General features: G+C 35.7%; 5 protein-coding genes across 9 annotated transcripts; 1 reads left to right on the top strand and 4 right to left on the bottom strand.

The window, feature by feature from the left end:
* Positions 1-27729: 27729 nt before the first annotated feature.
* LOC126973000 (doublesex- and mab-3-related transcription factor A2) lies at positions 27730-66740 on the bottom strand. Its single transcript, XM_050820125.1, has 4 exons — positions 66488-66740; positions 57275-57415; positions 55778-55895; positions 27730-28731 (listed from the first exon to the last, which is right to left on the bottom strand). Exons 1-4 carry the CDS (start codon positions 66584-66586, stop codon positions 28022-28024), a joined length of 1068 nt encoding a protein of 355 aa, XP_050676082.1. The 5' UTR covers positions 66587-66740; the 3' UTR covers positions 27730-28021.
* A 15163-nt stretch (positions 66741-81903) lies between these two features.
* LOC126973012 (uncharacterized) lies at positions 81904-83432 on the top strand. Of its 2 annotated transcripts, none has more exons than XM_050820138.1 (2): positions 81904-81999; positions 82560-83432. In XM_050820138.1, exon 2 carries the CDS (start codon positions 82563-82565, stop codon positions 83412-83414), a length of 852 nt encoding a protein of 283 aa, XP_050676095.1. In that variant the 5' UTR covers positions 81904-81999; positions 82560-82562; the 3' UTR covers positions 83415-83432. The 2 variants fall into 2 exon arrangements, with proteins under 2 accessions (XP_050676095.1, XP_050676094.1); XM_050820137.1 differs by having other exon boundaries at positions 81938-82076.
* A 5214-nt stretch (positions 83433-88646) lies between these two features.
* LOC126972958 (RNA-binding protein 5-A-like) lies at positions 88647-92608 on the bottom strand. Of its 3 annotated transcripts, XR_007731233.1 has the most exons (4): positions 92441-92608; positions 90201-92331; positions 89725-89779; positions 88647-89320 (listed from the first exon to the last, which is right to left on the bottom strand). XR_007731233.1 is itself a non-coding variant. In XM_050820059.1 (3 exons), the coding sequence occupies exon 2, from the start codon at positions 92320-92322 to the stop codon at positions 90208-90210; it is 2115 nt and encodes a 704-aa protein (XP_050676016.1). In that variant the 5' UTR covers positions 92323-92331; positions 92441-92608; the 3' UTR covers positions 88647-89779; positions 90201-90207. The 3 variants fall into 3 exon arrangements, 2 of the variants coding, with proteins under 2 accessions (XP_050676016.1, XP_050676015.1); XM_050820059.1 differs by having other exon boundaries at positions 88647-89779; XM_050820058.1 differs by having other exon boundaries at positions 88647-92331.
* Positions 92609-97304: 4696 nt separating this feature from the next.
* On the bottom strand, positions 97305-118776 carry LOC126973014 (uncharacterized). The gene is made up of 6 exons (XM_050820140.1): positions 118670-118776; positions 116357-116423; positions 112443-112594; positions 110050-110196; positions 103909-104190; positions 97305-101123 (listed from the first exon to the last, which is right to left on the bottom strand). The coding sequence occupies exons 2-6, from the start codon at positions 116397-116399 to the stop codon at positions 100986-100988; spliced, it is 762 nt and encodes a 253-aa protein (XP_050676097.1). The 5' UTR covers positions 116400-116423; positions 118670-118776; the 3' UTR covers positions 97305-100985.
* A 1514-nt stretch (positions 118777-120290) lies between these two features.
* Positions 120291-139554, bottom strand: LOC126972965 (juvenile hormone esterase-like). Of its 2 annotated transcripts, none has more exons than XM_050820067.1 (11): positions 139400-139554; positions 134821-134957; positions 132617-132759; positions 131264-131406; positions 130473-130658; positions 129466-129656; positions 128497-128665; positions 125702-125918; positions 122950-123059; positions 121509-121641; positions 120291-120556 (listed from the first exon to the last, which is right to left on the bottom strand). In XM_050820067.1, exons 1-11 carry the CDS (start codon positions 139536-139538, stop codon positions 120388-120390), a joined length of 1737 nt encoding a protein of 578 aa, XP_050676024.1. In that variant the 5' UTR covers positions 139539-139554; the 3' UTR covers positions 120291-120387. The 2 variants fall into 2 exon arrangements, with proteins under 2 accessions (XP_050676024.1, XP_050676025.1); XM_050820068.1 differs by having other exon boundaries at positions 134821-134954.
* Between the last annotated feature and the right edge of the window lie 4625 nt (positions 139555-144179).

Genomic DNA, 144179 nt, shown 5'->3' with positions numbered 1-144179 from the left:
AGTATTTGTCATAGTTGTCATTATGAAGTTTAGCGCCATTTATGCGCAGAGGTGGTATTAGCTGTATACAGATGGATCTGTGTTTTATGTAAAGAAAGTTTGTACAAATTGTAACTAATCAGTACCTTTTGTTTGAACTTATCAGTAACAAATGAAGAACACGTTCAGAATGGTATTCAATTCATTTTTGTTTAGCGCTAAACCACATTTGAAAAAGATTTTATAGAATATTGCAGCCTGCATATTTATGCGTATAAATGATGCAGTTTTACCCCAGTTGTCACATTAACACAAAGAGACTTGTCGAGGAAATATACCCAATATAAAAAAGTACTTTCAGCCCTCTAGCTCAATAACTTTTAATCGCAGAGCAGCTCGAATTGTCGGAGACCTAGTGCTCTATGAACGGTTAGATCACTTGGCGTAGCATAGAGACTCGCGTCATTGTGTGTCTTGTACCGCATTTATCACGGTGAGTATTTCGAAGAGCTGTGATCACCTGATTCCTGCCGCCAAATTCCACCTTCGCACGACACGCCATTAATTACGATATCATCCCCACCATCTGGTTGTGTGGTCGTCCTTCAGAGTGCGGTTTTCAAGGATCTTTCTTCCACGTACTACAAAGCTGTGGAATGAGCTTCCTTGTGCGGTGTTTCCGGGAGGACACGACATGGGTACCTTAAAGAAAGCACCTACACCTTTGTTAAAGGCCGGCAACACTCCTGTGATTCCTCTAGTGTTGCAAGAGAATGTGGGCGGTGGTGATCACTTAACAGCAGGTAACCCGTACGCTCGTTTATCCTCCTTCTCAATAAAAAATAAATAAATAACGATAGTTTTAATACATAAAACGAGAGAGCAAAATTCGTGTTTGCTCACTCAGTAAGAAACATTTCTTGGTTTTTTGGCCTTTCGCAATGCTAAACTAGCACCATGCAATTTGTCAAAGTCAAGTTGTTTGGAGGAGGCTAGAAGGATGTATTATATTTTTCCAGTCTATTTCTTTTACCGGTCAAAACAAACGGTTTGCGGAATTCCTTAAGAAACACAAAATCATACCATTTATTTTGAGTTAGTCACACTGGGAATTTGTATTTGTAAAGCCTTAAAAATAATCGGATAATTTGTATGTAAAAATATATTTAAGGTTATTATCTTTGTGTAGGTTCTTGAATAGGTAACTTGTTTATTAGACTTTTTACTTTTTTGTAAAACAATATAAAATATAACAGGAAATAGGTATTTTTTTTTTGCATATATTTTTAACATAATATCTAATAATCTATTTAGTTATATTTTTTTTTTCTCTATAGAAACTTAAAAATTACTGTAAATTCTAAAATTAAAAGAAAATATTTGACGTAATTAAATGTTAAAATAAATATTATCTTAATTGTAGTTTTACTAGCAAAGTATATATATTTTTATTACATAAAATTTACATACTATGTTTCCAAATTCAAAAGAAATGTTAAAAACATATATGGGGTAAAGGTTGCTATAGAAAAAATGATTTTCTTGCACAGATTGCTAATGGAGCGACTGCCTTTAGTATCTAATCCAAATGACGGCAACGCTTCTTTTATTATTTGTTGCAAGAGAGTTTTTTTTATGAAAATAAGGGACGAGACGAGCAGGACTTTCAGCTGATGGTTATTGATACGCCATGCCCATTACAATGCAGTACCGCTCAGGATTCTTGAAAAACCCAAAAATTCTAAGTGGCACTACAATTGCACTCGTCACCTTGAGACGTAAGATGTTAAGTATCATTTACCCAGAAACTTCATTAGCTACGGCACCCTTCAGACCGAAACACAGTTATGCTTACACATTACTGCTTCACTAAATAGGCGCCGTTGTGGTACCTATAAACTAGCCAGCATCCTGTGCAAAGGAGCCTCCCACTGGTAAACTGGAGAGTGGTGATCACTGATTGATGACCTGGACCCTCACTGACACTTAAAAAATGGTAGCGAATAAAACTCTCTTCTCTTTTTACAATGTAAGATTTCCGTTTCCTTCAGCAGAATATTTTAATAAATAAAAACGGGTTGAGTTTACAATGATACTGTCATCCAATACTCGAGTGCTCAGCTGTGCTTCATATTTTATTGTTCAAATAAAAACTACTTGAATCATTCAACAAAATTAAACATAATAGCAGGTAAAAATACACAACCACTCAACATAGACCCCTCACAGAGCTCAAATCGAATCAGTTTTCGAGTATTTCATCAGAAAACCAACAAGACAACAGCTCTGACGTTACTGGATTGTAGGTCATTCAAAACCGTTGAAGACATATCAATTACTTATTGTTAGGAAATTGCAGAATCAAATCTATAGAATAACCTTTGTATTATGAATAGATTTGTTAATACTTATCAAGGTCACAATAAGGGTTATATTTGTTTGTTAAATGTGTGTGGGAGATAGGCTGCGGTTGTGTGTTATTATAATTTGTTTTCGTGTATTCAAGTGATTGGCATGTGCGTGGTAGTTTGGCAGGAGTTCCGAGTTTGATTGACGGTCTAGTTGGTGGTATGAGCACGCCCACAGTATTCAAATCATAGAGATCGACAAAAGAGTAAGATTATTGATACCACATCGAAAACTATATTTTTAATAGACGAGCAGGACGTTCAGCTAATCGTAATTGGTACGCCCTGCTCATTACAATGCATCGCCGCTCGGGATTCTTGAAAAGCTCAAACATTCTGAGCGGCTACTGTTGCGCTCGTCACCTTGAGACATAAGATGTTATGTCTCATTTGGCGAGTAATTTCACTAGCTACGGCGCCCTTCAGACCGAAACACAGAAATGTTTACACAATACTGTTTCACGGCAGAAATAGGCGCCATTTACCCCTAATCTAGCCAGCATTCTGTACAAAGGAGCCTCCCACTGGTATACGATAAATAAGTAAGTTATAGTATGTAAAAGTGCTAATGCCTTGCGGTATGATCTTTGACTATATTACATTACTATACTCGCTAGCAGCGTTCCGGGAATTATGGGACTTGTAGAGAAATGCTGGGCAACACGGAAGAACCTTATCATGAGCAATTATCGACATTTAGTTGAAAAAACACTCACCGATGAAGTGTAGGTAATCTTTTGATTGGGATAGTAGTGTTGAATCCTTATCTCATAAACCGCAACAGTTCAAAATTTTGACAAACCACTACATATTATAAAACAAAGTCCTCTGCCGCGTATGTTTGTCTGTTTGCAGTAAACTTAAAAACTACTGCACCGTTTTTCGTGTTGTTTTCACCAACGGATAGCATGAAGCTCGAGGAAGGTTTGAGTATATGATTTGTTAAGTTTTTGCATACATTTTGGTATATATTAACCTACCTAAGGTAGGCAAAGACAATAGAATGCCATTTGCTTCTATCCTTACAAACCTCACGCGCTTCCTCTACATTCATTACTCTTTTCATACATGCTCGCCGGTTGCGGGTGCTTCGGACCTCTCCTTTTCTCAAAACATCCCCAATTTGTTCGACGAATGTTCTACGAGGTCTCCCGCGACCGACTTGCCCACACACACTTGCCTTATATATTTGATGCGTCATTCTTTCTTCACTCATTCGCTCCACGTGTCCAAACCATTTCAGCATTCCTTTTTCAGTCCTGTTGTCTATTGTCTCTGCCTACCCCGACGGGAACAAGGCGTGAGTGTTTGTATGTATGTATGTACTGTTGGAGGTGTCGGAAAATAATTATCCGTCTGGAAGATTTTAACGAAAACGCCGTCTTAACCCTTTCAGATATAACATAATAATTTAGTGTGGAATTGTGCATCTTATATAGTTCCACAGAAAAGTCCGTCATGCATATTTTGATAACCTACTATATCCATTTTAACTTTAAACAACTTAAAAAATTGGCAATTTTAAAGCGGTAATGTGAAAGCGTTTACACAAATACTATATTATTCCTTATCATTTTATTACTACATATTACAAAATTCACATCCTACATATAGTCACGGACTAGTAAAAAAATAAGGACTCCGTGTCACCTTACATAACAGTGTAGCACCAAAACAAGCCGATTAACGTGTAAATACATAGCCCCATGCGTGTGCATTGGCCTGTAATAGTGTAAGTGTGTGTGTTACACTATTACAGGCCGATAGGCGGCCATTATGAGAATTGCCATCGTCTGTGACAGATCAGTTTGTGTCGTAATAAAATTTTTAAAAAATGCCGTCGTGCGTTGTGAAAAAGTGTAAAAATAATAACATAAAAGTATTTGTGGATATATGATTATTTAAGGGAGAAAAAATTGTGTAACTGGTATACTCCGTAACCGCACACACGCTAGCATAAAGGTACTTCACTTGCTAATATCACGGCGCGGATAATTCTTTTTTACTAGCATATGGTATATAATTTGACAGAACAGCGATAGTCTCGATTTTTGTTATGTTTAATTATTTTGTGGTGTGCAATACAGATATATTTCATTTAATTGCAGCGTCTGTCCGATCAGCTAGTTTAATATATAACAGAAAATAATAAAAATCTAGATGGCTAATACAAAATAGTGTCTTTTATAATAATTCGAGCCGTTCCCGCCTGTTTCGCTGTGCAAATTTTAAAAGGAAAGAACGTTGGAATTCGAAAAATAGTAGCCATAAACCATCTAGGATAAATTTAGCATCGAATGGTGGTAGTTTCATGTCGATACAATCACTGGTTTAGGCTTGAAAGAGATCAAAGACAATTTTCTTTAAATCAAATCAAATCAAATCAAAATCACTTAATTTGTGTAGGTCACGGAAATGATATGTAAAAAATAAATATTTTTTCTTATTGAATCTACCGCTACTTAGTAAAGGGTTGAGCTAATGAGAAGAAGTAGCAAGAAACTCATTGCCACTCTTTTATATCATGATTAACATTTTATTCGATTTACAAATCATTTCAATTACAATATAATATAATATAACATAATATAATATAATATAATATAATATAATATAATATAATATAATATAATATAATATAATATAATATAATATAATATAATATAATATAATATAATATAATATAATATAATATAATATAATATAATATAATATAATATAATATAATATAATATAATATAATATAATATAATATAATATAATATAATATAATATAATATAATATAATATAATATAATATAATATAATATAATATAATATAATATAATATAATATAATATAATATAATATAATATAATATAATATAATATAATATAATATAATATAATATAATATAATATAATATAATATAATATAATATAATATAATATAATATAATATAATATAATATAATATAATATAATATAATATAATATAATATAATATAATATAATATAATATAATATAATATAATATAATATAATATAATATAATATAATATAATATAATATAATATAATATAATATAATAAAATATATTATATATTTATCCTTTTTCTTGAGGGTCTTGGGACGGGATATTTAGATAAGTAACCGACACAGTCGTGAAAAAATCTAATAAAATATAATATGTAAAGTGATGCAACAATCATACTCAAACGTCAAATGCCTTACAAGAGGAAGTAAGTAAGTATGTAAATGAATACAAAAGTTATTGAGTACAGTAGCCACGTCATCCACATTCAACGTAAATAAATAAAGGTATTCTGTGAGCATATTACTAGCTGACCCAGCAACCGATGTATTGCCGATATTAAAATCGCGATACAAAAGTAACTGTTGATCGTAGATGGGTGAAAATTTGAAGTTGTATGTATTTTTTAATGTTGACTCATAATCAAAGAAATTTAAAAAAAAATCAAAAAAATTAAAAAAAAAATTGGCGTGGACCACCCTTAACATTTAGGGGGATGAAAAATAGATGTTATCCGATTCTCAGACCTACCCAATTTGCACTCAAAATTTCATGAGAATCGGTCAAGCCGTTTATAGTTATAAAATTGTTTAAATTAAAATGAACTATTGTTATTATAAAATGGATATTCTTATAACACGCTTTTAGCAGGTCGCCATTCATAATAAATGAGCCATACAGCCACTACTCATATCTAAATAACATAATTATACACAGTTTAATGACAACAAAGAAACAGAATCGATTGTAATAAAGTCTGAATGTTGCCATTATATCAAATCGCATTAGCGTACGCTCTATTGCCTCCTATTTGCACAATATTTCGCCCAAATTTGGGGAAATCCTCGTAAAAACGTTTAACAGAATACTGGTACAATAGTATTGGTTTACTTAATATCCGATTACCACATTCAGACGGGCAGCTCATTGTGTGCTTTTTGCTACTCTTTCCTTTGAGAATTAAAAAAAAGGTGAAGACGAGAGTATGCTTTGTAGGTTCTTACAGTGCTGTGTTTTTTTCTTATGGAAGAGGGAACAAATTAGAGTACGTATCACCTGGTGTTAAGTGATCACCGCCCACATTCTTTTGTAACAACAGAGGAATCATTAGAAAGTTGCCGGCCTTTAAGGAAGGTTTACGCGTTTTTTTGAAGGTACCGGAAACTCATTCCACAGCGGGGTTGTACGTGGATGAAAGTTTCTGGAAAACCGCACTGTGGAGGAACGCTATACATCCAGATGGTGGGCATGATATTCTGATTTGTGGAGTTTCGTGCGAAGGATGAATTCAGCGGCAGGAATCAGGTCAAACAGCTGACTGCAACACTCCCCGTGATTATTGCGGTAGAAGACCTAGCTGTACAAAGTTCACAGAGCACTGGGTCCCTGAAAATTTGAGCTGCTCTGCATTGCACTGCGTAAAATGGATCGTGTTGATACTGGGGTGAGCCAGACCAGAGATGACAGCAATACTCCATATGTGGCCGGACATGCGCTTTGTAGAGCGCTAGAATGTGGGCCGGCTTGAAGTATTGCCGTGCTCTATTAATGACGCCCAGCTTCTCCGAAGCCAATTGGCGTTTCCTTCCTGCGGAATTGAAAGTCTCTCGAGATTATGTAAATCCAACACTATGCCTACGACTGGTTTAGTATCTCCTATGAAAGTGTGGACGTTATGCAACTTAATAAAAGATGCCAAAAAGGGCTAATTGCGCTATTAATAACCTAAGTCCTAAAAAATAGTTAAGAGAATGAAATTAAATATTTCAAATATTGCCTCTCAAAATATTCCATATAATATGTTATGTGTGTCCATAAGCACATTAACGAATTTTCTAGAAACTGTGAAAATCATAATGTTAACACAAGGAACAAACATAAACTTGTTATGCCTACTACTCGGCCAAGTCGAATTAGTAAGTCTTTTACGAAGTCTGAAACGTTCGTTTCTAACCAATACTACGTAGACCGAGTTTTATGACCCGGTGCCGAGCCTTGCTGGAAAGACCATACTTGGTTATCTTCATCTCACGAGATAAAATCTTTTGCTTTCGAACAAGATTTCTTCGAATTCATTCACTTTCTGCTTTGACCACCTTTTTCGTACGAACACTACGTGGACGGCCAGATATTTTCCTGTCACAAAAAGAAGAGGTCTCATAGTACCTATTTATAGCCCTGTACACAAACATTTTACCAATACCAAGCGTATGGAGAGTTTTAAAAATTGCATTTGGCTCCATACCTACTTTGTGTAATGCAATCACAGCGATTCGGTTCTTTTTATCACCTTACTCCATTTTAATATCGCATAATATTGTACAATGCAAAGAGAATTTAATCACTACATTCAGTACAATGGATTGGCGCCAAAATGAGAAAACTCAATGAACATTCATATAAAAATTACAGATTCCAAATTCAAATGTAATATTTTGTTTATTTTTAATTGTAACACATAATACATTTTGGGTTTCTTCTATCCCGCTCTTAAGGTGTGACTAAGAGCTAATACCAATTGTCATCGTAGTTTCCAATATAAAGTGTCACTAAAGTAATTTTCTAATAACCTTCTTTATTATTGGATTCTATTCTTCATAATAAATGAAATTTTAGCTATATTTGAAAATATTTCAAAGCCGTTTGAGTAAAAATCTTTTTCAAATAATAACTCTTAGACCCGTATGTATTGGCCAAGACATTATGCGTTCAATTGGGCGGCTTGCTTATGTAGTCGGTTTAATAAAAAAAAACTTTTTTATATTACGGTATAGAACATGTAAAAATTCAAGGCTTAATAAAATAATAGATTAGAAAATAAGGTATACTATTCTATACGTCACACAGTGGTCCCAACTCAGCATGATGGCTGGTTTGAAATCCCAGCGTCGCGCGGTCTTCCGTTGGATCATTTGGTGACGTCGCGAAAACGTTAATTAAAAGTTATCTCCAAGTTATAAAATTCTAAAACTAAATCAATTATATTATTAAACAATTTGTTATTTTCTTAAAATTATTTCTAAGTTACTACATGTATACTAAGTAGTAATCAAGTATCTACAAAGACCCTACGGTATTATATAACAAAGCCTAGAGAATGCTGAATCTACGAGTAATAGTAGTATTGAACAAATTATTCAAAATATTTCACACTTCAGTTACAGCGCTGAAACACAATAGCTAAACCTATCTCTCTCGTTCGCGTTAATTAGCACTATCGTTGTCCTTATCGTTGCGAGGTCTTGTAATAGTACTCAATGGTTCAGTTTGAAAGTATTGAATTATGGTGCAAGGACGGTACTATGCTGTAAGTCAAAGATATTATTAAAATTTGAACTCTTTGGGTGTTAGCTGGTGGCTACTTATAAGTTTTTATTCTTTTTGATTTGAAATACTATGAAGTTTAAGTACAATTTGCTATTAATAAGTCGTTTTTTGTGAAATTAGTGGCCATTAATCTCCTTGTAGTAATGTTCTACATACGAGTTTTAGTTTAACCGAACATAGAGTAGACTTAATAATTAAAATTTGATGACGTAAAAGTTTTTTAATTGAGGCCTATTGATACCGGAGCGAAGCGAGTTTATATAATAAATAGGAATGGAACAGGGCTGAATTTTAATAATGAGGAGCACAAATGAGGTCTCCTGAGGGTAAATGATCACTGCCACCTACGTTTTGCTAAATAACTAGAGATGTTTCGGCGTTTTAGTTAAGTCCATACCCTTTTTTTTTGGGTGCCCATGTTATATCGCCCTGGAAACACCGCGCAAAGAATGTCATTCTTCTCTAATGTTTGTACGTGGAAGAATAATCGACATCTGATGATATTTTATTTAAAAAAAAGATACAGGGCACAACTACGCAATTTTATTCATCTTAGCACTTGTGTATAGTTACTTCACTTCACTTCCTCGCTCTGCATTTAAAATTAATATGTATTCAATTTCATAAATAATCACTTCTCTCCTCCATTGCAGTAGGCAGATGATCTTAGTTAGGCTGCAACTCGTAACATGCAAAAATTTAAATGTGGGCAATAGACAATATTACCAATAATCAAGTCAGCCTTAATACGTACACATTGATAGACTTAATGCATAACATCATCCTCAGAATGGACTCGGTATCAGAGCGAAGCGGACAGTATTTGAATTATATATAAAGTTGTCCAATAACTTGCAGCGACTAACTCAGATTCTGACTAGGGCTGCCACTTCTCAATAAGACCCGATTTTTTTGACGTGAATAAGTCTTTAAATTTGCTTCAATTAAGACATCGCTCCCTTACCCATATTGTAAGGACTTAAACGACACATGACGTCGGCAGGATCAATTACATTCTGATAGAAAGATAAACACGAAAGAAAAAATAAACTTCGTTTAAAAAAACCGACTTCAAAAACTGAAAAGTATCAAATAAGTAAAAATTTAATTTAATCCACCTCTTATGCAAACATTTTCTTTTAATATTAATAAAATACCATTATTTATATGTGCTACCTATTGATAGGTTTTAAGTCAGTGCCAAGCCCTAAACCAAATTAAAACTTAATATTAAACGAAGCTAACCCGCTCAAAGTCTCATTATTACATTTGGCTTGGCACCGACTTCAAAGCTATCAATATGTAGCACATACAAATAATAGTATTTTATTAATATTAAAGGTAAAGGTTGCATAAGAGGTGTATTACATTAAATTTTTAGTTATTTGATACTTTTTAGTTTTTGAAGTCGGTTTTTTAAACTATTTTTTTTTTATTTTTTTACGTTTTAGTGTCAGTTAATAATCCCCAATGCACATTAAATTCCACCACAGTAATTATGGCTTAAACTCTCCTCTACAGCTTATGTTACAATTATATAATTGTATTTTTAATATAGATGAAAACACTGATATCTTCTCTTCAAATTTTCTTAATTTTAAAAAACAAATTTATATTGCTCTCCAAAATTTATAGATTTTAGATTTTAAAATATCACATGTATATCGTAAAGTAATGTTGTGGCTACCTATAATTTAAGTACATTTAAACTATTTTATTATATTTGTTTAATTCTTAGTGCATAAGTTAATAAATTGTATTTAGTTGGTAAGCCTTTATGAAAAAATAAAATAAATAATAATAATATGTAATCAACCTGAATGAATTATTTGTGAAAGTTATAGAAAAAAAAAGAAGTGATTTGTCGTACAATAACATTTTAAGGCGACACTAAATGCCAGCGACCTTGAGCGATATGAGTTCACGGCTGCCGGCCCGCCATCTATGTAACAAAGCTAATATTTTCAATATTGCGTGGAAAACAGTTTATATGCTTACTCCAGTTTATATCCTCATTATTCATTACTAATCTGAATAAATATACCTACACAAAAGAGTAAACCTATAAGAATAACTTTTCTGAGAGTTGTACTAAAAAAAAACTTGTTTAACTGCAAGGAAAAGTGGTAGTTCAAAAAGGCTCTGGAGTGAAAACTATAATCAACAGCAAGCATTAGAAACCTACAAATAAGACTTAATTATATGTGTAACAGGATTAAGTAGTGTTCATTATGGTATCAAGGGAGAAGCACTTAGCCTTCGGAAGTCTTATTTGGGCAACAGGTTTCAGATGGTTGAAGTGAACAGTACTATACTGTTCGCCCATGCGTTCCACAGGGTTCGATTCTTGGGCCCTTCCTATTCCTTGTATATATAAATGATTTACCATACTTTGTACAAAATAAACATGAGATAGTATTGTTTGCAGATGATACTTCTTTACTTTTTAAACTACATAGACAGCATACTGCTTTTGATGACGTGAACAATGCTATCTCCAAAGTAGTGGAATGGTTCACTACGAATAATCTCCTTCTTAATGAAAAAAAAACAAATGTATTAAATTTTCCCTGCCTAAGGTTAGACAGGTTGACACAAATATTGTAGTAAAAGACGATGAGTTGAAACCTGTAGATACAACCGTATTTTTAGGGATTACCTTGGATACCAAACTTCAGTGGGGTCCTCATATTATGAATTTGGCGAAAAAGCTTAGTTCTGCAGCATACGCAGTTAAAAAAATTCGGCAACTTACGGATGAAAATACCGCGAGGTTGGTCTACTTCAGCTATTTTCATAGTCTGATGACATACGGTATTTTACTTTGGGGACATGCTGCCGATGTTAACACCATTTTCACACTGCAGAAGCGAGCTATTCGTGCCATCTATAAATTAGGACCAAGAGTGTCACTAAGGGAAAAATTTAAGGAAATAAAAGTTTTGACTTTGACATCGCAATACATATATGAAAACCTTGTTTATGTAAAAAAAATATAAATTCGTTTAAAAAAATTAGTGACACACATAATGTCAATACTAGAAATAGGGATAGGCTTGCTGTTCATGTAAGTAGACTCCAAAAAGTCACAACTTCATTCAGAGGTCTGTGTATACGTTTTTATAACAAGGTCCCTATTGACATTCAGAACTTACCCTTAAATGAATATAAATCAGTGCTAAAGAAAAAGTTGTATACAAAAGGGTACTATAAAATATCTGAATATCTGGATCTAAAGAACCCTTGGGACTGAGCTGCTGGGATGTTACATGTCTGTCTTAGTTTGATAAATGTCATTATAGTTATATAATTTAAATATTAATATAGTTTCTGTTTTTTAATCAATTTTAATAATCATTATCATGAATTATGTAATTTGAAACAAAATTGTAAGTAGAGGCATTTAGTAAGTATTGCATAATATGTAGATGAACTTGAATTGTTTTGTTATTCGGTAGATTTCTCGTGGCAGGTATCGTCATGCTCACTTAAATGCCTCTGCTTGTGGCGGCGACGTGGGGCGGGTCGTTCCCTTCCCTAAAATATGGTCGAGGGAGGCGATGGCTGGTCCATGCGTCATGCTCGTGAACGGGTGCTACTCGTGGGGGCTGGATGATCTTGTTACCGGGAGGTCTGCTTGATGTGTTTTTTTATTATTATTATTTCCTTTAAAGTTAAAGTTATTATATATTTTATTTTATGAAATGCTCACATAATGCCTCTATTTATTTACGATATGTGTGGATTGATGCATCTACTATACTCAATAACTCTTGTGTTTATAAGTATTAATTTACTTTTTTTTCTTTTTTTGACTTACTCATGTAAGCCTTTCAGTTTTTGACTTTTGAGTATTTTTGTTGCGTCACTTTGCATATATTGTAATTGAAATGATTTGTAAAACAACTAAAATGTAAATTTTGACTTAAAAGAGTGGCAATGAGTTTCTTGCTACTTCTTCTCATTAGCTCAACCCTTTACGAAGTAGCGGTAAATTCAATAAGAAACAATATTTTTATATTTTTTTTTGACATTCATAAGTGTCATTTTTGTGACCTACATGAATAAAGTGTTTTTGAATTTGAAATTTGTTCATAGCTCGAAATGCTATATTTTCATCAAAAAAACTTGTCTAAAAACACCTTGTTTGCATATTTTCTGCTTACTTCGCCTTAAAGAGTGGCGAGTGGATTAGATTCATCAATTCGCATACGCTGTAAATAAGTAAAGGTGTTATGGCAGCAATTATATATTCCAAATCAAATCAAATCAATTGGTTTTTAAATAATTACGCTGTTGTGTGTCGTTGTCACTTGCAAATATGCTACCAGGCATGTGAAGAAATCGATTGGGATTTAATTCATTTGTAAGTAGCATATTTTCAATTCATATTATTTTAATATTTAATTTATATTTGCCCTTAAACTTTAAAAAACACTTCTTCTTCTTTTTAATGAAAATAATGGACGAGACAGGCAGGACCTTCAGCTGATGGTTATAGATATGCCCTACCTATTACAATGCAGTGCCGCTCAGGATTCTTGAAAAACCCAAAAATTTCTGAGCGGCACTATATTTGCGCTCGTCACCTTTAGACATGAGATTTTAAGTCTCATTTGCCCAGTAATTTCACTAGCTACGACGCCCTTTAAACCGAAACACAGTAATGTTTACACATTACTGTTTTACGGCAGAAATAGGTGCCGGTGTGGTACCCATAATCTAGCCGGCTTCCTGTGCAAAGGAACCTCCCACTATTCCTCGCCTGTCAGTATTCGGAGCTGATAACTTAAATGATATATTATAAATAAAAAAATTAAAATCCCCGAAGGCAAGCAGCGCCCGTTGACGAGCATCAAACATGGGCCAGCCATCGCTTCCCTCGCACTTATTTTAGGGAATGTAATTTAAGTGAGCATGACAAGCCCTGTCCTATTCAACGAATACATCCAAAATAATAATGAATAAAAAATTTGACTATTGCTTCCCGTTTTTAAAAACCGTTAATAACCAAGGAAATAAAAAAAAATACTACACAACAACACGAAAGTGCTCATCACTTGAAAATTTGTTAGCTAATTTGAGTAGGTCATAGATACCTAAGAAATACCTTTAAATAAAAACTGCATTATTTGGTGATCAAATAGTATTGTATGTACTATAGTTCCCTGACAACGCAAACCATTGATTAACTAAAGCCCCAACCAGCCCAACTATTAATCCCATTTTAAACGGTTTAATTTTACAATAAAAGTTCCTACTGCTCAATAAATAAGACTTAGAGTTCTGCACAATCATAAATTTGCACAATTGAATTTGAATTTGGTTGATCATAAGATTTGAATTTAGAACGCTTGCTGGCCACGTGACCAAAACAAGATGTATGTCGCATTTTATTTTGTTTTTTTGTAATTGAAAAGGGTTGTTAAAAATGTGTTTATTTGACGTGAGAATTTCTGGTCAAATTAATCTGATTAGATTAAACGGCGTGTGACAACCCTGGCGTAAAGTAAAAAGGATTTTTCGGCTATTGTGAGATTATAAATTAACTTTAGGTATTTTTATAATCATTATGACCAAGCCTTGGTTACACATAATATGAATGGAATAGGAAGATGAGAGTACATGATGATTACCTGATTTTAAGTGATTTATTACCCGTGGTTTATAGACCAGAGGAACTAATAATAATAATAAGCTATTTATTCCAAAACCCTTATTTTAATCAAATGTTAGTAATTTCCTCCTCCCTGTGTCGAATTCCACAGTACTGAGGGTCGTGACCACCATTCTGTATCACTTTCTCTCGTATGATCACTCTCCATCTATTCCTGTCTCTGACGGTGTGAATGGCATTATGAACCGTAGAGTCGAGAGTGGAGCGGATCTGGTCGGACCATCGTGTTGGACTGCGTCCACGAGGCCTGTTCCCATCTATTTTGCCGACCACAATGAGCCTCTCAAGGTTTCCATCGTCCTTCCTTGCGATATGACCGAAGTATTCTAAAACTCTGCGCAGACATTCGGAAGACAATCGCGAGGAGATCCTGAGTTTACGCAGTATGGAGAGATTAGACCTAAATGCTGTCCAGGGGATACGGAGCATCTTTCTCAAGCACCACATCTCAAAGGCGTCAATGCGTTTGCAGTCCGCAGCTTTCAATGTCCAAAATCTAGTGCTAGTTTTAATTAAAGTGACCAAATTAATTATTTTTTATTATACATATAATTTTGCTTATGGACCCCTATTGGGTATATGCCTCCCCCAACTTTTTCCACTTTCCACCTGGCCCTAAAGGAACTAATGGCTGATACAATTTGTAACACCAACAATCACTGGAAGTTCACCCTCTGCTTGTCGTTGTTATATCGACAAGCAGTTTTGTTTTTGAAAACTTTTATCTATTCTTTGTAGGTATCTCTACAATATAATTATTTTTGGTCTCAATAAACCACTGAACCACAGCATAATAATATCGTGATAAAACATTTAATATATCTCAATTTTTTACGATTCAGAAGTTTCTTTCAATCTATTTGAACAATTATATAATTATTAAAATATATAAAACTCTAAATCGCACACAAGATGTGTCAAAAGCGTAAGTGGAAATGGATGGGACACATTCTGAGGGAAAAAAACAGAAATGGACAAAGACCGTGACAGAATGGTATCTAATGGTATGTAATGGTGGAAAGACGATTTTAAAAGGATAGCAGGACCAGACTGGATGAGAGTAGCTAGAGACCGAATTAAGTGGAAGTCCTTAGAGGAGGCCTTTGTCGAAAGACAAATTACTAGTTAAGTTAATATAAGTTTTATTTATAAGAAAAAAAATAAGTTAGTAGTAATAATAAAGACTTATTTTAATTTATTTTTATTATTAATCTTATGTTAAGTGATCTCCATCAATTCTGGGATTAAAATTACAAATTTAACTTGTAATAAAACATATGGACGATGTGAGATTCGAACCCGCGACTTACGGGATACACTCCAGCGCTCTTTCCAACATTGGCTTTCGATGTTTTACAATTCATACAGTAGTGCAATTTAGATAGAGCCCTATTTTTTATAAATAACACACATCTCATGTTACTCTGATAATATGATACTTTAAAAACTCTGTCGTGGTGCTTTCCTAAACATTATAATGCACTGCATTAATTCAGTATTAATTAGACTTAAAAAATCCGTGACACTTTACAATACTGTATACATTAAGATTATTTATGTTAGTATTGTTGGTGTGTTTAGTTAAAAGGCTATAAAAACATGTTTCACGTCAAAAATAATAAAATAATCACAAGCAGACCAGAAGGCACAGAAAAATCTGCACAGGTAAAACGACAGGGCACAAATAGTAATAATAGATAAGTTGTTCTGCAGGCACATGCTTGGCTAGTTTACTAGTAGCGAAGCTGTCGCACAGCTTGGTATAGTAATCTCCAGGGCTGTCATTTGTCAATGAGAGACATCGCTTTGTCTAGAGGACATGAGGGCCGGCCGCTCAGAGGACCGTTAGCTGTACACTGATTACGTATCTATTGACGTCCCATTCGATTACAGAGATCTCACACGTCACGGCACATTTCTCGTGCTGGTGTCTCGTATCAAAGACATAAGTGTTAAACGACCTTACAAATAAACTTGTTGTGAAATTATACCTGAGAATAAACCAAGAATATACAAAATGTTGACAAAATGGCATTTTGCTTAAAATTTGTTTATTCGGACGTATCACGTTTCCCGAGTTTATTTGCAAGGCTGCTACTCTTTGCAATGACTATCTCAGACTTAGTACATATTAAACTCCAATTGACGTAATTCTGAACAACCACTACAGCAGCAATAAGCCTTGGTTAGAAACCACCGCAGCACGGACCATCTCTTTCGCCAACCCGCCTTAACGACATCATCCGTAAAACCTTTCCCGGCTATTCTACGGCTAATAGTGACGATGGAGACCAGATGGTATTAAGTAGATATCCTGGAGTTGTGGGACTTTGCTGATGTCGGACAAAACTTGCGGACGCAATAGACACACAGGCTCTTTTGAATTCCTAAATAAGAGGAGAAAATATCCTTCCACCATCTCTTGATCATGGAAGCGTATTTCTTCCCTTTCTGCAAAGATCTTGATATCCTTCGGCGCGAACACACATCTAGGTGGCAGGACATGCGACTTTTAATCGACAGGCATCGTGGCACTTATCACTGTGATAAAATAGGTTTGAAGAGGTTAAGTTAACAGTTTCTCGGGCAGCTTATCGATCATAATCTTTTGTATGTATCATAATCAATAATCATCTTTTCGTGACGAAAATACTATATTTTTCACTTTAAATTATTATATTATTTAGTTGGTTTATATTTACACAAATTAAATTTATGAATGATACGGCACTCGAACCCGCGACCTCATGTGTCCCGCGCGAGTGCTCTTCCACAGAGCCAACCGTTAGAGTGACGTATCGTTCATAAATCTTGTATATGTCTTGTTCAACTTTCTGGTTGTGGCTCCATTACAGTTAATAACCTGCTCAACTATAATAAAAGGCATAAAAGGCATTTATTTTATCAATATTGATTCCTTTAGAATTATTTTTGATGTCATTTCTTATACTACTAGATACTACTACCGCTTCGGAAACAAATGGCGCTCTGAGAGAGAAGAAGGGGCGCAAAAAACTCTCCCATCATTCTTTTTTTTGCGCTCTTTTCAATAAAAATATACAATATTTTACAGTCATTTCTATCGCTATAAAATAATCACAATCTAGTCCCAGGCTGTCCAATCATTTAGATATTCAGCAGTGGAGTAATAGGATTTACGACAGAGCCATTTTTTTATAAAACATTTAAATTTATTTATAGATAATGCCTGAACAGTGGCTGGGACTTTATTGTAGAAGTGTATACATTTACCCTTAAAGCTATTATGTATCTTATGAAGCCTACTAGAATTAGTTACAAGCAATCCCTTATTTCTAGTGTTATAATAATGAAAATCACTATTAAGAGCAAAAAGGTGACTATTTTTGTGAACATATATTAAATTTTCATAAATGTACTGACAATGAACAGTCATAATATTTATTTCTTTAAATTTTTCTTTGAGAGACTGTCTATAACCAAGCTGATATATAGCACGAACAGCTCTCTTTTGCAGTGCAAACACTATATCAATGTCAGCAGCATGACCCCATAGTAATATACCGTACGTCATGATGCTGTGAAAATAACTAAAGTACACTAATCTAGCGGTCGCAACATTCGTGTACTCTCTTATTTTTCTAACTGCATATGCCGCAGAGCTGAGTCTATCTGCTAGATGGGTAATATCTGGACCCCACTGAAGCTTTTTATCTAACGTGATACCCAAGAAGACCGTAGTGTCCACAAGTTCCAATCTCAATATTTTGCATATTAGGAAAATCTAATTTATATATACTTCATGTTAATAATAAATACACGGAAAAAGTTTAAAAGTACTAATGATCTCAACAAACACTGAAATACCACAGTTGTTTGTTTTAGTATTTATTATACTGGTATGGTACAGTAGTACCGATGCCAGAATATTCCATTATTCTGTCACTTCTCAATTACACACCGAATGTCACTGCGAGAACCTCTCTATGTCTTCGAATGTCCACTGCACGTCATGTCGAACAGATAATGCTATCGACTCCAATACATCTTACAATTAATGTCACTTCACAATAATTTATAGTCATTAATTTTCTCAAAGTATTCTCTCCTTTGGAATTCCTATTGATATCAGTGATCAGTTAAAGCGTAATGCTTTTACCGCTACACAAAAATGGTGCGCTGAGAGAGAAAAAACGGCGCAGGGAAATCTTCAATTTTTTTTTATTTATACAATATTGTACTGGTTCATTAATATTTCATTGAAACTATAAATGTACAGGAAGACAAGAACATTAAGCGAAAAATGGATTATCATTTATTTATTTATTATGTACGGGCGAACCCTTTTTACAATATTAAAACTATGAAACTGATACAATATTTACTTAACTAACAAATAATAATATTTAACTAACTAATCAACACATCTTAATTTCTAATTATAAATAAACATGGTTTTAGTGTGTCTTGCCACAGATAGTAAACTAGTATTATATAAATCAATCCAGTTTATCTGGTTGTTAGTAGCTTCGCTGAGCCTAAAAATAGGAGAGTGATGATACACACCTGTTTTCAACAATTGAGTAGAAAAGTAAGTGTCATTCTTTCTCAAGATTCTACTAGGAACAGAAAAATTTAATAAAGCTAAAAGTTGACTACAGTCAATATTACTTGATAAAATTTTAAATGTAAAAATATAATCACATCTCAGCCGGGCCGAATAAAGAGTGGGTATATTCATGACTCGGTGCATAAAACCATAATCGTGAATAGAGTACGACATAGGAGATCCAATTCGATAAGCCACATATCTCAAGTAAACATGATTCAGCCTTTCGAGCGTATTAACCTGATATTTTAAGTAAGGATTCCAAATTACTGAACCATACATTAAGTTGGGATATATAAATGAATAATAAAGCACTCTAAAACTAGCAATATTATTAAATTTTTTGGTGAATCTTTTAATAAAGTTTATTCTTTTTGTAGTGATGATTTTTATATAGACTATGTGATCATTAAATGAAAGTTTGCTGTCAAAAATTACCCCTAAGTCTTTAGTTGTAATAACATTCGGTAAAGCAATGTTATGTATTGAATAGTGACTGGAAGAGTCTTGTTTCCTTCCGAATGAAATACAAAGACATTTCTTGATATTGAATGAAAGCCCATTAAGGATGCACCAAGATTGAAAAGAATCAATATCAAGTTGTAAGAGTATTCGGTCATGGTCACTAGCGATTGCTTTAAATATTTTCATATCATCCGCAAATAACAAGAATTCACTATACTTAATGCAAACATTAATGTCATTTATAAAAACCAAAAACAACAATGGACCTAGATGGGTACCTTGCGCTACACCTGAGATGACATGAATAATCGTTGATAAAAAGTTTTTAATTTTCACACGTTGAATGCGATTCGATAAGAATGATTCAAACCATTTTAACAAACTTCCAGTAATACCATATCTCTCTAATTTTCTAATCAAGAGCTGAATATTAACTACATCAAAAGCTCTGCTTAAATCCGTGTAAATGGAATCTACAATCAGATTCTTATTAATATTAGAAACTAAGTACTCAAGGTAGAGGTATCATTTTTAAAAATTTATTTTTATTTAACTTTGTGCTGTGTTGGATGAATTTATAATTTTCTTAGTCTTGCGTAACACAGGACTAAGCTTAGCTAGCTTAGCGTCAATCTTTATCATACATGAGACCCTGAGTAGCACAGCACTATTAGCGATAATCTTAGCGAACACGGGACCCTGCGTTATACAGTACTTTAGGCGTCAATTTTTAGCGAACCTGGGATCCTACTTAGCACAGCACTTTTGGCGTCAATCTTAAGCGAACACGAGACCTTGCGTAGCACTGCACTTTTAGCGTCAATCTTTATCGAACACGAGACCCTGCGTAGCACAGCACTTTAGGTGTCAATCTTAAGCTAACACGGGACTCTACGCAGAACAGCGCTATTAACCTCAATCTTTAGGGAACAAGTGACCCTGCGCAGCACAGCGCTTTTAGTGCGTTAATTTTTAGCGAACACGGGACCCTGCATAGAACAGCGTTTTTAACCTCAATCTTTAGCGAACAAGAGACCCATGTAGCACAGCGCTTTTAGCGTCAATCTTTAGCGAACACGGGACCCTGCGTAGTACAGCGCTTTTAGCGTCAATCTTTAGGAAACTTCGGACCCTGCATAGCACAGCGCTTTTAACCTCAATCTTTTGCGAACACGGGACCCTGCGTAGCACAGCGCTTGTAGCGTCAATCTTTAGCGAACACGGGACCCTGCGTAGCACAGCGTTTTAGCGTCAATCTTTAGCGAACATGGGACCCTGCGTAGCACAGCGCTTGTAGCGTCAATATTAGCGAACACGGGACCCTGCCTAGCACAGCGCTTATAACCTCAATCTTTAGCGAACAAGAGACCCTGCGCAGCACAGCGCTTTTAGCGTCAATCTTAAGCGAACACGAGACCCTGCGTAGCACAGCGCTTTTAGCGTCAATCTTTAGCGAACACGGGACCCTGCGTAGCACAGCGCTTGTAGCGTCAATATTAGCGAACAAGGGACCCTGTGTAGCACAGCGCTTTTATCGTCAATCTTTAGCGAACACGGGACCCTGCGTAGCACAGCGCTTTTAGCGTCAATATTAGCGAACAAGGGACCCTGCGTAGCACAGCGCTTTTAGCGTCAATCTTTAGCGAACACGGGACCCTGCGTAGCACAGCACTTTTAGCGTCAATCTTTAGCGAACACGGGACCCTGCGTAGCACAGCGCTTTTAGCTTCAATCTTTAGCGAACACGAGACCCTGCGTAGCACAGCGCTTTTAGCGTCAATATTAGCGAACAAGGAACCCATGTAGCACAGCGCTTTGAGCGTCAATCTTTAGCGAACACGGGACCCTGCGCAGCACAGCGCTTTTAGCTTCAATCTTTAGCGAACACGAGACCCTGCGTAGCACAGCGCTTTTAGCGTCGATATTAGCGAACACGTGACCCTGCGTAGCACAGCGCTTTTAGCGTCAATCTTTAGCGAACACGGGACGCTGCGCAGCACAGCGCTTTTAATGCGTTAATTTTTAGCGAACACGGGACCCTGCGTAGCACAGCGCTTTAGGCGACTATATTTGACTCAGTATTTTTTTGTATAATCTATAGGTGATCTACATTAAAATATTAATTGTTTTTCATGTTTGTTTATTATTACCATCATATTACCATGTTCTTGTTTGATCTCTTTGGCGATTAAACACTTTTATACTATACGAAAGTAGGCATCCCTACTCTGTTATTTTACTAACATTGTCCACATTCAAAATTAATTAAACGCTATGGATTAAAGACCTTTTCAACCTCTTTTTACGAAAAATAAACTCGCACTATTGGAATAGTTGCGATCCAAAATTCTTTTCTTAAATATATTTCAAATCTCATGTGCACAAAACACGTAATAGCATATTATAGCTATCGTATATATCATAACAGTTACAAATGTAATATTTCGGAATGCTAGAACAATAAAATGTGCTCTGTTGTTGTCGATCACGAGATTGACTACGAACCTAAGCCTCACTCAGCTGTCACAGTTGAAAACCATCGACAAGAACTGTGCACTTCCCAACACACCCCCGTATAATACAAGTATCTGACGCGCTGCCACAACATTTTATTTGAACTAGAGATCGTTCGTAGGCCAAAACTCAACCATATTACATACATTTTGTAAGATATTACGTTACTATCGTTTTTTTAAATCAAAAGTACAAGAAATGACCTTTTTGTTTTTTGCTTTATTTGACAAACCAACAAGATTCATGTACAAATATAAAATATCAACAATTAGACTTAAAACTTAAGACACATAGCAAAATATCAATAACTACAAAACGTACATAAGATTTAGAGATATACAGATTGTTTTAAGTAGGAACAAAAAGTATAGAAATTCCTACAAATTAGCTTCTTTACGCAGGGATTCAATGACATTAAGACGAAAGCATGTAATTGTACTTACTAACTCCTTTTTGACACACAAATTAAATTTGAAACCAAAATTTCTAAACGATGCGGGACTCGAACTCTCAATTCTCGGGTTCCGTATGAGCATTCTTACCAACTGAGCTAACCGTTCGAGTGACGCAATATTGGTATGTCTCTTTCGACTCTCAGGCTCTGTCATTTTGGTTACGAATTTAATTTGCATTAAGTGTTCTATGTTGTACTTGGAATCAAGTTCCTTGGAAACCCTCTTGAGGACCGCCGTACGTTCAGAAAGTGTCAAATGACAATTTGAGGCGTGCAGTGCGGTATTGGGATTCCGTAGCTGAACACAGACAGAAGGAGAGAGATCTTTGGAGTAATTATCGGTACAAATGTGGTAGAAGACATACCTACAACAAAGCGACGAATCTACGCAACGGCAGTTACACCCCTACCATCAGTTTCATTTTCGAACGCAACTCGATTACGACTCTTATTGTTATTCTTCGGTTCCTACACATTTTACAACAGAATTCAAGGCAGTGGAAAAACATTTTCTCGGTTGAATTGATAAACACTTCTGTGTTTGGTATTTGCCACTAGCCTCTTGTACGTAATGTAAGTTTGGTACAGAGAGCCACTAATTTGTGGGTGTGTACTTAGGACTTCTGAGTGTATAGTATGTCCATGAGTTTATATTAATCCTGTTTAAACAAAGATTATTAAAAGTTTAGACTTTTACGGCAAAAAGAATAAGAAGTATTGAAATCCGTAATAAAAGCATTATTAAAGGCCTTTTGTTTCCTTGTGCTTTTATGTCAATCAAATAATATAATATTTAAACTAGTTGATCATTAAGAAAAGAGCAAGTGTTGAGGTTCTGGCCGACAGTTACTGTCGTTTGACTGACTCCATGAATCGATGGCACTGTTGAAAACATATTCCCAGATTCAGAAGCGTCTTATATAAAACCTAAACTTTGATATAAATACTTGAGTTACCTTTGACCGGTAGGTAAGGATAGGTATCTATTTCAATCGCTCTCTGTTTCAGAATCCAGTTCCGGCAACGCCTTAATGATTGCTGTAGGGTCGCGAAAAATTGTGGCGATGTTCAATCACATTTATATGATCTACAAGCTGTGTTAGGGTGCAAGCAGTCAGTTTAAAATAACATTACTGAGAATGTGCACCAGACCAGACATGAGAGCAATACTTCTTATTTGGTGGGAACTGCACCTAATACAGTGGCTACAGTACATTAGTATTAATGACAGTCACTTCGCATCCAGTTTGGGTTTGGGTTGTTGTTGGTTAAGTTTGGTTTGCATCCAAATACAAATAAGAACTGAGCCGAATATAAAGATTTGTAATCCGTCCAGTAGGGTATTGGAACACATTTCATCATCATCATCATCAGACGAAGACTATGATAGAAAGATCTCCACGACCACCGGTCCTGGGCTGCCCTCAGCCAACCCGTCGGTCCATCTTGTGGGGGGCCTACCAACACTGCGTCTTCCGGTACGTGGTCGCCATTCGAGGACTCCCACCGGCTATCTGTCCGTCGAACTATGTGTCCTGCCCACTGCTAGTTCAGTTTCGCAATCATTGAGGCTATGTCGGTGACTTTGGTTCTCCTGCGTTTCTCCTCATTTCTGATATTATTTCACAATTATTATGTAGCAATGTAGCTTGGATTAGAAGATACTAGAATCATTCAACAGTCGTTGAAAGATTGAAACTTGCAAAGCCGTCGTACATGACATCTCCAGAAGGTGATGAACAAACAGTAGCAGGTTTGATTCCAGCTCGTGAAACGTAAAGCTACTTCTTCGTCTGGGAGTCATTTAATAAGTATAGGTATTGTACATATCAAGGAAATGGTTTCGACAAAGCAAACAAAAAAATAAATCCATGAAGTTGTATTTATTGAGCGGAAAATTACATTAGAATCAATACATTCACAGTCTACCATCTAAAGATTATATATTTATCTAGTATTTACATTATCATTTATACATTTACAGCTTAAACCAACTCAATATCCTACTGCAACTAAATATTTCTATCTACACTTCTATATCTACTGTAGGTAATAGTCTATCGTATATCTAATATAATAAAATTGAACAGAAAACGATGCTTCAGATATTTAAACTATTAATTTTTACCTATTTATTAAAACAACAGAATATAATCAAATTTATTGATACAACTTACAAGAATATTTTTAAGTTGTTTCATAATAGGTATGCTCCGTGAGACCAATGATGTATCGCCATAATCATTTATAAGTGCTTCTCTAATTTGGTCTCTATTCCGTTAGTTGTAACTGTACAGTATCAGATTCAACTTAAGGCTGGGGACCGAGCCAATGACCTTGAGAAATCGAGCGGAGCTAGGTTACCTCTCTCGCAGAGAATCGCATAGTTTTAATTCAAAATTAGAAGCATTTTAATTTATTACAAACATAATACAATTTTCTTTACAAAACTATGTCATGTTAAATAGTATTGGTGTTTAAGTAATTTTCGTAAAAGTTTTACCTAGACTGAATGATTAACATGGCTCCAAATGTAAAAGTTAGGGGTTGTTAGGGGATTTTTTTTTGGCATTGTCTAAAAAAATAGAAATGTAAAGAAAAATTAATTTTCATCACATATTGAATGTATTATAACTATACAAGTTATATAATTATTTTTGTAAAAATAGAAACCGTCAAGAAATGGTTTCAATTATGCGCTATTTTTGGCGGCCTTAACAATTTACTATCATCCTTGATTCTTTAAAATAATTTTTCATTAAAAACTCATTTTAAATCAAACAAACAATACATCACATTAAAACCTCGTAAATACAATTAGTCTCAACACAAATGTGCTTATTATATTACAATTTGCATAAATCCTTATACACAAATAATATATTCTAAATATATTAAATAACTTCCAAGATTGAGTATTTATTTACAACACCGCATCGGGTACGTCACTATGACATAAGACAAATTCAAGTGTTTTTTTAAACATATAGTTAAATCCAAACTAATCTTCACGTTTTTACAATATTTCAATCTGAATTTATTTTTATTTTACGACACAATGTTCAAAAATAAACAAAATACTCACAAGAGTTATTCTTTTCAGTTTTAACCTGAATTCCGAATTGATGGTATATTTAAAACTTAATTAGTACTAATGTAGAATTGGTTATCATACCACTTGAATACTGACAGTGCTCCTCCATTGTCAGTATTAAGTAGAGGTCGATAACTTAGATTAAGGATTAGTTGCGCTCCAACCCGATCCCTAGATACCGCACTACCTATGAACAATAGCTTTTTTATTGCAGCTACTATTAGATGCTTGTGTGCGTGGCATCTTGACACTCAACGGAATCTTTCAAATTTTGTAACACACGCTTCATGTTATTTTACATTGAAATTAATTAAAAGATTGACAGAACATGACCATTTGACAAGTTCACGTCATACATTGTTCGCCACGAGAACACACGAGACTGGCTCGAGTACGCCTACGGGCGTAGTATTAGTTGTCGCACTTTACGACTATTCCTGCGCTATCTAGTTGGAGCGCAGCAGAAACCAATCATTAATCTAAGGTCGATAAAGTAATTCCCCTAGTTTTATAAGTGGAAGTAAGGTTCCTTATATTCCCTTGTGCAATGAAAAACTTGCAACTGTATACAGTGAGGAGCCTTTTAAATGGACAACTTCGAAGTAAGTACTGGTTGTTCATTCCAATTAAGTGAACCAAGTTGGACGATTTTCTACTAAACTATATTAACTTAAGCTTGTCTGTTAAAATTTTATATACAGGACTCAATTCTGAAAAAAAAAATACACCTCTGCTACATGATTCCTTGGTCTAAGTCGAATCTATATGTAAAGTATATTATCTATTATATCTACAGTACACAATTAAATAAATTTTAATTATATAATGAGAGTACTCCTATTAATTTTGTACATCACTCATGTCATAAATCAAATCAAATCAAACTAAAAAATTTTTGTACGGGATTTAAAAACATCAATTTTAAAATGATTTACACCAAACCTCCGCAGTCGCAACACAGATAGAAGCCACAAAATACCCAAAGTACTTTAATTAATGATTAATTTTATGAATATCGGATTAAATTAGGCAGTAGTAAGTAGGTAATGCTTATAAGTAGGAAGCTTTAAGCTAACTGTGTGTTTACTGTTACTTACTGTGTTAAGTGTTTTACGTCAAAATATAAGTATAATACATGGGCCACAATAAATGATTCTGAACTGGCTATTTGTAATAAAATTATTTAAACAAAAATAAATAATTTTATTTGAAAATACACTCCGAGTGCGGGTTACATTTTAGTATGTGTGATTCCACATTGTAATCAATGTGGAATCGTTTTGAAAATTGTGTGGCGCCAGTACAATGAATAATAACTCCAGAAAATATTTGCGCAGCAACAAAATAGTTGCCAGAGACTTAAATTGACATTTGGTGGTGAAGTTTTTTTTTATGGAATAGGAGGACAAACGAGCGTACGGGTCACCTGGTGTTAAGTGATCACCGCCGCCCACATTCTCTTGCAACACCAGAGGAATCACAAGAGCGTTGCCGGCCTTTAAGGAAGGTGTACGCGCTTTTTTTTTTGAAGGTACCCATGTCGTATCGTCCCGGAAACACCCCACAAGGAAGCTCTCGTAGCTCTGTATGTTCCTGGTTCAGTAAATCCAGACATGGAAGTGTTTGATCGGCGACTGCTGTTATCGAAACTAATAAGCATATCATACGACAATAGATTGAAATATTGGTATGAGCTAAGCGCAAAAGAGGAATCCCTGATGATTCGGAATGGTTTATGGGATGACTAAAAACGACTGCTTGCTGCTGTGTCGTAATATTATGATAAAAAAATAACGTTGGACAGTCAATTGCTGTATTTAAAATGTAAAATAATATTGTCCCTGGTGACGATACTTAGATATATTGCTTTGATCCTGAATCTGTCCGGATTATGCAACTTGTGATTTTATTATTTCTCAAAAATTCAAGAAAAGCTATGCGTTCTAAGAGGCCATTCAAAGCGACCCTGAGGAACTGTAGAACAACTGCTTTATCAATGGTTAAAAAAAATGAAAAATTAAGAAAGTATCGAAGGAATGTACTTTGAAAAATAATTATATTATAGACGCAACGCATTATTAATGAGAATCCAAAGGCGCACTGTATTACTTGATTATTAATTTCTCGACTTTTATTACTATTTAGACAGAGTCATTTAATTCTCTGTATTAATATTTGAGAAGAACAAATATGACTCGTAGGTTTGTTTTTATTGTAAAATGTATTCCGCTACGAAATCATACAAATATAATAATATATACATGAAACAAGTCTGGTTAACAGTAGCCTAGACGAAATAACATAGTGAAGCAAGAGACGATAGATTCAGAACTCATACAGTCAATCTAAGTAGCCTACGGTATGATATTAGCTGCAAAAAATAGAATCGCTGAATTGGTGATTTATATTGTACTATCTCAAAAGAAAAGTACTTAAATTATTTTTGTACCATTTAAATGTCATTCCTTAGCTCAAAACTAAAGTTCTACCCAAAAAGGTATCCCTAATCAGAAAAGCCATCGTTATTTGTATTATCAGACGTTGGTGATGTTCCGGGAGACGGGACTTGCAACTGTCTCCCGTACATCAGTTCCGAAGGTGGCATGAACGAAGATAGATACTCAGGAGGTGGCCGTATCACTGTTGGCAAGTAACCTGTTCCACTGTAGGGCGGTGTCAGGAATCGTCTTGATGGCGAGAATTTAAAGCTTTGATTTGAAAGGGGGGAAAAGGCTGATTTTGATTGGTAGCTCTGCATATACGACTCAGGAGTGAGGCTGTAAGATGCTTCAGGTCCGGTTATCATCATTTCCATAGCGGCCACTACATCTCCTTTACATCTTGCTAAGATAGCTTCAATTTCCTGTCTGCTTCGTCTAGGGAATACTTTGATTAGAACATCGACAGGTGATTTCTGGAAGGGCGTGGAATCTTCGATACTTTCCGAGTGATTCTCTGGTTTCGCGCGCCTGTATTTGTAGTTAGGACTTTCCCATTTGTCATCTTCCTTTTTCACGTCATCATGTCTTTCTTTTAGTGAAAGGTTTTCTGGCGTGAGTGATGCAGAATGGTCTAGTTCTTCTTCCACGTTAAGTTCGTGGTCGGAAGGTGATTGTGGTGGTGGAGATCCTAGAGGGGGAGACTCTGCTTGTGTCTTTGAGTCCTGGGGCGATGGACTTGAAGGTACTTCTGTTATTCGTGCTCGTTTTTGTACTGTGAACAAAAAACACGTGTTAGTCTATCAAGTTATGGCTTTCATAACTGCAGTGTATACTATAACTAAACTTTAATAAAATTAAGAAACCACTATTCCTAGGTTTGAAATAGATAATGGATTTTCTATCAGCACGTAAGACGATTTCTTATAAATTACAGACCTTATTATCTATGTATTATAAAAGAAGTTGCATTAAAATAGATTGTGATAAGACTAAGGTATTAATCTAACCGAAATAGACGACATACAATATGAGTCGCTTTAAATTTTAACAGAGAAAAAAATATTTGTTGCAATTATGCAACGACAGAATCACCATTGGCCTCGGTCCTCAAATCTTTTACTTCTGGCGTCTTTCACTCACAGCATCTGTCCTTTCGGGCCAGGGGGCCTACCAGCAACTTTTAATAAGCGATACGATTCCGATGCAGTTCAGTTTAGGTACCTTATATGAATTACTAAAATTCGTACCAATTAGTGAATGGCACTTAGATCGCTTATGAAGAATGTCCGCGGTGTGAGAAATAGATGACGCTCTACAGTCGTATATATTCGAAGCATATGCGTTTCGATTCGAAACCTAAATAGATATAATTTCAGCGGTTTTTTTTTCGTAAAAATACATGTGGACCTCCCTTTTTTGTTGTTATTAAATAATAGTAATATAAATAAATAAAGTTCTTGTATTAAAAATTAATTGTTTAATTGGGTGTTTTCGTAAAAATAACGAGTTATGAACGCACCTCCATTGATGTTTGATTTGACAGGACCACAGAGTACATTTTTTTTAATTCGTTCTTGCGAACAGGCTATAGCCCGGGCCCTTACTGCCTCGTCCTTAGTATTTTCATTTTTGTTATTTATTTTCAGTATTTTGTTGTACAAAAAAGTCCAATAAAGTATTCTTCTCTAATCAATAAAATTTTTCTTTTCTATGTTTTCACTATTTTTTAAAAGTTATTAACGACACGATTCCATTTCCTCTAAGGAAGTAGCAACTTTTTTCGATTCGGTCAATCTGACAAATAAGCTATCCAGTTTAGGTTGAAATATTACCTCATGGTACGAATGAATGATCGAACTAAATCAGTCTGCGATACAATTGATACCATTTTTAACATTCAATTGACATCATTGCGATTTTATCAGTTGATTCGACGTCAACCTAAACTAGATAGCTCTAATCACGTCGTGGTACGAAATAGCAAAGCAGTTGATTTTAATTTGTCAATTGAATCGCAATAAGAGTTCATGGTAGGCCCACAGGTCTCTTAATCTTTGTGTCGAAATTCAAATATATTTATTCAAAATAGGATGTGACATCAATTATTGATAGTCAGAAACGAAAACGTGTCCTTGACTTGTTCCCCTATCAGTCATTTTAAAATACCTAACTATTACCTCAGTATATGAATATTCGTCAATATTTCTGAGAGCTGGTTACACTGAGTACTTGAAGTACGCAGTCGTAATTCAAACAAGAAATATTTTGTATTCACGCAGCGTGCTATTTAACTGTGTGTAAACTGTAAGCATGAATCACATAAAAAGCAACAAACTATGAACACGCCCTTTGAAACACTTTCCGTGTAAACGTTCAAACATCAAAAATACTTGAGAGCGCTTCGGTACAGTCGTGAACAGAGTCGGGTCACGTAATAAACGTATGTCAGCGTGACAGTGTGGTGTGACGCCGCGACTGACTGAGGTAATGTCGGGTGTCCACTGCGCGCCGTGCGTAACGATGTGTATTAGATATATTGAGATTTGCTTGTTTGTACGAATATAATATACGATAAGTTTAGTGAATTATACAAGGCCTTTTTGCTCTTAATTCAATTAATTAATTAAGTGATATTCATTATTATAACACTAGAATTAAGAGATTGCTTGTAACTAATTGTAGTAGGCTTCATAAGATACATAATAGATTTAACGGTAAATGTTATACTGTACTGTAATGACAGTACAATATTGTATATTTTTCCATTTCTATAGTTTCTTGCGCCGCTTCTTCTCTCTCAGAGCGCCATTTGTTTCCGAAGCGGTGGTAGTTTTAGGAATGATATCAAAAAGAATTCTAATGGAATCAATTTTGAGAAACTATATGCCTTTTACCTTTATTATTTGATATTTTGTGCTTAAGTAACCGAATAATAAACTCAGCAGCTGATGTTTACTGGCAACAATAATTAACAAACCCACAAGAGGTTTTACATTACAGATAATATAGTTATATTGGAAGATGTGAGAGGTTTACTTATGTATCTATCTAACTTTAAATTTATGATATAAATCTAACTTCTATATTATAAAGAACTAGCCATTTAAAAAACATGGATTTTCTTATTTTGGTAAATGGTAAAGTATAATTTAGACATTCATAAGTGTCATTTTTGAATTAGGTACCTGGTTCAAGCCCTTATAAGCCCAGTTCCAATTATTCTAACCTCCTTTGAATATCTCGGCTGGTGTGTATACCCTTATGATGATAACCTTTATAAGCTTACATATGAATTTAGAAAACCGAAAACATATGGCTTTTTATAATTAAATTTGGCTGAAAGTATTGGTGAGATTTGGTATTGGCGTAAGTACCTACGTACGAAAAGATATTACTTATAAAATTTGTGTAACGAATTTTTATTATTGCAAATTTAAGATTATATTTTCATATAATTATAATTACCTCACACTTTATCTAGCCCCTAAATAGGCATACCCCATTTGCCTATTACTTTAAGTACCTGACACCAATATATTTAATACAATATACGTACTCTATGGATCTGAAGCGTGGACCATCCGAGCGGCAGAGATAAAAAAGATTAACGCGTTTGAGATATGGTGTTGGAGAAGGATGCTTCGCATACCGTGGACGATTAAGAGAACAAACAAGTCTATCCTGGAGTAATTTTGTATTGGCACTAGATTGTCCTCGCTATCAAAAGATCTTGGGGTATTTTGGCCAATTGGCCAATTTTGCCAAAGGGCAATTGCCCTTCCCAATAATTTAGGCAAACTGCTAGTCAAAGGCAAGGTGGAAGGCAAAAGACCACGCACACGATCACCCAGCCGCTGGTTGGACCAGATCAAGATACTGACTGGCCTATCACTTACGACTGCAATAAGGAAAGCCGAGGACCGAAAGGAGTGGAAGGCTTTAGTAACCAACGTTACGAAAACTTTGAAGCACGGACATGACCTTTAGAAATGAAGAAATCGACTAAGAAGAAGAACATACATAAACATCCATGTAACAGATTCATGTTCATTGTACAAATACTTTTTTCTTATAAACGCAAATCAACAAAGAAATAAAAAAAATAAAATAATTTGAACAGCAACAATATTACGGAAGAAACTGCGCCACCTCATTGTGTTCCGTGCAATTAGAAACCGGTACGTTCTCATTCGTGTGTGCGAATTTAATGGTCGATCCTTATTGTTTTTTTAAGGATCAGGGGCTGCTTGTGGAGGAGGTGTGCGGGGGAGGAGGGGAGGGGAGGGAACACAACTCGAATGAATTCGATTACGGATCGTATGAGTACTTAGTTGGAGCAACTCAATGTGAGTATTGGTTTTAATAAAACGTTTTGTATTGTTTTTTTATTATGTGACAAGCATGGTTGGATTTCAGTCACCGGACTTAAGATCAACTCAAATATTTTTATTGGTATAGTTTTAGGTATACCTAAAATTAAGATTTAGAATAAAGGTAATTTTTAAATAATTTAATTCTAAATTTTAAGAAACAAAAGCTTTCGAATAATCAATCGGAATCAATTTTATTACAGAGCTATTTGTTGTTTTATTATATCCAGCCCAGTGCGCTAAAACCTCAATGGTAGATCTAAGCCCAGAACATTAAGAAATTTAAAAGTAACGTTAACACTTCAATTAACTTCTGTTAAGTTAACACTTCCAACTACTTCTTTTTAAGGTTATAACCTTAAGAGTAAGTGTATGTGCATACACATACACCTAGGTTTTAAAAAAAATGACAAGGTTAGAAACATAGACATAAGAGAAAGAACTATGCTTAGATAACTGACAAGAAAACACAAACTAACATGGAATTAAAGAGATCATGCGATGAGTGCTAAGGATGAAAATTAGAGCAAGGTGGTATCAAAATGGAATCCCAGAAATTCAACTTAAAGTATAGACAGAGAACCCTGAAGGTGAAAATATGAAATTAAGAAAACAACGAGACTTTCAGACAGGAGTGGATAGTAACTCATTGCCACTCTTTTAAATCAACACATAGGAACCTACATTTTCATCCTTTTACAAATTAATTTAAATTTCTATAATAATATGTAAAGTTATGTAACTAAAATACTCAAACATTAAATACGCAATGCCTTACACGAGTAAGTTAAAAAAGAAATGAAATTAATAAAAAAAAACAACAATTATTGATTTCTGTAGGTGCATTGATGCATCTTATCCATACATACCTTAAATAAATAAAGGTATTATGTAAATATTTTACCATCGATAATAAAGACATATACTGCCTTAAGTGAATTAGATATAACTATAATTTAACACAATGAAACAGAGTTATACGGTTCATTTAAGAATTATGAACCTCAATGCTTTGTTGTACATACCATCGTCGTATTATAAAGGTTAAAATGTTAAAAACGTGCATCAGTGTCCATTGAGCCAAAGTACGAAAAATATTTGAAGGTTAAACTCGTACATTTCAAATCATATACCACTTTGAATACAAAACACAAAAACTTATATAAACAGAGATAATTCCATGAAACTTAAGAAACAGAGCGAGCGATCAAATCTTATAATACAATAAAAACGCAAACGAATAAAGAACTACAAAAAGAACATAATAAAAGCCCTCACATACAACCTACAGAATTTCATTAAAATAATACGCTATTATGTATTCAATACAAACAATATTATAATAAACTATGGACATTTAGAGCCTCATTATACGTGCAACGGAGAGGGTGGTATAACAAACATGTGAGTGGGAGTGGGACGGGTAGCGTCGTACCCTCGAGGTACAGTCGCATTGAAATGTGTTTAATAGACATCTGCTGTTGTATATTTGTGATTCATTGTATGAAGTTGTTTGTATTGTGTGTGCGCCTTTATTGAGCGCTTTATATTGTATTTAAATAGTATTTTTATTTACATTTGAATATTTTTGTGGGCAATGAAAGGGATATAAGATTGTTTTATAAGAAAAAAAATAGTTTTAGTTATAGTTATGATTCAAGTATTGTTCAAAAGTATATTATGTAGATATAATGTTTAAGAGTTAATAGTTATTTTTTATAAATCAATATTTTCTATTAAAATATAATATGTTCAGATAAAAATAATTAAGATTTATTTAAGTGTATGTACCATTTTAGGATGATTCGTTTAGAAATGCTCTCAAAATAAAAATTATTGTAGTTTTAAGCCCCATTGAATTGTGTTTTAAAATTAATTTTAACATAATTTAAGTACTGTATAATTAAATATTATGAAGATGCGAGAGTTTCCACCTAATGTTAATTGGATTGCGTGCTGGACAGCGTGCCGTTTACCAATGAAAAAATGAACTTCGGAGCTATGTGATGATAAGTAATCACAACCCAATCACAATACCTTACAATATTGGAGGAAATTACTCTTCTTATATAACATGTAAGAGGGGGCAAACGAGCAATAGGCTCACGGGATTCGGAGTGGTGAGGCAACCGCCTATGGACATCCGCAACAACAGGTCTCAAGAGATGGGCTGCCGGCCTTTAAGGTTGGAGTATGCTCTTTTCTTGTAGGTCCCTAAGTCCTATCGGGTCGCAAAAACAGCAGTTGGTAATTGATTCCACAAAGTTGCTGTGCAAGGCAAGAAATGATGCGGGTGGTATTTTCATTTTGACGAACTTGATAGAATCTTGAAAATTTTACCACGATTTTCGAATGCCCAAGTGAAATAAGTGTTTTATAAAACTAAAAGAAAGTAGATTATAACATGATGATTAAGGAAATCGATGGCTGGAAACTTATCAATAAACACTTCAGGCCACTCAAGCGATAGATGTTGTAATAATTAAATGCTTATCACACATTATGAATGGCCATCAGAAAATTACATAGTAATAAATATTTTTTGAAAATCTTCCCAGTCGTTATAAGATTATTAATTCTCACTTAAGTCCCAGCTTATTTGAAATGTACGGGTATTCTGTATAAGCCATTGGTTTGGCGACAATTAACAACAGCAATAAAGGCTGTATGCAGCGACAGTATTGTGTGCTACGCGTATATAAATCAGAAGCACAATAGCTCTGCGTCCGCCATTTTGTGGTCAAATTTACTGACGACTGCTGGTGACATAACGCCTGTTGTATGCGACTGTACTATTACGTATTGATCACTTCAATTCCTTGTATTTATAGATTGTATAATAAGCAGATATCCCAAAATACCTACATATTTCTAAAACCAGATTAAAAATTATTTTAACCTGTTTTCCTGGTTGATCGATATTTTTTATCGATTGATTAGAAGACGGTTTTTCTCTTTTTTGTGTATTTAATTTGGAATCGAGAGTAATGCCAAAAAATAAAGCAGATTCCACCAGTTTTATCACCTCTCCGTTTAACAACACATTTTAGACATCTGGTACGGTAAAATTTTATATATTTCGTTTTCATGCTATTTTACATTAAGTTATGAGCGCTAAACCAGTACACGATGACACATAGAATATCGTTTACGTCGTCATACATAACTTGGTTTCTTTTCACTTTTTCTGTCAAAAATGTGAGTGTGGTTTAGTTATTATTTGCTTACTACGAGATGTTACTTCTGTTCATGTTCTGTCAAGAGAACAGTAAAGATTAGGACATTACATACAATGCAAAATTATAACTGAATTAAGTGAAAGTGAAAACTAATTAAGTAGAACCTAGATTTAGTTGTCTGTGGCACTAAAGCAACTGTGCTTCTTTGGGCTATTATAATATTTTTTTTATGATTTAGAAATTAGCACTGTATTTAATACTCTGTTCCCTTTGTCCCATGATGCAAACCGGTACTCGATGCTATGAGTCTTTCAATTAAATTTAAAATTTACAAACATAAAACTAGATTGTAGATGAATTATAATAAAATAAATGCAAAATATTACTTAATAAAGTTTTATGTAAATCAATCAGTTATTCAGATTGATACCAGCAGCCCAACCCCACCACTAAACATTTCCGCAACATTCAAAATTCCACCCGCAACTTGTTAACGTCAGGTATTATACAACCGCGCGTTTTGCAAGAAATTTCTTGGCTGGCATATCCACTTTGTGGAATCAATTACCTGCTGCAGTTTTCCCGAACCGATACGACTTAGGGAACTTCAAGCATACTCCCAACTTAAAGGCCGGCAACCCATTCTTGGTCCCTGGTGTTGCGAATGTTCGTGGACAAATGACTCGCCACGTTCCATCACGTGGGCATCGGCCCGATTTCCCGCTCTTATATCATAATAAAATGAACAATAATTGTATTTTTATGTGGTATAAATAATTAGGTACAGATACAGTAAATGGCTTCTACGTACTCGCAACTTAGACACAAAAAAACCGACACACAAAACTGAAAATAAGTATTGTTGCTTTATTAAAACCGGAACCCATATAGATTCGTCATGTCTCTCTGTCTGTCCGTCCGTATCACAGCCACTTTTTTTCCGAAACAATAAGAACTATACCGATAAAACTCGGTAAGTAGATGTATTCTGTGAACTGCATTTAAATTTTCACACAAAAAATAGAAAAAACAATAAATTTTCATGGTTCCCTATACTTAGAACTGAAACTGAAATTATTTTTTTTTCATTAAACCCATTCGTGTACCCATCTATCAAAAATGATATTGAGGTTTCTAATATATTTTTTTTCTAAACTGAATAGTTTAGTCGTGAGAGACACTTCCGAAGTGATAAAATATATGTCCCTCCACCCCCTGAAACATCTAAAATAAGAGAATGATAAAACTAAAAAATAGATATATGATGTAAATTAATCATGCAAACTTCCACCGAAAACTGGTTTGAGCGAGATATAGTAAGTTTTCGTATTGTATTATCCATAACTTGAAAACAATACACTATTATTAATACATTGATCAAAGTTCCAACGAACTACAAGAACTTCTGTTAGTCCTCGAGTCCAACTCGCACTTGGCCGTTTTATTCACTTTGGTTATAATTTTGCATTGTATGTAAAGTCCAAATCTATACTGTTCTGTTGACGGAACATGAACAGAAGGGACGTCTGTCACCCCGACACATCTCGTTGTAAGCATATTTGCTTACAACGAGATAAGGAAGGAGGAGGAAGCATACCCTGTGCTGTCGTCTGCATAGCAATGAATATTGCTGATTTGCAGCATATCATTGATATGCAGAAGAAACAGCGTAGGGGATAGCACGCAGCCTTGCGGGACACCAACGTTTATGGGTTTTAAGTCGGAGCATGCACCGTTGATAACAACCTTGATGCTCCGATCAGCCAAAAAGCTAGTGACCCGTTTGCACAACTTCTCGGGAAGCCAATAGAATGGCAGTTTCGCTATAAGCGCTTTATGCCACACCCGATTGAAGGCCTTCGCTATGTCCAAACTCACGGCCAACGCCTCTCCCTTCGACTCAACCGCTTGCGCCCATTTATGGGTGAGGTATGCAAGAAGATCACCAACTGAGCGACACTGACGGAAACCGTACTGGCAGTCGCTGATCAGCTGGTGTCCCTCTAGGTATCCCAAGAGCTGGCGGTTGATGATCGACTCCATTACTTTGGAGAAAATGGAGGTAATGGCAATGGGGCGCCAGTTGGACGGATCTGACCAGATCATCGGTACATTTTTTGGGGGGCCTAACAACACTGCGTCTTCCGGTAGGAATGTTAGCATTCTTCTTCTAGCAACATATTAGATAGTAACTATGAATATATAACTTCAGAAGTGGGTTTAAATAAATAAATAATCAAGTAGAACTGCTGACCCGGCAAGCGTTGTTTTGCCATACAAGTTAAGTACCCCGCGCCTTCTCATTGTATGAATTATTGTCATATGTAATGAAGTGTCACTGACTGACGTATTTGTATTGCGAATATATAGATATATATTTCATTATTATAACACTAGAAATAAGGGATTGCTTGTGACTGATTCTAGTAGGCTTCATAAGATACATAAGAGCTTTAAGGGTAAATGTATACACTTCTATAATAAAGTCCCAGCCACTGTTCAGGCATTATCTATAAATAAATTTAAATGTTTTATAAAAAAAATGGCTCTGTCGTAAATCCTATTCTCCACTGCTGAATATCTAATCGGACAGCCTGGGACTAGATTGTGATTATTTTATAGCGATAGAGATGACTGTACAATATTGTATATTTTTATTGAAAAGAGCGCAAAAAAAAATGCTGGGAGTGTTTCTTCGCCGCTTCTTCTCACTCAGAGCGTTATTTGTTTCCGAAGCGGTAGTAGTATCTAGTAGTTATCAGAAGTGACATCAAAAAGAATTCTAAAGGAATCAATTTTGAGAAAGTAAATGCCTTTTATCTAAGTGACAAAAATATAGGTTCCCGATAAGAAATCACCAACAAACATATACTAAAACCTTCTCCTAATTTCTAAATGCAGTGTGTTTACACTACATCACAAGATTATACCAGAAGTGATGAGCAATATATCGACCGGGTCAGCAGTTTTTACAATACAACCGAAGGAAAAAAATGCCACTCCATTTATTAGTATAGAAATGACCCACTTACAGACAGTCGTTGAAATTATGGATGAAAGATTTATATGTAGTTTTAAAAAAAGTATAGTTGCGATATTTCAACTTATTAAACATTCGGTCATTGGACCAGTGGTTGAAGCATTGTGATTACGAAGCCGAAACACCGCGAGCTCGAGGGATCGAATCTCAGCCATGAAATATTTTTACAGTGTATTATGGATGAAAGTTGATTTTTCTGAGAGATAAACTTTTTAATGTAAAATAATTGTAGCAGTTCTAAAGTGTTAATTTTTTTATGTAATATAAATACTAGTACTTTTATTCTGATAAATATCTAATTATATCTATAATTCGTGCGAAATTACTCCCTAACCATTCCAAAATATTCAAAAATGTACAACGTTAATGTTCAAGTTATCAATGTTATTCAATGCCGGCACTCCCGGAGTGCAACTCGTATTTTTTGTCTTATTGAATTTATTCTATATTAACAATTCCCGAGCATATGGTGAGAGTAAATCACAGTAATGAATAATTTATTGTTTGTTTGTCTGAGCGCAGAGTGCACGGTAATCCTGTTACGTGATATATTAAATACAGAGGCTTCTTACACTCAGGGCTGCTACTTCACACTTATAACTAGGATAAATAATATTTATAATTACATATGCATCTTTAATTTTCTTTATTTCTCTGATTATATATGCTTTACAATATGTTGTTAAAGTGATAACCCTCACTTCTAGGATTAATACACAAATCAATTTTGAAAACAAAATTCTATGACGATACGTCACTCGAACTGATAGCTCAATTGGAAAAGCACTCGCATGGAACGCGAGAGGTCGTGGGTTCGAGTCCTACATCGTTCATAAAAAATTTATTTAAAATTTTGTTTCTTGTATATATGCTATTTATATCAGCTTTGTTTATATCTGTACATATATCTATGTACATGACGGAATTTTTGAACATAATTTTCAACGCCAGTTTCTTCAAGCCGTCTGATTTACTTGAAATTCGTGCACGTATCAAGGACCGATCACAATACAAAACTTTATATCCTATCCAGGATCAGCAGAATAAATCAAGTATAATTCAATACGTTACAAAAAGAAATTAAGTAATTTTAAATAAAAGTATTTTGAATGCTATTTCATACTTACAAATAGAGATATACTTAAAAAGTACAAAATAATTTTCAAGCATGGGGATTTCGTTATATCGCCATACAAAATTCACTGACTAAATAATATTAAAAATAACTTTATTTTAATTCTACCTCAATATTATTCTCTACTAGCTTTTACCCGCGACTTCGTGCGCTTGCAATATTTATTTTGGGCATCATTTTTTATTTGTCTTCGTAAGTAATACACTACAAACTGCTGTGGTTAATACATTTTTATTAGGTACCAACTATAGAATTTTCCTCCCCCTTTTTCACGTAACACAGAAATATTAAACAAATATTTAAAAGTTTCATGGTGTTATCTTCGATATTGATGAACTTTTATTCAAACCTCCACCCCCTATTTCAACCCCGTGAAGCCTCTTTTTCGCGATAAAAGGTAGCCTATATCCTTTCCCAAACTCTTGTCTGCTCTGAAATAAATATCATTAACATTGATTCAGTGGTTTAGTCATGAAAGCGTAACAAACAAACTAACATTTACATTTACAATATTTCTTTGGATAGTTAATAATGGTTCAACTAATATCAGTCGCTTGAAAAAGCATTAAAACCATGTGGTGGTTAAAACTATGAATAATGGTAACTCATGAGAGTGCGAACTGCATGTTACTATACCATTATCTGCTGTGCTCCAAATGACATCATAATATAAAACCAGATAGTGGTGTGATGCCGCTTGGGTTACCTTTCATAACTACCTTTTAAACCGACTTCAAAAAAGGAAGAAGTTCTCGATTCGACGGTATGTTTTTTTTAATCTCAATCATGGCTTATAATAAAAACTATTAAGCTTATGTATGCTTCGTAAATATTTGCACCAGTCGGAGGCTCCTTTGCATAGGATACTGGCTAGGTTATGGGTGCCACCACGATGTCTAAGTCTGCCGGCAGAAATCATACATTCCTATGTATAAGCATTATAGTGCTTCTGTGAAATTACTGGGCAATTGAGACTTAGCATCTTATGTCTCAAGGTGACGAGCACAACTGTAATGCCGCTCCGAATTTTTTGGGTTTTTCAAGAATCCTGAGCGGCACATTGTTCTAGGCAGGGCGTATCAATTACCATCAGCTGGACGTCCTACACGTCTCGTACCTTTCTGTCATTAAAAAAATTATAAAAAAAAACTTTAAACATCTAATATACAAGAAATATTAATTCTCACACACGCTCACTTAAACACAAACAACTCCAAACTAACCTCAGAGATTAGTTTTTTTCGAATGAATTATCAAAGATCTTTCATAATAACTGAACAAAACAAATTCAAATTACTCACGCTCCAGTGTCAGCCCTGAACCAGACACAGTATGATTGCATTGCACTACTAATTCTTCAATCAAATGAATTTTCGCGACCAAGTACCCACGCACAAATGAAAACCCTATCATGACGCAATTGAGTCTAAAATCACATGAATTATCAAATAATAGAGTTACCCAACAATTGGTTTTATTGTTACCACCCGCCGATTTAAAGTTACTCCATCGAATATCAAAGTTTAGAATCGAGCCTTTAACAAATTTCAATTTTAACTAATTGCTATAAAGTTGAATTTAGGTTGAGAGGTCGGGCAGTAAATAATAGGTGTCGTGAACAATTGGCACGGCCGGAGCGGGGCGGCATTGTTAGTATCGCTAATCACTTGGATGGCAGCGCCAGGGGTCGAACGGGGGTCTATTTATTAATTCGTGACTGGATATTAATAGGGTTTATTACAAGTTTAACCAATAGTTTATTATTAAATTTTCGGATAAATTAAAGTTGATTACATCTGCCGTCTTGTCAATAATTGTAATACATTTATTCAATCAAGTTTATATTTTTATCAGTCGAAAGTATTCGGTTGCATATTCATACTGTGGGGAAACAAATTAATTAATTACTCGTTTAACACAGTTTTTTAAAACAAATTAATAAAATAAAAATTAATATGCGGTGTTGATCAAATTGTCAAGTATTTTCTATTTCTAAAACTTTTCTATACAATATTTCCACTATAATACAGATTTCACTCTATATTAACACAGTATTTTCAACATTTTAGTTCAGTATTCTTTGACAGAGGTTTGTCATTTCACAAAATGTATTAAACTATTATTTTTACTAGTGAGAGGCTCCCTAGTGACAGGATGCCGGCTAGAGTATGGGTACCACAACGGTGCCTATTTCTGCCGTGAAGCAGTAATGTGTAATATAATAATGTTTATTGTGTTTAGGTCTGAAGGGCGCCGTAGCTAGTGAAATTACTGGGCAAATGAGACTTTACATCTTATGTCTCAAGTTAACGGGTGCAATTGTAGTACCGCTCAGAATTTTTGGGTTTTTCCTAAATCCTCTGAGCGGCACTGCATTGTAATGGGTAGGGTGTATCAATTACCATCAGCTGAACGTCCTGCTCGTCTCGTCCCTTATTTTCATAAAAAAACATGGTAACTTTATTATATGTGACAGCTACAGAATGAGTTTATTAGTAGAGTTTATTTATTTAGAGTTTAATAGTTGATATTTTGTTACGCTTGGTTACACAACTACACAGGTACACAGATACAGGAGGAGATCTATACCACAACCTTACCAACACTTGCTAACGCATATAAAATGACAATTATAATAAAATAAAGAAAGCACCTTAATTAGAAATAATAACAAAGTAAGTCCATTAAAAAGCAGTTAAAATAAAAGATTTTGTTCGCGTTTCCCCCAAATAAAGTCTTTATTTATGTTATAAGGCTGAATGGCGACCGCCTCCCCGCTCATTATGAACTTTCATTCTTTGTTTGTGGTTTGAAAGTTTAAACTCTTGTATACCGAATACCAACTGTGATTTACATCTGAAGACTAGCTACTTAACTCAAAGATGTGGTAAACTTCTTGAATGTATTGATTTTATTCAAATGTCAAAGGAAGGAAATGAATATCTAAATGTAATCTAATGCGGTTGTTTGCACGTCTCGAGCTCTGCTAGCGATAGGTCGATGTTTCAATTCCAGAACATAAAACCGGTCTTAAAGTCCAAGCTTAAAAGTAAATTCATTTGAAAGGTAATGTTTTATAACTAGATATATTGAATCATAATATTCATTTTTATTATGGAAGAGGAGACCAAACGAGCGTAAGGGTCAATTTATGTTAATTATTTTTCAAAATTATTTTACAATATAAATTTTCTATAAAATAAAAAAAAATCCATAAAAATACTTAAACCCCCATTCAGTATTTTATTTTAAAATTTCTTTTTTTATACTAATATCTATTAATTTTCCTGATGTTAAGTGATCACCGCCGCCTACATTCTCTTGCAATCTCATATAGGATCACAGGAGCGTTCCTGGCCTTTAAAGAAGGTACGTACTTTGAAGGTACTCATGTCGTATCGTCCCGGAAACACCGCACAAGGAAGCTCATTCCACAGCTTTGTTGTACGTGGAATAAAGTTCCTGACACTTTGCACTGTGGACGAATGCCACACATCCAGATGGTGGGGATGATATCCTAATTTGTGGCGTGTTGTGCGAAGGTGGAATTCGGCGGCGGAACGAGGTGAAACAGCTCTTCGGAACACTCTCCGTGATAAATGCAGAAGAAGTCGGTTAATTGGTGGCGTTAAATTTTTTTAACACTTAGTAGCACTGTATCGAAAACTACCCCTGCACGCTGTTGAGTGATGCCGGGTCACTGCTTATATCTGTGAGGCAGATTACTTGCATTGCGTTTCCCTAGCCATTCAAGTTTATTAAATAAGTAAAGAGGTGTTTATATTTATTTACGATACCGAAAAGTAACGTTGCTAAGTGCAGACGCCTCCGACGTTCCATATTTAGTAAATTGGCTTCTTTTAAATATGGAGTGATGTGCTGCCTGAGCGGTATATGCCAACACGAATCGAGCGCATGCATTTCGCACCCGTTGTTGCATTTTGTTTTGCTATAGTAATCTTGGCCCATACACCACGTCACAGTAATTAAGCTTTGATAGTACAAGTGCTTCACATAATCTAACTCGAAGTTCTGTACTTAAATATTTTCGAATCTTATACAACGAACTTTACGAACTTAACGCACGAATACAAGAAGTTGAACGATACTAATTCAGAGCTTGATATATTCGGTAGTGGGCTGGTCAGGTTTAAAGAAAGTCTTGTTAAGCATTTAGCAGGGACCTACTCTATCTGCATTAGTCAAATATGTAGAATTATTTTTTCAATAGTAGGTTAAATTTATACTTTGTAATGTACAAATAAAAATGTACAATTTTATTTAATTATGTTTTTGTAACCATAGGTTTAGTTAGTTTTGTTTTTAATTATTTTCTTTTCAAAAGCAATAAGGGAGTAGTTTTTGTAATTTTAACGTTGGCCATAATTGTCATATATTCTAAAATATGTGTGCTGCTTAAGCCATAAATTGTATCTTACGATGTAGTTTTTTTTTTTGTATGTGATGTGGTGTACTTTAATTAATAAATTAAATAAAATATGTAATATGGTGCACGTGTATCACAGTTGCAGGACAGCAGCGGACAAGTTCGCAGTTTTTTATCGCGAGTGCGCCCAGTTTTAATATATCAAATTGAGAGTCCCCGGAGTACCCTTCTCCCAACTCGTAGCAGTTCGTAGCAGCTCGTAGCGCGGGTACTGTCGCTACGTGAACGAGCAATCTTGGTAACCCGACACCGAACTTGTTGATATTTTTTATTAAATCTTTCATTCGCTTTCCCATTTTCATTACGCTGATACCCGATACACGAGCGTTACTCATGTAACGGAGAATACTTACTAGTGTTTGTTTGTTTGTCTATTCGTTTGTTTGTTTGAATTTTGCAGAATTGTAAATGTCTACGATAAGATAAAAATCTCTGTTATAATGGACGAATGAATCTCAAACATTAAAGCTTTAATAAGACGGTCACGGCAACCACACCTGTCTGTCCTACCTTAACATATACATATTACCTAAATGTAGCAATGCATATGGTAGGCGGAAATGGGAATATTTATTGCCAGACAAACTAAATGGTTTGCCAGCAAACGTTTTAGAGAGTATTGAGAAAAAACCGGAAACGGCAAAGTATTTACTAACCAAACTATTTTCAATGTAATTATGTATATTATAAGGCGTGTTAATATAATTAGTATAAAAATTTAGTATAAAAATGTTAGCAATTAAGAGCGATCTCGTCCCCACGGATATACCTTACATGGTTTGTTGTGGGTGACTTTATATATGTATTTTCTCTGTGATACTTTTATTATTGAACAGTAAAGAAAAAAAATACCTAGTATTATGTATATATACTTTTTTATTGAAGAATAAAACGAAGAAGTTTTCATCGGTTGAAGTATGCAAAGTGATTTATATTAATAGATATTATTACATTTCATCAGCATCAGCCGGTAGACGTCCACTGCTGGACAAAGGCCTCCCTCAAAGATCTCCACTACGATCGGTCCTGCGCTGTCGTCATAGAACCTACTCCGGCGATCTTGACCAGATCTTTGGTCAATTGTTGTTGGGGAGCCCACCAACACTACGTGTTACGGTACTTGGACGCCGTTCGAGGACTTTTCTGCCCCAACGCCCAACAGTTAAAACATTACTTTATATAAAAGAAAATAAAGTGAAGTGATGTTTGTTTAAGATGTTTTTTTTTTCATTTTTACTAGATATTTAATGTAAATGTTAGTTTGTAAGTGAATCTTTGTGAAATATATTTAACGATCGTTTATTTCATGGTACTTTAAGTTTGTTTGTGCTAATCCCTACTAATATTATAAATGTGAATGTACGTTTGTTTGTTACGCTCCTACGCCTAAACCAACCAACTGATTTTGATAAAATTTATATATAAGTATAGAGATAGACTGGAGCTTGAAGAAAGACATAGGCTTTTATTGCAAAAAATAAATGGATGGGTTGAAATAGGGGATGGCAGTTTGTATGGAAATTCGTCATAATCGAAGATAAAACCATGAAAATTTGTATTTAGGTACTTGATAAAAAATAATTTAAATACATTTGTTGAAACATTGACCTACATAGGGATGAAATAGGGGATTAAATTTCGCAGGGAAATGCTATTTAAGAGAATGTCCACGATGAAAAGCGACGTGCCCTGTAACAAAGAAAAGCGGAAAGAGCAGTTTGTTTATTGTGTATTATTTAAAAATTATTGTAAAAAATATAAAAAATTGCCCAATGTCCAACTATTCCACGCGGACGAAGTCGCGGGTAAAAGCTAATAAATAAAAAATAATAATAAAGTATCACAATTATTATATCTACAGCAAAAACTGTAATGTTTCCAAAACAAGTAGACAAACTCATATTACTTGGGACTAATTATATGTCTATCCTGAGTAAGTAGCTATATCAGCTGATCACCGTGCGGCTATCATCATCACTAATTGCTTATCACTCACACTATTGATCAAACCCGTGACGTCAAACATATCAAACGCACAGTACCCTCTCGATTACCCAACCATTAACCTTAACCAAATTGGACTGCCCGAGGACTCTTCACTTAAATAGACAAACACCGCAACCTAATATATACCTAATCACTGTGTAACTAAGTTCAATTTACAACAATATCATTCAGCAACAATCGTTTTCAAACGTGTTGATGCGACAATCTAATTTCATCTCTAGTGCAAACAATTTAAATTCAGTTTCTAACACAATTTATTTCTTCAGTTGCTAATATTATTACGTGACTTATAATGTTGGTATAAGATTCAAAATTGATTGATAAATGTTTGGCAGGGATGTTAAACATTTCTTGGCCGTTTTAACAAGACACCAATTGAGTTTTTTTAAGGTTTGTATCGTGGGTCAGTATAATGGGGCAAGATTCCAGCTTCTGTATTCCAAGGGGTTTTTCTCCATAACTTGTTGAGTGATCCCTCATTCAGTAATTCTATACATTTTTTGTTATTGATACTTGAATACTTTTGAAAATATCAATTAGAAGAAGCTCTTCAGATTGTTTGCAAAAAATGTAGATTATTACGTGAACGTGTTTAGACAATATAATTGAGTGGGTTTCCGAAGCCTTTAGAGATTTGATTTTGTTTATTTATTATGAGTTCTGATAAGTAAAAATAGCTTAATATTCATATGGTAGTAAATAATTTTAACAATAACTTTACTGTGACATTTTTTATTCTGTGCCGTGGTCCGTGGGAGACTAACTATTAATATCTTAGGTGAGACAGTAACTTTTGTTTCGTATTAATTTACATTTACTTTTTTGACTTACTCGTGTAAGGCATTGACTATTTGAAGTTTGATTATATTGCATCACTTTACATATTATATTGTAATTGAAATAATTTGTAAAACGATGGAAATGTAAATCTTGATTTAAAAGAGTGGCAATGAGTTTTTTGCTACATCTTCTCATTAGTTCAACCCTTTACGAAGTAACGGTAGATACATTTAATAAGAAAAAAAAAAATTTTGTCATTGAATAAATTGATTTTCATTTGATTTATTTCAAAGTCAGGTCAATTTTACTGTTAACTCTGCATAGATATTTTCAGAACATAAGAAAAAATATCTCAAGTAAAATAATAAGTACTAATTTAATTAATAAATACTTATTCCAGTTTCTCAAGCAGAAATATTGCGCAAAACATTTCTACACAAAAATTCAAACTCAGGGCTTTCATAAATATTCATTAAAACTCTAAAACTGTGTACTTTAGCAATAAACTGTAAAAAACCATCGTTTTAAAGCGAATTTCAACTCAACCCTTCGCGAAGCATTTCTATTGAAAACATTCATTATAGCGTTTTGTACAAAGAAGACTTGGTTGCATCCCACGCTGACCTAAAGTGGACGAGAGACGGAGATATAAATACAGACGAGAGGGAACGGGATGGGCTTAAGTGGCTCTCGAACTATAAATGGTATCGAAATCGTGCACGAATGAAAGGCTTATACGCCTTGAGCGTGTGTGCGAGGGGGATGGGGCGAGTGTAGTTTGTATTCTTGCGAGAGACGCGAATCGCAAAGGGTGAGGATCAAAACAGTTTTAGATAACGATCTCTGTGGCTTGTGATCGCTAATGTTATTACTGTTCCGGCTGACGACTATCAAGTCGCTCTGTAATATATTTAATGAGCGTTTAACTATTTAACTTGACAGAATGATTGTATTTATTTTAATGCAACAATAAATATACTAACAATAAAATAGTAGATTGTATATTTTTGAAGTTATACTTCTTTAGGCGCGTTATGAGAAAATGATGAGAATGAAATATTAAAATGCGCGAGTAACACATAAGTAACAGTGTGAAGTTGGTTCCTAAAATGTACTGACGTTTGCGACATTCGTTTTTTTTTTGGTTTTTTCGTCCATTATTAGGATAGGCAAAGGCTTCAAGCCCGTACAGCCGTATTCATTATTTACAAATTAATTGTCAAAGCCATCGTTGCAAGTTTTTTACTAAATCGTTCTTTCTAAAAACTAGGAGGAATAATTTTAATGATTTTTGTTTCGTTAGGCCAAAAAAGTATAATTTCTTGCGTGCATACCTATATATAAGTACACATACTTTTTTTAAGTAAATACTTGCTGTGTCTATAAATAATACCGAAGCCAATGAATTTTTGTCTGTTATTTGTATGTAGGTATGTCCAAACGCACAAATAACATTTAAAAAAATATTTCACATGTTTCTAGTTTGAATAAATACTGATATTTGAATAACGACAAGAGATGGACTCTGCTTTCAACAATATTGCTCAAGACCCACGGGAAAAATAAGTGTAGGAAGGCAATTAAGAGAAGATGGAGAGACGACATAGTGGAGATAACGATAGAAAGAGATTGAATGAAAAAAATTGGAACCAGATGAAGGAGGTTTTTAAAAGAAAAAAAAAACCAGGCCGCTTTAAAGATTTTCATAATATTACAATAAAACATCTTGTATCTACTAATAATTAAACGTATCACAGAATATAAATCCACAAACGTAATATGCAGGTTGTTCAATAATTATATGGAATTTAATAACAGGCGAAGCATAATAAAAGCTTGAAAAATTAATGTTTTATTGAAATGAAGTGGTTTATGAGCGAGGGTCGTTCTGTGGTGGAGCTATCGATTGCTGATCAATTATATCGCGGCCGGGAGCCGTACTCCAGTTAATGTCTTGTTGGCTGTTCGATGGGTGGGGATTTACATGTTATCTTTATATGAGAGAATCTTACGAGGGCTGCCATCTCTGAAATCTGGCAACCAAAACAAGATGTGTGAAAACCCCGTAATTAGGAGCTTAAAATGGACATGTCAACTCTTTTTTTTTTAAAGATAATCTGTAAAATAAAAAATAGTGTTAATTGTTGTAAATAAACTTATTTATTAAATTTTCTTTGAGATTCATAACAGTTTTTCTTTAAGTTTAACGAAGCTTATTAGGAATCTTACATTTTTTTACTTCTTTCATTAAAACAATTATTATGATATGGTCTCTGTCAGAGTAACTCTGTTATCAAAAGATAAGATTCATAACAGTTTCAAGGAACCATTAGCAGTTTTACATTTTATATATTTTTTTTAATTAAACAAAAATTATATTCTTTTAACTAAAATAGGTCTTAATATCATCAGTAACTATTCTACTCTTACCTTTTTAATTACTGTAAAATTATGCTAATATCTTACTCTTTTCATAAAATAAAATCTAAGAATTTTTAGAAACTATCAGCATTCTTATATTTTTCTCTATTAACAAAATAAAATCTATTTAAAGTGTTAAGGATCTATGTAGCATTTCTGAATTATTTATTCTTTACAGCTTTATTTTACCGGGCTCTTGCTTTTCAGGTTTTCGGTATTATCAGTATTTCCGATAGCCCTTAAAATATCTGCTTACCTAACAAGAAATTGATAAAAATCAATACAGTTATAATGTATGAAATTGAATTTCTTTTAATAACTGACTAGTGACTGTTTCTGTCTTCAATAAAATATTCCTTTCTATTGTCCACCGTTATGTCGTGTTGGAGAGTCGATTGTTCGCGGAAATCGCGGATCGCGTTTACAACTTTTAGACGTGTTTTTTTTACTGAAAATAAGGGAGGAGACGAGTAGGACGTTCAGCTGATGGTATTTGATACGCCCTACCCATTACATTGCAGTGCCGCTCAGGATTCTTGAAAAGCCCAAAAATTCTGAGCGGCACTACAATTGCGCTCGTCACCTTGAGACATATGATGTTAAGTCTCATTTGCCTAGTAATTTCACTAGCTACAGTGCCCTTCAGACCGAAACACAATAATGCTTACACATTACTGCTTCACGACAGAAAAAGGCGCCGTTGTGGTACTCAAAATATAGCCGGAATCCTGTCCCACGAAAAGGAACGTGTGGACTACAATTGAAACCCCGTCCGGACGTTCCGCGGACGCTTTCTAAACTAGGACAAATCCGGGGAAACTCGGACGGATGGCAACCGTATCGAAATGAACACATAATCCACCCCACACTAAAGGATGTAAAGTGAAGTGGGATATGATACAAACCAGGATTAATCCTAGATGTGTATTAATCCTAGAAGTGAGGGCTTTCTATTTAAAAACATAACAAATTGTTTAGATTTACAACATCTCAAGTCAATTTCCTAATATGCAAATATTTGGGTTGAGCAGGTTATCAACTGTTATGTGGATCCTGTAGAGTGTAGCTAGTAAAATTACTGGGCAAATAAGACTTAACATCTTATGTCTCAAGGTGACGAGCGCAATTGTAGTGCCACTCAGAATTTTGCGGTTATTCAAGAATCAGGGGTCTGGGTCAGTGGGCAGGGCGTATCAATTACCATCAGCTGAACGTCATGCTCGTCTCGTCCCTTATTTTCATTAAAAAAAAGGTTATAAATAGCGCAAATAGCCCTCTTCTGCAGCAGTTCTAATAAAGTTTACTATCAGCACACTTAGTCACGTGGCACGTAGCTGCGGTTACTGTTGTACCGCGGCGGTCTCCCCCCCTCCCCTGCACCCCCGGCCTGGTGAAGACATTCCAGCCGCCTCCTCCCGGAATGCGATATTCTCACTTTATTAGAGCCTAGTATTGTTGTACTTTATTAAATCGTGTGGCGCGAGGGGCGAGGGGCCGACGCCTCATATATGTACCTTTATTAATTTGTGTGAATTTATTTCATAAAGGAATATTGTGACAGATTATAATAATAATAAAATCTTTATTGCCATACAAACCATTACAGATATACTCGTAAAATGAATAATTAGGCTACGCAATGAAACAAAAGGCAGAAGGGAATGGCCCAGCTTCACCTGACATGGAATCACGTATTTACGTTCCCATGCATGCTGACATGGAATCATGTATTTATGTTTCCATGTAGCGCTGTTTTTCAGCCATCCCCTCCTCCCTAAGGTTTTGAGAGGAAGAAGATGTATTGTGGCTCCCCGATTACCTACTTAAGCTATATTTTTTATAGAATGTAATATTTAAAAAAAGTGTCCTTATTACCCTTGCAAGTGTATGTGTTTGCGTGTGTGCGTGAGTGTGGATGTGTGTTTATTTCCGCATACAGAAAAAAGCTTTTAAAGAAAGGAAATTCCAGTGGACGTGGTTCAATTTTTCCGCAGTAAGTTGCTTTTTTAGTAGAGCAAAACGGTATTTTTTAAAGCACCCGATACTCATTTGTTTCTTTAAAGGACTTTTTCTTTTAAGTCATATGTGTCTATTACCAATAAGAACTATAAATATTATTTATATCCACTATTAACATCGGCCTAGCGAAATTCTTTAAGGAAAAAGTGATTGAATGATACGTGCACTCATTTATAGATTGACAGATGACGGCTATAATCTTGTACAAAACGGTGATAGCCGAAATCCACTACGTTTTAAGCAACTGTTCGCCTTTAAACTTAGCCGGATTATACTTCGTAGCCATTATATTGTAATTACTATGTCAAATCACTGCACGTTTCATACTAAACTAAATTTCAATTTTTTAACGTAACACTAGTACTTAATGGACTGGTTTTTATTGGTGGTGGTATTATTGGTGACTTACGTGTTACGTTACGTGGTATATGAATTACATAACACCTAGATAATACTATAAATATTATGGATGATAATCTGCCAATTTTACATTAAATAAAAACACTTAGGGTTTTAAGATATCTAAACAGCGCAGTCCTACGAGCACTTAGGTTTTGAATAAAATACTTATTTTATATCTACAGCGAGTTACAATGAATCGATTTCTTTGAAGTCTAACCCGCAACCAACATGTAACTTATAAGAATCTAATGTTTTATTTACATAGAAAGTAAGGTATACTACACAAGCTGTAAATTTTTTTTTATGGAAAAGGAGTACAAACGAGCGTCACCGTAGGAATCACAGGAGCGTTGCCGGCCTTTAAGGAAGGTGTACGCGCTTATTTTAAAGGTACCCAATATCAAGGTACACAATTTCAATTAAATCTTATTTTAAATGCTAAAAATCAATTAATTATATTTATATTATAATTATCAAACACTGAGCTATAATTAAGCGAAGTAAAGGAGGCACTTAATGTACAAACAGCAATAAAAGTAGCAGCATTGAAGGGTCGCGTTGCTATTTCGTTTTAGACTCTATCTTTTGGTGTCGTAAGTCGTATGTCGCTCGCGGTTTCCTAAGAAAAATCTTTTGATGTTTCACTGACGTCGCAAAGTAAATTATAAACATTTGTAAGGTGCAATTAAATAAATGGCAAGCGCTAAATTCGTTAGAAACTGTATAAAAAACCGCTCACACTCGCTACGTGTACTTCACTGTGCTGTGGTGCAGCGACAAATTAAGACTTCGCTTCAAATGGCTAAATTGTGTTACAATCATGCATACACTGCAGACATTTATAGTGAACTAGCTGACCCAGCAAACGTTGTATTGCCGATATTAAAATCGCGATACAAAAGTAACTGTTGATCGTAGGTGGGTGAAAATTTGAAGTTATATGTATTTTTAATGCTCATAATCAAACAAATAAAAAAAATATCAAAAAAATTGGCGTGGACCACCCTTCACATTAAGGGGGATGAAAAATAGATGTTGTCCGATTCTCGGACCTACCCAATACGCACTCAAAATTTCATGAGAATCGGTCAAGCCGTTTCGAAGGAGTTTAACAACAAACACCGCGATATGAGAATTTTATATTTTAGATATCGATGCAATTGCGAGTCTACATTCTCTTCTACATTGACATTCTACAGATTCTACAGATACAGATTGCATAAAAAGTCTCTTAACTCTAATTCAATTTTTATATTCAATTTAAAAAAAAAATATTGAAGTAGGCGTTACTTTGCGGAAATCCATAATTATACAAATGATTTGAGTTTTCTTTAGTGTTAATTTCGCGAATATTTGTCTTTAAACAATTAGACACGTGTTACGCCTCTACACGAGGCATCCTCAGGACGTGTTGTCTCGCAAAAATCTGGCACGAGACTCGTGTATGTCTATCTAGAAATATTAATATTATTAATATTTCTAGATATTATCTAGATATTATTCGCGAAAGACAAATATTCGCGGAATTAACTCTAAAGAAAACTCAAATCATTTGTCAATTTTAAAGTATTTATGGCACGCTGCATTTATTTACTTGTAAAATGCATAGGTCACTAAACATTTTTTTACGTTCTTTGGATGAGAAGTGTTGAAACAGACTGACTAGATAGGATTTTTAAATGAGGATGCAAAAATTATGTTCTATAACCTGACTTTACGACATTTGAATTGTGAGGACATTTTTGGAGCAACATCCTGACACTTCCTTTAAACGTCACATTTCATTTTCGTTACGTCTGATGGCGTCATCGTTTCATTTCTGTTACGTCTTATGAAGTGATCCGTTAATTCCCGTTAGGTCTTATGACGTCATCATTTTATTTTCATTAGATTTCTGCTCAGTTCGATTGGCGTGGTTTTGCGTTCGTTTGCGTTAAGCTTACAGTATATCGACAAATTCTTTCTTTATGATTTATTTGAAAGTTTAAAGCTATTTGAAAAGGATTATTTGACTTTGTCTTTAACCTAAACCCTAACCCCTAACCCCCGGCCTCAAAGACATGATCAAAGGATCATTCACCTAATGAAACAGAAATTTCGTTTGTACATTGTTCCGACAAACAATATATTCATATGATATCTATTCCTTCAAAACCTTATCATGAAAACACTTTGATATAAATAGTTACTTATTGATTTGCTAAAAATTAGAAAATATCTTCAATGAAAACTAGACACTCTGTAGTTATGTTAGAAATTGGTTCATACCGCAACGTACCGTAGACATATATATGTAAAATATAGTTTGTAGATGAACACCTACTGAGTGAGCTTTAGAAAGCTGCCATTCTCTACAGTTTCTTTATTAATATAATATAACATTATACGTCGCGGTCATACGAGTACCGCGCCCTATTCAATAATTATTCAAACCAAATGTTTACATCCTAACGCCATCCTAAAATAAAATAAAATTATTCCCCGGCAAGCTTCACATTGTATAACTAGATTTTGTTAGTAAACCGAGTAGCGGTCATTAGTCCATAGCAACAGAGGAGACGTTACATATCTATCTGGAGAAACGGAGATCAAAACACAAGAAAAAGTAGAGTAGGATGGACATAGGTGAAGAACTGGGAATAGACCACAAAACAGTTTTAACCGATTTGGTAAAAGCTAGGTACAGTAGTTATAGTAGGCATACAAACTCACTGAAACTGTGTAGTTGTAACTGAGACGATGTAATGAAACCGAACCGTTTTTGAAGAGACGACAAAAAATGGCCGTGGCAAGACCCGAGCAAAGGCCCGGCATCTACCGGAGAGGAGAGAAGACGAGAGGAGATAAACCGCGAAGCTGTCGGGTTATTTTCACCAAAGCGGAGAGGAGATGTGAGCTGGACAAAGCGTAGATGTGAGCTGTGAAAGCTCGAAATCAGTGAAGGGATGCCTACGAAAGAAAGACGTCATGCCGTTACAAAAGTTATATTTTAACTTGCTTCAAGAAGAGGAGTTAGAGGTTGGAGAAACATAAATAATTCTTCAATGATTAAGCTATGGAAGGAAACACAGATTCTGGAATTAAATCATTAAAAAAAACGCGAGCGCGGCCCAGCCGCCTACACGCATCTCGTCTCTGCCCCGCCGCATGATCGCTCGGCGCGGCACAAAATTCTATAGAAAAATCTCCTCTCCGCTTGATCCATTTCCACAGAAGCTAAGCGGACAGGAGATGTGGTTAATAACAAAATCTGATTGGTTATCAAAATACATCTCCTCTCCTCTCCGCTTTGGTGGAAACCTGGCCTGACTTGCAATAATGGTGATGTTATGTGTATTGTGGGATTGGATGTACATTCTTCATCATGAGCTTTAACTGATAAGGAAAACTACTACGAATCTTAACTGCCAACAACTGATGAAGGTAACGCAAAGTGTCTTTCATCATCTAAGCAAAAATTTAGATTTCTACCTGTTTCGATTTCATCAGCATTCTTTACAAGTCTAGGTCAACACGAGAGGGCGAGACTACTTATCGCGTTTACTTCATCAGAAGTTCTAACATTTCTACAGCAACGGGATCATGTTACTACTTATCTACAAGATGCCAAAACGTCATTGAATGAAATTGCACTTATACACTGTATACAGATCTGTATTCTGAGACTAAACACGTAATAAAAGTATTTTAAAAAAAACTAAAAACACGCTTTGGATGAAAAGATTATGGTTTAAATTTAAAATCAATTCCTGCTTTATCGACGAAATTTTTTGCAAATTGAAATATGGAATAATTTTATCAAATTAATATATTGTCTTCGGTCCTCGATAAATCTACGAAGATTGAACGAAATCTGACCGTTTAAAGTGTGTCAAAATCGCGCCCAAATGAGTCGGTTACAAACAAACATACATACATGTGAAGCTTATAAAAAGCGTGTATAAAAATATTTTGCGTTCTCATGTAAAATTCGAAGAAATTTTTTCTCCAACTTGGTATAATAAAGTGTTGCACCAACCTGGACTATCATCAGACATATCCGCGTAGTGCGGCGCGGCAGAGGGCTGACCTCCGTACAACAGGTTCAGTTCCCGGGCCTCGTTCTCCTCCTGGGCTTGCTGCCGCCTCAAAGCAACCTGGACATAAAACACTTCATTCACTATAACGAATTAGAGCCAACTGTGTGTACAGTTTTGACACGACCTGCCCATATCCCAGAGGGAGGCTCCTTTGCACCGAATGCCGGCTAAATTGCAAGCCTATTTCTGCCGTGAAGCAGTAATGTGCAAGCATTACTGTGTTTCGGTCTGAAGGGCGCCGTAGCTAGTGAATTTACTGGGTAAATAAGACTTGACAACTTATGTCTCAATGACGAGCGCAGTTGTAGTGCCACTCAGAATTTTTGGGTTTTTCAATAATCCTGAGCGAAACTGCATTGTATTGGGCAGGGCGTATCAATTACTAACAGCTGAACGTCCTACTCGTCTCGTCCCGTCGTCGTATATTCACAATAGAAAAAAAATATCACCATAACAATGGAGTGTCCATTAGGCTTCTTGAAAAAAACAAAATTGTGAGAAGCATTGCAATTACATTTATCACTTTGAGACATCATAATTTGTTAACAATTTGTTTTTAAGCTATTGCATAGCTTCTATCGCGGGCCTTGAGCGTGGGGACCGAATCCAGAAATTCCGTAACGAAAAAAACCTAACACTTACTTACTAGATGTATATAGATATTTCGGCACGCTTTTTACAGTTGCCGTGGAACAGCGGTTATCACATATGCTCGTTGTGCAGAAAGTCCCAGGTTCGAGCCTGGGGTACATCTTGATTTTTTTTTAATTTCTTTATTTTTTTATCACGTTTTTTTAATTTTTATTATTATGACAAACATTTTTATTTAGTTTCACCTGCCCCGTTGTCTGTCTGTAATCAAATCTTGCAAGTTATATTTTACACAGTTCCCGTTTACTTTTTTTAAAATTAATTTTATTAAAAAAAAATACTGCATAAATAAAATAAATAAATAATTATAATTGCATAAGTTGATAAAAAATGCTATGCAATAGCTTCACCGCGGCAGTCCCCGAGTGCCACACGTCTTTTTTTTAAAAGTGATTCTGCTGTCAAGTATTATTGTGTTTCGGTTTAAAGGTAGCCGTAGCAACTGACATTACTGGGCTAATGACCTAACATATAATTGCAAATTAAATTTGAAAACAAAATTTATGAACGATGCGCGACTTGCAACCGCGACCTGCGAGTGCTCCTTCCGCTAAGCCAACCAAGTGACGTATGAAGCCACAACCTGAGAGTTGAACAAATACGTATTATCAAGATTTATGAACGTTAAGTAACTCGAACTGTTGTCTCAGTGGAAGAGCGCTCGCACGGAACGCGAGAGGTCGCGTTCGCGTCCTGGTTTGAGTCCTGCATCGTTCATGAGTTTGTTTTCAAATTTAATTTGTGTAAAAACCTAAGGTTTTGCTTTATGCAATAGAATGCATTACCTGTGCAGCCATGACTCTCTGCCGTTCAGCAATAAGGGTACACTTGGCGCAGACGCAGTCCCTCCAGCGGCAGTATCTCTTGTGGCCCTTCAGCGCCGACACCACGCCGTGGTTGCGGCATCTTGCACATTTGGGCGTCCTCTGTGTAAAGAAATACTGCACTTTTAAATGGTGATTACATTGTTCAATCAGCTCACTGAGTCTACCGTATGTTCGGAAGGGACAGAGCGCGTGAGAAGAACATACAAGAGCCTCACAGGACACTCGTACTGGAACTGTATCACAAGACGACGTATGCTCGAGAAATATTAACAACAGAATCTTAGAAGTAGGAAACTTCATATAGCCTACATACGGTCTAAAAAAAAGTGTGTGTACTTATGTATGGATGCAAGAAGTTACATTTCTTTGGCGTAACAAAGCAAAAATCCATAAAATTATTTATTCCTCGTGCTATTCTACGTTTGTAGAAAGAACAATATTGTAATAATTATTAAGGCCGGCAACGCTCTTGTGATTCCTCTGGTGTTGCAAGAGAATGTGGGCGGCTATGATCACTTAACACCAGGTGACCCGTACGCTCGTTTGTCCTCCTATTCCATAAAAAAAAATTAAATAAGAATACGACTGTACGGGCTTTAACCCTTTGCCTATCCTAATAATGGATGAAGAAACCAAAAAAAAATAAAACAAATGTCGAAAATGTCAGAAAATTTTAGGAACCAACTTCACCCTGTCACTTTTGTGTTACAGTGATACGCGCGCATCTTAAAATTTCACTCTCATATTTTTTTCATAACGCGCCTAAAGAAGTATAACTTCAAAAACGAAATAGAATAGCAAACCCTGTGACGTACATCAGAATATGTGGAGGAGGAATAGTTAAGTAGTACATTGTGATACAATGGTTGAAAGTAGGTTATTGCAAACGAGCTGTCATTAACTTTTACCGAGAGTGCCGTACGGCAAACTATTCCCTCACTCAGTTCTGACCCTTCCTTTGTTTGTAAGATGGTTTATTATTCATGGTCTTATAGCTTGTGTAAATAGCTTTCAAATACATTCACTCAAATCATCCTAATTATAAGCAATCTATTAACAAACGTAAAATAATACGCGTTGACAGAACGCTGCGCTATCACCAAAATCACGGAAATCTGGGGCATAACGCGCAATCAGTGTCGCGAGTTTCCTATTTTATTTTATTTTATTTTATTAGGAAAACAAACAGTATTACATGACATAAATAGGTTTAAAAAGTATACATCTATTAACCAATTACAGTTTTCGCATATAAGAGACTATAAGCGTGTTACAAATAATGAACAAAAATACTAAAAAAGATCAAGAAGTAATACAATGAAATTATATAGATATAAATACACGAAGAAAAACTTAATTGATATTATAGTATTCAGGCATTCAGCAATCAAGAGAACACACACTCATCCAACACCTCGTCAATGTACCTCTTAACGCGTTTGGTGACGTATTGAATATATCAAAATCAGGCAAGTCTACTGATATCTGATTTATTGCTTGTGGACACCTTATAAAATATGAATGTTGCCTGTAATTAGTACTGCAATGAGGAACGTATATAGTACATTTTGTCCTGGTGTAGTTATTGGGCGCTTTGATACCAATTTGTGATGTTAATTTAGAATAATCTATCTTAGAGTGATAAAAAACAGTATCGGCTATTATACTGTTTTTAATTTCAACTCGATACCTCCAGACGTAACCCGAGATAAAGGATCTTGAGACAGACAGACAGGGTTCCGTTGTTTCCTTTTGAGGTACGGAACGGTACTGTATCAGAATTATCAATAAATAAATTTAAACCATTTATTAATCGCAGATACTGAATATTGCAATAAGCCTTTGACATGTAGACTTATACAATATTAATGATTACATAAACGATAGTACCTACACAATGGTATAAAATAGTATTAAATGTTATGGTTCAACCTTGTGTTATTTTACTAGATTGCATTACTTAAAATATATAGACTCTTATGAAATTAGCATATTTTTTAATTTTTTTTTTAGTGATTGACGTTGCCGAGCAATTATGTACAGATTGTAAATGTAAATATTTATTTTAGGGTAAGGGTTAGTATAGTTTAGCTACTGAACTAGTAATACAATCATGTTATCAATGGATACAGCGCGTCTATTGCAGTGTTTATAATAAATATATATCAAAAACATATACAATTAAAAGCTTATAATAATACTGCTTCGACTGCCGAAGACAGCAATCGTCGCAAATATGTCGATCTCGGTGAGTCTTACATCTTTGTGCCGTTTGGTGTCGAGACACTTGACCCGTGGGGCCTAGAGGCGCGGAGTATGTATAAAATACTATCTTCTTGCCTCAATAGGGCTGCAGGCAATCTATGCGCTGGCAGCTATTTCAGTCAACGGATCAGCTTAGCTCTCCAACGTGGAAAACCTGCCAGTATTCTTGGTACGTTTCCCCGTAATGATAGGTTTAATTTAATGTTTTTTTTTTATAAAAATAAGGGACGAGACGAGCAGGACGTTCAGGTGATGGTAATTGATACGCCCTGCCCATTACAATGCATGCAAGGATTCTTGAAAAGCCCAAAAATTCTGAGCGGCACTACAATTGCGCTCGTCACCTTGAGATATAAGATGTTAAGTCTCATCTGTCCAGTAATTTCACTAGCTACGGCGCCCTTCAGACCGAAACACAGTAATGTTTACACATTACTGCATCACGGCAGAAATAGGCGCCGTTGTGGTACCCATAATCTAGCCGGCATCCTGTGCAAAGGAGCCTCCCACTGGTGTAATCATAATATTGTAATATAGTAATAAGATTTATTTTATATTGGTTTGTTTATAATTTATAATATTACCAAGATTAAAAGCTCTTCTTAGGATACTGAAAAGCGTCACACTTAAAACAAAAGCAAGAAATGTCAAAAGGTTGACAGTACGTTCAAAATAAAGTCCACCAACCAACGATGATGAACACAACTTGATGAGAAACGTCGCGTCTTATAAACACTTAAATATTCAGATGCTTTGAACGCTCTTCTGCGAGTGTAGCTTAAGAGATAGAGAGAGATAACATCTACAGGATGCCGGCTAGATTATAGGTACCACAGCGGCGCCTATTTCTCCCGTGAAGCAGTAATGTGTAAGTATTACTGTGTTTCGCTCTGAAGGGTGCCGTAGCTAGTGAAATTACTGGGCAAATGAGAGTTAACGTCTTATATCTTTGAGTTTTTGGGGTTTTCAAGAATCCTGAGCGGCACTGCATTGTAATCGGCAGGGCCTATCAATAACCGTCAGCTGAACGTCCTGATCGTCTCGTCGCTTTTGTCATAAAAAAGTTTTTGTGGCAGGATTTGACTTAAATGTCATAGCTTGTGGCGGCGTAACGGGGCGGGTCTGTCTTACTGAGCCTACCCGTCTTACTGTTATCGTGAACGGGACAACTGCATGATCCTGTCACCGAGAACCCAGCTTATATTTTTTAATTTAATGTTGAATTCGTTTATCTTTTCAAATATTCGCATTAATTTACAGTGTATGTTAGTTATTGATACCTAATCTGTAGGTACCCAATAACTTTTGTGTTTTTTTAATGATTTACTAATATTTTTATTATGTCGCGTTTGGAATAACCTACTTTACGATCCGATTAATTTAATTATTGACGGACGAACGTGAAAATGTGGTGAAGCCGAGGCACACATACATAAGTCCATCAATGCGTAGTTGTGGGCAGAAATAGTACTTTTCTCAAATAATGCGCGGAAATTAAAACTAAACGGCTCCTGCCTCCTCTTGAATTTCAGGTGGCCTTTAAGTTCATTATACTCTCTCTTTACTTTAACACATTTTGTAAAATAAAATAATTTATCATTATTAATAACCAATAATTTATCCCGCATTTAAGAGTTCATTGTATTTTTTTCAATAAATAGCTTTCTATTTGTAAGCCAGTTCGAAATTTAAATGAAAGAGAAATAAGTTAGCTCCTTGGTTGTCATGTTTCGGAGTAAACGATTGTTCATAAACTACACGACAGATATGAGTTGACTATGTAATTTATTTAGCCACTACACCAAACGCCAGTTAAGTATTTTCATACAACTGTTGTCGGTCACTGCTCGCATGTATTTGCCCAGTACAGCAATTTCTATTTATCTCGAAAAAGATTGTCAAAATGATGCCTAAATTTCCAAGCATGATTGAGATGAACATACAATATTTATCTAACATTACACATGCAAACTTCATGATGTAATTGAAATAACTACAGTAGACTTAATACAGTTAAAACATGAAAATAATTGTCGGAGAGTGCAATTACTCTTAAGTGAGATACATTACATGAATGGTCTTTATTTCGTTTCGAAACTGGAACACTCTTGGTAGAAGTAAAATTAATTAGTTTTTAAATTGAAACTAAAGCATAAGATGAATTGTTTCGAGTAGATGAGACAGGAATCACGATTGTCCAAAGACCCGAAAATACCTAATACATATTTTAAACATTTGAAAATTCGGCCTTAAATTTAACAGATTCACAATCACTCAGCCACCACAAGGAGCGCCCGTTGACGAGCTTGACGCATGGACCAGCCAAAGTAACGTCAGTATAATGGCTCCAACGCCGCCACAAGAAATGGCATTTAAGTGATCATGACGAAGCCTGCCTTGAGAACTAAAAGTTGCTCTAAGTAAATTTGTTACATCCGTCACGTTAGCTGGGAAATCGATCGTGACGCTTCATCTAATTTTACTACATCGATGATCGCGTCTATTTTTAAATTTTCTTAAATATTTATTCGTGGTGGGACTTAAGATTGCATTGAAGCTGGTAACCCTTTAGAATAGATGGATAATTTTACAAAACCACGCGAACTCCAAAGTAGTGATAATTAATTATTTTCTTCATAATTGTTTATTTTTAAGTGTATTCTACTTTTTTTATATATTATATATATTTTTTATGAAAATAAGGGACGAGACGAGCAGGACGTACAGCTGATGGTAATGGATACGCCATGCCCATTACAATGCAATGCTGCTCAGGATTCTTGAAAAACCCCAAAAATTCTGAGTGGCACTTGACCTAAGATGCTAGGTCTCATTTGCCCAGTAATTTCACTAGCTACGGCGCCCTTCAGATCGAAACACAGTAATGCTAACACATTTCTGCTTCATGGCAGAAATAGGCGAAGTTGTGGTACCCATAATCTAGCCGGCGAGTGGGAGGCTTAATTTAAAAATTACTTATACCAACTTTTATGTTTGTTTGAAGTAGTTCAAAAATACTTAGGTGACAGGCACGAATATTTTTTTTTTATGGAATAGGAGGACAAACGAGCGTACGGGTCCCCTGGTGTTAAGTGATCACCGCCGCCCACACTCTCCTGCAACACCAGAGGAATCACAAGAGCGTTGCCGGCCTTTAAGGAAGGTGTACGCGCTTTTCTTGAAAGTACCCATGTCGTATCGTCCCGGAAACACCGCACAAGGAAGCTCATTCCACAGCTTCGTGGTACGAGGAAGAAAGCTCCTTGAAAACCGCACTGTGGAGGACCACCACACATCCAGATGGTGGGGATGATATCGTAACTTGTGGCGTGTCGTGCGAAGGTGAAATAAAATGCCAAAAAAGTGTCGTTTAAGGACTCTGGCTGATGAAAAATCCCCTTTTTCTCCATTTACTGAAACGCCAAAATAGTGCTCGTATCGCTATGGGACCTAGACTGATCGACGCAGAAAAAAACGCTGATTCCGAATATCTATATAACTCAATATGCCTATTTTGGCGCTTCAGTAATTCTGCCTTTCTTGCGACGATATTATCAATCCCTATCCCTAGTAATATTATGATTGTGAATGTAAACTTGTTTGTAACGCTTTCACGCCTAAACCACTCAAGCGATTTTGATAAAATTTAGTACAGAGATAGACTGGAGCTTCCGAAAGTACTTAGTACTACATTTCCCACATTATCTCGGAAAAATCCATGTATCCCGCGGGACTTGTGAAAAACTTAAATTCACGTCGATGAGCTATAACTGTACCAATAGTAGGTTTAATTTGACATAGCAATCTTCCCCGAAATATAATTCATATAATATGTTCGGAACGGGAGTGAAAACGGGAACCGGAACTGGAATAGGACATGAGATAATCTTCAATTCCAAACTTTTGAAAACCCTTAATATACGCCGATGAAGTCGCGGGCATCAGCTAGTATTAAATATAAAGCCAAAAGTGTCAAACTATTGCACATCTGTAACCCACTATTGACCCACAAAGACTCACTAAGTAGACCCCAATTGAAACAAGATCCTATGTTAAAGTATCTCTTTACAGTTTTCACTAAGCCTATAATCTAATCAAAACAACAAAAGCTTGCCAACAAAAAATTACATTACACGTACAATTACACGCAAAAATTACAATGTAAATCGCATCTATTATCGTATTTAGTTACAATTTGCAATGCGTGTCAGCTATAAGTAATTGTGGATATTATAACGAAACAGGAAGTAATAAGAAACCGCTGTTTATGAAGGATACAGTGAGTTTATTGAGAGGTTAGTTAAATTACAATGTGTCATTTAGGTAGGTCTTATATTTTTCTTTAATATTTTATTTCTTGTAGTATTAAGAATGTTGTAAAAGGATAGTGTCAAATCAATTAATCCTTATTAAAAACTTATAACTTATACTTATAAATAAGGGCCGAGACAAGCAGGATGTTCAGCTGATGGTAATTGATACAATTGATTCTTGATAAACACAAAAATTCTGAGCGGCACTACAATTGCGCTCGTCGCCTTGAGACATGTTAAGTCTAGTTTGCCCAGTTATGTCACTAGCTACGGCGCCCTTTAGACTGAAGCTCAGTAATGTTTACACATGACTGCTTCACGGCAGAAATAGGCGCCGTTGTGGTACCCATAATCTAGCCGGCATCCGGTGCAAAGGAGCCTTCCACTGGTGTTAGAAGGGCATGGGGATGGCTACTTGCGATAAATTTAACTCTTATATGCATAATGCAAAAGTGAACCAACCGTAATTGGGTTATCAGGCTTTTGAAGTGAAACTTCTTTAGTATCGTTGTGATTTCTAACCGGATGCAACGGAAAAAACGACAGGTAAGAGACACAAATACAAAAATGTGTAGGATGAAGCCAGCAAAGAATGAGACAGAAATATGCATACTATTTTATTTTTATGTATGACGCGAGTAGGTATAACTTAATATATTCTTATGTCATACGCACGACTTATTACTGCATAGACACCAGGAGAACATAAATATGGTAGCGGTGTTAGTAATGTCTTTCATAGCGGTTGAAATCATGTGTCATCCTAGCAACATGTACCAGGACTTCATATGCAGTTCAGAGGTTCATGCACAATGCAGGTTTAACTTCTGACATGTGTACTTTGTACACACGCAATTTTTTTTAATAAACGCAGCAAATGCGATGCGGAATAATCAATTATTCGAACAGGAACTTTAATTAGGCTAAATTAAAAAATGTCTAAATTGTTACTTATTATTAATTGTTATTAGTATTAAACTGTTACTGCTTCTGAATTGTCTTTTACATTTGTATTTTTTGTTTTATTATATTGTTTTTTTATATATATTTATATTAATTAATTATATAGAAATTATAAGGTACGACCTTAAGCTTAGTTCGAATACGAATTTTCCGCCTGCTTTCTTTGAGATCATATTTTTTCAGTTTCTGTGACATAAGTTCCTAATAATTGTAATACATTTTAGGAGAGCTACGAAAACGGTCATATTTTTAAAATAATCTGCCAGCCAAGTTGCCTTTTTTGTTTTTCAGACATTTTCGTGAAAAATATATTCAATTAATATCGTTTTTTGTCTCGAATTTAAAATGTGGTCGAATAAGTGTTGTTTTAATTTTGATAAATAACCAGTGTTTAATTGTTTTTATAAATCGAAAGAAACAATTCTCTTTAAATTGATATTCTGATAACTCAAAATCGGTAAACTCTTGCATAATGCATATGTGGATTTAAATTATCGCTGTTAGTCACCTCTTTACCCTTCTATCGGGAATACGTCACACTACCAATAACCCTGTAAATTTAGTTCCACTTCCAACCACGTGAGCCACTTACTGTCAACCTGTCAATATTTAATATTGAATTTCCTGGTTAAATCTTTTAAATAAAAATAAATAAGGAACCAACTTTTTAAATAATATATGTTGCTCATAGAAGATTTCTTCGGAAAACTAAAACAGGACTTTATATATTTTCCTAGTTAATTTTGTAATAGTTTTAATATATTATTAAAGCTGCAATCTAAGACCCCGAAAGTAATTTCTTTGAATAACTATTCATTAATTAGTATTTTGAATCTGAAATTAGAAATTGTGCGACTTAGTAGGGACGAAAACCAATAGGATTAAGTTAGACATTTTAAAGGACTTATGCAAAAGTAATTTTATTGAAATTTGATCTGCTTACCACTACTATTTTTTTTAAATTGACATTAAATGATACTTTTTTTAAATATAATCATAAAATAATATACTTTTCAAAAATACGATAAGAATTGATATAATTTATCAAAATAAACTTTCTAATATCTACATAGGTAAAACCTACAACATAAAATTAAATTCTCCGTATTTTTGCGCACACATTTTTTAATAAAAATAAGATAAATAGGTAGGTACCGTTGTTAATTCAAAGATTTTTGTTAAACACTAAACTCTTAAAAATAACCAAAATTCTTAAAATTTCAAATGATCTACAATAGAAACTTAATTTGAAATTACTTTTAACTTATTAATTATTTTAAATAAAAACTTAAGAAAATATACTCTAATTTTAGCTGCAATATAGATATATTGCAGCTAAACTAGTAGGTATTTTATCACTAAAATTTTCCTACTATCACATTAATGTAATACTTATAACAGTAATTGTTATGAGCTTTCCAACCCACAATTATTTTTAGTCCCAAAATGGTTTTTGTTTACAACTCATTAAAGAACTGCATTGAATTAAATAACAACTTTGTTTCAATCGAGTTTATAAATCTCGATTTTTTTTTCAGCTCACAAAATCGAAAAAGTTATGAAGCCGCGTAACAAATTTATTGTTCAGGTACTTATAAAGTCTGACTTAGCTAACATCTGACCCACTGACCTGGTATCTCTCGGAGGCTCTGAGGAAGAAGGGAGGCAGCGCTGCCAACACAGGATGCTGCACCAACTGAGAAACGTCCACTCCGTTCGGCAAAGACATTCTTTAACTGTATAAGTCTCAAACACTAAGTGTCATCGTATGAGTGTTCGTCACGGTATGATCCGGTAGTGTCACGTCGGGTGAGTGCGACACAGAGTATCGGGTGACACGACACTGCGCTCCGTGCCAAGTTGCAACCAACACTGTTGCTTCATTCTTGTTGGCGGACAGTAGCAGGGCCCGTGCGCGAAAGGGAGTTCCGAGAGCGGAGCGCCACACTGTATACAATATTCTATCTCCGTCCCACTCTGGCTGTAGTGTTAACTGTATATTTGTATCATCCGGTTATATAAAATGTTATGAGAGGCTCCGGAGCACCAATCGCAATGCTCGCAGCCCCGCCCCGGCGCTCTCATTGGCCGCAGCGCGATGAAACTTAATTTATAAAGGTGACTTTTTTGAGAAGTTCCCGGACAAAGCTCTATTGAGTTGGATAAAAAAACACAATTATGTTTGTTATTTGAGTCGTGTATACGGTTTTGTTGTCGGTTCTTTTCCGATTGTTTCCAATATTTTAACGTATTGCACATTTGAGTTGACGAGGGGCCCGACGACGATCTGCGGATAACATTGTGTTGAACGCTCTGACACTCAATTGTCATACAATTCAACTATATTGACCAATCTTCATATTTTTTATTTAGCTAGTACCTATCTAAAGATTTTTGAATACTCTTTTAAACTCTAAGTACCAATAATGTGGCATGTTACGTTGGAAGGTTCACTTCTTTCAAGTTTCTCTTCCTTTAGAATATTACAAGAGATAATTAAATGAAGTTCACATTTGCAGCCAATAATTACCGGGTATGTGAAAACTATCATTACGGAGAAGCGTACCAAGAATAATGGCAGCATTTCAACGTTAGATAGCTAGGCTGCTCTGTTGACCGAAATAGCTGCCAGCACTTGGGTTTCTAGTGGCCTAATTGGAGCAGCCAATAATAATATTGTATATTATGTTATAGATTTATAAGAACTACAAACGAGATACCTATCTATTCAATAGATTGTCTACCGCCCTTAGAACCTTCCAATTTTAAACTTTATCATTATGGATCTCTTAAAAATATAGTATCTATACTCCGGGTATCATCGCCATCATCAGCAGCAGCCGGAAGACGTCCACTGCTAAAAGGACCAGTATAAGTCCACTGGATAAAGGCCTCCCCCAAAGATTTCCATGATGACCATTCCGGATATGATTTAAGTTAATTACCTGTACCCTTAAGAACTTATTTTCTTTTACTTGAACAAAGCCAGGTTCTTTCAATAGACAGATTCATCGTAAAATATTTATTGAACGATGGAAAGGCTCCGTCAATTTTAACTTTTATTAATTTGGATCAAATTTGCTAACGCGGAGAGGAGGTGCGACCAAATTGAAATATTTCAATTTACTTGTCGCTGCGATCCCATTTAAATAACAATGGTGGCGGCGGGAGGTGGGGGGGTGGCCCTAGGGGGGGTGGCTCTACAATTATTAATGTATTACAGCAGAATATCGGTTGCGGAATTTACAGCGAGTTTATTGCTTTTCAGTGAGTAGGTACAGCAGTTGTGAGCGCGACTTTTATTTTGTATTTAACGTTAAATATCTGTTTATGCAAGTTAGCAACAGACGAGTATAGGGCACAATTCATGGTAGGTGATCACCTCGCCCATTGTATCTTGTAATGCATTGAAAGAATCATTGAGAGCAAAATTTAAAGAAATTAACATCTTGACTGTTGCTTCTCAATATATTCTTGATAATGTAATGTATGTTCATAGGCACATAAGTGAATTTGCCAGAAACTGTCATAACCATAATGTTAACACCAGGAACAGACATAAACATATAATGGCTTGTATTCGAGTTAGTAAGTCTTTTGTGGGTATGCTTTGTATATGCTTTTACAACAAGATACCAAAAAATGTTCAAAACAAAAGTATTAGGTACGATATTCAAGAAATGTTAGAAACGTTTGTATGGTAAAGGTTACAGATTGGGAATTGAGCGACCGCCCTCAGGCTATGTAATAATAAGTTTAATTGTACAATATTTCTTTGTAATCATATTTTTTATGAATAAAAAAGAAGCCCGCTGAGTTTGTTGCGCCCATTTTTTTCTGGTCTTAGGCATCCTAGTTTGAATAAAAATATTTGAATTTTTTAATTTTACACTGCACCTACTGGGATCTACTTATCGCCCGCGCCGTCTCTACACGAATGTTGAGATACAAAGTCGAAATGTAATAATTAAACATTTATTTGACAATCAACAATTTATATAAACGAAGTACAATAATGAAGTTGTACATTATAAGTTGTATTTGTTGGATGCAATTACTAATTATGACAGTAATCACGACCATCATATTCACGAAGCATCCTTGCACAAACAATGAGTTCAAGCTCTAAAGGTTGATGCATCCAATATACCTACGATAATTTTTATTTATACATTTAATTATTTATTATTATTTATTTATTTATTTATTATTTAATTATTTTTTATGAAATAGTTTATATAATTTAAACACGAGTCATATATTGGATACAGCACCTTACAAACAAATCTGTTATGCATATTATAGCCATTGTAAAATAAGTACTCTATTTGATTGAAAAGAGTTGCCGTTGAGTTTCTTGTAGGTATGTTCTTCTCACGAGCTCAACCTTTTCCGAACATAATATGGTAAATTCAGTAATTTAAAAGAAATCTTTGTAGTGGCGATTCAAAAGCGCTTAGTTTAATCCTATTTGAATAAAGTTTGACTTTGACTTTAAATACTTTCTGCCAATAATATTTGACGCTCTGTTTTGTTAAACAATAAGTTTGAGCGAGACAAACATCATAACAATCGTTAAATGACGAGCAAGCAGCACTCCAATGTAACGGCTTGTACTTCGTGGTTCGCACCTCTGCCGTGCGAGGGCGCCACGAGCAGGGGGGGTGGCGGGAGTGGGGGTGTGGGCCCACGTTGAGGCTGAAATGAGAATTCCGGAGCTACGACGATCAATTTCTGAAATGTTCACATTTCGCAAACGTCTCAACTTAGCGCAGGCCTGGGATACTATCGATATTTTATTTATTTAATATTTAATTGATGCCAACGTGCAATAAACTACAGAAGCTTCTTTTACATTCAATAATCCACATTCATTTTGAGTTTGACACTTAAGTATCATTGCTTATGGCGGCAGCGTTCCCTTTCCACTGTTTTATGCTAAATTTAAAGTTATATATTTCTTAAAAAATACTCTACATTTTGTTAAAATACACCCATTCTACTTTATTTATTCACAGTATGTGTAGATGATGTGTGTATAATAATTCTTAATTGTTTTTGTTGTAAAATAATCGCATATTCAAAGTTTTGTATTATTTATCCCCATCACTTGGAGTAAATTCAAGGTACAAGGTACCTATTTAAAATATTTGTTTTAGATGTTAAATAATGATTTAAAATAGTGATAATGATTTTTTTGTCATTTCTTATGATTAAAGTTGAATTTGACATTTACACGTGTTATTTCTCGAAATAAATAAAAAAACAATATTTTTGATGTACTATCGACTTTGATGAAATTCAGTTTATAAAAGTCTGAGTTAAGAGGTTGAACAAAGCCTATTCTCCGTTATTTATGTATTATTCGAAAAAACAGGGTGCAGATGTGCATATGTGAAGTAGGTACCTAAACGAAAAGCCAATGATTATTAATGAATGTTTTTAAATATGAAAAAACAATGTCGACACAGTGTGTCCCATCCCTAGAGGAGCGTGGGAGCGAGCGAATATCTTCGTAAAGCGATAAAATGAAATGTTCGCAATTTGAATATCGTCCGTGTAACTTACCCTGTCCCCCTCCCCTTCACGCCTTACACCCTCTCCCGCCCGGGGTCACCTCTGTATCTACATGTCTTGTGTGTCTTAAGTACCTACTTATCATGTGCTACACTTCGGATTCTAATTATGAATGCTGCAATATAAGATGTGCACAATACTTCTTGAGGGCACATATATCTTTTTTTTATTGAAATTAGGGACGAGACGAGCAGGACGTTCAGCTGATGGTAATTGATACGATGCCCATTACAATGCAGTGCCGCTCAGGATTCTTGAAAAACTCAAAAATTCTGAGCAGCACTACAATTGCTCTCGTCACCTTGAGACATACGATGTTATGTCTCATTTGCCCAGTAATTTCACTAGCTGCGCCTTCAAACCGATATACAGTAGGTACGTATTATTTACACATTATTACTTCACGGCAGAAATAGGCGCCGTTGTGGTACCCATAATCTAGTCGGTATCCGGTGTAAAGGAGCCTCCCACTGATAAAATCTGCCGTGTTGGTAGACTAGAGCTCTATAGGTATTATGTGCAGTGTGCTGTTAGTAGTAGAATATATTCAAGGATCATTTTTACGTCTAGATAGACTACGATGTATGCTGTAAAAACGTCTAAAAAATTGAGTTAGTGTCATACAAATAGCGAGTGTAAGAAGTAGCTGGTCACGCACAGTAAACTAATATTCCCGGCTGGTTTTTATCGGTTGTCTAACAGCAAGAGACTCTATCTAGACATTTAAATTATCTAAGGGTTACTACAACAGCTTTCAATGACTTAATAATATAATACCACAACTTAGACATAAATTACACGACCCAGGCCTGTTTAATGAATAAATTGAATAGAAATACAACTTTATTCAAAAGAGACGTGATTTATTGCGCTCTTCTTCTCTAGTCTGATGCATACCATATTTTCGAATGAGTGGTAGAGTATGACGTGCAATAAACTTTTTCACACTTATGAAGAGCAATCTCAGGGTATGTAGACTCCAAGAAGACGACGGTGTCTGTTGGCGTATGTATGTATGTAAATACCGTCATTCCATGGTCTAAGCGGCGACTATCACTTGCATTACCTAAAGTGTGATTCCAGTACTGGACTGTATTGAAGCCCTCGACTACCTCTCACGCAATCATTACCTACACCATTCTAGGAATCACCAACTTATGTTTCGCTAACTTTATTTTTTTTTAATTATTCTACACTCTTTTTTTTTATTTCATAATAATGCGTTTTTAAGTATTCCTACCTAGTGCTAACTCTTACGTGTTGTATGTACGAATCTTTCGAGTATTTGTATTGAATTGCTTACTTTGCAAAGCTACAGGTTGTAACTGACTAATATGGCAATGAAGGCAGTTTGATATCACTTCTTCTTAATAAAGCTTCACATTTATAACATGATGCTTATTAGACCATTTAGTTTGTTCACCTATAGGCCTACATAGGTAGTTAATTTTTAATTTGAAAGTAGTAGTTGCCTTGAAGGTTTGATATCAATAAAATGTTTAAGTAAGGATAACAGAGAGAGTTGTCATACTGAAACATACAGGGCAAGCCTGTCAGCCATTAACAGCCGTTTTCAATAACCTATCTATCCTTAGTTTAACTTACTAGAGGTCGATATTACTATATTGGACACTAGCTGACCCGGCAAACGTTGTTTTGCCACATAATTTATTTTTAGTATTCAACGGTTTTTTCTCCGAAGTATTTTACAAATACAACTACTATGAAAAAGTATTTTCATTTTTGGTGTAATATATAGTATATATATGTATATATGACACAAAAATTTGAATTTGTATTGGTAACAAAATGTTCAAAATCGGTTTAGTAGATTCAGAGATAAAGGCCGGCAATGCTCTTGTGATTCCTCTGGTTTTGCAAGAGACTGTGGGCGGCGGTGATCACTTAACACCAGGTTACGCTCTGTAGTTCTCCTTTTCCATAAAAAAAAACCTCTAGAAAATTGTGATATTGATTTTAAATGAAATAATTTGCAATGATTTTATATTATTCTGCGATATATCCGTAACTAGAGATCCGTAATTGAAAACTGTTATTGTTGGCATAGCGACATCCCATTCTGCACGGACGCCAAGAAAGGGAAGATATTATTAGTAGCATAAGATCAGCACGCTATTCCCAGGGATTTAGATATTTATGGAGATATCAACCCAAGCGGTTTTCAGTAGGTAACAGGCGTACGGTGAGGTAACAGTTGCGAGTTCTCACCAATGGCGCGGCACGCAACAGTAACAAGCGCGGGGATTGGTCCGTCTACGGCCGCCCCTACTTCATTAGAGGCTCTATGTAACACACAGTGACACTGGGATTGAGCTGCTAGTTGTAACACTTATATATCACATGCCGGCTTCTGTATATATGTCTTAGATGCTGAATAGATCGACGGACTACGACACTTGCGGCTGTACACAATTTCGGTAGATGCCGGCTAGATTATGGGTACCACAACGGCGCCTATTTTTTTTTATGGAATAGGAGGACAAACGAGCGTACGGGTCACCTGTTGTTAAGTGATCACCGCCGCCCACAATCTCCCGCAACACCCGAGGAATCACAGGAGCGTTGCCGGCCTTTAAAGAAGGTGTACGCGCTTTTTTGAAGGTACCCATGTCGTATCGTCCCGGAAACACCGCACAAGGAAGCTCATTCCACAGCTTTGTAGTACGTGGAAGAAAGCTCCTTGAAAACCGCACTATGGAGGACCACCGTGAAGCAGTAATGTGAACATTACTGTGTTTCGGTCTGAAGGGCGTCGTAGCTAGTGAAATTACTGGGCAAATGAGACTTAACATCTTATATCTCAAGGTGACGACCGCAATTGTAGTGCCGCTCAGAATTTTTGGTTTTTTCTAAAAACCTGAGCGGCACTACATTATAATGCGCAGGGCGTAACAATCAAAACTAACTTCATTAGAGGCTCTATGTAACATACCGTGACACTGGGAGCGAGCTGCTTGTTTTTACACTTATGTATCACATACCGGCGTCTTCTATAACTGACGTTGACCACCCCTATAGCCCATAGTGGTTAGTGACCCTGCCGACTGAGCTACAGAGATCCCGGGTTCGAATCCCGGTATATGCAATCATTTTTATGATGAATATGAATGTTTGTTTCCGAGTCATGGGTGTTTATTTGTATTTATGTATGTTTAAGTAAGTATACTGTATTAAATATATCGTTGTCTAGTATACCTACAGGCTATGCCTAGTTTGAGGCAAGATAATTTGAGTTAGAGTGTGTCAATATTAAAATAAAATATTAAATAAAGTAAAAATAACTACAGGCTCTCGTCTGGTACCTTGATGATGTCTCAAATCCGAAAAATGATCGGACAGTATTGTATATATTATTCAAAAGAGCGCAACAAAAGAATTCTGGGAGTGTTTCTTGCGCCGTTTCGTCTCTCTTAGAGTGCCATTTGTTACCGAAGCTGGGGTAGCGTTAGAAATTACATGTAAATGAATTCTTAAGGAACCAATTTTGAGAAAATAAATGCATTTTATGCCTTTTAATCAAATTCCAATTACACGTTTAGGTAAGAAATGACACTTATGAATGTCAAATCTTCATTTTTCCATTTACTAAAACTTCACTTAAGTAAGACTTTAATGAGAAATAGTGGCGACAAACTTATTGGTGGCACTCCTATCAATGTGGTTTAAGTTGTGCTATAAACCTTAATATATATATAAATTACGTGACACGTTGTTTGTCCGCGATGGACTCCTAAACTAATGAACGGATTTTAATGGGGATCAACTTCATGGAATGCAGTTTGGTCCAACTTGAGAGATAGGATAGTTTTTATTTCGATTTGGGCCCCATGATTGGATTTATTTTCAATATTTGTTTGTGACGCACGGTTTGACAGTTCCGCTGTGAAACAATTTCATTATATCAACAGGGAGAATTTTTTACGAAATAATTCTTGATGTTTTGAAATATTATTGGCAAGTTCCTATAATACAGTATTTTTTTTTTATTATCTTTAGAACAACGTCTGTCGGGTCAGCTAGTATTATATATTATTCAATAGTGTTACATAAATGGTAAGAGAAAAATCCTAATTAAAAAAAACAAGTTATTAGTAAGTAGTAAGAGTTATGAAAAGGGTACCTACAGTCGATGGATGAATGCACACACTGTTAATAGATAAAGGAATTATGGTTAGATTAAGGATTGGTCTCCGCCGCGCTTTAACTAGACACCGCACTACCTAAGAACAGTAGCTCCTTTATTACGGCAACTATAAGATGCTTGTGTGCGCGGCATGTTGACACTCAATGGAATTTTGTAACATTTCGTGTTATTTTACATTGAAATTAATAAAATACAAAATAATTACTGATGATATGTGATCCAAATAATTACTGATGATATGTGATCCAATTATATAGATTTATGAGTTTTTAGTTGGTTACACGATTTAAATTAAAAATAATGGAATGAGTCAAAAACCAATGAAAATATTTAATGATATACCTACATTAATTCTTTCCCCTTATTCATAATAGTCTGCTAACTTAAAGCATTGCTAATTCTCACTCTGTCTTCTTCTATTGACCTAAGTCAGAATGAGAAAAACACTCCAAAGCGGCTGTTTAAAGTAAGCGGACCATTATTAATAAGGGGGTTAGTCTTTATACTTTTTAAGAATAATCATTTACCTACTATTATTAAAAAATTAAAGACAAGTAGAACTTAATAGTTTTGCAATGATCCTGTGATTCCTCGAGTGTTGTAAGAGAGTTTGGGCGCTGATGATCCATTTGTTAACGATCATATTATAAAAGACTGCTTTTTGTTGTTAGATTTTAAGTTATTTTATATCTATACGTAGTTATATATGTGTATCTTCATGTATTGCATGATACCTTAGATTATGGATTGGTCTCCGCTGCGCTCCAACTAGATACCGCAAGCGGTGTCTCAAAGTAAGGCAGGTAATACTACGACCAAGTGGGCTTACTCGAGCCAGTCTTGAACAATGTGTGACGTTAACACGTTCTGTTAAACTTCACTATAAAATTGAAACATAAACTCCGGGTTGCTTAGAGAAACTTTGTAAAAAGAATACTACAAGAAATATGAAAGACACTGGGATCACATATCATCTGTAAGTATTTTATATTTTATTAATTACAATGTAAAACAACACGAAGCGTATGTTACAAAATTTGATAGACGCCATTGAGTGTCAAGATGCCACGCACACAAGCATCTAATAGTTGCCGCAATAAATAGCTATTGTTCTTAGTTAGTGCGGTATCTAGTTGGAGCGCAGCGGAGACCAATTCTTAATCTAAGGTTACAACATATACGACTATTACAGTTGAAGCATAAGATATTATCGAATTCTAAACCAGTTTACAATTAGAATATATTTTTTATAATTATTGAATGCTTCAAGATTCTCCGTAAACTTAAAAAAAAAAAACGGCTGCTATAAACTGCCATTAGAGTGAGTTTGTCTGCTCTGTGGCATCCGCGCTACCAATAACCAAATTACTTTAATATATTTTTAATAAGTTATCTTAGATCATATATACGTCTAGATAGACTATGATAGCTGTGAAAACGTCGAAATAAATTGAATTTAGAACTAACCGCTTTTTTGAGCAATTGTGTAAGACGTAGCCTGTCACGCACACTAAACTAATATTCCTGGCCTGTTTTTATCGGTTTTCTAACAGCAAAGGACTCTATCTAAACGGTTTTTACATTATATTATCTTGATAGTGCCCGTATTTGCGTATTCCCCTACTATCTACACCATAAAAATTTATCCTTATAAATTTCTTTAGTAGAGTAAAAACAAATAGTATCTGCCTATACCTAGCCGTGCCTAACCAAAGCTGTAAAAATAATGTTAATAAAGTATTTTAGCGAACTCTTTTAGTGTAAAAAAAAAAAATCAAAAAAAATTCATTTAGTGGAATCTTCTTATATATAAAAATCTCGTGTCCCGGTGTTTTTTACCAAACTCCTCCGAAACGGCTTAACCAATTTGTTTGAAAATTTTTGTGTATATCGGGTTGGTCTGAGAATCGGCCAACATCTATTATGATAAGGGTCACTCACCCCTAAATAATTTTTAATTTTTTTATCTTTTTTTATATTACGATATCAGCATTAATAAATACATACAACTTCAAATTTTCACCCACCAGGTTCAACACCTATTTTTGTATCGCGATTTTAATATTATTCTAATCCATCCACAGATATGCAAATATACAAAAATAATTTTACACTTAACACCAGGAATACGTAAGGACCCGAATGCTCGATTGTCTTCCTTTTCCTTAATAAAAATGTTATAATAAACAACCATGTAGGTACCATATAGGTGCAGTCATATAACAACTTAATTAAATAAAATTCACGTTTAAATTCGCCTGTTGAAGTAGGTTTTCATAAAAGTAAAATGAGAGATTAAAGATGGATCCGGGATCTCACACAGACCTCGTGCAAATATATCGAAAGAGTTTTGACCAACAAAAAAGAATATATTTCAACCCCTTGTCGGTCGGTCTGTTTGTCCGTGTTTTTCACTTTAACTGTGACGTAGAGTGCTGACGAGGGCGGCCATCTACCGCCCGCTAGTGATGCGACGATATCTACCAATTCTATCGATATAATAGACATTCAGGAAATTATTCAAAACTGACTAAATAGAAAAAAATACCATTCCTAAACAAGATAATTAACCTTAACCTGATAATCAGATAAATTGGGTCATATTATTAGAGGTCCCGGGTTCGAATACCAGTAGGTGCAAACATTTATATCATAAATATGAATGTTTGTTTCCAAGTCATGGCAGTTAATAAGTATTTATATAAGTTTAAGTAAGTATATTGTATTAAATATATCGTTCTCTTGTAGTCATAGTACAGGCTTATACCTAGTTTGGGACAAGATAATTTGTGTAAAAATGTGTCAATATTATACCTATATTATATTTATTTACAATGTAATATTATGTACCTACGTTGAGGCACGTACCAGTCTCATTAAACTGAACTATTATTAGCATAATGAAGCTGAAAAATATCAATTTGAAAGAGTAGGTACTAAATTTCTTGCGACTTCTTTAACTTAAGCTCAACTTTTCCAAAGTGGTGGTAAAAGTTAAAAAATGTAATCTTTGATATTCAAAGTGTCGTTTTAACCGACTTACAACTTTTTTTATTAATTTAATTTTAGTATGTATAAATCATAAAATCAATACATTAAAACTAATTAGATATTTAAATGTATCTATTATAACATTTTTACTCGATACCCAACCTCAACATAAGCACATCACTAGAAGTTTTTTTTCTTTAACCCGTTTGTTTCGTACAAGTCGCGTGCAGTTGGACTCTCGAACTAAATGACCAACGATTTGTTTTCTCTGCGGTTTGAAGGTTTTATGTCGATGATTGAGGCGCGGGGCCCGCACGCCACTCGGAGCTGTGTCCGGCGCAGACGGCAGCAAGACTTGTGGAGGCCATTCAGATAAATTATTTGACCGTTACGATTTTGGAAAGAAAATTCTATGAACTCTTCGTAATTTGGTTAGGTTTCCAGTTGAAGAACGTTTTGATTCCACCGGGACAGCTTTTTTGAACAGACTTTAATAGAGAGGAGAGTCTCAGTTACGTGTTTCGTCGAATGTCATTTATAAACCGATTTTACAAAATACTTGAATCTTATGGTGGAACGCACGAGTTATTTGACGGAATTCTTACATGTACCTTACTTCTTACTCATAATATTGCAATTTTGGTATTTTAAGAAAAATCATTTACATAGGTAATTACAGAAATAATAATTGTACTTATTAGCTAGGTATGTTATTGTACTTATTATAAGTAGGTACCTAGGTTTGTTATAGGTAGCGACAAGATAGTAAAGCGACATAAACAGGTAATATTTGAAGGTTAATTAATCTATTAAATGTCACCATTAATGAATCCTCACCAGGGTCGTATTTCAACAATTCACTGTACGACATGTAAGTTAAAATATTATTCCAAACCTACATGTGAAAATTAAAAATTACAATGAGAAACCGGGCAGGGTGCGGGGGAATAGCGGCTGCGTCAAATGCATTTTCCGATAATATTTTTCGAATTGAAGAAAGCGAATAGAAAATAAACGTGCGGAATCGAACGAATCGCATTAAGGCGAAGGGTAAACAGAAAACATGCAAACAAGGTGTTTTTAGACAAGTTTTGTGGTGAAAATATTGGATTTGGAGCTATGAACACTACTTTATCCTGTTACACATACCCTCAAGTCTTACTTGTAGGTTGCTAATGCTTATTTTTGGTTAAATTTAGCACTCCAGAGCTATTATGAACTACCAGTTTTCTTTGCAGTTAAACATGTTTTTTCTCGGCATCATGCATTTGTTTAGTATACTACTATCATAAATTTGTCCTTATAGATTATACTTTCTATGTTGGTACATTTATTCAGATTAGTAATCAATAATGAGGATTGTAAGCAATTAAGCAGTTTGCGCATGTTAAAATGTTACATTTTCGACCCAAGCATTTTGAAAATATTGGCTTTGTTACATAGGAGCCGTGAACTCATATCGCTCAAGGTCGCCGGCATTTAGTGTCGCCTTAACTCGTGAACGGGTGCTGCTTTTGGTGCCAGATCAAACTGTTACAGTTAATAAGTCATTGTATTTGTTGGATGGAACTAATTATGACGGTAATCACGACCATCATGTTCACGAAGAATCCTTACAAAAACAATGAATTCAAGCTCTAAAGGTTTATGCATCCAATATACGATTTTTTATATAGTTTATTGTTTAATACTTTTTAAGAAATAATATAAACACGACTCATATATGTATGTATGTTACAGCCATTGTAAAAAGATTGAAAAGAGTGTTCGTTGAGTTTCTTTTATGTTCTTCTCACGAACTCAACTTTTTCCAAACATATGGTAGATTCAGTAATTAAAAATAAATATTAATATTGACTATTCGAAAGCGCTTAATTTAAGCCTAATTGAATAAAGTTTCTATTTTGTCTTTGACTTCGACGCGTAGGTACTATACCTACGGTGAGTTTTGAAACTAATTTTGGACATAAAATTTCTGAAACCCATAATAAGTAAAAATATTTTATGTGATTATCTTCAGTGGTCTTACTCTAAGTTATATCACTTACTCTAAGTTATATCACTTCTACACGAACTCGCTTAGCGAGTTAGCAGCTCCTGAAGATGCCTCAGTTTTTTTGTGAAATTCAATTTCATATATTCAACATAGGGATTATGAAATATGAATAGATTTTTAATGTCGTAACACATTTTTTTTACATTTCCCGGGATCATGTTGTAAACATCGCCCAACAAAAGATTTACTAACTTCTTATCAGAGTAGTTCCATAAATTGAACGGAATGAACAATCTAAAAATGAGTCTATCTAATTTTTTTTTTCATTTCGGAATTCTGACCACAAGCTTCCACAATCGTGACGAACGTCATTACTTTATATATTTTTATAAATTACGTGCATTAAATGCGGTAAACCAATTGGAATATTCAAAGAAGATGTAAATACTACGTAATATTATACCGATTAAGAAAAATAATGTGTACAGCCGAAAGAGAAATAGATAATTTTAATTGGTAAGACCTACGTACGTTTATATTTTCATACCAGATGCGACATCTGTCTCTGAATAGAAGTGAATAATGCTTCTTCTAGTTAAACTATTCGATACTAGATGGCGCTAATATATCTTGCCAAAGAACTTGAACTGGAGCTATCATTATAACATTCATATTATTTTATGTTTAAACAAAGCACTGGCTTTATGGCTATATTTAATATGATCTCATCTTTCACTTTAGTGGTCATCAGGTGGCAAGTGCGTGTAGCAGAGAGAAGGCTATACGAGGCGGCTCTCCTATTAACTTCTAAGTAAATTATTTGAATTCAAAGAACGTGAAGATAATGTGGGCTTCTCTGTTGAACGTACCACTTAAGGCGACACTAAATGCCAGCGATCTTGAGCGATATGAGTTCACGGCTGCCGGCCTGCCATCTATGTAACAAAGCCAATATTTTCAAAATTCTTGCGTGGAAGACAGTTTATATGCTTACAATCCTCGTTATTCACTACTAATCTGAATAAATGAACCTACACAAAAAAGTACCTACAAGCTATAAGAATAACTTTTCTGAGAGAAGTACCAAAACAATGCGTCACGCCATGCCAAAAAACTTGTTTAACTTCAAAGAAAAGTTGGTAGCATGAGATGATAGAACCTGAATGTCAAAAAAACAAAATTCTTAACATCTTTCTATATCGTTAGTTAGATTTAGCTGTTGCTAAATCATTGAATGACAAGAGAAAACCAGAGTAGACGTAAATAGCAAACTCTGTTTTAATTATTTTAAATAACGTAATATCATATATTTCATTGGTATAACTGTTATATTTGAATGAATACAAATTTGAAGACTTAAGACTTTCTGAAACAATAGCGCTATATTTCTCCATTCACCTATTCATAGGAACAAACGTAAACTGTTAAAATGTAGGTTAATGCATGTTTAACCTCAATATTAAAAGAGGCTAATTGACCAAAGTGCTCAGATCTCAGTTTGATAATTATTCACAAATAAATTTATAATTGGTAAATATCTTAACGGTAACTGTAGTAGGTTCTAAGAATATTTTAGAAAATCATATGATTTGAATTAATATCTGAATTAAATAAATTGTGGTGAATTTTTCTAATAAATTAATATTAAAATCTCCACATATTTTCATAATATACTTGTTAGACTCAGATGTTTTTAATAAATCCTCCTCCAATACACTTTCAAATAACTCATATTATAATGCATCTGTGGGTCTGTAGGTACATAGTTACAACAATGGCTTAAGGCGAAGAGTAAGCAGAAAACACGCAAACATGATGTTTTTAGACAAGTTTTGTGGTGAAAGTATAGCATTTCGAGCTCTGAACACTACTTTATCCTGTTACACATATCCTTAAGTCTTATTTGTATGTTGCTAATGCTTGCTGTTGGTTATAGTTAACACTGCCGAGCCTTTTTGAACTACCACTTATCTTTGAAGCTAAACAAGTTTTTTGGCATGGCGTGACGCATTTTTTGGTACTTCTCTCAGAAAAGTAAGTCTCGTTATTCTTATAGCTTGTACTTTTTTGTGTAGGTTCATTTATTCAGATTAGTAGTGAATAAAGAGGATTGTAAGCATATAAACTGTTTTCCACGCAATAATTTTGAAAATATTGGCTTTGTTACATAGATGGCGGGCCGGCAGCCGTGAACTCATATCCCTCAAGGTCGCTGGCATTTAGTGTCGCCTTAACTGCGTGCTCACAACTTTGTTTTCATAATATCGAACAACGTGATTTGAGTCAGGCGTCGCTCGGAACAACATCTCGTGTGTGTGTTTGTAAACATACATAGTATACACAATGTAACTGTTAGTTCCGCTCCAGCGTTCACAGTTCAGCATCCGACCTGACCACAGAAGCAGGACCGTACGTGAGTAGCAATGTATCTATGAACTGAATTTCATTTAACTGTGCTATCTGCTTGCTTGAAACTGGTACGGATTTTAGGTTTGTGGTTTACTTACTAGATCATATTACATACGTCATGTTTAAGATCTCTGCCTTGAACTTCTTATAATTTAATTTCGATCTTTTGCGCTATTGAAAAATTTTTTAATAAAATCATCTAAGAAGAGTTTACATTCTCCGTTAGTAAAAAAAATGGTGTGATGTTACGATCATACGACTCAAGACAATATTTCATTTAAGGAATCTATTAATTCTTCGGTATATTCAATAGTATTGAAATACTGTTACACAAAGAATATAATGATCAATATAAATACTAAATCTGTTAAAAAAAAAATTTGAAGAAGTCCCTGGCACCATTTTGTTTTCAAAAATAATGACGTCAGCGTCTTAATCATCGGTATTATCATCGTTCTCCATAAAATATTATTTAATTTAAGAACATGTAACAGATACACTCCATTCAGTACTAAATAAATACAACAATTATGTTTAGTAACACATTTTGTTTTCTTTTTATAGACAATGATTCGTATTGCGATACTAATCTTGCTAACGACGACGGATGGAAAAATTCTACGCAACAACGCTCTCATGTCTCAAATGGTCTCCAATTTCCACAAAGACAGTTCCAACACCGAAAGAGACCTCGAACCTGTTGAGAGCAAAAATGAACCAGTCCTCTCCAGAATGCAAAAGCTTTTATGCAAGAACTTCAAAACGATACCTTGCGAACTGATCACACAGGATTCAACGTTACGGAAGCTAATAGAGAAGTCGATCGCACAAATTAACTATCGGAAACTGAAAATGGAGAAAACGACGCAAGCTTTGCGGTACGTAACTCTGCACCCATTTGTAAAAGAAGAGTATTCCAATTACGTTGGCGATGACTACACTAAACACGCGATAGAAAAAGTCCCATCGAGACATTTTAAGAAAACTAAAAATGCTAATTCGAAGCACACAACAGTGTACGGTAGGAAGAATATAAAGAAATTCTATCCCCACAAAGTAAAATATAGAGACAAAGATATCAAAAAGCGCTTAGGAGATTATTCGGAAGACAAATTTTCAATGTCAGAAGAGTTGCCAGACATGACGCTTACTAAAAAGCATCAACATTTGTCGTACAAGGTGGAACCAGCTAACCCTCCAATATGGCGGATTGACTACACCAAACACGGAGAGCCTAGCTACAATATGTTCTCATTGGGAACAGACAGACATGAAGATAGAATGAAAACAGAACATGATGCTGCTGCGAAGGATAATATTTTAGATCAAGCTCGAAGAAAGGATGTCCTACATTCTGATATTTATATTAAAAATAAATATAATGTGAAAAACTTTAATTCTGATCCAATTGAAAAATAAATATTTTTTGTATCCGTCCGGTGTTTGTATTTCTTGTCTGATCCACGCTACGAATAATGTCAGTTGACAAGATAATATTATGACTTACGTGCAGTTCAGCTTAAAAGAAAAGAAAGAGTTTAACTTTCAGTTTTGTACCAGATACAGCCAAAAGAGACCAAGACTCCAAAAAATGATATCAACACGTTGGACTTTACTAATTTATGAAATAAATTGTCGAGACAGATTGACGCAAAACGAAGTCTCTTTGAAATGAAATTTATTTATTGCATCGAATACAATATACATCTTAAATTATAGTACCTAGTGTCTCCTATCCGGCTAATTTAAATAAGCACTTAATAACTTTAATTGAAATTAAAAAATCTTAACACTATGAAGTTGTTGGCAATTAATCATTTGAATAGAAGTCCAGGAAATCGTTTCTGTAGTAAATTTTCTAAGTCTAACGGTAGGTATAATAAGTATAATGTTTTTCTGAGACTGTGGTGAGAGCCGCGATCCTTTACGGAGCAGAGTGCTGGCCAGTTAAAGAAACCCATATACATAAGCTTCACATGCCGACATGAAAATGCTAAGGTGGAGTCAGGAGAGGTAAGAGGGCTTGACAAAGTTCAAAACGAGTACATCCGCGGCAGTTTTAAAGTAGCCCCTATAGCCGACAAGCTCAAAGAGAGCTGTCTGAGGCGGTGAAACGGTCAAGTAATGAGGCGAGACGAGGACCATGTACTGAAGACCTGAGAAAAAGAGATGTTTAGGACGAGGTCGTACATACACATGGTACAGTTGTATAACCAGCATCATTCATAAAGGAAAGCTCCCCAACCCGACAACCGTAGACAGAATGGCAGGGCGCAAGAAGATTTGGAGAGCTTTATATGGCACAACAATGTTTGCCGAGTCAGCTAGTTAGATACATATTCTTTGCAAGTGGAAAAACTTTACTGTTACACTAGATCAGGATATTCACTATAGTACATACTTACTTAAACATATACAATTGTAAAAAACTCAACCTTTTCGGAATTGGTGTTCAAAGGTTTGTCATTAATGAAAGAGAAAGAGTCATCAGAATCAGAACATGAGTAGCGATGTGAGTAAATGAAAAGGGAGACTTTTATGTTCGCCGTCGCACTGTGTGTCCACATACACAGTTTTGGTAACAAGGACAAAAAAACCCTCACGGTGAGTGATCAGCATACCTCATGCTCTCTTATACCTACGGGAAACACCGAATGAAAAACGTCGAGTCCTGCTTGGAAGATTTGCTGAGAAATGAGTTGTGTGTGGTCTTCACAATAAGTAGGTAACTCTATATCGTGCTGAAAGATCAGTTTTCAGTTGATACATTCAGGCCGATGTCTCTTAACTTCTTGTTTCAATCTTATCAGCCGTAGGCACTAGAGATCTGAATTGAAGGTTCTGCCCGGCGGTAAATGCAATGTATGTAAACACTCATAATGAACAATTCCCTTGAATTCCCATCATACGCACAGCTACTGTATTGGGAGGTAACCCGTGGTTTGCCACAATCTGTGAAGCCTGACCGACTTTTTCGGACGTTCTTGTCGTAAGCAATCGTAGGTAACTAAGTACCTACTTAATCCACTTTTCAAATACGGTTCTGTTTCACTACGTTTTAATTAGTTATTATTTTACATATTATTATCGCTAACGTACGAAAGTAGGTATAAACATCAATTATCAGGTCAGTTAGAGTTCGGAAGTCCAAACCGACCCATATTTATCATGTCACCAGAAAATAAAACATTCTCACATTGATAACACTATCAAACATAAAGCTGAATACACATTTAATTAGAGCTAAATTAAGATATTAATTTACCGCAATATCGAAAAGTTAATGACAAATAAAAAGCAGCAGTTAGAGTAGATAAGTTAAGATAAAATATAATAAGAATTAATTATTATTCCTTCATATTTTAGAAAACTAACTTTTGGGAAACTGGGGTAAATAAATGCCTCTATAAATAGGTACATAATTAAGTACCAAACTTTTGATTTAAAAAAAACAATAATTATATTTGATAATGATCTGTTAATAGTGAGAGTTACATCCAGTAACAAGTTATTAACGAATATATTCAAGGCTAACAACAAAATTACATAATTACTAGTGTATCACACTGCTTACTTGCTGCTACGTCACAACTCATAATATTAATTATTACCTCACTCGCTCAGATTACAATAATATCAGTCTTCGAACAAACACAATGTCTCGGCCAGTTCTATCGACGCACGCATTAGATGTTTCAACCGGGAAGCCGGTGTATGGATTATTTGTGGAGCTATACAAGAAGAAAGATGATTCATGGATCATGTGGCACAACACAGTGACATCTAGCGACGGTAGAGTACAGTTTCCGTTCACTAAGGACTCGATGTCGGCCGGAGTTTACAAGCTCAAGTTTAAGGTGGAGGATTATTACAAGCAGTGGAATAAGGAAACTTTGTATCCGTTTGTAGAGGTGAGTTGATACTTTGTTTTCATAGACTAAGTAACAAGATTTGATAGTCGATAATAAAGGCCCTGAAAGGATATTATATTAGTTTGATTACGTAGGTATTATTAACAAGATTCAAATAAGTTTACAGTTTAATAACAAACAACTTAAACTATTAGGTAGGTACCTACAGTTGACCGACTTTTGATCTTTATAAAATTAGGTTTTCTATAGCGCTAGTAGGTACGTACAGTTGGTTGCTAAAATCTGCTAGTCTGGACCAGCACTCTGAGCTTACCCTACTCTTAGCATACGGCTATTACGGTGGTAACTGATGCACGTATCATCCCCGAACCTAAGCAAGGAAACCCATTCTAAGTTTTGGTTTTAGGTATCTACCAGAAAGTTCCTTAAAACAAGACATCCAGGTGTTGGAGATGATATCAAATTTTGTGATATGTCGGGCGATGGTGAAATCAGATCAAATAGCTCTTAGGAACGCACATAGCACTGGATGCCCGAAAAATTGAACAGCTTCGCGTTTTACGCGCTTAACCTTGTGCGTTCTTAGTGTTATACTGGACTAAATATTGGCGGTCAAATTTTGAGACTGCGTATCAGTCTCGAGTTCAGACGCAAGTTAGTCAAGCTTAACTTAGTAGTAACAAAAGTATGTTGGTATGGCCGGTGTAACAAGATTTGCAGCATATCATTGATGAGGAAGAAACAGTGTAGGGGATAGAACGCAGCCATCAGGGACACCAGCATTTATAGTTTGTAAATCAGAGTATGCACCGTCGATAATAACCTTGATGCTCCGATCAGCCAAAAACTAGAGAACCATTTGAATAACCTCTCAGAAAGCCCATATGATGGCATTTTCGCTAAAAGGGCTTGGTGCCACATCAAATCGCCCAAAATTTTGTACCTATAGGTATACGAAAAGTAAGCTTTCCTTTTCTTTCTTTCCTTCTTTCGTCCTAGCCTTCAATTATTATTCTTTCTATTTCTTCTGGCACTAGCTTCCCTACATCGAGATACTACATATTCACTTCGCATGGCTGCTAGTCTCCCTCAACTATAATTCTTCCACATAGGATTTTTTGTTTCAGCATACCCTAAAGCTAAATTTTGTAATTTCAGATCGTATTCACCACCAAGGAAGATGAGCACTATCATATTCCGCTGCTGCTCAGTCCATTCGGATACTCCACGTACCGGGGCAGCTAAACTCCCCACCCGCGACACCCGGCCTAAACCACCAACTGTTTCGTTTCAAAACTTTGTGATCTGATAATTATTAAACATTACTTGTGTATAAAAAGCAATCTATGATTTACTCCCGTCAAGTATTTATAGGTTTAATATATTAAGCTCACTCGCATTTCAGGTTTATTACGAGGTTAGTATGAGGGTTGACTCACAATCCTCAGGAATGTATAGAAATCACGAAAATTCTACGAGTGCATATCAATTTAATTTAAACAATTAAGTCCCTGTAGCAACTATCCCAAAACACAATTTAATACATTAGTTCTTCAAGTCACAGACACCATTTCATTTTACTCAGTTTCCGGGGTAGCTATGGCAATGCCATCACTTGCAAGAGAACAGATTTACCTGTACAAACAAAGTGATCTAGTTAAGGCAGAAACATGGAACTGATAAAACAAAGGATCCTTACGAGAAGCGCTGGCTGTAAGCTAAACTGAGTGATGCAATCATTTAGTAAATATTTAAATGAAACAATCATCGTCATTATATCAGCCGGAAGACTGCTGACAAGGGCGCCTGCGCTGCCCTCATCCAACCTATTCCGGCGATCTTGACTAGATCGTCAGTCCAACTTGTGGGGGGCCTACTAACACTACGTCTTCCGGTACGTAGTCGCCATTCGAGGACACTACTGAACCCAACAACCACCTGCCCGTCGAGCTATGTACCCTGCCCACTGCCTCCTCATAAGGCCCATAGTTAGCGACGTCTTACATCCATCAATTTGGGGGTAGAGTCCGAAAATATTCCGGATCATTTTGAACGGCTGGTGGCCTTGAAGAACATATACCCAGCCATTTGAACAGCCGCCACGAACCTGTTAGTATACTCCTGCACTTCATCGCAGTCATGTATCGCAGAGTATTATATATATCTACAATCATACATGGTCTCGATTTCGTCTAATTGTGACGAAGTCGGAATGTTACCCTGAATGACCTTCAAAGAATACCTTTCAATAATTCTGATTATTAGATACGCTACTCTCGTCGACACACTCCCCATCTCTGTTACGTTGCTGACGAGAGACATGTGAATGAGGAACCCGAGACTACCCTGGGACAGTTGGTCGCCCTCCCTGAAGTAGAGCAGTCCTTCATATTAGATATCCTTTCACATCAGATAACCCCACGAAATCCCATCGTAATCTGCTCAAAGCTTCCTCCTCCGTTATATGTTGCCAGGGCAATGGTCTTTGTTTGCGGTAGCGTAGCCGAACCCAGGGATTCTGCACTAGCACCCCCCGCCCTGTCGCTAGTGCGGCTGCTACCCAGGCTGCCAACGAGCGGTGGCCGGGTCCTTACAGTGTCTATCCGTTGTTGGGTTTGGCTTGGCCATCGCAGTAGATGGTGCTGTTCTCTCAGAACCATGATGCTGCCCATCCTCTATTCCTTGTATCCCTTACCACCCGTCATTTTTTACGACACCCATGGAGGAAATGGGGTTGTGCTATTCTGGTGTGTCACCACATGCACAAATGAAACAATACTTTTAAAATACTAAATTTATTTATAAATTTTATACACTTATGTAAAATATTAAACTAGAGTAACTTAGGAGTTATTTACAAATTGAACATTTTCACAAATTGATATTACAAAATTGTCTTGCTTTATGTTGGTTAAGAATGGTATTAAATATCTTACAAGGTCAGTCATCTTTATCCAATCCTCTAATTTTATCAATAAAACTTTAAAGTATAGACAAAATTAATTGATCACCTGATGTTAAATGATCAGTCCCAATCTTCAATAGAGAAATTACATGAAAAGAACCAGATTCAATTCAAAGTATTATTATATCCTATGTTAACATAATATACCTCGGTGGTTATACATTTTTTGAGCTAGCCATGAATAATAATTAAATTATTATTATATATTATCAATATTATACTAATCAAGTTCTACGAGTTATTAGTAAATGCCTTAATATAATATTATGTAAAATAATGGTCCACTACTTAAAAAGCAAATGATTTAAATACATTATAAGTTCCATGTATCTCTCAGATTCTATTCTTAACACTGGTGATGGAAGAAATGTAATTACAATTTATCCAACTTACAGCCAAATTAATTAAAGTTAGCTAATAACAAAAACAGTATCATTTATTAGTGTAGGGATAAACTACATTGGCACGTAGATCTCGGCACACCAACTCTGCAATGCAAATAGTCACAAAAATCAATAAAAGTCTAAAATAATACCATTCACCATTTCTTCATAGCACATTATCACAGTCTTATCACAGTTTGTTCCCAAATTCTAATTAATGTTCACTAATTTGTCCAATCAAATGTTTCAATTTATCTAAGCTAAAGTTCCACTGTGTTTGTCATGATCATTAAAAAATGCTGTCACTAAGAAAAAGGAAGTATAATAGATATATTACAACAAACAATGCATTATACATGTTGTCACATGGTTGGTTTGGTAGTTGGCCCCGATCCAATCAACACTCCCCAAATGTAAGACACAATATGCATCCCTTATGTGTAGTTCCTTGATACCTGTATTCCTGTTAATAAAATGATTAGACAAGGAGGAAAGAAGTATACACTTACCATTGCATAAGATGACACATGGTAACGGCTTGCCAATGCATCTCTTGCGCCGAATCTATTTTGAATGAACACAGAATCATACAATTAGATATTAGTTAATAAAACCTCCCTCATACCATCTTTTAATTTATTTTATAACTTGACAAAAAATTATGATCAGATAGGCCCATGACACAAATAAACTTATTATTTTTTTAAATTGCTGACAGAGACCTTTCAGCCAAATTATTATTATAAATTCAAAAACATTTAATTTGCACAATGAAAGGATTCAATTCCTACTGTCAAAAACCAGGTGGAAATACATACCAAATCAAATAATAATAAACTTAAGTGCTATATTAAAAAATTGATTAATTTTAGTTATAAGATTACTGTCTCTGACTGAAGGTTATAAAAGGTGTTTTAACACTACAAACCTGGATCCAACCTGAAAGAGATATGAAATAAATGAACAATAGTGTAATAAGACTCACCTTGATATCAATTATTGCCTTCCTCTTGGATGACTTCTTTATATCTCGCAATCATTAGTTGTTTGACTGTATCCCTGTATGTCTGGCCAGGAGTCGGTGTGTAAATCCCTCGCTTCTGGCCCAAACCAGCCAAGCTTGGTCTTTGTTCTGCCTCTATGGGAGCAATTCTTCCTTGTTCTGTCTTACCTAAGCCCCTTCCCTCAGACCACCCCATTTTTTGTAACATTTTACCTCCAATGGTATCAACAACAGATGGTGGTGGATGAGACACAATAGGTGCTGGTGCATTTGATTCAAATCTTTTTCGTATAATTGGTACTTCATCCTCCCCAAATTTCATTCTTCTCTCTGCAGCCCTATCCCGGTACCCATTAGGTTGGTGCATTGAGCTGTTCTTCTGTTGGAATTCAGCTAAATTCTGCTTGTGTAAGTCTGATAAATTTTTATGCTTTGTGAGTACATCTACAGATGGGAATTTTCGCTTGCACAGAAGACATGTAAGCTTCATCCAGTCTATAATACCCTCATCACTGTCAAATTGATCTGGCTCTTCATTCTTCAGTAAGAAATCATCATTGACAACTTGGGGTGGAGACAATTCTGGCATGCGAGGTATGGATGGCCCAGCACCTAGCACAGAAAAGCCAATGTCTGCAGATCCTATGCTTGCTCCATGGTCTTGGGGCTGTTCCATCACAATATTGCTCCTAGCATTCTCCTTCTTTTGATTTAATGTTCGAGCCCATCTCTCCATATCTTTAGCAATCTTTTTGGCAACTTTAACTTTGTCATCTTTATCTTTTTTCTTCTTCTCTTCTGGTTCCTTGGGAATAGTATTTTCGAGAGTTGCTTGTGGTGGATTCTGTAATTTAGGCTGGTTTGTGTTCTGTTGCATCTGACTCGCTGCTATGTATGTGGCAGTTGAGGCATCCCAATACATATACTGTGCTATGGTACTGTTATAGAAATACTGTGTGTTTCCATCATAGTATAATCCAGTAGCTGGGTCATAATAATATCCTGATGTTTCATCATACATGAATGTTCTAACATCTGGTGGTTTGTAAACTGTCTTTCCATCTCCAATAGGTACATTGCTTGCTGTTGCAGATTGTGCTGATGGAACAAATACAGGTACTGCACCGGGAGTCCATGACATTTGTCGAGCTTGTGCTGCCGAAATTGCTGACTGAGCAACAGCAGCTGCTGCATTAACCCTATCAGCTTCAGACATAGACTTAGTTGGATTATAAGAGGAAGCATAATAAGCAGAATAGTCTGCACTACCTGTATGCTTTTGTGGCTCATTATAAAATGAAATAAGCACTTCTCTGCCATCAATTCTAAGTCGTGGATCTAGAGCTAAAAGTTCTGAATGAGCAGCAGTGGAATCTGATATAGAATTAAAATTAATGTAAGCTAAGCATTTTGAAGCACCTGTCAATGTCTCTCTTCCTATTGTGATTCCTGCTATTGAATCTAAGACTGACTTTGAACACCTTTCTTTTATAGCTTCTAAGATTTTTTCTTCTGTAGTCAATGCATCAAGCCGTCTGAAAAGTAACCTCTTAGTTATACCAGCACTACCATCTGTACCAATTCTTTCATTACCCCCATGATACACTACACCATCCGATCTCTTTCCTTGACAGTATCTTCGATAACAAGTCATTCTCCTCTTAAAGTTGTAAGAGCCACATTTGCAGATCCAATCACCGGGTGAGGCAGTAACTATAGGAACATCTTCAGTCTTGTCATAAGTTTCGTCTCGCTCCACGGATGGAGACCTGCTCTTAGTCGGAGATCTACTCTTTTCTTGCTCAAAACTTATTTTAGGAGGAGACGGGGCGGCAGGGATATTGTCATCGCGTAGTGGAGAACGGCGCCTATCCCGGTCTCGAGGCTTATCATACCGATCACGTTTCGGACGATCGACGTCACGGCGATCGCGATCGCGGTCACGCTCACGGTCGTGCCTGTCACGGCGATCCCTGTGACGGTCCCTCGGCGATGACGGTCGACTTCGGTCTGGACTTCTGCTACGCCTCGCATCCCGCCCTGGAGAGCGAGTTCGGTTATCGCCCCAGCGGTTCATGCGGTCCTCACGACCACGCCACGACATGGTATATTCCTGTGAAAATCACACTTAAATGTAACGACAATACTCACACACCCTTTTTCTCGTGCCTGTGAGCCCATATTGAAAGTTGAAACCTTTCTCCAACTCTTTTACATTTTACCTGCAGAAGATATCCCAGTAATTGTCTCCAACCTTATCTTAGTTTTTTTTTAGATAAAAACAGTATTGGTAAATAACAAGAATTGCTGAATTATTAATCTATAACCAAATTATAAGCTTTACAAGTATCAAATTGATAAATCACAATCGCCATTTTAGAATTAGAAATCTAAAAAGTAAAAACTTGGACAAAAGAGGATGTAAGTACTACGTAATAAGAGGCGGGACTGCCAAAGTGAAAATTAGTTTAGTATGAAACGTGCAGTCTTTTGACATAAGTTTGAAATAGTAGTAATTACAGTATCGCGATTAGTCACGAAGTCCGGCGAAGTTTGAAAGCGAACAGTTGCTTCTAAAACGTAGTAGATTTCGGCTATCTCCGTTTTTTACAAGATTATAGCCGTCATCTGTCAATCTATCAATGACTGCACGTTTCATACAATTAATTGAAACCCCTTTTTAATAGTTTCGCTAGCCTGAACACATACCTAGTATCTTCTATGTAGTCTATGACAAAGAGAATATAAACACTGGTCCGTGACAAATGACAATCAACCAATAGTAGTTTTTTTTTAATTTCCACTCCTTTTTAAGATTTTGGCTCTTTTTGGTGTAAATATCTTTAGAAGGTATACTATATTATAAGATAGGATCAACAGAATTCTGAAGGGTTTTTATAGATGTAGGGAAAAGGACACGGATGGATATCAAAGTATCTAAAAACGAAGTTCGGTCGTTAGTCGATTATTTACGGTTGGGAAAAAAAATAAGTGATCCAGATCATTAGTCAAGTCCGCATTCACATTGTGGATTACCTATCATATGAAACCTTACAAGGTTGGCCGGACATGTGTGTCCAAGCCGCATTCTTGTCAATATGGTAGTAAGTAATGATTTTATCATTTTGCCCTGTGCTTCCCCAGGGCTTAAAAAGAATAGGGGAGTCCCAGGTCCAAGTGTGTCGTAAGAGGCGACTTAAGGGCTTTTTAGAAGTGGGAGGATGTAACCTCAGAAGATATGCATAATTTTTAAAGATACTATGTGCCATCATAAAAAAAAACTAGATTATTATTCTCTTGGCTTTCGTAATGTCGCATAATAAAAAGTACTAATACTTAAGAGATTGTTTTTCTGTAACTGAATGTTTCTCTATCTAATTAAATCGAGACGAACCTACTCGTAAGTGGTTAGGGGCCCTTCATTTTGCTAGAATAATATAATATTTGTTGGAAACTAAGCATGGTGCTAAGTAAAATACAAATAAGTAAGCTTGATGGGAATAACTGGATACAATGGAAGTTTCGCATGTCAGCTCTACTGCGGGGCATAGACAGACTCTTGGATATTTTCCAAGGAAACACTGAAAAACCAAAGAAGCCTGTAGCTGAAGGAGGTGATGCTAGTGCTACGTCCACAGCGGCTTTGACGGAGTATAACAAACAGCAGAGTACGTTATGCTGGAAACTACTGCCTTACTGCTAGTTACGAATAACATTTCAAATGAAATTCTAGACGTAGTAATAAGATTTTCAAATCCTAAGGAAATATGGGATGAATTTCATAGATTATATGATGGTGTCAACGAAAATAAGTTATATGAAGTATTTATGGATTTCTTTAAATAAATTAAACAAGTTCAAAAGGACACTGTCGATGACGAGTCAAAGCATATTAAAAAACTGAAAAATTTGTGACATTAACTGAATCAGGAATTATTAGAAGCTGAAGAATGTAAGCTATTACCAGAACTTCTTTTAATCTGCAAGATTTTAGATACTTTGCCAGAGAATTATGTTTCTTTTAAGTCGAGTTGGATGTTGATATCGAGGAAGGATAGAACTGTCGATAATATTACCAGCCTTTTACAACTTTGTGCGCATGAAAGAGCAATGACAGGAAGCAAAGAAGGCATGTCTAGTGAAGCACTTCTCACAAAGACAAGTAAAAAGTTTGTTGAACAAACGAAGGAACAGACACCAGGGAATAAAAAAGTTACCAAGTTCAGATGCCATGTTTGTAAAATGGTTGGTCACTTTTGGTTGAGGAAAGATTGTTCAAAGAATAAGCAAGATAGAGGGAACGGTAGTAGAAGGACCAATTTGATGGTACTACTGTATATGACTGAATGCAGTGAAGATCGTGAATAATGGTTTGTAGATAACGGAGCTACACATCATGTTACGATGAGAAAAGATTTATTTGAGAATTTTAAGCATTTCCGCCAACCACACACAGTTAACTACTACGGTTAATGGAAATGTTGTACAGGCTTTAGGAAAAAGGACAATCAGAATAAACCCTGATATTGGAAATGAGTTTTTTCTTAGTAATGTCTTGCTTGTTCTTTGTATTAGCAAGAATCTATTTACGGTGCTAGCGACACAGAACAAGAAAACATATAGTTTGTTTGAGTCACGAGTAACTACATGTACTTTAAAAATAAATAGAACTATCGACGTGACAGGAACCAGGAAAAGGTATGGTGGTTTATTTAAGCTGAACTGTGTAGCAGTGAAACCAAAGGTAGCCGCATCGGTCAATGCGGTAGATACCTTGCAGCTTTAATGGTTGATGGGAACGTATGGGCCATCAGGATAAAAGACATGTAAAAACTAAAAGGTCTTATAGAGAGAGAGAGCTCAATATTAAGGCAAAAGATAATAAATATAATTTGTTAAGTTTGGCACTACAGAAAAAGTTAAAATGCCTGAAGAACGAATACATTCGATGTTGGTGGACCTTTTCCGCCTTCAATCTCGAAGTTCCGATATTTTGTGCTATTCAAAGATGAATTCACCCGCTTTCTTTATGTCTTCTTTATGAAAGCTAAATCTGAAGTACCTGAAAAGCTGAAGCAAATGCTGACCAAATCACAGCAGGACACGCAATAAAGGATGTCGTTAGTGATAATGGTAATGAATTCGATAACGAACTAGTCCGCAGAGAATTTTCAAAATATGGAATACACCAAAGGCTAATAATGACATATACTCCCGAACAAAATGAGTGTAGTGAAAGAGAAAACCGTACGAACGTAGAGTCAGCTAGAGCAATGATGCATGCGTATGAAGAGTTACCTCAATATTTTTGGGCGGAGTTGGTACAGACAGCAGTTTACGTTTTAAACAGAACAAGACCAACTTACGTGGAATACATGACTCTGTTTGAGCTATGGTTTGAGAAGAAACCGAGAATAAAACACCTGAGAATTATCGGCTCTATGTGTTATGCGCATGTTCCTAAACAGAAAAGGAAGAAATTACACAGAAAAGCTAAAAGATGCGTGTTGATTGGATACGACAATGATGATGGCTGTAGACTATAGAACAATGGACTCAAATTACATTGTCAGATCAAGACACATAATTTTTGACGAAAAGCTATAGAAACGAAATTCCAAGGGCCAGATGAGGAAATCACAGAAGTGGAAGTTTCTCTTCTAGTACGAAAGGAATGCAATGAGGAAGTGACAACCGCTCCAATTAACAATGAAGTAACAGACAATAATGATTCAGAAATTCAATTGGAGAGTAATAGGTACTCATGCCATCGAGGATAACAACTTTATTGACTCACGAAGAACCAATTGAACCAAGGGGAGAGAATAGAAATGACAATAGTTATTTTGATCAGTTTGTTGAAAATGATGATGAGAGGAAGATAATCGTGGACAATTGATTAATGCACAGAGTGATAGTACCCGTGCGAAATCGAAGCACGTTGTAAAAATCGGCGACCAGCTTTGCAGTTAGCCGACAGGAACACGTAAGTTCTGGTCGTTATTGAAAGCCGTAAGTACGGCTTTCGCCATGCTCGGTCGGCAGGCGAAGGGGGAAGGCCAGGCAGTTAGCCTAGATATAGCGAAGGCCTTTGATCGTGTATGGCACAAGACGCTTCTCTCAAAACATCCATCATTTAGGCTTTTCGAGAGCTTATGCATGTGGACCTCCAGCTTCCTCACTGGGCGCAGCATATAAGTCATTGTCGATGGTTATTGCTCGAACGCGAAGCCCGTGAACGCTGGAGTATCCCAAAAGCTGTGTGCTATCTCCGACATTGTTTCTTCTGCATATCAATGATATATTGGACACGTCCAACATTGCTATACAGACGAAAGCACTGGTGATGCCAACACGGGCCATGCCGGGAGAAACTTGTGTTTTGTATCGAGTCCTCTCTGGAGAAGGTCGCTGAATGGGATAATTGAACCTTGTCCAATTTAACCTCCAGAACACTCAAGTTTGCGCGTTCACCACTAAAAAACCCTATTTAAGGTATCACTGCTCTTCAACAATACTTCCATTAATGCCTCGCCTAGTATCGGAATACTGGGTCTCGAAATCTCGAGTGTTTGCTAATTCCGTGGCCATCTGGAGGGCAAAGCCAAATTGGCTTCTAAGAAGCTGGGCCTCATTAATAGAGCACGGCAATACTTCAAGCCGGCCCACATTCTAGCGCTCTACAAAGCGCAGGTCCGGTCACATATGGAGTATTGCTGTCATCTCCGGCTATGACTCTTATTTCAAGGAAGATTGCTATGGCAAACTAAACCTACTATTGGTACAGTTATAACTCATCGCACGGGAACAATGGATTTTTCCGGGATAAAATGTAGTCTATGTCCTTTGCCAAGCTCTAGTCTATCGCTGTACCAAATTTCATCAAAACCGGTTTAGTAGCTCCAGCGTAAAAGCGTATCAAAACAAACTTACATTCACATTTATAATATGAATAGGGATAAAAATATGCGAAAATATTTTGAATTCATAAAACTGAAAAATTTTATTAATTGTTACCTTGCAGCTTTCCCTTTAAATTCAGCAGAAATAAAGTCTGGGTTGTTTGAAACAAAAAAAGGCATCAAATATCATCGTAAACGCGTGTATTTTATTTATTTATTTGGAATTATGTCTAGAAGCAGTTATAACAATAAAACGTAAATAAAAGCGTACATAACTATTATAATTATAGGTAAACACCACAAGCATTCATACTACGGTGCTAACCGTCCCTAGCTAAAAGTTATGGTACTTAAATATTATTAAAATATTGTTTTACAACGCTTAACCTAAATACAATATAATGTCATATAATAAATATTTAAAATTATCAACACAAACTACATACTACTAAATACAGCTTAGATAATAAGAGATCAAAAGAGAACAAACAAATTAAGTTAAGTCGAATTGAGATCGTGGTTGAGGCACGTGGGATGCGCTCTACCTTCCCACGCACAGCCGGCTAGCTCTACTAGATAGATAGACATTTACATTTTGATCAATGAATAGAATTAGACGGATAAGAAGAAAAATATATTGAAACTAGTTGACCCGGCAAACGTTTTGCCATATAATTTAATTTAGTGTTCGACGGTTTTTTCTCCGACGTATTTTACAAATACAACTACTATGAATAAGTATTTAAATTTTTTGGGTTAATATATAGTGTATATATTATATGATACTCGCAAAAATTTGGATTTCTATTGGTGACAGAATTTTCAAGATTGGAATAGGCTCCGAAACTGATTAACCGATTTGAAAAATTCTTTCCCTGTTGAGAAGCTACACTATCCCCGGGTGACATAGGCTTGTTAAATACCCGTGCGAAGCCTGGGTAAACTGCTAGTTTTAGATAATTTTGTTTACACTTTGGGTTACATTATCAGAGTTTTATTAAGGATCCCGAATTTTTCTAACAGTGAAAGAATTTTTCAAATCGATTCAGTAGTTTCGGAGCCTATTCAATGCAAACAAACAAACAATCAAATATTTCCTCTTTATAATATTAGTATAGATAATTAGAAAGAAGAAAATATTATTGTACGTTAAACAACCGTACAGTTTTCAATGTAAGTGACATCATGCAAATTGATTTTCTGATGTTATATTTTTCATTATATTTCAATATATTTACTCGAGTTAGTTAGCATTCGGACGTAGTACTGGGCGTGACTGTCCACTACCATCTCACCTCATTAGTTTAGCCCATTGTAATATTTAATTATTTATATATTCAATATAAACAAACAGGCACATTCATAAATTGTTTACATAAATAGGATATTAAATCTAGTACTAAAGTTCAAGATAAAGATATGAAAATTAGTATGGTAGGTACAACGAACAATATTTTTCTACAGGGTTTTTGGTTACAGGTTTTTAAATGTATATTTACAGCATTTTGTGAAAAGGTCTAAGGGGCAAAGTTCAGTATCCAAATAATTACACACTCTTCTGATAAAATAATTTTTAACATAAACAGATATAATTATCCCTTTTATTTCTTTATAATTTACCCCAGCTCCGGACATTGGTCCTTCGAGCCGGATCTGAACTTAACTGGTTTTAAATAGTTATGATTTTGCTTTAAGTTTTCCAAATAAACTGGAATTTACTTTATACTATTTATTATAAGCAATATCTAATGTTCTTCCTGAATCTGGACTAGCAATCATGATTAATTTCAACAGACGAGCTACAATTGTTTAAGTCACACTGTGCTTCATCCAATAGCACTGCGATTCGATATTTTATATTTCGCGCGTATTTATTGCATTTTTGTTTCATTAATAATTCAGCAAAATTTTAATAAGAAAAATCTATTTAAGATATAGGTATATATACCTAATTACTAGCAAGAACATGTAAATGTTTATGATTTCGTTCAATGTTATGGTTGAAAATCAATAATATCGGCAACACACTTTAATGATTTCAAATAAACTAAATACAATTAATAAATATTTTTCAAAATAGCACACATAAGTACTATTAACATTAATAAATAATTTATGGTAGGTACCTAAATAGCATTTATTTCAGGAAGATCCAAATATTATGCTTTAAAGACCAATATAATTTATACCTTATATCAAATAGGAGAAGAAGGTAATTATATTCTATATGTAATAAGATCTATTAAGTATAGAATTTTGATAAAACATCAATAAACATTTCATAAGCTTAAAAGTACACATACATACGTACTACTGTCTATTATATAACAAAATTGTAAGCGTGTCTTTTCTGTATATCAATTTAGTTGATCAGTAAGTAGCACTGCACCCGGGCATGTCTATACCCGACCAATGTCTGGTTGGAACTGGGGCTACTACTACTGTTATGCTATGCACTCATTATATAGCACTTGTCACATGGTTAATGTCACTGTCAATGTCATGATTGATAACAATATTAAATTCAGACTAGTTGTCAAGTTAATACAGACAATAATAAATGAACTAAAATTAATTATTATTAATGTAACGGACTTAACTGATGAGTCTAGTGTAAATTATGAATAAGGGTCAGATGGATCATTGTAATAAATAACATTTCATAATATTACTTGTTTCATTAGTATACCCAATTACGTAGAAATATAGTTTATTAAAAAAATTAGTAGGTATGTGATTTTCCAAGTATATTTATTTGCTCATAGCTCTTGATTTATTTATATTTGGTAATATTATTTATTTGTAGAATAATATGATCGATTTATCATATTTTAACAGCAACAGGACGTTCAGCTGATGGTAATTGATACGCCCTGCCCATTACGTGCCCAATGTACGTCGCCCTTCAGACCGAAACACAATAATGTTTAAACATTACTACTTATATATCGGTATATTGTATAACATACATTGTCCTCTGGTCCAAGGTCCAGGATACGCTCATTTTGGGTATGGATGATTTGTGTGGAAGTGTGCCAATAAAAAAAATACGTCCCCAGTGTTACAGTACAGTACTAGATCTTGCCCTATTGTATACACTGCAAACCATATTAAGGCGCCTATTTCTGCTGTGAAGCAGTAATGTGTAAGCATTACTGTGTTTCGGTTTAAAGGGCGCCGTAGCTAGTGAAATTACTGGGCAAATCAGACTTAATATCCTATGTGTCAAGGTGTCGAGCGCAATTGTGGTGCCGCTCAGAATTTTTGGGTATTTCAAGAATCCAGAGCGGCAATGCATTGTAATGGGAAGAGCATATCAGTTACCATCAGCTAAACGTCCTGCTCGTCTCGTTCCTTATTTTCATAAAAAAAAAACAAATTCAAAATACAACAACCTACTAGGTCACTACGTCTTCATAACTGTGTACGAAGAAGGAAAACAATACACTTGTTGGTGGATTACAAATGATTGAGACACCAAATATTAATGTGAGCGACGCAAATATTAATCTACCTTCAATATTGAACCATTTTTTAGTTTGTTTATTTTATGCCTAAGATTGGTTTATTTAAGTATAATTTATGTTTTTGTTAAATGTGTAAGCATTCTTATCCATTGGAAAGAGCGGTCTTCCCTAACACAGGTTCTGCGAACTTAAAAGGGAAGTCCTTCAAATACTATTTACTAAAATGCTAAATAAATAAATTTTTGATTCTGACCTAGAATACGAACTAAGGAATGTTTTCTAGTCCAAGCAATCTCTATATTTCATCACCGACACAAGAAGAATCTTTTACCACTTAACCACGGCTCAAGTATTCTACTCAATGTTTAACCATGGGAAGTGCTTCCCATGGAGTAATTCTAGTCATGCTGTCCTGTCAGGAGGTGTTCCCTCAGGGTGAGAATTTCTCGATCTATGTTCTCGCGGGCAAGTGCCTCGAAGCACTCCAGTTCGGGAGACTGGTACAGCTTAGGGACTTGGATGAGCTGGTTCAGAATCTGAAATGGAACAGTACATAATCTTTAATATAATTTAAAAGTAAATAAATGATACCTATGGCTTAGGAAACCAGTCGAATTTGCCGATTTTAATGATTTCATCATTTATGACCGAGTCGTATGGTCTTTTTGAGTTTGTGTCAGGGATAATTATTGTAATGTCATCAGCATATAACACACACTAATTTTCTATAATATTTGGTAGGTCGTTGATATAAAGTAGAAATAATAATGGGCCAAGTACACTGCCCTGAGGTACCACGGCTTCAGTTTGATTCCAACTTGATTCATATCGTATTATATTTGATCTTCCGTCAATCTTTTCAATCTGGACACACTGTTGCCTATTTTTAATATAACTTTCCAGCCATTTTGAAATGACACCTCTAAGCCCATATAAATTACATTTGTTTATGAGAAATTCGAAGTCGAAAGTTAAGTTAAAAACAGATAGACTAACGTCCGTTCCCAATATACTATCTACAGATAGAGATAAATTACTACCTTCTCCTGTCAGTAATTAGCTGTCAATAATCTGAAGCTATCCCCAATATACCCGATAAGTCATTATTATCGCCTTATGTTACGCGTGAATTGCAAATCTCCATACAAACTTCTATCGCTGGTAAGCTATACGTCCTCCCATTGACAGTCAGCATTTACGGATAAGGTGAATTACCGTCGATAAGTTTATTGGGACAGAAAAGTCAACGATAGTTACGATTTTTATCTCAAGTAAGAGGTAGACTGAATATTGGGAACGGCCGTAATAAAACAAAACGGTTGCCCCAATTATATTACGTTTAACGATTTCTTATAGGGAAATCTACCGACTGAACTTTCTTTTATGGTCGGAAATACCAAATGTAAAAATATTGGAAGATGTTGAATACTTATTAAATGAATAAGTTCAATTTCAGCTTAGTAGAGACGAAATTGTAGGACTTATGGGTTTGAACAGATTTGATACGGGCATGTTTGTAAATATACTTGCCTTTCCTGCATCTAAGGATGCCTTAAGTCTGTTTGAATCCATAAGTCTTATTTGTTGAAGACTGTGTAAATTGCCTTTCTTTTTACATGTTATCTTTTTAGTTGTTATTTCTGTTTATTATTAATCTTTATTTTGTTACGTTAATAATTTTGTTTTTTCATTTGAGTGTAAATGCACTTAGATTATAACGGGGCTGACATGTAAACAGATATAAAAGCCCTCAAATAAATAAAAGAATAAAAGATACATTGCTGTAATTCAACTCACCACAACAACTCACTTATATTCAAAATTGCAACTAGAGCTGTTTCGAAATCAATATATTATTTTTTTTTTGGACCTGGGAGGAAATCTTACGGCGATCATGAAATATGTTGTGTACAGGTAAAGAGAGATTTGAGTTTGTTTTGTGGAGTGTAGTTTGTGTAAATATAGAAGCTGTTGTAAGTTTATGCAACAAATTGTGCTTTTGTGACAAGTATATTCCAATGATCCCACAACAGTCCACTTGTTTGCATGGCGAACTGACATTATGCAGCACAGCGAAACTCTCTAAGAAAAAAGCGATTCACTCGTTTGTATGAAACGTGCAGTCATTGATAGATTGACAGATGACGGCTATAATCTTGTAAAAAACGTATAGCCGAAATTCCCTCCAAGCTTTCACTAATACATCTTATATATATAAATTACGTGACACGTTGTTTGTCCGCGATGGACTCCTTAACTAATCAACGGATTTTAATGGGGATTACTTCATGGTGTGCTGTTTGGTCGAACTTGAGAGACAGGATAGTTTTTATTTCGATTTGGGACCCATAATTATTTTTATTTTCAATATTTCTTTATTGTGGACATATTTTCTATGAGAGAATTCAGTGACGCACGGTTTGACAGTTCCGCTGTGAAACAGTTTCGTTATAACAACTGGGAGCATTTTTTACGAAATAATTCTTGATGTTTTGAAATATTATTGGTAAATTCCTATAAAACAGTATTTTTTTAACATGTACAGAACAACGTCTGTCGGGGCAGCTAGTAGTCTAATAATTTTTAATAATTTAATAAGACAAAACCAAATTATACTGCCATTTACATTCCATGGCTTCCCACATAATGAATGAAGAGATTATAAAATATATTGAGTAATAAAAATATCGTTATCAAGTTATCGTTTCTACCCCGCCATGCGGACTCTATTTTCATTTTTTTTTTTTAAAATAGCAATGAATTTAATTTTTTTAAATAAATCAACAATCATTTAAATTGATTACGATGTAATTTATCAATTTAATTGTTATATACGATTTTATGCGACAAAACGTGGGAGTTGTGATTTTCAGGTTGTAGTAGAACATACCTTAAGGCATGCAAAAGATCGCGAAAGGCGCAAGATTAGTGTTTTTTTTAATGAAAATAAGGGACGAGACGAGCAGAACTTTCAGTTGATGGTAATTGATACGCCCTGCCCATTACAATGCAGTGCCGCTCAGGATTCTTGAAAAACCCAAAAATTCTGAGCAGCGCCACAATTGCGTCACCTCACTTGTGACATTCTTGACTCGTCACCTTGAGACATAAGATGTGAAGTCTCATTTGCCCAGTAATTTCACTAGCTACGGCGCCCTTCAGACCGAAACACACTAATGTTTACACATTACTGCTTCACGGCAGAATTAGGCGCCGTTGTGGTACCCATAATCTAGCCGGCTTCCTGTACAAAGGAGCCTCCCACTGGTAGCAGTAGGTTATGGTATCTTGAGGGAAGAATAATGATTATACTGTTCGTACCTTGATTCTCAGTTCTACATAGTTCTTCTGGGTTAGCTTCGAATACTCAGCCCTGACCAGCTTGGCGTGAGCGTCGTACTCTTCCCTGGACGCAGACAACACAGCCAGCTCAAGATCGCCAAATATCTGAAGATCCCTCTGAGGAACGGCTGGCTCCGAGTCTTCTGAGCTGGTGCTGTCGCTACCCGAGCTTGAGGATTCAATCTCAGCTCTTGCTAAGCAGCCTCCACACGACGACACGTCATCAGTGAGCAGTGTCACCACGTAGTTTGTGAGATCCACCTGCAAATTTAATATACTTTAGCATTTCCAGGTGGCTCATTTATTTTTCCTGTTTGGAGGATATAAATATAGGAATCTTACAAGATACATCACGTTATCAAGTCTTCGCTCGACAAACTTATAATTTACTCATGAGACCTATTGTATATGAGTGTCAAGTGGGTTTAAACGTGGTGAGAAGTGTTGTCGTTGACCATGAATTATGAGTCATCATCAGCCGGTAGACGTCCACTGCTGGACACAGACCTCTCCTAAAGATTTCCACGACCATCGGTCCTGCGCTGCCATCATCCGAAGTATTCTGACCAGATCGGACCATCTTGTGGGGCGCCTACCAACACTGCGTCTTCCGGTACGTGGTGGCCATTCGAGGACTTTACTCATTATTAATAAATCAATAAAAATATTGACATTAAGTACTCTTTAAAAGACTTCATAAATATTACAAGCTGAATGTAGCCCATAAAAGATCCAAATACCTAATGCAAAAAAAAAAAAAAAAATTTTTGTACGCGATACATTTTATTTAATGTACTGGAGTGTACTACACCAGTAGGTACTCCATGGTTAGCAGATTCTCGGCTGTATACGAGTCATTATTGGCACTGCGTTTCACTGAATGACCAGTAGACCATGACAGCTACAGGCCACAAAGTATAAATTTTATACAAATCTTGTGGAAAGAAGAGTTAGGCGGAGAAAACGTGTTGTAACAAATATTAGCACAAAGAACTGGAAATAGATTTAAATTCAGAAGATTGATAAATGAGATTACTCCTACCGAAAAAAACTCAACTGGCTTCCTATACGTCTACGTCGCAATTCCCACATTCTACACCTTCTTTATTCCATAATTTTTCACCAAAACACTCCTCTTTACCTTAAAGACAGATTTGAGGTACTAGGGTCTCAGCATGAGCTTTCGTTGCGCTCTGCTGCGAAACAAATACTAAATGTTCCTTTCCATAAATCTGATAGCTATCACTCTTCTTTCACCATTAATGCCATCACTCTTTGGAATCAACTGCCGCTTACTATCCGTCAAGCACAATCATTAGCATCCTTTAAAAATCAACTAAAAAAACATTATCTGTCCTCTATTTGATAGAATCTATCTGTATGTATCCACCAACATAATACAACAATTCTGAAATGTTAATTATTGTTCCTACTTTTTACATATTTTACTTTCTTATAAATTTATCTATATTTTAGTATAGTATATATTATTTGTGTCTATATTTTTGACACTTCTTACCCTTTTAATGTACTGCCTTTCTCTTTAATTGTTTTACAAATGGTTGCCTGGAAGAGATCACTATATAGTGATAAGGCCGCCATTTGCACCATATCATGTAATTATGTATGTTAGTAGTTAAGTTATATTTTGTTAATGTGGTGTCAAAAAAGTGTTATAAATAAATAAATAAAATAAAATAAGATTCATGTGTATATATATATATATATATATATATATATATATATATATATATATATCTTTATATATATAATTCTTGTGTGCGTGTGTATGTCACTGAACTCCTCCTAGACGGCTGGACCGATTCTAATGAAACTTTCTGTGTGTATTCAGGTGGATTCGAGAATGGTTTAGATTCACAATTGAACTACCTCCTAAACGGCTGGACCGATTTTGATGATATTTTTATGTGTTCCAGTGAATTTGAGATTGGTGTGTGTCTTCGGGTGGATTCGAGAATGGTTTAGATTCACAATTAAACTACCTCCTAAACGGCTGGACCGATTTTGATGATTTTTTTTGTTTGTTTCAGTGAATTTGAGATTGGTTTAGATTCTCAATTCCGTCCATATAATATAATTCTCCTGCTCATGTGTATGTAAGTGAACTCCACCTAACGGCTGGACTGATTTTTCAAATTTAAGACGTGTATACAGGACAACGTCTGTTGGGTCCACTAGTGTATATATATATATATATATATATATATATATATATATATATATATATATATATATATATATATATAAGGCTGGGTCATTACTATTTTATTCCCGAGAGTTTCTACAAGTGTTATCACCACTTTCCATAATGTGCGCAACATCCAGGTTGTTGTCGAGGCTTGTAGTTGGTTAAGCCTGTGAACGCTGGAGATCAAAAGGCTGCACATGTTTTTTCTGCATTTCAACGATATGTTGGATGCCTTCAACATGCATAATAATGCGAATGGCAGATTTGAGACGCCATACCATCATACGCCGACCATGCAGGACTCTCTCGTCGAGGTCTACTACCGGCAGTAACTTGTACCTTCTATCGAGCTCTCTTGAGAATGTCGCGGAATGATTTTATCTTACATTACATACACCTTGAAATCTTAAGTTTACGTTTTACCACTTACTTGTCGTAACGCCGTTTTTCGACAAAACTCCACTTTATGCCTCGCTCCGTATCGGAATACTGAATATCAAAATCTGGATCGAATAGCCGAATTGGCTAGAAGATACTGGGGTCATCGATACAGCAAGAAAAAACTTCAAGCTGGCTCACATTCTCGCGCTCTACAAGGCGCAGGTCGGGCCATCTATTCAGTAGAGTCATCGTTTTCGGTCTGGCGCACCCTACTATCTGCTTGAACCCTATTATTATTATTAACGTTATTACACCCTATATATTATACCCTATTAACGACTCGATCGCTTGGCGCCACTTCATCATGTGCCGTGTTTCCACCTGCAAGCAAACTCGCGGAAGTCTTGCACGAGTTCTTGCAATAGTGTTTACATGTTGTACTTATTCCTGCAATTTATTTCTGCTATAAATGTCTTGCGAGAAGCTCGCGGTCATACTGTTTGGTTACACACGAGAGCATACGAGTGTCCCGATAGGAACTGTCAAGACGCGCACGCGTAGCAGCTGCAGTAATAATTTTGTTGTTGAATAAGAAAAAAATATCAAAAAAAAAAAACATTTAACAGATGACTTAGTACTTGCAGCCTATAAGCCTACTGGTCATTTCTTAACTGATAATTTAAAAGAATAGGATGATAAACAGTATTAAGGACCTAGGTGTAACCCTTGATTCTCAATTAAACTTTAATCTTCATATCGACATTTCCTCTAAGGCTTATAAGCAATTAGGAATGGTATTACGTCTGTCAAAACCATTTAGGCAACCAAATACACTTAAAATTCTTTACAATGCTTTCATCCGCAGTATGCTCGAGTTTGCTTGCGTTATTTGGAACCCTCAGTACGAGGTTCATATCGCTCGTATTGAAGGTATACAAAATAAGTTCTTAAGATCATTGGAATACCGGACTGGGCATATTCTTATCGACTATGCCACTGCGTTACAAAGGCACAGAATATCCCCACTAATTAACAGAAGAAATTATATCGATCAAATATTTCTATTTAAAATTATTAACAGTAAGCTTGACTCAGAATTCTTGTTAAATCTAATTAAATTTATAACAGCGCGAATCTCCTCTCGTTCTAAGATTACATTTTATGTATCACCTTATAAAAGCAATTATGCAGGAAATACATTTGTGAGGCGCTCTTGTAGTTTGTACAATAAACATCTTACTGAAATTGAGTGTGAGAAGTGGGAGAGTCACGCAGCCGTCTTTTGACGTCAGCACAATCGGGCCAGACTCGTCCGGGTTAATTACCACACTCGCACAGAATACCGGCGTGAAGTAGCGGCCTAGTGCCGCTATGTTTCGCATAGGTTAGTGTCGAGGACCGGAGGCCATTCCAACTCGACTCTTGACGACAACGGAAAAACACCGCCGACCATCCCGCGGTGTCAGAGCTCTATGCCTGAAGTACAGTTCAGACAGAAAACTTTTAGGCGAGCTCTGTTTTCGTTGGACGTCAGGAAGTCGAGCGGGCCGGATGGCATTTCTCCAATCGTGCTTAGAACGTGTGCCCCTGAGTTGACGCCGGTGCTAACGCGTTTATTCCGGCACTCTTATTCTAAAGGCGTAGTCCCTGACTCATGGAAGTCAGCCCTTGTCCATCCGATCCAAAAAAAAGGAGACAGTTCGGATCCGGCAAACTACAGGCCTATTGTTATTACTTCCCTGCTCTCCAAAATCATGGAGAGCATAATTAGCCGTCAGCTCTTGGTATACCTAGAGGGTCACCAGTTGATCAACGACCGACAATACGGGTTTCGCCATGGTCGGTCGGCAGGTGATCTTCTGGTATACCTAACACATAGATGGGCTGCGGCTATTGAAAGCAAGGGGGAAGGCCTGGCAGTTAGCCTGGATATAGCGAAGGCCTTTGATCGTGTATGGCATAAGGCGCTCCTCTCTAAACTTCCATCATTTGGGCTTCCCGAGAGCTTGTGCAAGTGGACCTCCAGCTTCCTCACTGGGCGCAGCATACAGGTCGTTGTCGACGGACATTGCTCGAACCCGAAGCCCGTGGATGCTGGAGTGCCCCAAGGCTGTGTGCTATCTCCTACGCTGTTTCTTCTGCATATCAATGATATGTTGGACACCTCCAACATTCATTGCTATGCAGATGATGCGCCATGCACGTCTCTCTCGGGAAATCGTCGACCAGTGCCGGGAGAAACTTGTGTCTTCTATCGAGTCCTCTCTTGAGAAGGTCGCGGAATGGGGTAAATTGAACCTTGTCCAATTTAACCCCCAGAAGACTCAAGTTTGCGCGTTTACCACTAAAAAAACCCCATTTGTCGCATCACCGCTCTTCGACAACACTTCCCTAAAAGCCTCGCCTAGTATAGGAATACTGGGTCTCGAAATCTCGAGCGATTGCCAATTCCGTGGCCATCTGGAGGGCAAAGCCAAATTGGCTTCAAAGAAACTGGGCGTCATTAATAGAGCACGGCAATACTTCAAGCCGGCCCACATTCTAGCGCTGTACAAAGCGCAGGTCCGGCCACACATGGAGTATTGCTGTCATCTCTGGTCTGGCGCACCCCAGTATCAGCTCGATCCATTTGACCGCGTGCAACGCAGAGCAGCGCGAATTGTCGGGGACCCAGTACTCTGTGAACGGCTGGATCACTTGGCGTTGCGTAGAGACGTCGCTTCATTGTGTGTCTTCTACCGCATTTATCACGGGGAGTGTTCCGAAGAGCTGTTTTACCTAATTCCTGCCGCCGAATTCCACCTTCGCACGACACGCCACAAGTTAGGATATCATCCTCACCATCTGGATGTGTGGCGGTCCTCCACAGTGCGGTTTACAAGGAGCTTTCTTCCACGTACTACAAAGCTGTGGAATGAACTTCCTTGTGCGGTGTTTCCGGGACGATACGACATGGGTACCTTCATAAAAAGCGCGTACACCTTCCTTAAAGGCCGGCAACGCTCCTGTGATTCCTCTGGTGTTGCAAGAGAGTATGGGCGGCGGTGATCACTTAACAACAGGTGACTCGTACGCTCGTTCGTCCTCCTATTCCATAAAAAAAAATGATATATTTTCATTAAATATACAAAAATATAAGAAAATAGTAGGTGATATTATACTCAATTTAAAAAATTAATAACTCTAAATACTTCATTAAATAATTGTTGTTGTGTCCTGTTCTATACTCTTATAACTGTTTAAATTTTCGTTTTGTATATTGTAATTTTGTAGTTTTTACTTTTAGTTTAAAATATCTATGTTGTTTTTTGTTTTGCTTTATTGTCCATTGTAAACATAATTAGTACTTAATTTATGGAACTGTTTTGTCTTCTAGTTTATGTATATTTGTAACTCACTATTGTAAAAGACTGTTTTGTTCCTGAATAAATAAATAAAATAACAACTCCTGAGTACTATTAATTGAAAACCTCTATAAATTTCTATGAAAAATATGAATTAACGCAAAACAAATGAAGGTGTGGTCTAACCGCCTCTGGATTTTCTTTGAGCATCTCAGCCATCAGCTCGACTGCCACGTCCGTCGGCGTGTGTCGTAACACCAGCGCCATCTTGAACGGTCCGGGTTGGGTCACATCGCCCACTCCCTTTATCAGCAGGTTCTGCCAAACACCGGCCTGAAACATATGTCATCACTGTTGAAGAGTATGAGTATTTATTTTTTATTTATTTTTTATTTATTTTATTGAATGATAGTAAAAATAATAATTTGGGGACAATTGCACAAATTAGGTATCTTGCCCCAAACAAAGCGTAGCCTGTACTATGGGTGCAAAGAGAACGATATATTTAATACAATATACTTACATAAACATACATAGCTACAAAGAAACATCCATGACTCGGAAACAAACATTCAGATTTTATATTAAAGACAAAAAAAAATTATTAAAAAAAAAGTGAACACAATTTACAACGTAATTTATAAACCAAAGCCAAAGACTAACCCCCTTATTAATAATAGTCTGCTAACTTAAAGCATTGCTAATTCTCACTCTGTCTTCTTCTATTGACCTAAGTCAGAACGAGAAAAAACACTCCTTAGCGGCTGTTTAAAGTTAGCGGACCATTATGATTAGGGTAAAACTTAAGATTGCAACTCGCAGTCCAATCAGACCGAAGTCTGTGCTAGGGCTGTCCAAATATCCTCGGCCAAATTGTAAAAAAAAAATTAGTAAACTTTTGATCTTAAATTTTAATTGTATGAATTATGTACGAAACTTAATTTAATTACTATTTAAGGGCATTCAACAGTAGCTATGCGAATGAAGCCCTATCATTGAACAGGAAAAATCTATGCATACTCACTAGGATGCTAACCGGGCACTGTCGCCTAAACAAGCACCTCAGTGTGGTCGGCATCAGAAGCGACAAAGCTTGCAGGTTCTTCCTTGAGGATGATGAAACACCTATTCATCTACTCTGCGACTGCGGCCCACTAATGCATAAGCGTAACACAATCTTTGGTAACTACTTCGTACCACCAGACAGTGTTTGCAACACTCGCGTCAAGGAACTACTGCGGTTCGTAAAGGCGGTAGGGCTTGACGATGAGCTTTAGTATGAGTGGCGAACACAATAGTCCAATTCTGGACGCGGTGTTACTAGGAACCTTTTAGGACCAGGAAATAACCACCCTCTTCAAATAATAATAATAATTACTATTAATTTTCTTTGTAATATCATATATATAAACATAAAAATATATGAAAAATTAAGTAAAGTTAACAAATATATAAGTAAATTTCTAGTTCATAAAGTAAAAATCGATATTATGCCGACTAGTCTTTACAAATAATTCGGTGTTGCTCATTTTAAATGTATGTATTGTAATGAAAATAATAGTTAAAAAAAAACTAAAAAGCACGCTTTTTGTTTTGGTGGAGTGTAGAAGAATTATTATTTCAATAATATCTTAAAAAGCACCCCACGCTTTTTTTACATCAAAATATATTTTTTTTTACACTATTTTCAATTTAAATTTATTTTCTATTTTTTAGTTGAATTTTATATAAAGCGTGCTTTTTAGTTTTTTTTAACTATTATTTATTTTTCATTTTTTAGTTAAATTTTCTATAAAAGCGTATTTTTAAAACTATTAAGTACTTTAACATCAATTCCTGCCTTATCGACTATAGATGAAAATTATATAAATTAACAAAAATCATATTTTGCAAATTGAAAAATTGAATAATTTTATCAAATTAGTGTAATGTCATCGGTCCTCGATAAATCTACAAAGTTTGAACGAAATCTAGCCGTTTAAAGAGGTGACCCTCTTCGAAATCGCGCCCAAAGAAGTCGGTTACAAACATACAGGTGAAGCTAATATAAAGCGTATAAAAATGCGATGTTTATATTAATACGAGGCATGATATCGGCTTTTTCAATAATGTTTTGCGGGTGTGACGATAAGGGTCAGTTTGCCACTGAACATGATGCATTTCCCAGTAGTGGCCAACTATGGGGAATGATGGCTACCATTCTTGTCACCGTCATAGGCTGGGTTTTTTTATATAAAGTTAATAAAAAAAAATAGGAACCTATTTGAAAGTCTCTTTTACCCCGTAATTTCACTAGCTACGGAGTCCTTCAGACCGAAACACAGTAATGCTTCACGGCAGAAATAAGCACCGTTGTGGTACCCATAATATAGCCGGCATTCGGCACAAAGGAGCCTCCCACTGGTAAAGTGGTTAGTAGGGTGGGATAGTATGGATTACACTGCTATCTATCTACTTGGTACGAGTGCACTTAGTTAAAGCCCCCCTTACAGGAGTTTTACATGGAGCTAGGACGCCCGAAGCTTTAGAGTTCTTGCCCCGCCCCTAGTCTTCTAATATCTCAAGATATGTACTGATACCTGATAAGCCACGCAGTTCCTCAGGGAGTGCCACAAGGAGTCAGGTGGGGACTCCTTGGCGATCCTGTCCCAGAGCTGCTGCGCGTCAGGCACCTCCAGCGCGTAGCAGGCGCTCCGCCACATGCGAGACGCGGCACAGCCATCGTGCTCGCCTGTCGGCAGATCACTGGATTAAAGGACGGACACTTGGAGCAGACTCAGACCCTCGTAGCACGTTCGGCATGAGTGGCGTTCGTCTCCAGTGCCGTTTGCTTTTGCTCAGTTCTTCGTGAAAAGTTGTGAGATCCATGAAATACTAAGTCGATCAATTTATTCAGTCCCTATTTAAGGGCCCTTCTGTCTCAAGTTATTACGTAATTAGCTAACCTAACAACATCTTGTAGTAACCATATAATATTATAAATCATATAAGTTTAACTTGACCATTGCATGGAACCAGTCTTGACCATGTCAGCTGACAGCGATAACATCTATTATTCTGAAAAAAGAAATTTATGGAAATCACTTACAGTATCTATTGACTCCAAGATTGTGACTGACTACAAGAAGTATGAGTTCTGACTCCACGCCGTTAGTGCTTTATATACGTTTTATGTTTTAAATCGCTGGAGGACTTGGCAATACGGAGCTTAGATTGCCAACATAACATCATTAAAAATACAAAGTCATGTCGCAACGTCAGGTGATCAAGCCGGTCACAGAGCACTGGATCCCCGATAGCTCGAGCAGCTCTACCATTTACCTACGTAAAATGCTTACCTTGTTGCAAAATGCCAGTTTTAAGGTTACTACAGATGACTGGAGTAGGTAAAGTCGACGAACACAATAAATATAAATAAAAAGACTAGGACCGAGATATCCTCTTCGACAGAGTTTGTGAATAAGAATTAATTATCAACATTAGGTACAATACCAGTACTGGATACTAATATTGAATTAAATTTAGTTTTTGCTCCAATGTTGTATAAAAAAAAATTAAGTTCTAATTCTTTATGGCACCATAAGCGCCCATTCACTATTTTTTACGACTAACACGGATTGACTAAATAGTACTACTGATCGAAAAATATGCACGAGGCGGAATTGTTACAAAAATATTAATAATTTATTATTATTTCGATTTATAAGAAATTGTTCAAAATTAAAAATCTATAACATGCAACTATCGATTGCAAGTTCTATGAGAATAATAATCGAATAGATTCAACGATTAAACACTACCCCCATACCTAGTAAATTGTCAAGAGTATCAAACTATATTTGTCAGACCATAGTGCTTGACAAATGAAAAAATGCCATCGATATTTTTGTCGATAATTTAGATCAATGTATTAAAATAAATTATATAATATTTGAATAACATAAAAATACTTTACTTAGCAGGTAACATTATTAATACATTAAACGTAATTTTTATGTCAATGTATTGTATAGTATTTCTTGTTATATATTTTTATTAAGTTAAAGTGTAACTGATGAATTTAACATTTTCCAAATATATTTATATATAGATTTGACTCAGTTGGAATCTTATTAGTAGAATCACATATAATTACTGAACAAATTAGTGTAAATATATATTTATATACTAACTAGCTGACCCAGCAAATCTTTAGTTCCAATTAAGGTAATAAAAAAATTTGATGATGACGACCGATTCTCAGACCTACCAAATATATCGTACATAAAATTTATCGTACTACAATTATTGTATTGCATTTGCCATCTTGCAACCCTTTTGCGGATTTCTGAATGGAACACAATAATAATAAAAATCGCGATACAAAAAACGTGTTTATCGTAGACGGGTGAAAATTTGAAGTTGTATGTATTTTTCAATGCTAAATCATAATAAAATAAAAAATAAATGAAAAAAAATATATTTAGGTTACATAATACACTTATCATTTACGGGTAAAAGATAAGATAGAAGGATGCACTCTTTGTCTAAGGTGTCGATTGATATAGAAGATGGATCGACATATTTGTTGAAATTTAATTTGTTACAAAACTTATGATTTATCAGTCTACAAATAGTTGGTTGTCAAATGTCAAATATTATGGTTGCGTTCAGAAATTTAATTTATGACAAAACTTAAGATTTATCAATCAACATAAAAATAATCTGATAGATAGTTAACAACTGTAGTTAATCTACCAACTATAGATAACCAAAATTAAGTTTATTTTTACTTCCTGAGAAAGTAAGAAGAATATAAAGATTCTAATTAGTTATTTAAACTATGTTTTTATTTATTTTTTTCCGAGAATTTTCATATTTTAGCGAGACTTACATATATATATATATACATATATATAGATAATATTATTACTTGTTATTAATAGCACAACACGGCATTATAACACTATCGTAGCTACGTTCCTGGCGCACTTTAAACAAGAACTAAAAGCAGTCAAAAAAAACTAACAGCGGTAAACGCATTAAATGGTTTAAGTATGATTGTTTAATCATAGTGACGGCGCGGCTTTTATGCCCACAATACCCTTTCAGCCTTTTTTACCTATTCCGTGTACATACAAATGTATACACATACTTAATATCGACATTGTTTACAATTAGGTACAACCCTATCGATTCGCATGGATTCAAACTTTGATATATTTAATAATTACAAATATCTCTTGTATTTGATGGTTTTTGGACTTTCCGATGAAAAGAAACTTCCTTCTCGGGCTACACTACACACCAGGCTTCTTTTTCGACGCGTTATTGCAGTGCAAGACGGCAAAAATCATCATTTTCAAAATAAGAGCGCGACTGTCAGCCGATGAAGCTAATTTCAGTGAGATATGATCTGTCGAACATATACGCGGCGCGCCTGCCCAGCCCAAAGGCCATTCTAATCTCTTTAAACTGTACTGTGCATGGAACACACTGTATCTTTTTTTTGTTAAAAACAAAATGTGTCTCACAAGTAATAAATAATATAAAAGTACATATTTTATTAAACTAGATTGTTTAGTGCGATGACCAAGACAATCTATTTACTATAACAAAAAAAATATTTTCAATATTGATATTAGATTGATATTCGATTATTTAATTACTTTTAAATAATTTGTTTGACAATAAACAAAGTTAACAATTGTGTGGTCCATACTCCGTGAACCCTTCTTGTAACAAGTGACGGGTGTCATTGGTTGCTTATATTTTTTTTTATGAAAGTAAGGGACGAGACGAGCAGCACGTTCAGCTGATGGTAATTGATACTCCCTGCCCATTATAAAGCAGTGCCGCTCAGGATTCTTGAAAACCTAAAAATTTTGAGCGGCACTACAATTGCGCTCGTCACCTTGAGACGTAAGATGTTAATTGCTGGAAATCAGTCGTCACATTGGAATGGCCAAAATGTCTCAACTCCGAAAAATATGGCGTGACCGTGACATCTCACGAAAAACTAGAATGAGGCTAGTCAACACTTTAATTTATTCCATCTTTAAAAAAGTGCGACAGAGATCGGTTTGATGCCTTTGAGATATGGTGCTGGAGGAAGGAATTCCGCACCAACCAATACATGCTTCACACTCTAGGTGTAAAAACCAAACTCTCATCTATCTGCCGTCCGTAGAATCTTAGAGTTCTTTGGACATATCTTCCGAAAAGATGGCCAAAACCTCGAACAACTGATGGTTACTGGGAAGGTGGACGGACGGTGCCCCAGATGTCGCAGCCATGGTCTGACCAAATCCGCACATCTCTGGATACCGGACTTGATGACGCACTACACATAGCCAAAGACAGACACTGATGGCGAACTATTGTCAATAAGTTGAATCCTAAGAGAAATCACGACCCTCAGCAAGGAGGAGAATGACTATTATATCCACAACATGCCGACATTAACCGCATTGTTAATTAAAGTAACGTGTCCAGCCACTGTTGATATAATCACCTGGCATCAGCTCGGACCTGGTCCACCATTCTACCATGTTCATCGTGAAGGCCTTGTCGAACGAGTCCTGCAAGAGAAACAGTAATAAATAGATAGGTAAGTTACATGAGACCAGATCAGTCAATGTTGTTCGGTGCACTGACTATACTGCGCTGTCCATCCGCCAGTGCGTCAACGACAGTTTCGGATTCGGTTTCTGCCGAAACTAAGACACCAGAGATACGTTTTTGATTTCGGTTCGCAGCAAGTCCTGTTTCATTCAGACATAATCATTATCATAGTGCCTACTTTCGTTTCAAAAAGTTAATTTAAATTCAATTACTTATTTAATATACTTTCTCCCCTAATTATTAAAGTATTCAAGCATTAAAATTAATGTAAACTTTAACTATAATATTTTAATTTACAGGATGTAATTATCCCTACCAATATTATAAATGTGAATGTAAGTTTGTTTGTTACGCTTTTACGCCGGAGCTACAGAACAGATTTTGATGTAATTTGGTACAGCGATAGACTAGAGCTTAGGAAAGGACATATTCGGCTACATTTTATCCTGGATAAATATATGGATTGGTATAGTTCATGAACATCATGAACTATACCAATAGTAGGTTTAGTTAGCAATCTTTCTTGAAATAAGATTCATATAATATGTTGAAAACAGGAGTGAAAATGGGAAACGAAACTTTAATTACAAACTTGTTTATTTTTAAAAAGTATTACTTATTACGCCATGAGATAGTATTTTATACAAGTAAACTTCTTTCTGTAACCATGTGTAAAATAAATACTAACAAAAATGTAGTTATTATATCTTATGATGATATGTACTAATTCTATACTCAGAATTAATGTAATAAAATGTAAAATCTCGAACTCTTTAATAATTAATTGGAATCTTATATTATGTGAAAACTAGTAAGTGGCTTTTTGTTACACAAATAGATGTCAATATAGTAATAAATAGCTGTAACTTTTCTTAATAAATAAATAAATAGTCTTGTAGGATAATCAAGACAATTGTATTGAAAGTCCGTAACTAAATATAATAATTAATTTAAACATCTCCCACTTTACTATTTTACTGTGTGATAGCATCATTTCTAAGTGACAGTTTAGTATTAATGTGAAATCTTTCTGTTAATAATTATGTATTAGGTATTATTTCGATTGAGTTCTTTAGTTGAGTAACTTTAGTATCTATTAAAAATTAATCTTCATTTTTCTTTTTCAACTTTTTCATGTCTGTGTTATAACTGTGATGTACCTGATGAAGAGTAATAATTTTAAAACTAAAAAATATAATAACAAATGGGTGCCCACCACACTGCCTTCATTCATTCATTCAAAAAGAGCCTGCTATAGTATATTAGTGAGAAGTACATCAAAATCTGTCTAACATTTTCTAAGATTAGCACAGTATCACTAACCACTGTTTTAGAATTAAAACATGTAATAAATTGTTTCTTTCCAATATTCTTTGTTTATTAAACTTGGCACTCTTACAATTTTATTATATACTAGCTGACCCGACAGATGTTGTTCTGTATATAATAAATAAAATAATGTTTTTATATGAATTTGTCAATAATATATCATAACATCAAAAATTACTTCGTAAAATATGCACCCTGCTGTCGTAATGAAATTGTTTCACAGCAGAACTGTCAAACTGTGAGTCAATAAATTCTCTCATAGAAATTATGTATGGACACATCAAAGGAAAAACAAATTTGTTTTTTTTATTTAATTTAGCAGCATTTTCCTATTTATTCACCTTTTAGACCTTCCCTGGACTTCCACAAATAATTCAAGCCCAAAATAAGCCATATCGGTCCAGGTGTTCTCGAGTTTTAGCGAGACTAACGAACAGCAATTCATTTTTATATATATAGACCAGCTTTTACCCGAGACTTCATCTGGTGGAATAGTTACTATGGGCAGCATTTTTTATTTGTTAGGATACTTTGCATACAGTAAACACACTAACTGCTCTTAACGCTGCTAGGTTCTTCTCTTCTAAGTTTTACGATACAGCGGATATCTTTGTCTTTGTTGACAGTCTCTTTAATTGTATATCCCAGTGAACTAAAATCTCCCTATTTCATCCCCATGCAGGTTAAAGTTTTAAAAATTCTAATGTTTATAAATTACTTCTTATCAAGTGCCTAAATACAAAGTTTCATGTTTTTATCTCCGAAAATATCAATTTCCAATACAATCCACCATCCACAAAATTTCAACCCGTGCCTACTTACTATGATACAAGCGTTAAATATTAATAGTTTGAACAGCAATGTTAATGCTTACCAATGAAAAGATAAACAGCTTAGATCACAATTTAAAATTCACAGCACTTATTAAAATTATTAAGTTGATATCGAGTTACGGCTGGCCATAGTATGACATCTTAACTGACTGACACTCGATAGGTTACCGGCGACACCGCGCATGCGTGACATTTGACACACTGTCATCAAAGAGGATGTAAATACTACGTAATAAGAGGCGGAACTGCCTAAGTAAAAATTGTAATTAAGTTCATCTGAACTTAATTTCAATCTCTAAGTAATATCCATTAGCAAGTGTAGATACACTGTGTTTATTATGTCTGGAGTGTCGTCACGGAGCCATCGAGATTCGAGAGGTCTGTTTCTTATTTTAAGGTTTTTAGGGTTCCATTTTTTCCCTTTGGTCTACGGAACCCTACAAAAGTTCAATTTTTTTTCATCAAACCCGTATGGGCTATTTATGGATATATAGAATAATTTTCGCGAGAGACACAAGGGGGCGGGGGGAGGCTGTAACTTCTATAAGAGAATGATAAAACTAAAAATAAATATATGATGCACATTACTATCCAAATTTCCACCGAAAATTAGTTTGAACGAGATCTAGTAAGTAGTTATTTTTAATAATATCATCGTATCATATCATCATAAATCGTTACAACGAACTACAAGAACTTTTATATTATGTTACTCGCTGCAACGTTCTACTTACTAACTTCTTTTATGTGAAAGTGATAGGTATGTACCGCATGCGCGACGATCGCGAATACAGCCTGTATTCAAGTCTGTCGTTTTTGTTTGCTCGTGCTAAACAGATTAATGATATAGGTATGTAGATATGTATTACAAATACTTATAAACGGCTTTTATAATAATATAATGATTAACTGTAAGCTAACACTTCTAGCATTCCAAAAACATATTATTATAAACATGTCAGACCTTGACAAGCAAACATTTATCCAACCCCATTCGTATAGTTCCAAATTCGAATGTTCCCTAATGGTTCCTATTGATTGCCCGACTCTCTGTCAGCTGGCTGTTTCTCATAAACTTTATACATTTATTTTATAATATAATATATATATACTACCTATACTTTATAAATATTATTTAGCTGAAAGAACGCGCGTACACTTGTCTCAAAGGCCGGCACCGCTCACTGATTCCTCTGGTGTTGCTCGTGGCACGAGTATGTGGGCCGCGGTGACCACTTTTAACCAGGTGACGTCGTTGATTCTGATTTTCATAATGATAACACTAGAAATAGGGAGTTGCTTACATATTATTCTAGTAGGCTCAATAGCAGAAAATAGCTTTAAGGGTAAATGAACTTTACGAACTCATGTAGCTTAATGACGTTTACCAAGTGTTGTTGCAATATATTAATGTTACCTACTCTCTATGGTAAATATATTATATATTTCTATTTCTACTCTATGTCTCAAAATGTTTTAAATCACTTATATGATTAATATTGAGAAAATAATTGTTCTCCGTGCCGTTATGCTGTCATTGTTACTTGTTTATTGTAAATCACTGTGACTTACGTTCAGGTGGACGAGGCAAATTTTAAATCCAAGGCTCTAAGCTCTAAACGAAAAGAGATCGGTCAAATTCTAATTTCCATAAAAACACACTTTTTAACATTTCAGTTTTATTAATATACATTATGATTTACAAACGTCAAACTCTATTAATTAAAGTATTTAATGTGAAATATTTTGATATTATAATCTAATATTGTATCGGGTACAACTCTTCCCATATCTTGGCTTTTTCGTCGAACAGGTTCTTGTGCAAGGAGAACTTGTCGTCAATCCGGAGATAGGTCCTCTCCTGTGACGTCATCGTGGGCCACCGTAGACCCTCTAGCTCTGGAGTGTCACCGCGCGGGTTCGGGTCACTGATAATATACAAACACTGATAATAACAATTACAACATAGTTACTATTTTACTTGTATATACAAAATATATTGCTTTAAGTCCAAATGTTATGAGCCTTCTTGAGAGTACATTCTGCTAAGATTCGTCTTCAATCAGTTCGACGCGTGTTTCGCCTCTACACGAGGCATCCTCACGAGATTTTGACTCACCAAATTCTGGCACGACACATAATAAATTTACTCAACTTTTTATGTCAATTCTGAGAATTTAATTTTGTTGAACTAATCATTTGTTGATTTCTAATAGTCGGCACTCGGATTCATTGGGTTGACTTTTCCCCATTTCATAAAGAAATGAAAAAAACCTTCTGGGAGTTGGGACCCCATACTACCGTAGAAGGAAAAAAAAGAATTTTCACTATTATATTAGTGTAGAGTTACCATGCAAAGGTTGAACTCGGCGGCAGAACATAGCCAAGTATAACCGAAACTGAAGTGCAGTGGGCACATAGATAGACAGACAGATGGCCGTCGGGGCAGTGTAGTAATCGAATGGCGATCACGTACCGGAAGACGCATTGTTTGTAGGGCCCCCACAAGATAGACCGACGGCAGATGGCCGGAATACGTTAGATGAGGGCAGTGAAGGACCGATCGTCGTGGATATCTTTGGGGGAGGCCTTTGTCCAGCAGTGGACGTCTTCCGGCTGATGATGATGATGATGATGAGATAATTTATACATCTAGATAGAGCCTTTTGCTGTTACACAGGCCAGATTTAATACTTTAGTGTACGTGGCAAGCTACGTCTTACACTCGCGATTTGTATAACACATTGTGTTAATATGCGTGCAGTTTTCAAAATAGAGGTTAATTCTAAACTCAATTGTTTTCGGCATTTTCACAGCTGTCATAGTGTACCTAAAAGTTTAATATACGATCTAAGTGTTGAGGGTGTCACGAGGTGTTACCTGAATCTCGCGAAGTTGTACCAGATGGCAGTCATCCGGTCTACCAGCGAGCCGTCCAGGGAGTCGGTACCGATGGCCGGGAACCGGTAGCTCAGCGTGAAGAGGTAGATGAGCTCGTCGTGGTGGGCCGCGCCTGGCACAAGGTTCCATAGTTACCATATCAAACACATGTCAAGCAAGAGTCTTCAATAAAGTAGCCTCTTACTACTACTCGCTACTGAGAACTTCAAACCAAATTAGCTGGTCCATCCATCAAGCAACGGGTCGCAGATTTGAATTCAGTTGGTTCACTCCCTAAACAACATATAGTAATAGTCCAACGTTAACTGTAAGTGACAGTCCATCATACAAGACATAACATTACGTACATTTTAAAAACCGCAGGCGTAGTCGCATAGTGCGGCAACTAATACTATGCCGAAGCAGTCGTACTCGAGCCAGTTTCGAACAATGTGTGACGTTGACACACATGTTTTGTTAAACTTTGCTAATTATTGAAACTCAAATGCCACGTTGCGTATTAAAACTTTGCAAAAAGGATACTTCAAGAATTAAAAAAGACACTGGGATCACATTTAAAGTATTTTGTTTATTATTTATTTCAATTTAAAATAACACGAATCGTATAAAGGTTTCAAAATTTGAAAGATGCCATTGCATCACGCATGTCACACAAGCATCTTTACAAATAGCCAATACACATTACAATATAAAGTTGCCGTAATAAAAAAGCTATTGTTCTAATGTAGTGCGGTATCTAGTTGGAGCGGAGCGGAGACCAACCCTTAATATATGGCTTATACATATAACAGCTCGTTATTAGTTTTAAGGCGAAGAGTAAGCAGAAAACACGCAAACATGGTGTTTTTAGACAAGTTTTGTGGTGAAAGTATAGCATTTCGAGCTATGAACACTACTTAATCCTGTTACACATACCCTTAAGTCTTATTTGTAGGTTGCTAATGCTTGCTGTTGGTTATAGTTAACACTGCCGAGCCTTTTTGAACTACCACATTTCTTTGAAGTTAAACAAGTCTTTTGGCAAGGCGTGACGCATTTTTTTGATACTTCTCTCAGAAAATTTATTCTAATAGCTTGTACTTTTTTGTGTAGGTTCATTTATTCACATTTATAGTGAATAACGAGGATTGTAAGCATATAAACTGTTTTCCACTCAAGAATTTTGAAAATATTGGCTTTGTTGCATAGATGGCGGGCCGGCAGCCGTGAACTCATATCGCTCAAGGTCGCTGTCATTTAGTGTCGCCTTAAGTACCTACGTTAGTCAACTCTGACATATTATTAGATTACATTTGGTCATGAGTCATGACCCCTGAAAATGGGAACATTTTCATACACATTTAATAAACTCACACTCAAATAGTCTTACGTGACCGTGTGTAAAATGGACTGTGCTTATCGATCAATGATGGTGACATACCAGTGGGTTTATTGGTGTCGGGGTCCTCGTAGTGGCTGTGGTTACCGATGTAGCCCCACTCGTAGAACCACACCGGCTGGGGCGAGTGTAGACTCATCAGCTTTGCCATTCTGTAGTTAATGAGGTTTTATTGCATATATCTATATATATGAAAATGAGTTGCTGTTCGTTAGTCTCGCTAAAACTCGAGAACGGCTGGACCGATTTGGCTAATTTTGGTCTTGAATTATTTATGGAAATCCAGGGAAGGTTTAAAAGGTGAATAAATATGAAAGTGTTCGGAATTAAATAAAAACAACAATTTTGTTTTTAATTTGATGTGTCCCCCGTCTTCCAATATTTGTTTTGTATGGACATATTTTCTATGAGAGAATTTATTGACACACGGTTTGACAGTTCTGCTGTAAAACAATTTCAATACCACAACAGGGAGCATATTTTACGAAATAATTCTTGATGTTATGATATTATATTATTGACAAATTCATATAAAACATTATTTTATATATTATATACAGAACAACGTCTGTCGGGTGAACTAGTGTAACATAAATATACATATATACTAGTGCACCCGACAGGCGTAGTCCTGTACACACGTCCTAAATTTGAAAAATTGGTCCAGCCGTTAGGAGGAGTTCACTAACATACACATGAGCAGGAGAATTATATTATATGGACCAATCTCAAATTCACTGAAACACACAAAAAATCATCAAAATCGGTCCAGCCGTTTAGGAGTTAGTTCAAATATGAATCTAAACCATTCTCGAATCCACCTGAAGACACACCAATCTCAAATTCACTGGAACACACAAAATATCATCAAAATCGGTCCAGCCGTTTAGGGAGTTGTTCAGTTACAACAGACGCACAAAAGAAATATATTATATATTAAGATATAAGCTTTATGTATTCGTCGTGTAAGTTTCTACATTAATAAATTATTTTCAATTTTAAAAACACTACTTACTAATACAGTACTTTTAAGGTAGATGTCGTATGATGTAAACTTAACATTAACCTGGATATATATTAATCGTATGAGCACTATAAATGTGTTAATCTACACCCATGCATTAAATCCTCTATTAAAGATTCATTCAGATTCAGAAAAACAGTAAGCTTATTGCCAACATTAAAACACCCAATGTTCTAATAACCATTACATCAACCAAACGAGTGTTGTAATGTTGTACTGAATTTCATAACAACACTCCTATGTTTTTTTTTTCGATCCCTGAAGGGATTCAGGTTGCTTCATGCGCAAAGAGTTTCAACAGACAGCCACATTCTTATGAAAAAAAAGAACATTTTCGTTTACGCGCGTTCCACACTACAAGAACGTCGCGCGCCGTAAAAAAAAATTGGTTATTCGAACCCCCGCCATTTTTCTTCGATATTTTTATTGTTTTGTTTACAAAAAATGAGCGATTCATTTTTAACGCTGCAAAAGAACATTATTTTCTAGTGAATTTTAATTATTGCACTATACAAAATGTAAATTACTACTAAAATAAATAATTGTTTCAATACTTAGTTTATATGTATATAATCAGTAATGAATGATATTAGGTTACTACTAGGACTGGTGTTTTACTGGTGTTTATGTGTTTTAGAGGATTCATATTCTGGGTGTAGATAACTCTTGTATGCAACTGTTGATAATTAAGTATTAAAACACTCATGTGATACTATTATCAAATCCACATTCGTGTTTTAATACCCCTTATTACACAACAGTTGCATAAATAACTATTACAAACATCCTGTCAGTGTTTTTTTTATGTTAATAAGGGACGAGACGATCAGGACGTTCAGCTGATGGTAATTGTTACGCTTTGCCCATTACAATGCAGTGCCGCTCAGGATTCTTGAAAAACCCAAAAATTCTGAGCGCCACTACAATTGCGCTCGTCATCTTGAGACATAATATGTTAAGTCTCATTTGGCCAGTTGTTTCACTATCTACGGCGCCCTTCAGACCGAACCACAATAATCCTAGCCGGCATCCTGTGCAAAGGAGCCTCCCACTGGTAAATCTAATATAATAATACTTTCATATTATTTTTAATATCTATGCGCCTAAATAAACTGCTGTTAGAGAAACGATAAAATCAGGCCAGGTTTAAAACTCTAGTGTGCGTGACAAGCTATTTCTTACGCTCGCGATTTGTACGACACTGTGTTAGTGTGCGTGCATTGCTCAAAATAGAGGTTAATTCTAATCAATTTTTTCAAAGTTTTCGCAGCTGTCATAGTCTATCTAGACGCATAAATGATTTAAGGCTCGCCTAGTATTTTCACATTATAAATATGAACCGCTGTAACGTTAGAATAACTTGTTGGTAGTGATAATTAGGTAATATGCTTTCCACAGAGCTTTTTTTTAAAGGTAGAAATAGTTCACTTCGTAAAAAGGAAAAGGATTTTGTGGTTTTACGAAATCACGGTAAAAGTGAAACTTTTTTTCACATTATAGACATTTAACTAAAATTTTTTAGAATAATATTTACATTAAACACTGACAAAAACAAACAAAATAGCGTAGAGCACTGACACGAATCAGTAAAAGTCTATACACTACACGGTCAGCTGCTGCGAACTATAGGCGCCGCCCGACCGTCGCGCGACGTGCAACACACAGACGAAAAAGTTTGAGAGGATATAATAAAAAAATATTTGTTAAATATTTTCGGACGGGTGCAGATATTACGCCACTATTATAACGGAAGTAAGACGCTAAGCCCACCTGTGAACAGGGAAGCTCTCAACAGAGTCGACGTAAAGCCTCCCAAGGTCATGGCCGCTCCTGGCGTTGTTGGCGAGAGGCTGGTCGTGGAGATACTCCGCGCGAAGCCGCCGGGTCGCCGTCTCCGAGTTGTGTCTCGGTAGTAAGAAAGAGATGGGTGCTACTCGCTCCCACTCCTCATTCATCTGCCTCAGAAGTGTTTCGTTACGAAGTATTGCTGAAATTGAGCAATTATTTTTCTTAAATTTATTTGTTCAATAGTTTTGGCCAATTTAACAAAACTAAAAAATATTGTAAAAAGTACATTGCTCAAACCCGAAGCCCGTGTGCGATGGAGTGTGTTATCTACACTGTTCCTTCTGCATATTAATGATATGTTGGATCTTGGAAGTCTCCGACATACATTTCTATGCAGACGATAGTACTGTAGATGTAGTATACACGGGCCATGCAGGTCTCTCTCGGGAAATCGTCAACCAGTGCCGGAAGAAATTTGTCGCACGCTTAATTGTGTGTCTTCTACCGAATTTATTACGGGGAGTTTTCCGAAGAGCTGTTTAACTTGATTCCTGCTATCGAATTTCCTCCCATCTGGCTGTGTGACGTTCCCCCACAGTGCGGTTTTCAATGAACTTAATAAATCGCACTCTGGAGGAACGCTAACTCCAGGTACAACCAAGCTGTGGAATGAGGTTACTTGTGCGGTGTTTCCAGGATGATACAACATGGGTGCCTTCAAAAATAGCGCGTACACCTTTCTTAAAGACTGGTAACGCTCCTGTGATTCCTCTGGTGATGCAAGAGAATGTGGGTGGCGCTGATCACTTAGCATCAGGTCCCCACACGCTCATTTTTTCTCCCCTTCCATAAAAATAATCAAGTAAATTTTTTTCTTCCGGTCGATACGCTATCGATACGATGTCGTGAAGTTTCTTTCGTATGTATTAGCTTGCATGATAATCAATTAATTAATGCTCTTTGAAAAGATAGTTGCAGTAGGTCCCCGTTGCCAGTTCTTAGAATATTTAAGCCCCAAGGTTGCTGAAGCCGCTTCTGATCAGTTGCCCAATGAAGTGTGTAGATATACCGCCACTACTTGGTCTCCAGTGCATCGTTCGTTATCTCTCGCAGCAGAAGAACACTACAAATCTATAAGTAAATCTTTCTAAGAAGTTATCATTTAACAAGTAATTCTATCATTTCCAAATTAGTTAGTAGAAAGACACGACGTACTGTATGTTGTGGCAAACTCGCAACTTGGTGGCTCGTGCCACAATGGGAATTTAGACACGCGGGGCCTAACGATGACGATGTTAACACTTCGAACTAGGCAATAACAATACAATGCACGTACGTTCCTTTAACTGCTACTGACACTCGATGATCTTCCACTAGCTACAGGGATTCTCGCGTGGTCGATAGCATCTTGGAGATGATGCGCATGCGCGATGGTTTTGTTCTAACCATTCGTTTTCAGCTCGCGTTGACTGACGTGTATAGACGAGTATAGATATACGTTTGGCACTACAAGTCAGCAGATTGGAATAGGATGCGTTCCTTTTTTGCATCCTACCCTTGGGGCAAGGTTTGTTTCCCTTCGGATGATCCTAGTGCCTGCGCCGTTGCAGTAGCCGATGTGACAGGGCATGGATATTTTTATACCAAGCTCTGTAGTACCGATCGGTGGCAGATCACAGGCCTGGTTCGATGCGTCAGTTAAAGCAACATCTGACTGCAAAAAACAGGCGTATCGAACTTGGGTTGCAGCGCTGGGCACAAAGGATCCAAACTGCAAAGTCCTTAAGAGGAAATATAACCGTGCCTCCAGATTTTTTAAGCGGCAAATCGCCCGTGTAAAGTCTAAGCACGTCGTCAAAATCGGCGAGCAGCTTTCCAGTTCTGGTCGTTGTCGAAAGCTGCTCTTGGTAACTTCAACCAGCCGTCCATGCCGCCATTGCACATGAGGAATGAAACACCCTGGCCCATACGGCAAAAGAGAAAGCCGATCTCCTGTGCGCTCTTTTCGCCTACAACTCGACTCTTGATGACAACGGAAAATCCTGGCAGTTAGCCTGGATATAGCGAAGGCCTTTGATCGTATATGGCACAAGGCGCTCTTCTCAAAATTTCCATCATTTGGGCTTCCCGAGAGCTTATGCAAGTGGACCTCCAGCTTCCTCACTGGGCGCAGCATACAAGTCATTGTCGACGGTTTTTGCTCGAATCCCAAGCCCGTGAACGCTGGAGTGCTTCAAGGCTGTGTGTTATCTCCCACGCTGTTTCTTCTGCATATCAATGATATGTTGGACACCGCCAACATACATTGCTATGCAGACGACAGCACTGGTGATGCCGTATACACGGGCCATGCAGGTCTCTCTCGGGAAAACGTCGACCAGTGCCGGGAGAAATTTGTGTCTTCTATCGAGTCCTCTCTCGAGAACCTATACCTTCAAACCTACCGGTACCTTCAAAAAGAGCGCGTACACCTTTCTTAAAGGCCGGCAACGCTCTTGTGATTCCTCTGGGTGTTGCAAGAGAATGTGGGCGGTGGTGATCACTTAACACCAGGTGACCCTTACGCTCGTTTGTCCTCCTATTCCATAATAAAAAAAAATTGCCGTATCTCGGTGCTATGTCGGAGTGTGTTCGCTCTGACATCCGTCAAGAACGTCGTGCATGACAGCTAGTTTTAGCTGCATGTTGCCGTGCACTTAATTCTAGTGCCAACTATCGTAAATCGGTGGCGCGAAACATAAAAGTTGAGTGTAAAGTGTTACGGTAACGGAACATACTGTATGCCATCCAAAAGAACTCGTCCTGGGTCTGACTGATGATGTGCGGGACTGCGTGCATTTTGCCTTCTCGTATCGCCTGGGCCGGGTCCATTGTCAAGAACCTCTCCTGTCCGAAGTCGGGCTCCACCACCGCAGTCCAGATGCCGACGGGGTCGAACCCGAATTCCTGTCAAATGGCACAAATGCAACTAGTTTCGATCGATAAGTTTAATTTATAAAAGTTCTTTTAGTGATGTTTTATTTTTTCAGATCATACCATCGTAGTTAGATCAGATTTTGTCAAAGTAGAGTCTGCGAGGTCAGCTAAATGTAAGATTTATATCGCTATAGTACGAAGTCTTCAATATTTACGATGTGCAGCAGTTTAAAAAAAAAATAATTGAAATTTGACGGCCCAGTAGTAAGTGCCTCTGCCTGAATCCGGGTAGGTGCAAACATTCATATTATATCGAATACGGATGTTTGTTTCCGAGTCATGAATGTTTATAAGTATTTATGTATGTTTTAGTAAGTATATTGTATTAAATATATCGTTCTCTTGTACCCATAGTACAGGCTATGCCTAGTTTGGGGCTAGATAATTTGTGTAATAGTTTCAATATTATTATTATTATAGTATGGAAGAGGAAAATAAATTAATTTTCACTATGGCCTGAGGCTGTATATATTTAATAGAAAAAAAAAACTTGCGCGCTAATTACATAGAAAGTAAATTCAATTCTCAATGAACATTATTTTCTATTTTAAAAGCGTATTATTTCTTTATTTTTTTAACTATAATCAATGTATTTTTTATTACTAGAAACAACATAAAAACCATTATTTAAAGTTTCTATTCCCACTTATGCCGATTGTGTGTGAATATTATTTAACTATCAATAATTTTAATAATAGGCAACAATTGTTATCACACGTGGATACGTGTGTCAACCGCGAACCTGCAATAAATATCTCACAAATACTTACATAGAAGCCGTACAGCGAGTTTCCCATCTCCCTCCAAGTTTTGGTCTTGAGACAGTCGATGATGAGTTTGGAGGAGTTGGTGGGACAATTGAGTATCTCCGCTTGTCGCACGGCCAAGTGTCTCTGGTGCGGCGGGTTGGGGGCCTTCTCCGTGGGAGAGCCGCTCATAGATATTGCTCGGTGGAATAGACCTGCACCAGTCATTAATGTACTCCACACTTGTTATGGCTGCACAAACTTTAAGCTAGTGTTGGTTGGATGGATTAAGAAGGGGTCAGGTCATCGTCACGAGAGTGTGGTGGTAGTGGAAGAAGCAGAGGTAGACAAATATGTGAGGACTGCGGAAAATGTAAGTCAGATTACGCACTGTATAAATTCAAATCCAAATATATAATTATTCAAAATAGGATTTAAAATCACTTATTGAACGTCAAAAACTACCACCCGTTCAAAACTGAGTGAGATTTTTTGCGTGTGCGTGTGTGCGTACATTAAAATTTACAATTTATTAGCCTGAGCGACGTTCGCTCAATTCCCAGTCTATGTATCATTAAGAAAACCTTTTACGTTACAGTAGCCTTTACCACACAAATTTTTTTTTAAGAATTCTTTTGAATTTCGTAACACAATTGCTTTGTACATTTTCTGGATTCGTGTCGTAAAAACATATACATTGCTCAATAAAAGGCTTACTAACTCGATTTAACCAAGCTACTACTCGGTCAACAAAGGCTCTTGTGTTTTTACTTAGTAATTTACATTTTTTTTGACTTGCTCGTTGTTTGAGTATGTTTGCTACATCACTTTACATCTGTACATATATTGTACTTAATTGAAATAATATGTTTAAAAGAGTGGCTTTGAGTTTCTTGGTACTTCTTCTCATTTAATGAGACAACCTTTCCCGAAGTGGTGGTAAATGAAAAAAGAAAAGAAAACTTTTGACATTCATTAGTGTCAATTCCTTGAGATACATGAATAACGTGAGTTTGATTTGATTGATGTACCTTTAGACATGGGGGAGATCATGTGCAGCATGGCGCTGATGGAGCCAGCGCTGCAGCCAGCCACCGTCACGCTGCCAGGGTCGCCGCCGAATGCCGCAATGTTCCGCTGCACCCAGCGGAGAGCCGCCACCTGGTCCTTGTACCCGTTGTTGCCTGGCGCCAGGGCGTCGCCCGTGCTCATGAACCCTACGACATTAAACTTAGGTACTACTAGATACAGTAATAAAACATACAATTCATGCAACTTAGTGTACAATGACGTCATCGTATCGAGGGGTTCTACTCAAACTGAACCCATATGTTAATGATCTCTCAATCATCCAAGTGTTTTGAGTTTTATTTAGTGTTAATTCCACCAATATTTGTGCTTCTCAATCAATATATTTATACAGTCTCGCGCCAGAGTTTGGCGAGTCAACATCGCCTGAGGATGCCTCGTGTAGAGGCAAAACACGTGTCGAATTGTTTAAGCACGCAAGAAAACTCAAAACACAAGTTAAAATTCTAATAAAATAATTCTCAGCCAATAGATTCCACAAGAAAATTAACAAATGCCTTTTTTTTTTTCAAATTCAATATCAAGTTTCAGTTCAAATAATATTCCATTATTAATATATCAAGAATAGCATTGGTTCCTTTAAGATCAGTAAGTTGTCTCAATTACGAACTGCCGAGACAAATTTTGATTAGAACCTGTTAATGCGGATTTAGATGTTCATTCTAGGAATTATCATACTCTCTCAATTAGATTCATTAGTAGTAACTAAAATACATAATCAACTATCGTTTACCAAGAGAGCCAAGTCTATAGTTGATGGTGACCAGCACCAGATCTTTGTCCAGGAGATAATGAGGTCCAGCCAGGTCGCTGCGGCCCGTCATCGAGTAAAATCCGCCAGGGTGGATGAAGAAAATCACCGGGAGAGGTTTCTTCCTATAAATATTATTACAACATATAGTAATTTTCAAGAAACTTACAAAATTACTTGATCTGTATCTATATTTTTGGTATAATGCCTGAATATCATTACGTCGATGGCTCATAGCTCAGTCCCGTGGTTCAGGTAAGAACTCACCGTAGTAATATAACGTCCACTTGTAGAAAGAACAACAGGAAAAAAAATGTGAGTTAAAAGGAATTAGGTGAAGAAAACCGTACTTCGCACATGAATATATTTATCAGGTCATCATGATGCTGTCATGATGACGTCTCACTTTAAACGTGGTATTCAAGCAACATAATTTGTGTTTCGGTCTGGAAAGCGCCATAGCTAGCGAAATTACTGGGCAAATGAGACTTAACATCTTATGTCACAAAGTGACGAGCGCATTTGTAGTGCCGCTCAGAATTTTTGGGATTTTCAAGAATCCTGAGCGGCACTTCAATGTAATGGGCAGATCGTATCAATTACCATCAGCTGAACATCCTGCTCGATTCGCCCCTTATTGTCATAAAAAACAACTTGGGATTTGACTGGAGTTTTTTTATGGAAGAGGGGATAAAATGATCACCCCGCCCACATTCTTGCAACACCAGAGAAATCACAGGAGCATTGCTGTTCGTAAAGAAAGGTGTACGTTTTTTAAAGGTGTCGTATCGTACTGGAAACACCGCACAAGGGAGCTCATTCTACAGCTTGGCCGCCACATATACAGATGTGACTCTGTGTTGCACGCGGTCAAATCGTTCGAGCTGATACTGGGATGTGCCAGACCAGAGATGGTAACAATTCTCCATATGTGGCCGGACCTGCGCCTTGTAGAGCGCTAGAATGATTTGGGTTTGAAGTATTGCCGTGCTCTATTTATGACACCCATCCTCTTCGAAGCCAATTTGGCTTTGCCTTACAGATGACCGCGGAATTGGCAATCTCTCGAGATTTTGAGAGAAATTTCGAAGAACTGTGGTACAGTTCCTCGAAATTTCTCTTCCGGTGGTAAAATTTAATAAGATTCATTTTAACCCAGTATTTTTGACCAATTAAACATTTTTCAGAAACTTCTACCTCCATCCTAATGACCCTCCATCCTTACATGAGCTTACTTCTAGAACATCAACTTTATGGAGAACCCCTCGGATACTCTACCTCCATAATCAACTTGTAGAATATTCTACTAGTATACTAGTATAATAATACGGTTACCGGTCCCTCTTCAGTGGCGTGTACACGTTGATGGTGAGACAGTCCTCGTCAACAGGGTAGGTGGGTGGAGCGGGTAGGGGACACGCAGGTCCATCCTCGCTGGCGTCCACCGGCCGCTCGTATTTCACGATCAGCTTTGGGGGCTGTCGGTATTGTTATAACAATGTGATGCTTTTGAAAGAGCAAGTTTTTGTAAATAAATGTATAAGAATTCATATCGGCTACAGCTCTAACGTTTTACATTAAATCTTATATTAAGGTGGCTCCCTTGCACATGGTGCCGGCTAGATTATGGGTACCACAGCGGCGCCTATTTCTGCCGTGAAACAGTAATGTGTAAACATTATTGTATTTCTGTCTAAAGGGCGCCGCAGCTAGTGAAATTACTGGGCAAATGAGACTAAGCTCAGAATTTTTGGTTTTTTCAATAATCCTGAGCGGCACTGCATTGTAATGGGCAGAGCGTATCAATTACCATCAGCTGAACGTCCTGCTCGTCTCATCCCTTATTTTCATAAAAAAAGGTTGGAGATTGTAAAAATGTATTAACATCCTCATAAATGTTTATAGGTGACTCTCCACGTGACACGTGATTATTGAAAAGAATTTTTATTTCTCAACTCAATGTCTTCGATCAAATATAGATCTACTAAATGTAGTCGAGTTTTTATAGTTTATTCTTTATTTGTATGTTAGCTAAAACACAAAATATTCAATTTGAATTGTATAGTATTGAATTTACAGTACTTATAAATACATAAACTAAAATATACCTATTTACAAAAAGACACTCCTTCAGAAACCTTCCCGATACGGTGGTTATTTTAAAAGCACACTGAGGCATTTAAGAGCATTCGCACGTTGGCTGTGCCTTCATTTCCCTTGTCGTTCTAAAGGCTGTAAGGTTTTATATAGAACATATTTTATGATTACTAACATTAATTATTTTATGGTCTATTGGTTGAGCCACCTGCATTTAGAGATGGTGTTAATCAATAAACAGGCACTGGCCTTGTAAATTTACCTCCTAGCCATATCCCTACTAATATTATAAATGTGGATGTATGTTTCTTTGTTACGCTTCTACGCCTAAACCACTGAACCGATTTTGATGAAATTTTGTACAGAGATAGACTAGAGCTTGGAAAAGGAAATAGGCGAAAAAATAAATGGAGAGGATGGGATAGGGCAGTGGTCAGCAAAGTGCGGCTCCAGAGCCGCATGTGGCTCTTTGGCTCCTCAAGCGCCGCTTTGGCACAATAGCTAGCTAGCTAGCTAATAGCTAGGTAGCTTTGAAATACTGGATTCAAAAAACAAGCAGATATGGCGCTCTAAATTCAAACGTTTTTGTGTTGAATTGGAAATATTAGAAACAGAAAAATGTGATCTTAGTTCACAACACAAGTGTTCTGCTTTGAATGACCTGGAGAAGGAAGACATGATAATATTCAATGGAATAGTACTACTTACTCTTACTATCAGCTGAAAAAGATCGCGTTTGCTGTTCTTTACTTTTTCGGTTCTACATTTATATGCGAATAATATTTTTCAAGCATGAACATTATCAAGAGTTAACTGAGAAGTCGTCTTATCGATGAGAGCTTAGAATCATGCTTACCTAACATTAAAAACAATACAAACCTGACTTACTCATACTTTCCAAGGAGATGCAAGCCAATTTAGTTTTATTTATTGTACTACTTATTTAGTGAAATAAAAAATTACTGAACTAGGAGATTTGGCTCTCAATTTTTTTTTAAATTGTTCTGATGTTCATAATTGGCTCTTTGGCCAGTAACTTTGCCTACCACTGGGATAGGAGATGGAAGTTCGTATGGACGTTGGTCATTATCGAAGATGACAACATAAAACTTTGTATTTAGGCATTTGATAAGAAGTAATTTATAAGTACTTTGAGATCAAAGTTCGCAGGAAATACTATTAAAGAGACTGTCCACAATGAGAAGAGATATTTGCTGTATAGTAAAAGAGCAGTTTGTTTGTGTATTAAATAATTATAGCAAAGTACGCCAAAAAATAAAAAATAAACCGCCCAAAGTCACTAGTCTACGCGGGTATTATGATAAAGAATGAGCTCTGTATAGAACATGCAATAAGCTAGCATTAGACTATAAATGAACAGAATCACACAACTTTTAATAAAATGTAGTGCTAGGTTATTATGTTAAAACTTAAAGTATTACCTGAAAGCGCAGCTCCCCAACCGGAGGTTCCGCATACCGGATGCCGCGGTAGGACTCGAACCGTCGACCGCGACGGGTCACGTTGTACCCACCACGGAACTGCCCGGACTCTGACGTCACAACCGGCTGCCCCCCTACTGAAATATAATAATTCATACATAGTATAGTTACCACGTGGCGATGTCTCGACGTAGGTAGGGAATAGCTTCATCATTAAATCAAATCAAAATCACTTTATTCATGTAGGTCAAGGAAAAGACAGTTATTTATTCATTCATCATACACTCACGCCTTGTTCAATTTCAATTTATTGCAATTCCATAAATATAGTCCTTAAATATAATATTTGGAGTTAATACTATAATTATTATACAAGGCAGTATGTTATGGATACCCAGTTTGGGTGTCGCAATTTGGTCTGAATAGCAGACCGTAGTAGGGAGACCTATATTTTTATTTATTTTAGTTTGGCTCGTTTAAAAAATCATTTACGGCATTGTAGCACTTTTCTAATAAAAAGTTTTTCAGTGTTTTAATAAATTAATTTTCATTATTTAAGCTACGAATTTTGTTTGGCAGATTATTATATATTTTTATAGACATTACATAAGGACTCGATGTATGTAGTACTAAATTTGATTGTGGGAGGTTTAATTTATTTATATATCTTTCGGGATTTCAGGGTTCCCGTCGGGGTAGGCAGAGACAATAGAATGCCACTTGCTTCTACCCTTACAAAACTCACGTGCTTCCTCTATATTCATTACTCTTTTCATCCATACTCGCCAGTTGCGGGTGCTCCGGGCCTTTCCTTTTGTCAAAGCGTCTCCAATTTGGTCGACGAATGTTCTACGAGATCTCCCGCGACCGACTTGCCCAGACACACTAAATGCCTTATATATTTGATGCGTCATTCTTTCTTCACTCATTCGCTCCACTCGCTCCTATAACTTATTATAAATAAATATAAGGTATTTGTATTACTTATTGAAGGAAATAATCTCCTAACTACTCCAAATAATATGAAATACTTGGTACTATTCAAAAAGATAAGCCGTAGTAGACCTTAGAAGAACAGGCGCAAGACACGTTTTTTTTTTAAATTTATTTTATTATTTATAATGACGAAACTGAGAAAGAGGCATAAAAAGTTTTTGTTTGTTCCTGGTGATCATGATTATTACAGTTTTAGCAGTGGGGCTTCTTTGCACAGGGTGCCGGCTTGATTATATATACCACAATGGCGCCTATTTCTGCCGTGAAGCAGTAATGTGTACACATTACTGTGTTTCGTTCTGAAGGTCGCCGTAGCTAGTGAAATTACTGGGCCAATAAGACTTAATATCATAAGTCTCAAGGTGACGAGCGCAGTTGCAGTGCCGCTCAGAATTTTTGGGTTTTTCAACAATCTTGAGCGGCAATGTATTGTAATGAGCAGAGCGTATCAATTACTGTCAGCTGAAAGTCCTGCTCGTCTCGTCCCCAATTGTCATAAAAAAAAATCTACAAATGTACATACATAAGTCATAACACAATACAGGGTATATAATAATAATAATAATATTGACACACTTTTTACACAAATTCTCTTTCCCCAAATTAAGCATATATAGCCTGTGTTATGGGTTGCAAGACAACGATATATTTAATACAATATACTTACTTACCCATACATTAATACATATAAACATACATAAATACATTACAAACATCCATGACTCGGAAACAAACATCCATATTCATCATATAAATGCTTGCACCTACCGGGATTCGAACCCGGGACCTCTAGCTTAGTAGGTAGGATCGCTAACCACTCGGCTATACAGGCTATATTGTGAGACATAAGTACCTACTTAAACATAAACAGGTGACTTGTTGTTGTGATCAATGACTCTTCTAGTATCTTAGTTGTCTATCTATAGGTCGGGCTATCGTAAACATAAACATAACGATTTGTTTATAGTTATTAACACAAGAAAGCAATAATGTGAGGGCATTACTGTGAGAACTGTCCGTACAGTCGATAAGGAAAACAATAACCCCCTTATTCATAATAGTCTGCTCACTTAAAGCATTGCTAATCCTCACTCTGTCTTCTTCTATTGACCTAAGTCAGAATGAGAAATAACATTCCTAAGCTACCCATAACTATTTTGCTCTGCAAAAGAGAGCTGTTCGTGCTATATATCAGCTGGTTATAGACAGTCTCTCAAAGAATAATTTAAAGAAATAAATATTATGACTGTTTATTGTCAGTACATTTATGAAAATTTAATATATGTTCACAAAAATCGTCACCTTTTTGCTCTTAATAGTGATTTTCATTATTATAACACTAGAAATAAGTGATTGCTTGTAACTAATTCTAGTAGGCTTCATAAGATACATAATAGCTTTAAGGGTAAATGTTTTACACTTCTATAATAAATGTCCCAGCCACTGTTCAGGGATTATCTATAAATAAATTTAAATGTTTTATAAAAAAATGGCTCTGTCGTAAATCCTATTACTCCACTGCTGAATATCTAAAAAAATCGGACAGCCTGGGACTAGATTGTGATTATTTATAGCAATAGAAATGACTATACAATATTGTATATTTTTTATTGAAAAGAGCTCAAAAAAAGAATACTGGGAGAGTTTCTTGCGCCGCTTCTTCTTTCTCAGAGCGTCATTTGTTTCCGAAGCGGTAGTAGTATCTAGTAGTTATTAGAAATGACATAAAAAAGAATTCTAAAGGAATCAATTTTGAGAAAATAAGTGCCTTTTATGCCTTTATTTGACGTTTGAGTATTTTTGTTGCATCACTTTTCATATATAGTAATTGAAATGATTTGAAAAACGATGAACATTAAAATGTTGATTTAAAAGAGTGGCGATGAGTTTCTTGCTACTTCTTGTCATTAGCTCAACACTTTAACAAGTGGCGGCAAATTCAATAATGAAAAATATTTTTTTGTTATTCATAAGTGTCATTTCCATGACCCAGATGAATAAAGTGATTTTGATTTGATTTACTTGCTGTGAATAATAATCATCAAATTAGTTTTATTGCGAAAACATTACTTATATATGGATAACTAGCCGTTCCCGCCCACTTTGCTGGGCGAATTTTAAAAGAAAATATATTAAACAAAAAAAAAATAAGCAGCTTAAACCATCTAGGATAAATTTCGCATCGAATAGTGGTAGTTTCATGTCGATACGATCAGTATTATAGGCGTGATTGAGCCTCAAACAAAGACTATTTTCATTATAAATATATAGATAAATTAAAGTAAAAAAAAATATCATCAATTGAGGTTTCATCCTTTAGTACCTTAGGTACTAAAATTATATCGTCGAGGATGATCGTTTGTATACAACAGGAAATCTACAAAACTATGTTTCCGGCTTCAATGATAGCTAGCTACCTTTACAAATGTTTAGAATTAAGTTTCAAGTTGAACATTCACTGTATGAAAGTAATCATCCTATTAATAATAATCTAATATATAAAATTCTCATGTCGCGGTGTTTGTAGTTAAACTCCTTCGAAACGGCTTGAGCGATTCTCATGAAATTTTGAGTGCATTTTGGGTAGGTCTGAGAACCGGACAACATCTATTTTTCATCCCCCTTAATTTTAGGGGTGGTCTACGCCAAATGTTTGTTTGATTATGAGTCAGCATTAAAAAATACATACAACTTCAAAATTTCACCCATCTACGTTCAACAATTACTTTTGTATTGCGATTTTAATATCGGCAATACAACGTTTGCTGGGTCAGCTAGTAAAATATATAATGGCCATTGGTAATTCAGAATTCAAAACAAACAACACACGAGAATAGTACACATTCTTGTTCAACCCCGTAGAGGTCATAGGTGAAGACATTTACTTTTTATAGTAAATGCACTTTATTATGATTAATTGATCTCTCTTATTAACATAACTACTATCTATAGATAGGTACAATGTAATCTTAAGGCCTTACAAATAAACTTGGAATAAAGTTATAAGTCAAGTATAAACCTGAGCAAGAACCAAGAATATACAAAATGTTAACTATATCGCTGACAACACTGTCAATACAATGACAATTCTGAAGTTTTCCGAATGTCAAGCAACCTTGCAAATAAACGCGGGAAACGTTATACGTCCGAATAAACCAATCATAAAGTGTCTATTTGTAAACATTTCGCATATTCTTCGTTTATTAGATACAATTTTATTACAAGTTTATTTGTAAGGCCGCAAATATTTAGTGTCAAACTTTAAGTCAGAGCTCAAGATAGCTTACGATGTCAGCAGGGATAAAAGCTAACCATTTTAATATAATAATATTTGACTCATGCAGTAAGGTAATGAAGAGTCCATCGCCGGGTTGTTTCATGATTTATTTCTGAAATGAAGTCTGAGAATAAACGCTGAGTTTCTTTTGTCCGTTGTTCTCATGAGGATCAAACAGAAACGTTTCGTTTCTGTATGAGTTTAAGAAAATCACATACCTACCTTATATATGATACATACTTACCTATGGACCTACTATATGAACATTATTTGACTTGATTGGGTCTCATATAAGTAATTACAAACCTTCTCCGTTGCCATGTCCGTAAACGTGACCGTGATGACCGTGGTGGTCGTGGCCATGGTCATGACCGTGTTCGTGGTCGCGGTGACCATCCACCGAGCACACGAGCATCACACACGCGAGAGACAGAAAGCGCCACATGTTGCCGCCGCGCCTCGACCACTAAACACTCATCTGTACTGCGTTCGAGCTTTATATGCACGACACGTGTGTGTGTGTGTGTGAGTGTTGAGGATAATCTTCATAAAAACCCTTTCCTCAAACAGTATCACAAGACAGTGGAATTCCCAATTGTAATAACGTTATCAATTAATTAAAAAACAAGTAAGGCGATACGTTCTGTCTATACGTCTAGTTAGATCATTTATACGTCTAGATTTGCTGTGACAGCTGCTGAGACTATAAAAAATTAAGACTGACACTTAACCTCTATTTTGAGCAATGCATGCACACTAAAGTAATAAATCTGGTTTTCATCGGTTATCTAGCAGCAAGAGGCTCTATCTAGGCGTATAAATAATCTGAGTATAATAAATTATAATATATATACACAAAATTTGAAAAAAAAAATTATGAACGATGTGGGACTCGAACCCACGACCTCTGGCGTTCCGTGCCAGTGGTCTAACCAACTGAGCTAACCGTTCGAGTACGTATCGTCATAAAATCTTGTATGCTTTGTTCTTTGTTGTTTTTGTGTTTCAAATTTTATTTGTGTATTAATCCTAGTAGTGACGGTTATCACTTTAAAAACATAACAAATTCTTTATAGTCAATTATCGATTCGATTGATCGATTGTTGTTAGTTCTGAGAAACGTTTGTCGTAGGTCTTTTTACACTCCTAAATTTTATTTATTGCAAATTTTTTGTTAATTTATATGGCGAAGCAACGTTTGCCGGGTCAGTTAGTATAATATAATATATTTGGTAACGGAAAACATACATTGTAATGACGTAGACGAAGCGCCTGTTCATTTTGCCTGACAGCCTTTGATGCAATTTTCTTTCAGAAATTGTCTATTAAAGTTTTCAACTCTATGAGACCATATACAGAGGGATCTTCCTTAAAAATATGAGCGACTAGCTGACCCGGCAAACGTTGTTTTGCCATATAAAGTATAATTGACGCGATAGTTTTATAAATAATAGCCTGTGTGTTATTCTGGTGTGTAAGCTATATTATTGTAAAGTTTCATCAAAATCCATTCAGTAGTTTTTGCGTGAAAGAAATTCAAACATACATCCAGACTTACAAACTTTCACATTTATAATATTAATAGGATAGTTCGTGGATTGTAATTGGATTGACGTCTAACATAAAGTATATCTATGATTTATTAGCACATAAAAATCCAATTGTTACTCACAAAATAAAATATTTTTTTAAAGACATTTTCAATAAAAAGCCCCAACTCCGGGGCTGTCCTATCTCTATTGTTTGTAATGTTTATTTTATGACGCTTAACAAAATGAATATTCATTTCACTGAATGAAATATTATTAACTTTAAAAATATTAGGGCTACTGAAAACCCAAGGGCTGGCAGCTACTTCGGTCAACGGATCAGCTTCTAGTCAACGCGGAAATGCTGCCAGTATTCTTGGTACACTTACCCGTAACGATAGTTTTAATTTATTCTAATCATTGTATTGTTAATAAAGTTATAATATATGTAATGTTTGAATTTTATGTATAAAATTCTCGCGTCCCGGTGTTTGTTACCAAACTCCACCGAAACGGCTAAACAAATTTGTTTGAAAATTTGTATGTCGAGTAGGTCTGAGAATCGAATGAGGTAAATTTTTTTAGATTTATATTATCACGATTTAGCATTAAAAATACATACAACTTCAAAACTTTTCACCCGTCCACAGTCAACACCTATTTTTGCATCGCGATTTTAATATTTTTCTGTTCCATCCACAGATACGCAATCGAATACAATAATTTTAGTACGATAAATGTTATGTATGACGATATGTCATCTATTTTTATACCCCAAAAATTTTAATTATTGATTTTTTTTATTACTTTTCAGTAATGCTTACACATTACTGCTTCACGGCATAATAGGCGACGTTGTGGTACCCATAACCTAGCTGGTATCTTGTGCATAGGAGCCTCCCATTGGTAAAATTTTACTTTACCCATTACTTATTTACAAAGATAAATTATTAATGGTAAAGTCTTAATGAGCGCAAAAATAAATATTTGTACAGATTCTTCTCATTCTATGTGTATATTATATTGATCTATATGACCTTTCATATTGATTCGAGATAGATAACATAGTATCGGATCGCATCGTAAAATAGTTGTTTGATCGGGTTTCCCGCTCGACAAATGATTTTCCTCATAGCTAAGACCTAGCGAGTATTCGGTCGTTATCTATTTACGTAGAAAGCTAGTATCCTACTTATATTATAAATGTGAAAGTTTTTATGTCTGGATGTATGTTTGAACTTAACGCAAAGTCTACTGAATAGATTTTGATGAAACTTTACAATAATATAGCTTACAAACCAAAATAACAAATAGGCTATAATTTATAAAACTATAGTGTGAATTATACAAAATATAAAAGAAGTGTGATAGTTACTAATGAATACAACTTGCGCCATCTCTTATCAACTAGCAAGCAAAAGATCACTACAATTTATATGGCAAAACAACGTTTCCCGGGTCAGCTAGTAAATAATATGACGATAAGGTTATATAAGGTCTTGTGTGCTGTTTATTCGCACTGTGTCAAAGCTGATATGTTATGCAGTCAATTAATCTTAGCGCCAGTTGCAGAAAGCATTCTTAAAGTCAATGTTTTATTAAATATAATATCGTCACTTTCTTTTTCATTTTGACAGTCAAAGATAGCATGTGATATAACGAAACATTAACTTTAAAAATGGGCCAAAATAGTAACAGAATGGTATCATAGAGAAGGAAAAGACAGAGAGGGAGGCCGAGTCGTAGATGGAGCGACGATTTAAAAGATGCCGCTGGTATGACGTGGAGCAGATCATGTCATGACCGAGAACACTGGAAGAGCCTGTGGGAGGCCTATGCGAAAGCAAAACAATCTGTGCCGGTGTCTACTGCAAACTAAATGTGAACCTAAAACTATCTAAAGATTGTTATTAAAGGCTGTTATTATTATTAACTTTAAAAATGCTTCTGCAACTGACGGTTGAGTTGCTGAATAGCAATTTACTCGCAAGCTTTTATTTGTTGCCTTGTTAGGTTAAAGATCGTCCGCTAGTAGTTGTATGGTTCAAATCTTGGGCTAAATTAAAACCACACCCTACTATATCTTACAATAAATTTTTTAATGACGATTCAGTTCCGATGACTATACATAATGATTTTAGATGACTCCAGTAGAGTAACTTCTAGTATTAACGCGAAACTTACAGCATGACTTAAGTCTTTACTTATATTTTATATTACTAGCAAACGTCAATGCCCATACTCAGAGACGAACCGATATGAAAGGAAACCACAAAACATAAGTAATTCAACAAGACATTGTAAACACAACAGGAAAATAATAAACAAAGAATACGCAAACCTGATTCATGTGTATTTGTCACTGCGAGTCCTTCACGGGCTTGTCTGAGTGCTTGTTGGCATAAAGACAGACAGACGAATTACACGAGACAAAAAACACAACCTAGTGTTTGCAAGTTGGATTATACTACTAATATTATTAATGCGAAAGTTTGTAAGAATGTATGGATGTTTGTTTGTTACTCTTTCATGTCAGAATAACATATAGGCAAATTGATAAGGATATAGTGTGAATTATCCAAAATATAACGATAAGTTTCAAGTAAGTAGGAAAAAAACCTGCCATCTGCGACCTATTCTGGCGTGGGCCGCGAAAACCTTTGGAGTTACAGGTAGGTACCCACCTATATAATGTAAGATGGATATGTTTATCTTAAATAGTCCTACAGAAAGGTTGGTATGAGCAAATCTATAACTATAAGACACGCAAAGACCTGTTCGTACGAACGATGTCATCATTTTAATGAAAAAAAACTGCATTCCTAGATTAAAAAAACTAGTAGTCAGTTCGGGAATCGAACCTGGAAGTTTTGAAAAATAAAACATACGTTATTTCTATTTATTTAGAAATCGATTGTGTAGGTCTTAAGCAGTAAATGTTGCTATGAAAATTGATGTTATCTAAAATAAATAAATTTGCATTTTTTTTTTAGAAAATATTTGATAATTTCAAAATGGCAAGGATTTTTTTCAATAAAACATTGACCTTGTTTAGGTACGTAAAATTGTCTATCAATCACATAATCTTAAGCTAACAATCAATTCAAAAGCCTACTTACAATAACAATGTGAATAGTTTCATTCTTTTTCTGTACTATTTTTTAACAATACAAAAATAATGTTTGTGAAGCAAAGTAAAAACTAAGATTTTTCTTTTAACGTGCGATCGAGAGACATTTTTTTTTCAGCAAGTTCGTTTTTACTATATCTTAGTTTTTTCCCTAACAATGAATGAATTAAACAAATTATTTTATAGCGAAAATATGATTTTATAACTTTCTCTGTCATAAATACTTAGTTTGGCTATAAATACTATTACAATTAAAAATAAACAAAATATTTCATTTGAGTTTTGTATCTGTCATTTTTATATGATTGTTCATTGAGTTTTCTCATTTTAGCGCCAATACATATTTCGTACCGGGCTATTAATAGAAGAGCGGTGCCTCCCAACTGCGCTCAGTTTTTAATTACTTATTGTTAAATAAATAAACAAA

This window comes from Leptidea sinapis, chromosome 28 (genome assembly GCF_905404315.1).
Source record: "Leptidea sinapis chromosome 28, ilLepSina1.1, whole genome shotgun sequence".
NCBI lineage: Eukaryota > Metazoa > Arthropoda > Insecta > Lepidoptera > Pieridae > Leptidea > Leptidea sinapis.
The sequence above is the reverse complement of the archived record's forward strand: the minus strand, read 5'-3'. Positions and strand labels throughout refer to the sequence as shown.

What these genes read in the sequence shown, in the direction of transcription:
- LOC126973000 (XM_050820125.1), bottom strand. Translation starts at nt 66,586, where the DNA reads ATGTCTTTGCCGAACGGAGTGGACGTTTCTCAGTTGGTGCAGCATCCT. An exon ending in AGAGAGTCATGGCTGCACAG is followed by an intron (nt 55,896 to 57,274) that starts GTAATGCATTCT and finishes TTTTATGTCCAG; the next exon opens with GTTGCTTTGAGGCGGCAGCA. An exon ending in TATGTCTGATGATAGTCCAG is followed by an intron (nt 28,732 to 55,777) that starts GTTGGTGCAACA and finishes TTTTGTTCACAG; the next exon opens with TACAAAAACGAGCACGAATA.
- LOC126973012 (XM_050820138.1), top strand. Translation starts at nt 82,563, where the DNA reads ATGATTCGTATTGCGATACTAATCTTGCTAACGACGACGGATGGAAAA.
- LOC126972958 (XM_050820058.1), bottom strand. Translation starts at nt 92,322, where the DNA reads ATGTCGTGGCGTGGTCGTGAGGACCGCATGAACCGCTGGGGCGATAAC.
- LOC126973014 (XM_050820140.1), bottom strand. Translation starts at nt 116,399, where the DNA reads ATGAACATGGTAGAATGGTGGACCAGGTCCGAGCTGATGCCAG. An exon ending in GGAACTGCGTGGCTTATCAG is followed by an intron (nt 110,197 to 112,442) that starts GTATCAGTACAT and finishes CATATGTTTCAG; the next exon opens with GCCGGTGTTTGGCAGAACCT. An exon ending in ATGTAGAACTGAGAATCAAG is followed by an intron (nt 101,124 to 103,908) that starts GTACGAACAGTA and finishes GTTCCATTTCAG; the next exon opens with ATTCTGAACCAGCTCATCCA.
- LOC126972965 (XM_050820067.1), bottom strand. Translation starts at nt 139,538, where the DNA reads ATGTGGCGCTTTCTGTCTCTCGCGTGTGTGATGCTCGTGTGCTCGGTG. An exon ending in GATCTCCCCCATGTCTAAAG is followed by an intron (nt 129,657 to 130,472) that starts GTACATCAATCA and finishes TGACTGGTGCAG; the next exon opens with GTCTATTCCACCGAGCAATA. An exon ending in CGACACCAATAAACCCACTG is followed by an intron (nt 121,642 to 122,949) that starts GTATGTCACCAT and finishes ACCTTGTGCCAG; the next exon opens with GCGCGGCCCACCACGACGAG.